Below are 144,179 nucleotides of genomic sequence, written 5' to 3' on the forward strand. Positions count from 1 at the left end.
AAAATTCCATAGTGATTTCTGCAGCACTCCTCTTCATCTTGAAGGCATAATTGTGTTCATATTATTGTAACACTTTTAGTTCACATTTCAGGACTAGTTTCCAAATTTAAGATTGAAATTCCTGTATCTCTCAAATTAATCTGTAAGGTTTACACATGTCAAAATATGGCTTCAAAATTCAAGGAGTAAGGATTTTTACTCTAAGGTAAGTCTTCTTAAGGATTATGTAATGTAATTGTGTTCAACAATTAGTTTAGTGAGGCTTCAGAATGAATTTGCCATTCTATCGTCTTTACTATTGCAAGTTTTTTTTTTTTTTTTTTGAGACGGAGTCTTGCTCCGTCACCCAGGCTGGAGTGCAGTGGTGCGATCTCGGCTCACTGCAACCTCCGCCTCCCAGGTTTAAGTGATTCTCCTGTCTCAGCCTCCCAAGTAGCTGGGACTACAGGCACCCACCACCAAGGCCGGCTAACTTTTTTGTATTTTTAGTATAGACAGGGTTTCACCATATTGGTCAGGCTGGTCTCGAACTCCTGACCTCAGGAGATCCACCACCTTGTCCTCCCAAAGTGCTGGGATTACAGGCATGAGCACCTGGCCTATTTCAAGTATTTTTTAAGGTTGACGGTAAAAGTTTTTCAACTATAACACACACACACACACACAAACACACAGACAATGGTTGTACCAAACCCAACTCTTTCTTTGGACCTTAAAGGAAATACACAAAATTACTTTGAAGATTAATTTCAGTATGTTTAGCACTCAAGATTAGTTGTAAATCAACCAAATGTTTATATTCCTTCATTCATTATAAAAATAAAAAAATAAAAAATCAGTGTATGCCAGACACAGTGCTGGGAATTACTGGTGAACAATACAGATGAAACTCTCTGTACCCTGCACTCACAGAGTTTATAATCTGGTGAGGGGAATACACATTTATAAAGAATACTAACGTAATAGCTAAAAGGGAAAATAAAGCAAGAAGGGAGATACAACGTGTGTGTGTGTGTTGTTATATGTGTGAGACATGTGCAACTTTAGACATGGCAGCCAGAGAAGACCTCACTAAGAATGTGACATTTGAATAAACACCTGAAGAAGTGAGGGAGAGAGGCATGTGGTTACCTGTCCTTGAGGAAGGCATACCTGAAGTGTTTGGGGGAAAAGCAAGGTGATGAGGGTTGCTGGGGCAGAGTTAAGAAGATCGTGGTAGGAGATAAAGTCAGAAGACAATTGAAGGTCAGATTGTGGAAGGCCTTAAACACTATGATAAAGATTTATTCAGCCTAGGAGTGACCTGACATCTGTTAAAAGAACACTTTTGCTTCTTTGTGAAAAATAATCTGAAGGGAAGCAAAGACTGAAGTGGAGACAGCAGTGGCAAGGTTATTGCAGTCATCCAAGTGAATGAGGACAGTGTTATGGGACAAGGTATGAGGAAGGGAGGCACTGAGAAGTATTTCTCATATATTTTGAAAACAGAATTGATGAATCAAATATGAGAAGTGAAATGCATGTTACAGTTTCTTCTGGGTGATATACCATTATAATTGGAACTGGGAAAGGACAGAAAATAAAAATTGATGTTTTAGGATGTAAAAGGAATGCTGGAATTAGGTTTTAGTAGATACAAATCCTAGTAGCTGTTATGTCTTTAACTAGCTTTGTGATCTCGAGCAAAATTCTTTCAAGGTCATGATTTATTGGCAAAATGGGAGTGGGTGCTAAAACTGGGCCAAATCACCCTACTGGAAGGGGCAATTAAAACTTTGTAAAGTTTTATTGGAACACAGCCATGCTCATTTATGTATTGTCTTTGGCTGCTTTTGCACTACAATAGCAGAGTCAAAAAGTTTCACATTGACTGTTTAGCTCCCAAAGCCTAAAATATTTGGTATCTGACCCTTTACAGAAAAGGTTTGCTGACTCTTAGACTATGAATTCAATGAAGAGAGGTTGTAAACGTGGGATTTTGAGTAGTTTTCTCTATGTAATATTGCAAAAGGCCTATAAAGAATTGTGTATTTTTTATGCAACAAATCAAAATCAGGTCATTAGTAACAGATGGCCAGATTGCAGATTGGAAAATATGTGTGATTCCTTTACCATTAAAAGTGTATCCTAATGACAATGTATTTCTATATTTACTGGCATTAAGAGATGATTACAGTTTGTTTTTGAATTAAAACATAGGTCTTAAATACACAAACACACATACACATATGGATTTTCTCAGTTTGTTCTATTAGTTATTAATTTATTTACTTATTCCTTCATTCACTTCTTATCATATATTCACTTATTCAAACATTATTTATGTATATGCACAGGCTTAGAAACATGGAATGTTAACAAAGTATAGTTATTGTTGGTGTTATTATTTTTGCTTATTTGTATTTTCTTATTTTCTTACAATGCAGGCAATTACATGCATAAATTAAACAAAAGCCTAATGAACACATATTCTATGTCTCCGAATCCTCTACTGATCTAGAGCCATAAAGAGAAAGTTAAGGTTAAAGGCCAAGATTGATGAGTGGTAGATTATAATGGTGGATTATACAGTCATTAATATTAGTTTTATTGATTGCTTTGGCCTGTTCCAGATAGCACGCATATACATACCCTTCATGGGAAAAAGAAACTAAAAGATGAAGACAGAAAGGAAAAGGCAGAATTCATTTTCACAATTTTGCCATGGGTACCTTACAAATAGCACACAAAGCTCAGCTGGTCAGAGAGTATGGCTCTTATATTAGAGCCCTTTGCTACCTTTCATCTATTCTCTTATTCTCGATAGTCTTTCATTTATTTATCTCCATGTTCCACATATAATTTAAATTCAGTATGATTTCTTGAACTTTGTCTTCATAAAATTGTGAATTATTATTTTCTATTGTGTAATCCCACTAAATAAGAAGGCATCCCTTGCCATATATAACAAAACAAACAAACCTCATACAAAAACTTTTCAAAAAACAAAATGAGAATGTTTTCATTGGCAGATTGGACTCAGCAATGTGCAATAGTAAATGAATCATCTCTTCCTTCCAATTCAAATACTTATGTTCCTGAAAACAGTAGGGAAACTCAGCTCTCAATTTCCTGTTTAGAAAACTAAACAATGGTGAATAAAGTTAGAAAGACATTGAAGATGTTATGCAGGGTGATAACTAAGCTAAAAACTTGCAAAAGGAAAAACTAAAAAAAAATTAAAAAAAAACAAAAAAATCTGATTTTTTTGGCTTTAGAAAAAACATAAAATGATAATCATCTCAGTAATGATTCTTATTTTATTAAATCAGTTATTGATTGTGATGTTTGATTTCTTGTTTCTTTCATTTAGTAATTTGATAAATATTCAATGGCAACGTATTGTAACAGAGAAAGAATTTAATTCAAGTAAAGTTGGCTGAATCAGAGGGAATTTTATTACTACTCAAATCAGCCTCTCTGAAAATTTGGAGACTGGGGTTTTTTAAGGATAATTTGGCAGGTAGGGGGCCAGGGAATAGGGAGGGCTGATTGGTTAGGTAGGATCTGAAATCATAGAGAGTCAAAGGTGTCCTCTTGCAAAACTGAGTCAGTGCCCGGGCGAGGACCACAGGACCCAATGAGCCAGTTTTATCTATCTGGGTGGTGCCAGCTGATCCATCAAGTGTAGGGTGTGAAAAATATTTCAAGCACCAATCTTAGGTTTTAAAATAGCGATATTATTCCTATGAGCAATTGGGAAGGTTTAGAATCTTGTGGCCTCTAGCTGCATGACTCCTAAAACATAACTTCTAATCCTGTTGCTAATATGTTAGTCCTATGAATGCAGTCTGGTATCCAGGAAAACAAGGGTTTGTTTTGGAAGGGGGGTGTTACATTATCTTTGTTTCAAAGTTAAACTATAAACTAAGTTCCTCCCAAAGTTAGTTTAGCTTGCGTCCAGAAATGAACAAGAACAGCTTGGAGGTTAGAAGCAAGAGGGAGTCGGTTATGTCAGATCTCTTTCACTGTCATATTTTTTCTCACCATTATAATTTTTGCAAAGGCAGTTTCACTGCCATCATCAGCAAGGTATTGTTACAGGAAAGAGGCCCCAATCCAAACCCCAAGAGAGGGTTTTTGGATCTTGTACAAGAACTAATTCAGGGCGAGTCCATAGAATAAAGTCCATAGAGTTCATAGAGTAAAGAAAGAAAGTAAAGGAATAAAAGAATGTCTACTCCATAGACAGAGCAGCCCCAAGGGATGTTGGTTGCCCATTTTTATAATTAGTTCTTAATGATATGCTAAACAACGGGTGGATTATTCATGCCTCCCATTTTTAGACCATATAGTGTGACTTCCTGATGTTGCCATGGCATTTGTAAACTGTCATGGTGCTGGTGGGAGTGTAGCAGTGAGGATGACCAGAGGTCATTCTCATCACTATCTTGGTTTTGGTGGGTTTTAGCCAGCTTTTTTACTGCTATCTATTTTATCAGCAAAGTCTTTATTACCTGTATCTTGTGCTTATCTCCTGTCTCATTGTGTGATCTAGAATGCCTTAACTGTCTGAGAATGCAGCCCAATAAGTCTCAGCCTCATTTTACCCAGCTCCTATTAAAGATGGAGTTGCTCTGTTTCACATGCCTCTGACATTTCCCCTTTTCCTTTTATAAGGGAACCCTTAATCCTAAGGGTTGCAGAGGGATGAAGATCCACCATTTGTAACTTCTTCAGGCTGAAAAGGGGCGATGATATTCCTGCCTAACTATTAGTGTCTCTAGCATTCAGAGTAGAAGGAGCTCAGTCAGAAAGCATCAGTATGGTGAAGGCCCTTCATGACTCTTGAGTTCTGACAAGAGGTGATATCTGGAAGACTAATAAGTGTTCAATTTAGGAAAACATTGAGTAAGCTTATCCTCATTCCTGCACAGAGTATGACAGCAATATATTCTATAATAGTAAAGCAAAATAAATAAAAGTATCCCAACTAAATTAAATAAGAAGGCTTTCTATGAACTGCAGGACTGTTGGAACTAAGCTAATATGGGGTCACTAGCTGATTTCAATGTGCCCAGAATTAGAATATTGATTCAGATTTTTACATTACCCATCCCTCTTGTTTCTTCTGAGCTGTGGCCAGAGATCACTAGTTGGTTCACAGGAACAAGGAAGGTTAACATAAATTGCAGAAACAAACTTAAAACTAACTATGAGACAAGGATTTAATAATAAGTGTACCATAGTTTTTAAAACATAAGTTCCCTCTCTAGTTTCCGATTTTTACTAAAGAAAAATCATGGTAAGGTCAATTTTCTTTATTATACTTGGCCCGATTATTTGTATAAAGTGCAGCAAGAATAATTATTTTTCACATAGGCTTTTTGTAAATTGGCTTTGATGGAACTCCATTCCATAAAAGGAATCTCAAGTAAGACTTTTTTAAAGCTGAGCCCAGCCATAGGTTTGTACCCTCAAATACCTATGAGTTGAGTACATTCATCTCCTTTTGGGGTCCCAAGATAACTTGGGGTTCCTGGATCTGAGAGAAACTGACACTCAGCTGATCTCTCGGCAGAAACTCTACAAGCCAGAAGAGAGTGGGGGCCAATATTCAACATTCTTAAAGAAAAGAATTTTCAACCCAGAATTTCATATCCAGCCAAACTAAGCTTCATAAGTGAAGGAGAAATAAAATACTTTACAGACAAGCAAATGCTGAGAGATTTTGTCATCACCAGGCCTGCCCTAAAAGAGCTCTTGAAGGAAGCACTAAACATGGAAAGGAACAACCAGTACAAGCAACTGCAAAAACATGCCAAATTGTAAAGACCATCGAGGCTAGGAAGAAACTGCATCAACTAACGAGCAAAATAACCAGCTAACATCATAATGACAGGATCAAATTCACACATAACAATATTAACTTTAAATGTAAATGGGCTAAATGCTCCAATTAAAAGACACAGACTGGCAGATTGGATAAGGAGTCAAGACCCATCACTGTGCTGTATTCAGGAAACCCATCTCACGTGCAGAGACACACATAGACTCAAAATAAAGGGATGGAGGAAGATCTACCAAGCAAATGGAAAACAAAAAAAGGCAGGAGTTGCAATCCTAGTCTCTGATAAAATAGACTTTAAACCAACAAAGATCAAAAGAGACAAAGAAGGCCATTACATAATGATAAAGGGATCAATTCAACAAGAAGAGCTAACTATCCTAACTATATATGCCCCCAATACAGGAGCACCCAGATTCATAAAGCAAGTCCTGAGTGACCTACAAAGAGACTTAGACTCCCACACAATAATAATGGGAGATTTCAACACCCTACTGTCAACATTAGACAGATCAACAAGACAGAAAGTTAACAAGGATACCCAGGAATTGAACTTAGCTCTGCACCAAGCAGACCTAATAGACATCTACACAACTCTCCACCCCAAACCAACAGAATATACATTTTTTTCAGCACCACACCACACCTATTCCAAAATTGACCACATAGTTGGAAGTAAAGCTCTCCTCAGCAAATGTAAAAGAACAGAAATTATAGCAAACTGTCTCTCAGACCACAGTGCAATCCAACTAGAACTCAGGATTAAGAAACTCACTCAAAACCGCTCAACTACATGGAAACTGAACAATCTGCTCCTGAATGACTACTGGGTACATAACAAAAGGAGGCAGAAATAAAGATGTTCTTTGAAACCAATGAGAACAAAGACACAACATACCAGAATCTCTGGGACACATTCAAAGCAGTGTGTAGAGGGTAATTTAGAGCACTAAATGCCCACAAGAGAAAGCAGGAAAGATCCAAAATTGACACCCTAACATCACAATTGAAAGAACTAGAAAAGCAAGAGCAAACACATTCAAAAGCTAGCAGAAGGCTAGAAATAACTAAAATCAGAGCAGAACTGAAGGAAATAGAGACACAAAAAACCCTTCAAAAAATTAATGAATCCAGGAGCTGGTTTTCTGAAAAGATCAACAAAATTGATAGACCGCTAGCAAGACTAATAAAGAAGAAAAGAGAGAAGAATCAAATAGGCGCAATAAAAAATGAAAAAGGGGATATCACCACTGATCCCACAGAAATACAATCTACCATCAGAGAATACTACAAACACCTCTATGCAAATAAACTAGAAAATCTAGAAGAAATGGATAAATTTATCAACAAATACACCCTCCCAAGATTCAACCAGGAAGAAGTTGAATCTCTGAATAGACCAATAACAGGCTCTGCAATTGTGGCAATAATCAATAGCCTACCAACCAAAAAGAGTCCAGAACCTGATGGATTCACAGCTGAATTTTACCAGAGGTACAAGGAGGAAATAGTACCATTCCTTCTGAAACTATTCCAATCAATAGAAAAAAAGGGAATCCTCCCTAACACATTTTATGAGGCCAGCATCATCCTGATACCAAAGCCTGGCAGAGACACAACCAAAAAAGAGAATGTCAGACCAATATCCTTAATGAACATTGATGCAAAAATCCTCAGTAAAATACTGGCCAACAGAATCCAGCAGCACATCAAAAAGCTTATCCACAATGATCAAGTGGGCTTCATCCCTGGGATGCAAGGCTGGTTCAACATACGCAAATCAATAAACGTAATCCAGCATATAAACAGAACCAAAGACAAAAACCACATGATTATCTCAATAGATGCAGAAAAGGCCTTTGACAAAATTCAACAACCCTTCATGCTAAAAACTCTCAATAAATTAGGTATTGATGGGACATATCTCAAAATAATAAGAGCTATCTATGGCAAACCCACAGCCAATATCATACTGGATGGGCAAAAACTGGAAGCATTCCCTTTGAAAACTGGCACAAGACAGGGATGCCCTCTCTCACCACTCCTATTCAACATAGTGCTGGAAGTTCTGGCCAGGGCAATCAGGCAGGAGAAGGGAATAAAGGGCATTCAATCAGGAAAAGAGGAAGTCAAATTGTCCCTGTTTGCAGATGACATGATTGTATATCTAAAATACCCCATCGTCTCAGCCCAAAATCTCCTTAAGCTGATAAGCAACTTCAGCAAAGTCTCAGGATACAAAATCAATGTACAAAAATCACAAGCATTCTTATACACCAGTAACAGACAAACAGAGAGCCAAATCATGAGTGAACTCCCATTCACAATTGCTTCAAAGAGAATAAAATACCTAGGAATCCAACTTACAGGGGATGTGAAGGACCTCCTCAAGGAGAACTACAAACCACTGCTCAATGAAATAAAAGAGGATACAAACAAATGGAAGAACATTCATGCTCATGGGTAGGAAGAATCAATATCGTGAAAATGGCCATACTGCCCAAGGTAATTTATAGATTCATTGCCATCCCCATCAAGCTCCCAATGACTTTCTTCACAGAATTGGAAAAAACTACTTTAAAGTTCATATGGAACCAAGAAAGAGCCCGCATCACCAAGTCAATCCTAAGCCAAAAGAACAAAGCTGGAGGCATCATGCTACCTGACTTCAAACTATACTACAAGGCTACAGTAACCAAAACAGCATGGTACTGGTACCACAACAGAGACATAGATGAATGGAACAGAACAGAGCCCTCAGAAATAATGCCGCATATCTACAACTATCGGATCTTTGACAAACCTGACAAAAACAAGCAATGGGGATAGGATTCCCTATTTAATAAATGGTGCTGGGAAAACTGGCTAGCCATATGCAGAAAGCTGAAACTGGATCCCTTCCTTACACCTTATACAAAAATTAATTCCAGATGGATTAAAGACTGACATGTTAGACCTAAAACCATAAAAATCCTAGAAGAAAATCTAGGCAATACCACTCAGGACATAGGCATGGGCAAGGACTTCATGTCTAAAACACCAAAAGCAATGGCAACAAAAGCCAAAATTGACAAATGGTATCTAATTAAACTAAAGAGTTTCTGCACAGCAAAAGAAACTACCATCAGAGTGAACAGGCAACCTACAAAATGGGAGAAAATTTTTGCATGCTACTCATCTGACAAAGGGCTAATATCCAGAATCTACAATGAACTCAAACAAATTTACAAGAAAAAAACAAACAACCCCATCAAAAAGTGGGCAAAGGACATGAACAGACACTTCTCAAAAGAAGATATTTATGCAGCCCAAAAACATGAAAAACTGCTCATCATCACTGGCCATCAGAGAAATGCAAATCAAAACCACAATGAGATACCATCTCACACCAGTTAGAATGGCCATCATTAAAAAGTCAGGAAACAACAGGTGCTGGAGAGGATGTGGAGAAACAGGAACACTTTTACACTGTTGGTGGGACTGTAAACTAGTTCAACCATTGTGGAAGTCAGTGTGGCAATTCCTCAGGGATCTAGAACTAGAAATACCATTTGACCCAGCCATCCCATTACTGGGTATATACCCAAAGGATTATAAATCATGCTGCTGTAAAGACACATGCACACGTATGTTTATTGTGGCACTATTCATAATAGCAAAGACTTGGAACCAACCCAAATGTCCAACAACAATAGACTGGATTAAGAAAATGTGGCACATAGACACCATGGAATACTATGCAGCCATAAAAAATGATGAGTTCATGTCGTTTGTAGGGACATGGATGAAACTGGAAACCATCATTCTCAGTAAACTATTGGAAGGACAAAAAAACCAAACACCGCATGTTCTCACTCATAGGTGGGAATTGAACAATGAGAACACATGGACACAGGAAGGGGAACATCACACTCCGGGGACTGTTGTGGGGTTGGGGGAGTGGGGAGGGATAGCATGAGGAGATATACCTAATGCTAAATGACGAGTTAATGGGTGCAGCACACCAACATGGCACATGGATACATATGTAACAAACGTGCACATTGTGCACATGTACCCTATAACTTAAAGTATAATAAAAAAAGATTCTCATAAACCTTTTATAACTGTTTACAATTTTTGTTAAAGAGCAGATCATATGCAGGTTTTTCCTCTAAGAAAAAACTGAACATTATTCCAATGTTCAGTTTACAGAAAAACTGAATAATACCGCTTTACTTTTAGCCAATATCTTCACACATAGAAATTTTTTTTACAATTAATTTTTCACAAACCTTCTACAACTGTTCAAACTTCCAGCTTTATTCTATTTAACTTAAAACAATGCTTTAACCCTTTAATCTTAGGCAAGAAAGTCACATTCCCATGCCTTCTTATCATCTTTTACCAAAAACACATTTCACTTTCTTTATACACCTTATATGTACAACTGTTTCTTCAGTAGTCTCAAATACATGTTACAATGTAAGCTCTTAGCAACTTTTACTTTTGGCGAAAAGCTTGGTGAATTCAAGATTTTAATCATGTACTCGGTGTGGAGCCTAGCCTAGGACACACCAGGCAGAAGAACAGATGTGGCTGACTCCGGCATAGCTAGGGGGCATGGCTAACTCCATATGTCCCCAGGCCTTATCCAGAATCTAACGTCTTCAAGGTAGTTAAATTGAACAATTTTCAAAAGTCAAAGAAGCAGTTTATGACCTTAAAGCATTTAGTAAACTTAATGTTTGACCTGCCTAATTTAGACCAAATTTGCTAATCATCTTTACTAATCATCTTTAAAACTGTTTGTATTTCCCAAAGGCTACTTAACTCACATGAACTAAAAGTCATTCCACTTTTTACTTTTCTGACAAAATATTTGATTTGAGCACTTATTATTATTAAATCAATTAATCTAAGCTCTTTTATATTACACACACATAATACATATAAATAAATAGACAGAAGATAAAGGACTTATTCATTCCCTAAGCCAGGAATTGGACCCTAAACCCAGGCCATCATTGTGAAAAGAGAAAGCATGATCACATGGTTACAAGGTCAAGCTCCCAAGGACATGATTGACCAGAGGGAAACCTCATTCTTTACACACACACACACACACACACACACACACACACACACACACGGAGAGAGGCAGAGAAAGAGAGAGACCAGAAGTCTGACTGGTAAGAAATTCTTACCCTTTGCTGGCATGCCAGGCTTCTGGGTTCCCTTTCCCTGAGCAGCCCTAGTGACCTGGCTTGCTGCACCACAGCCCTGGGGGCCAAGCCACAACACAAAGGAAAATTATCTCTTTCCATTCCGGCCAGAGTAAAATACATGTGGCAAGACATAGACCTTAACCACTCTGCTTAGCACCCAATTGCAAACTGCCAAGGCTCAAACTTCCTCCCATCATCATTAATCTACCCTCCGACCAGGAGTTTCAACATGTGGTCTCTGGGCAAGATGGTCGCCCTGAGTAATAAAAAAGATAAAAACGGAAAGGAGAAAGAAAATCATCGCCTGTGGCAGGGTGGGGAAGGCAAAATGCTCAGGGAGGCCGGAGAATGACCCCACCATGTTGCAGCGACACAGAAAAATTCAAGCGGCTGCTGTCGTGAAGAGATTTTTTTCAAGCAGTCCCATCAGCTGTCAAGTTTCCCCTTTTGGGGGAGGAAAAAGCTCCCCATGTCCCATGATCCTGTACATGCCTAATCGTGTCACCCATTACCATCAGCAAAGACTGCAAGGCAGCTTAATCCAAAGAGAATAGCAGTTAACCTCCTGTGGTACCAAACCCATTCTTAGCCAAGAGGCACTTCACTGAGAAGGGTCTCTAACCCTCTAAATCTTAGAAGGGACTCTAGTCCTCCTAAGTTGGGCCTCTAACCCAAGGTCAGTCAAGCGTCCTTGCCTTTTATTGAGAGGAGCCGTTAACTATCTCTGTCCTAGGGGAGACTCTAACTCCCCTAAGTTGGGCCTCTGACCCAATCCCATCCCTTACCCAGATACATGCACCCCACTTACCCAAAGGCATCCAATCAGTGCTGCAGTCTGTTTCCTTTGGGTCCAGAGGTCTCCTCAGTATTGTTCCTTCAGGGTTTGCCGGAAAGATGTTACTTGATCCCACCACTTACCCAAAGTTAGCCTTTGGGTCGGGGGTTTCTGCACTATAGTCCCTTCATGGTTGCCAAAAAGATGTTACAGGAAAGGGGTCCCAATGCAGACCCCAAGAGAGGGTTCTTGGATCTCACACAAGAAATAATTCAGGGCGAGTCCATAGAGTAAAGTCCATAGAGTTCATAGAGTAAAGAAAGAAAGTAAAGGAATGAAAGAATGTCTACTCCATAGACAGAGCAGCCAAGGGCTGCTGATTGCCCATTTTTATAATTATTTCTTGATGATATACTAAACAAGGGGTGGATTATTCATGTCTCCCCTTTTAGACCACACAGGGTAACTTCCTGATGTTGCCATGGCATTTGTAAACTGTCATTCTGCTGGTGGGATAGTAGCAGTGAGGATGAACAGAGGTCACTTTTGTCACCTTCTTGGTTTTGGTGGGTTTTAGCCAGCTTCTTTACTGCAATCTATTTTATCAGCAAGGTTTTTATGACCTGTATCTTGTGTTGAACTCCTATCTCATTCTGTGACTCAGAATGCCTTAACCGTCTGGGAATGCAGCCCAGTAGGTCTCAGCCTCATTTTACCCAGCTCCTATTTAAGATAAAGTTGCTCTGGTTCACATGCCCCTGACAGTATTCACTACTATCATCAGCATTTATTCACCATCAACTCATTGCAAGGCCCAGGGGGTGGAGGTCTTGAATTTGTAGAAATATAAGTCCTAGGCACATTCTTAAAAATGGCTTGGCTAATTCTTCAGTGTTGCCCATGCTTTCTATATTTATATTTTCATCGATAGAAAGACATTTGATCTAGATTCAAGATCATTGTCCTATATAAAAAATGATACATTTTTATTCCAGAGATTTGTTTTTTAGGATAGGTTGGCAGTTACAATTTCTGCTTTCCACTTTGTTGGTAAATTGAGTGGAACTAGTAGTGACGCAGTTGATCCATTTTTTTCCCTAAAAGATCTTGAATGAACCATACTTGCTAAGTTTCATGTTATGCTCATTAAATTTTGCTTATTTAGAGGTTAATATTGATGTGTTAAGTTTGAGAGTGCTCTCTGTAAATGGCCTTTATAGATAGTTTCACATACAAATATGGGCTCTGTATGCATTCTGTTTCCCATCTTTTTTATATGTAAATGTTTGCCTACATTTTTGTTAGTTTCTGAGTTCCTGCTCTTCTTAAAATGATTTTTTCTGCATCAGATAAACATTAATTTACTTAGATTCCAGAATTTTCTTTAAAAATGTTGTGACAGTCAGTATATTAAAGACACTAAGGATATACACACTAGCCTTTCCAGTGTGAAGTGTGTACTTTTTCCTTCTTCTTAAATTTTCTCTTATTGCTTATCTTATCAGGAGAAATGGGATTCTAACCAGTCTGTGAAAATCCACATTAGCTAGAATAGTTTTATGTTCAACAACCCTCTATTTTGTTTACTTGCTTGGTGTTGAAAATTGTATTTATTCATTCCATCTTTATCATGGTAATTGAGTTTGTATTTGCTCCTCAAAAATTTGATTTTTATTAATTAGTTTTTTTTCTCCATAATCAGCTAACAGACTTTTACTCTCTGCTAGCTTCTGGCTGCTGTGTTTTGGACACGCATTTGGATGCCAAGCCAATTATTTTTCTCTTGATGGTACTTTTTCTGTATGCTTGGAAACTTGTAAGATTTCTCATTTTAGCTTGAGCACTTTTATACCTAGGTTTTATTCTCAGTGTATCCTGGAAGTCAGTGAAACCTTAAACTGTGGATTGAGGCCTTCAGCTCAAATAAATATTCTTCTGTATTTATTCAATTAATCCTCCGTTTGTTCATTTTACTTTTGGAATTCCTATTACTCGCTTTAGCTCTCTTGTATCTTTGTTCTACATTTCTTACATTTTTTTTTTGGTCATTACTTCAATTTACATTTTGTCCTTTTCTTTTTGGTATTTATGTTACTTGATTTTCCATGCCATTCATTTAGATTTCAGTGGTAATTACTCTTTCATGTTGTCTGGTTTGTTTAGAAAATCATGTTTAATTATTTTTTTAAACCTATAGAATGATTATTTTATTCTGCTTTTGAATCACTATTTTTTCCTGTATTTTCCACTTCCACTTGCCTCTCTCAGCTGCTCTATTTTTGCATGTTTTTTTTTCCTATGGCAGCCAATTAAGTTATTGCATTTCAGCTCCCAAACTGTACCCATCTATACTAGAATTTGTGATGTTGAAACTGCGACTTGGCTAATTTCATTTCAGCGTTGTCAGTTGCTTCTCCTTAAGCTTTGTCAGTAGGGGACGAGACACACACACACACACACAGAGACAGAGAGAGAGAGAGAGTGCAAGGCAAGGCAAGGCAAGGTAAGGCAAGAGGAGTAAGAAGGTACTTACTATTTAATATTTTAATATTTTCTGTTTTCATCCTATTGGCTTTCTGTTACTTCCTGACAGTCTCTTTTTTCTATATCAGCCTGGCAATGCATCTTCATGCTAGTAGCAGATGTGTTGACCCATAGCAGTGGTTAAATCCTGTTTGCAGTGTTTCCAGCTCTGAAAACGTGAGCTTTATCCTAATACCACAGATACCCCAGCACCAACTAACTGACACCCCCTCCTCAGAAGTCTGGGTCCCAGCCCCCCATGGCACCTCTTCCTCCAGCTCAGAGATGCCATCACCAGCCAAGCTGAGCCACTTCCTCAAAGGTCTGAATATCAGCTCTGTGGGGCGTCTTCTCCAAGTTTCAGTATGTCTAAACTCTTTCCTTGTTTCCCTTAGCCTTGCAGGGTAACCTCGCTGTATAGTTGCTACCTCCATGAAAACTCAGAGTTCTCTTTCTGACCTTTCAGTTACCTAAATAACATTGCTTAATTATTTTTTATCTTGAATTTTCTCTGTTAAAATAATTGTTATGGCTTCTGTCTCCTAACTGGACCCTAATTGAGACACTGACTGATCATTCAGTTTGCTGGAGGTTCTTAAATGACTGCTATTTTCCTTTGTTAGCTCACTGGGTATGAAAGCTGGTTGTTGGAAGATCCTAAATGGCACAAGTCCCGATGGCAGCTGAAACACTGTCTTGTGGGCTGGTAGTATATGCACAGGACGTGCCAGTGCCATGGCTAGGTACTGCTCCCCAGACATCTGAGATTGTCTCCGCCCAAAAGACAGAAAAGATTGGACTTTTCCCCAGGATGCTCTGCTTTCTGCTATTTGTCTGGGATCCCTCAAAAACTGGTGTCTGAGCTCTCAACCAGTCCATAGAAAAGAAAGCATCATATTAGTAATTAGTATCATCTGGAGAACTTTTCCAATGTCAGCCTCATACTTCTCAGCAGTATATAGGCCCTAGCAGCAATTTGACTTAGGAAGTGTAAATGAATTGGGAAAGGCATCTGCATTCAGGTGTTCGCGTTTCCAAACCCTCCCTCAAAGATTTTTCTTTGTTATAAAATCTATCAATGTATGTTATAAAGTCTATAATAAGATAGATTTTTTTAGTTTTTAATATGGACACTTTATGTAATATAAATGTCTTATTTGTAGTTAGGAACTTACCTTTCAATAGGGTAGAAGGATGAGTGGAAAAACTAATCTAGGCTACAGATGATTTTCTCTTACTTACGTGTTTTTAAATACTTTTCCCTTCTCCCAGTGAAGGCTAAAGGAGTACCTGGAAAATTGGAGGGAAAGTAATGGACAAGATCAAAACCTTTGAGGCCCAAATGAATGATGCTTCTAAATGACTATCATTTATAGCTGCACCACTGATTTATTTAATAGTATTATACAGAGATTACTTGCATTTATGGCTGTTTTTAGGGTATATATCTTTTTTTTTCAGTGAGGGTGTTGCTATATTGCCCAGGCCTCCTTTCACCTCAGCCTCTCGAGTAGCTGGGACTACAGATGTGCATCACTGTGCCCAATTAGAATTATTATTTTCTTGATACAACATGTTTAAAAATATTTGATGGCAGAGACCAAATCCAACAAGAATTGATATTATAAATGCAGTAGATCATAATTAAGTTACTATGATCTGAATGTTTGTGTCCCCCAGTGCCAGTTCTTCTGTTAAAATTCTATCCTGCAAAGTGATGGTACTAAGGCTTTGGGAAGTGATTAGATCATGAAGAAAGGAGATTAGTACCCTTATAAAAGAGATTCCAGAGGGATCCCAAAGAGATTCCTTGCCCTTTATTCCATGTGAAGTTACAGTAGAAGAAGACTATCTTTGAGGAAGCAGGCTCTCACTTCACATTAAATCTTCTGGCCCCTTGATTTTGGATTTCCCAGCCTTCAGAACTGTGAGAAGTAAATTTCTATTATTTATAAACCATCCAGTATATGATATTGTCTTATAGCAGCCCAAATAGACTAAGACATAAATACTTGCTGGTTTTTATGTAACTGAAAACCTAAATTTCAATCATTTAGTTTTTATGATAGTTCTGTGAGATAATTACTCATACTTTCATTTTCTGGATTTGGAAATGGAGGCTTATATAAATTAAGTAGAGATTGACCTAAGCTATCCTGCTAATGCATAGCAGAGCCATATTTCATACTCAGTCTGTCAGACTCTAAAACCTGTGCCTTTAATCATTATCCAAGTTGCCCACCTTCAGAATTACTCTTTTTACATTTCTAATCACACTGTTAAATATTCTGAAATTTTATTGAAATTTAAGACTATCTATCAATTGGAGTATTCCATTGATATTATCATGAGGAATGTAAGTACATTCTTATAAAACCAAAGTGGTCTTTTTCAGTATAGGGAGAATATTATGTTTGGTAATAATAGCATTTACTAGTAATATTTATCTTGTGTGTGCTATGTTCTTGTCATTGCTCAAAATTCTTTTCAAATAGCAATCCATTAGTGATTATAACAGCAAAGTGAGGAAAGCATTATTATCATTGTCTTCATTTTCACAAATGAATAAACTAAGGAACAGAAGATTTTTTTTTTAAATTCCAAAAGTGCCAGAGCTTCTTGGTAAAGGCATTAGAATTAAGATTGGAAAGTCTGACTTCTGCGTCCATGCTTTTAACCACTAACCTATATCCCAATGGTATCTTATTTGTTTCTCTAAAATCTTACTTAAATCATCTGGGTCACATGATGTTCATACTTATGGAAGAGTATATTTTCACATAAAAACTTGTTAGTTGTTAATTACCAATTGTTTCTTTTAAAGATCATATATTTTATATCTAGATTTTATCTCCCTTTCTCAAAGGCAATAAACTCTCAGATGAAAGAAAAAAATTCCTAGTATTAATTAGAAGATACAATGATACAATGTTTTTCTCTATTTCAAATTAACCAGTACATTACAACCTTAAAATAATTTAATAATGGTGTTTACATTTAGAATACAACATTAAAGAGTAGGTTAATTTTAAAAATTATTTTGATACTTCTGTCATATTATTTTGTAATTGCTTTTGAATAATGTGAAAATTTTTCATTTCTAACATAAAATGTCCATTTGCTAGATTATTCTCATAATTTTGTTGTAATCATTATTTTAGTCCACTGGGTTTGGAAACTGAGGCTTATGGAGCATTCCATAATTTTTCAAAAATTATTCCTCCATATTTTAAAAGAGAAATAATCGGAAAGAGCATTGGTAGATTAGCTCCAATATTTTATCAAAATTAGGCAGAGGAGGATATGTAGAAACAATATCTTAAAATTGGTGTCCTAGAAATTGCAAGGCAATCATATCTTTGTATTTAAAGAACAACACACTGAATAATGATGCATTGGGCTAAAATTTCCTTTTTTCCTTATTTGAGTTGTTATTTCTCCAAAAAATATCATTTTGAAGAATATAATTAAAGTGCATTGCAGCACTACAATGGGGGCCATTGCACCTTCAGTTAGACCTTGGCAGGAGTATGTAATACAGATATCTTAGTAAGGCAGTATCTTTGTTGATTAAGATGGAATAAGAAGTAGGTGAAACTAACTTTATATGAAATTCTCTTGATGAACATTGAAAATCAATGGGTTTAACATACTCTGCTCTTAAACATGAATGAAGTAGAGAGGGTCTATTTTCTCCTTCAATGATTATGACTGCTCAATGAATCATATAATCTACACATTTGAGGTAGTTTATTAACTTCAATTTCATTTCTTAATTACCTGGAGAATTACTCAAATGTCATTGCAATCAATCAATCAGCCAACCTTTATTAAGTATCTACTCTTTTAGGTTTGAGGGGAATGCAAAGAAACTTGATATGACTCTTTCCTTCCAGAAACTTACAGCCTAATAATCCAATAATATTGGTAATTACCATTTGTTTAGAAGTTATCATGTACCAGATACTAAATGTAATATTTAATTTTACTTTTATAACATTCCTATAAAGTAGGTGGCATTAGTTCTACTTTGTGGATGAAAAAACAGACTAAAAACTGTCATATCCAAATTCACACATCTAGAAATTGACAGGGCAGGGATGCAAATGCATAATGGCCATATTACCAAGAGGAATGTCCCGGTGTACAAGCAAGGTTAAGATCCTTAACCTTGACTATGATTTCCCACTAGGAAACTAAAAATGAGATGGAGGTTCCTTCTATAGAGGTGCCTCATAGTGCACTGCTTTTTAAAATTTACATGTTTAACCTGGGGATTTGTTAAAATGAAGATTTTTATTCAGTAGATGCAATGATTCAAATGTTTTGCCCTCTTTGAAATTTATGTTGAAACTAAATCTCTGGTGCAGCAACATTAAGAGCTATGGCCATCAGGAGATAATTGAGTTATAAGGGTCCCACCCTCATGAATTAGATTAACTGATTATAAAAACACTTAATTGGCCAGGTGTGGTGGCTCATGCCTGTAATCCCAGCACTTTGGGAGGCCAAGGAGGGCAGATCACGAGGTCAGGAGATCAAGACCATCCTGACTAACACAGTGAAACCCCGTCTCTACTAAAAAATACAAAAAATTAGCCAGGCGTGGTGGTGGGCGCCTGTAGTCCCAGCTACTCCGGAGGCTGAGGCAGGAGAATGACGGGAACCTGGGAGGTGGAGCTTGCAGTGAGCCGAGATCATGCCACAGCACTCCAGCCTGGGCGACAGAGCGACACAATGTTTCTACCCTCTGGAGGATGCAGCAACAAGTTGCCATTTTGGAAGCCAAGAACAGCCTTCACTAGACACCCATTCTGCTACATCCTTGATCTTGGACTTCCCAGTCTCCAGAACCATGAAAAAAAAGTTCTATTTCTTATAATGTACTCAGTCTGTGGTATTTTGATATAGCAGCACAAACTGACTAAGACAGTAGGTCTGGGTGGAGCCTGAGATTCTGCCTTACCTCTGAAATTCAAATGCACTCTCTAGTGATACCAATGCTCTTAGTCAGCTTACTATTCTGAACAATAAGACTTTAGGGGACTTTCAACAAGGAAGAACAAGACTATTATTTCCACGAGAGTGGAAATAATAATCATAAAATTTTATAATGTACGTGCCAGTTAATTCTGGCAAGCTTAAGACATGATAAATGTAATTTTAAATTCTCATATATATTTATTAGAAAATTAAGAAACAACAAAAATTGATCTATAAATTAGAGTCAAGATTGCCTTAATTCTGCTTCCAATTAAGATGGAGTAGCAGGGATTTGATTTACCCTCCTGCTTGAGGTAACTAAAATACCAGACAACACATATGAAACAACAGTACTTAAGACATTAGATATTATAAAAAGAAGGGCAGTGATATTTGAGAGTTGGAACACAAATGGTATAAGTCCTATGACTGTCCCAGCTTACTGCCTAGAGAAAGTTTCCAAGCCATAGGGTAGAGAGGGAAAAGCCAGTAGAGAGAAGTAGGAATTTCCATGTGCCTAGAGTTTATAGAATACCAGACAAGAGAGAGGACATGAAGAGAAGACCTCAGAGATCTGCAAACGGTCCCCCTTGAGTATTCAGTTTAATAGTCATTAACGCATGCAGGTGAGAAAACTATCTGAGGCCAAAGAAAGAGCCACCCAAAATAATTTTCAGGAAAAGTAGCCATAGCTCAAACAGGACCAAGAATAGTGATTTCTCCTGACAGCTAGACTAAAAAAGCCTTAAAATTCACAGGCATCCGTTAAGAGTACAAAGAAGGGTCTTGGCTCAGTAGTAGGAAAACCTTAAAATAAATGCAGCTCTTGTCCTGCCTAACAGAGCTTAAAAGCAAGGCTCAAAGGGATCAAACTTTTAAAACAACTGTGATCCAGCACAAAGCTCAAGAAATGCAAAAATATTTATAAGAATACAAAAATATTATAGAGCCAAAACACATGAAATTTACAATATCTGGTATTTAATATAAAAATTACTCAGAAGGCAAAAGAATCGGGGAAATATAACCTATAAAGAACAGAGAGTCTAACAAAAAATGACTCAGGTATGATGCAAATGATAGAAAAAGTAGACAAGTATGTTAAAACAGTTATTATGATTATATTCCATATGGTTAAGGGGTAGAAAAAAATTAAATGTATTGAAAAGATAAATGGAAAATATGAAAAGACTAAAATATGAAAAGACTAACTAAAATATAAAAAGTTTTAATTTGCTTGAAACACAGAAAGCAGACAATGACATACCAAGAAACATGATCAACCAAGAAATCTTATATTCTTTGTTATTCCTATTACTTCACTGTGTTAGCCAACACTGCCTTGAAAATGTGACTTAGAAGGAAAGAGAAACATAGGCAGCCTATAGTTCCATTTTCTTTTTTTTCATTCGTTAGTAAGCCAAAGGTTGAGAGTGTTGATAGAATATGTAGAATATGCACATATAAAGAAATGAAATAAAACAGTAAGTTTTGTGCAGCATTTGTACTCTCCTGGTAAAAACAAAGTACATATGCATGTATGAGCTACTAAATACAAGTTCTATAATTTCAGTAATTCTGTATCTGAGTTAAATGCTCTTATATTTGCATTTAAAATAAGCATTTCAGGTAAGTTGATTAATGACATTCCTGACTTATGTGAATCTTACAAAATGGCACAATGCATACCACACATACAATTGAACCACCCAATTTTTACCCAAAAGCTTTGAAAATAGTTAGAACAATTAAGCCCTTTGCTAACTTTGCCACATTTTATTTAACAATTTAATACACATTTTTAAAAATAATTATCACAGGTTACAGTTTTATATAAACCTGTTGAAATAAAGAAGATGGAGATGTTTGACATTTTCTTTCTTAACTCCCTCCATTCAACATTAAAACATCCTCAACATTTGGGAAGAGAAGACAGTTTAGTATATAGTTCTCAAACTTTTTACCATCAATGACCTTTTTATTATTATGTTTTCCCACGTGTACTCCATATGTTGAAGATTCTGGTCTACCTAATAAAATGCCTTATTTGATTAAATTTTGTTTCCTCATTTTTCTTTTTCAAAGACAAATCTTTTTACTATCAATCTAGTCTTCTATCATTATGACAACCACCCTCAGTTAATATAATTTCAGCCAAAAAATAAAAAGATTACTATCTCCGTTAGGTATCCAAGAGTGTTGGCAAATGCCTCTGGGCTTTTTGAAATACTAAATCCTCACTGTTGTGGATCAGAAAGAATAGCCTCTCAATTTCTTCTATCTTTATTGCAGTGGAAATTACAAGAAAGACTGAAAATATGCAGTTGATCAAGGGAAAAAAGATAAGATTATAGGAATAATTCTGCTTCTGAGAGGAATACATGCCTGGTGACTAATAAAACCCAAAAGTTTCTTGGTACCAATGACCATGCAAATTCTCTTATTGATAATCTGTTGCTTATAGAATTTGCTTCAGAGAAAGTGAAAAACAAATAAATGCCAATCCCTATCCTATTCAGGTTATTTTCCATATAACCTGCCATTCTTTAGGCAGTGATAGATAATGGGGTTGCATAGGGGCTGGTACAGTACAAAGAATGTTAGGATACTTTTATTTTTCTTATATTGTTTTAAAAATTGATAGAAAAAAGCTAGAAATCCCCTCAGATTAAAACAAAACTACTTTGTTCTGATTTTTTTGACAAGTTATTAATTGGCTGTTGAAGAAAAACTATCACCAGTGAGATATTTTAGGCATATGTGTATATATATATATATATATATATATATATATATATACACGTATATATGTATATACGTGTGTGTGTGTGTGTGTGTGTGTGTACACATAAAGGTTTAAACTAGCTTTACTACCACGTTTGTAGTACATGGTTTCAGTTGTTTTGCTTAATTCTACTTGGTTATTTGAAGTCTCTGGCTAGATGGTTGTCTTAGTTCATTTAGTGTTGCTATAAACCAATAACTGAGGCTGGGTAATTTATGAAGAAGATCGGGCATCTGGTGAAAGCTTCAGGCTGCCTCCACAAATGGTGAAAGGCAAACGGGAGCTGTGCAGAGATCACATGGTAAGAGAGGAAGCAAGAGAGAGAGGTAAGTACCAGGCTTTTTTAAATTTTATTTTATTTTTAAACAACCAACTCCCACAGGAACTAAAATATTCATTATTCACTCACCCCCTCGTCCAGGGAGGGCATAAATCTATTCATGTAGGATCCCCACCCAGGACACAAACACCTCCTCATACACCCCACTTCTCAACACTGTCACAATGAGGATTAAATTTCAACATGAGATTTGTAGGGGTGAACATTCAAACTAGCAATGGTACACTATTTTTCTAACTGACAGATAAATCACACAAGGTTTTTCATGCATTTTTGGTACTGTCCCAGCTCCTATGCAGCTCCAATATCTATCACTGCCCATGTACTTATAGGCCCTGTTTATTCTGTCTTTCTAAAATACATGTCTTGTGAATGAACCTTTTTTCCTTTTAAAGCTAGCAGGCCTAAGCATAGATGTTATTTTGTGCTACTTCAAATCTGGAAACAAATATTGATAGAAAAATTCAATGTACTTTATTATAATCATAATTTAACTTTAAAAAGTTGTATGTAAGGAGTGTGTGTGTTTGTGTGTGTGTGTGAAAGAGAGAGAGAGAGAGAGAGAAAGAGATTTCTCTTGTAAATCATAAAATATCTATTTGTTCCTAAATAAAGAGCTGTCAGGCTCAGCTTTCTTATGGCTATTCAACCAGTACCTTTCACATAACTGTTCCTATTTTTAATGGATAAGGGATAAACCCATGACTCGTACCTTAAATATTTTTGTGTTTTTTATTATAAATAAAGAATAAAACAAAGGTTATAAACCAATTTCCTGTTTCTATAGCATAATTTCTCAACCTGTCTTTATGAGAAATTTATCTTGATTATACAGGTAAGTGGAGTCACAGTAAGCATCCCTTTTCAACCGTTCTATCTAAAATGTCCTGTTATTTTTTTGAATTATATTGTATCTGTACAACACCAGAATACTTGATTTAAAAAGTTAAAAATGAAAATAGTGGTTAAAACTACTTTTGTGCCAGATAGAAAAGAGATGTGAAGATTTGGTGAAGGTTTAATCTAAAATTTTCTTTTAATTTCTCCATTGTCGCCCCCTACAATTAAAGTTCTGTATGCCTATATTCTCATTTTTAAAAAAGAAGTTATAGCAGTCTTATTTTATGATCTTTTTATAACACAGTGGAATAATAAGCAGCACAATAAATAATGCAAATTTCATTGGTATAGGCCAACTTACATTTTTTACTTCTAATTAAACTCTTTGAACATAAGATTGATAAAACCATTTGCTTGGACCATTTTGAAAAAGTATGGAGGGGAACTTACATGCTAGTACAGGATTATAGGTTGCTTAAAAGGATTCCAACTGGGAGTCATCTGACCTCACTGTAAATACTTCCAGTCAAGGGACACTTTTACCTTTAAAGGTAAATCTTTGAAAACAGTTGTTTTTCTGAAAAAGTTATGTTCGATCAGAAGTTAATTTAATATTTATTATTTTTTTGTAATCTTATTCATGGTGTTTAAAGCAGGTGAACAGCTTTTATCCCAGAACCTTAAAACGGACCAAGGTTTTAGTTTAGTTTTATAAACTAGTTTTCTTTTTTTTTTTTGAGACGGATTCTTGCTCTGTCGCCCAGGCTGGAATGCAGTGGCGCGATCTCGGCTCACTGAAAGCTCCACCTCCCAGGTTCACACCATTCTCCTGCCTCAGCCTCTGAAGTAGCTGGGACTACGGTCGCCCGCCATCACGCCCGGCTAATTTTTGTATTTTTTAGTAGAGACGGGGTTTCACCGTGTTAGCCAGGATGGTCTTGATCTTCTGACCTCGTGATCCGCCCGCCTCGGCCTCCCAAAGTGCTGGGATTACAGACGTGAGCCACTACGCCTGGCCTCTAAACTAGTTTTCTAGGTTTTCTAGTTTTATATAACAGAAGACCATGGAACAATACACGTTGATAATATTTAAAAAGTAGTATTAGATTTGTTTAGATTGTTCTCTGCATTAGAGTTTGGTAATTATGACTCAGGTTTCTTTTTCTGTTTTTTTAAAATTGAGGTGTAATTTACATACAGTAAAATTTACCCTTTTTTTAGCATACAGTTCCCTGATTTTTAATAAATACATACAGCCATGCAATCATCACTAAAATCAAGATATAAAAAATTCTATTCACTCCACAAATTCCCTCTTGCTTCTTTACCCACTGACCTTTTTATGTCTACACAGCTTTGCTTTTTCCCAGAATGTCCTGTAGATGTAATTATATAACACGTAGCCTTTTGAGTCTGGCATCTTTCTTTAGTATAATGCATTCGGGATCCATCCATATTGTTTCAAGTATTAATAGTTTGTTCTTTTTTACTGCTGAGTGGTGTCACATTACATGGATGCACCACAGTTTATTCATTCACCAGTTGAAGGATATTTAGGATGTTCTCACTTTGGGCAATTACAAATAAAACTACTATAACATTCACATATAGATTTTCATGTGAACATAAGTTTTGACTGTACTGTAAATATTCAAGAATAGAATTACTAGGTAATTTGATAATGGCATGTTTAACTTTAAAAGAAACTGCAACTCCTTGCTAAAGTGGCAAACTCTTAGCTAAACTTTTGCATCCCAAAAAGCAATGCAATGCTCTTCACTTTTCCCAGTACACTTAGTAATGTCAATGTTTTTCTTTCTCTTCATTTTTAAAAGTAGTTTTCACAGGTGTACAATCATTTGTCATTGTGGCTTTTATCTGCATTTCCCTAATGACTAATGACGTTGAACATTATTTCATATGGTTGCTTGCCATTGACATAAATTATCTGGTAAAGTGTCTTTCAGATGTTATGCTCATTTTTATACAATTTTTTGTTTTGTTATTATTGAGATTTGAGAGTTCTGTATATATTCTGGATATAAATACTTCATCAGAAATATTGATTGACATCTATTTTCTTTCAGCCTGTGGCTTTTTTTTTTATCATTGTCTTAACAAGGTCTTTCGAAGAACAAAATTCTTAATTGTGATGAAGTTCAATTCATTATTTTTTCCTTTTATGAATGCCTGAATTCCTAGGTTTACAGATAGCCCTAGAAATAATTATTTCACACTGCTCATGTGCTAACTCTTCTTGTAACATTTTCTAATTTGCTATGTATTAACTGTTGGTAGTAATTATATTTTCTAGGTTCAAATTTAATTTTATTCAAAAAACAAACAGAAAAATTCTTAACTGCAGTTTTTCCAGATTTTACACTCCTGATATCCAATTTCAGATTATTTTAAGTGACTCTTGGGCTCCCAGTCTACTATCCTATAGAACCTTCACATATAACAGTAATTTATGCCTTGTAAAAGGGCAGAGGTGAGAAGATAGCTTTTACTAAACTGGAGGACAGCATATCTAAACTTTAATTCTAGATTTTCATACGTGCGATATTTTAGTCACTACTTAATACTGTCATTTGAATTCCCCAATAATCTTATCATATTAACTAATATAGGGCAAAGATCAAGAAATGGAAATAAAAAGTTCCTCATTATGATTTAAAAGAAAAGAGATAATACATATGAGCCAATAATTTCCCCATAAATGATCAGATTTTAGGCATAATAAAGATTGTATAAGTTTGAAAATTGATTTATTTACATCAGCTGCTTTGCTTAAAGTCTAGATATTCGTGAGAAACTCCTACCACAGTCATAGGCTTACCTCCCCACATTAAGAAAATTTAATGACTATTTAAATATTGTATTTACATAAAAAACAGAGGAAGAGAAAGCTTGCTCGACATGAACACTGTCTACACATGACCAAAGATATTTAGCTTATCTAGTTTTACTGGCAATTCCATTTTCTGGAGGATGGTATATTGAAATGGAAACCTCGATTTCAGAAATCAGTCTCTTTTTATTAAGGTTAAAGCACTGTAGTACATAGTAAGACACTTCTCTTTTATAACCATTACAATGTCAGCAAAAATTTGAAAATCAAGAGCAGCTCCTGAAGGGAGTTTGTCCAGATTGAGTCAAAAGTTTGAAAGAGAGATGCCTAATAAAATAGTTCTGTTAGAGATTCGAAGGGTGAGAGAAAATTAGCTTAGGGTCTGGGAGGCTGCTGGAAGTGCAGTGTTATCTCTGACTGAGGGATGGCTCAACTCTGTTCCAGCAAGGATTAAGTAGAAAAGTCAGTCAGGTGAGAGGGCTGTGTAAAACAGAATTCTGCAAGAGTTCATAAGATTGACAAAGCGATGAGGTTTTACATTTACCTGTAAAATATCTTCTTGGAAACAGTCTGCAGACTGATAGGTTTTAGTAGCTGAGCATGTCTTGAAGAACCCGCATGGATCATACTCTGATGATTTAAACCAAACAAAAGAAATTTTAAGTTCTTGATGGCAAGAAGTCTGCCAAGAGTAAAAAGCAGTGACATTTCTGTTTTGGGGTACTGTGAAGCCATTACAATATAGGAACTATTAATTTCTGTTTGAATTTTTAGATCATGCATATTTTAATGTAAAAACAAAAACTCTATTATAGTCTGGATCCCATTATAGTAGCAGAAATTTGTACTACAGAAAGATTATCCATAGGGTGTATAATTATAATCATATTTTATAATCCCGACATTTTCCTTACTCTAAAACCTTAGGTCATTGTACAATCTTTCTCGGACTCAGCTGTCTAATTCTTAAGGTGAGAAAAATCAGTAGTACCTACTCACTAATAGTAGCAATGTATGTGAATCACTTAAAACAATACCTGATACATGGTAGCTGTTTTATTGGTATTACTCACCTTCAACTAGCTTTCTTCTGTTTTAGCCACCATGCGATTATAGACATTACCTATTTTCCACAACATTTTTAACAACTCAGTCAAATAGATCAAGAATCCTTGTCTATTTCATTGATATTATGAGACTCGGATAATTAATCATAAGCATCATATGACCGCAGATTGATCCATGTATTCATAGTTGTTCGGGGGGAAAAAGTAACAGATTCTGACAAATTGAGAAGAGCCAGGTTTTAGTTAAGGCCAGGATAAGGAAGGATTATTCAGCTAAACTTCTGAGGATATAAGACATGTTTGGCGATTGTAGAACAGATTCCAGAAAGCTTGCATTAGCTTTGCTTTGGCAGTTTTACTGGGCTTAGTACCTATTCATTGCGCTTTTTTATTATTTTTATTCTAGGGAAAAATTTCATACACTTTGAAGAATTACAGAAATATAAGCTCTGTATTTTTATTTAGGGATACAAACAACAATTTACACATAAGATTCAAATTTACTGGGACTAACTCAGAGAGATGACAAAGAAATACATTCCTCCTCTGCTTCTAATTATAAGATCCTACATACCAGAAATTCTTCTTTACAATTTTTTTCTTTTTTCTAGAATAATGTACTTAAGCTATTTTTGAAGTAGTCAGACTCTGATTGACTGTCTTAAAAGCTATCATATAGTGAATTCTTCATCTGACAACTCTTCATCTTTATTCCTTTAGTCTGTGATGATAATAACATCAATATTAGTGATAAGAGTGGGCACTTATTAAGGCCTTATTCTATGCCAAGAACTAATCTGTACATGTCATGGTTTAATCAGCTAATCCTTATTATAACACTCAGACGTAAGTTACAGCTATCATTCTCATTTTGTGTATAGGAAAGCTTAAACAATTTACTTACTATCACAAGAATGATCATTTGAACCCGGGCAGTCAGACTTCAGATAGGAAACTTATTCTCATTTATTTTCTGGAACAAACAACATGCATTCACTTGGAAACTCTATGCACTCATAACAATAGTTCCATCTACCTTGGACTTCAATATTTGTTTGATCAATGTTTCTCTGCCATTTCCAGACTGAACATCCTTTTCATAGTTAGAGAAGTCAGAAGTAAAATAATAGAGCTCAGCATTTTCTCTGTCAGGACTTTTTCTATTCTGCCTAAACCCAAGTCCATGATTTTAGGCACTTCTTTGAAAATATCCATGATTCCTATTTTATTACTAACCCTGGGCCAATCCATATTTTCTCAGTTTCTGAGATCTGTGGAAAAAAATTAGTAACAATGTGGACCTGGATCACTAAATATATAAGATCTTAAATTTTAGTTGTATTTGTGGGCAGTTACTTCCTTTCTGCATACACTGCTGTAACTATTATAAGTCTTTAAGTATCTACTCAAGTCCAACATTCACATCTCCTTATTTGTCTTTTCTTCCAAGGAAGAAGACTTTGCTTTCTATGTCATAGTGGAACCAGAGCAGAATATCATGAATTCTCACCAGACTACGTCATTTCTCACCCAGCATGTCCTTTCCTTCTGTGCACACACGGGATGTTAGTGTACAACATATAGATCCCAGAATAGTTATTGAGTAATTTTTAGGTTAATTTTAGACTCAATGTAGTTTTAGACTCTAGAACAATACAATTATTGAAAGCACAAACTCTAAAGCTGGACTGCTTGGGTTCAAATAAGGATAAAATACTTGCTAGCTGTTTGACCATGAATAGGTTTTCATTTAATCACTTGTGACTCAGATTCAACACCTGTAAAACTGGGATAATAATTGTACTAATCATATTGGGTTATTATAGGTTGAGCATCCCTTACCCAAAAACCCAAAATTTGGCACGCGTTAAGATCCAAACCTTTGAGCTCTGACACGATGCCACAAGTGGAAAATTCCACACAAAAGCACTTAACACAAACTGTGTTTCATGTACAAAATCATTAAAAATATTTTATAAAATCATGTTTGAGCTATGTGTATAAAGTATATATGAAACATAAATGAATTTTGTGTTTATATTTGGGTCCCATTCCCAAGATATCTCATTATGTATATGCAAATATTCCAAAATCTGAAAAAATCTGAAATCAGAAACATTTCTGGCCCCAAGCTTTTCAGATACTCAACCTGTATAAGGACTAAGTGAGTAAATAAGTGCAGACTGCTTGGAACAGCATCCATCACATAATAAGTGAAGTGGTAATTATTATTTTAAGTACTTGTCTTTCAAAAATCAATATTAAGTTTGTCCTCCTCTGTGTGGCTCTCTCTGTTTTCCCGTATGGAGTTCTTACTCCCTCTGCATCTGTAATTCCATAGTTCTTTGCATTTTTGTTTTATTATAGTACCTACCACCTTAGAGTATACCCAACACTGTATTGCAATAAACATCTTAAGGGCAGAAGTTGTACCTTATCTTTGTACACTGACCACTCAGTTCAGGGACCCAAAATATCATGGAGTGAACTAATTAAAATGAAATTATAAAACTAGTTCTCATTTGTAACTGGAAAGTAAATATAATATTATTAATATGGAGTGGTCTAACTTCTGGATATTAAGTTAGTATCTGAAGCACTTATGTTTCATTAGGGGTGAATAATATTTTATTTAACTCTCTGGTGTGAACAACCAGGGATGTCTTAGAAAACACTTTTTTACTTTGTATTTTTCATAACCTGAAGAAAAAAATTCAGGGAGTATTAACTGTAAATTTAAAATATCTTAATAAAATAATAAATAGAAATATTTTAAACTTTAATAAAACCTAGCTGTAGTCTTATAAAATTTTCAACCTCCATAAAATTTTATGAGCTATTTTTCATGTATTGTATATCTACATATATTTACAAATAGAAATCTTCTAACTCACATACAATTCATACACTAATGAACTTTGAATGATAGGGTTTGAGGTTATAATATTTTCACATTATAGATCAGCAGTCTCAAAGTACCATCTGTGTACTTCTGGGAGCTCCTGAGACACTTTCAAAAGGTCTGTGAGTTTAAATCTATTTTCATAATGATATAATGGCATTATTTTTCTATTTCATTGTGTTGACATTTGCAGTGATGATGCAAAAAGCAATGGTGTGTGAAACTGCCAAGCCTTACACTGAATCAGGGAAGTGACACCAATTCGTACTATATTTATTGCAGTCTTCTTCAGTACACAATCAGTTTTTTAAAAATTGCCACTTTCACTCAAGGATGTCTGATGAAACAGCAACTAGGATTGATTTTATTCAATATTCGTCCTTGAGAACATTTGATATTTTAACCTTTATGTGATAAAATTGGGGTATGCATAGAGCACTTCTGTTGGGTGCACACACAGAAATTATTGTACAAGTAAAAGTACTAACGTAATTTCTTCAACTGCAAACTAATCTAGATGTTTTTTTCATGGAGCACCATTTTTTCTTGAATGAATGTCAAGCAGACAAATTGGGATTATTTAGATTTGTATGTCTATATCTGGCCAATATTTTCTCAAAAATAAATAAAACGAGCCTGTCACCTCAAAGAAAACAACTGACAGTATTTGTTGCTAGTGATAAAATTCAAGCTAGCAAGTAAAAATTAGAATTTTAGAAATCTTGTATCCACTACTATGAGCTCCACAGCTTCTACTACCTAAAGATTTTTTGAATGAAACAATGATAATATTAATAATTTTTAAAGATACTGCATAATGAAAGATGTCAACATGAAGAGGATCTATAAGTTAGTGACCTTTCTGTATGACCGATGAATGATTTTACAAAATCATACCTGATAAAATATCTATTCAAAGCACAAGTTAAATCAATGGATTTTAATTTAATAGAGTTCAAAATATTGATTGATATGTTTACAGATTTCATCGTGCAACTAAACCTTAAGAAACTACTGCTTGTCAAATTTTGATGAAGTATCAAGGAAGAATACATGAAATATCTGAAAAGGCTTAAAATATTACCTCCCTTTTCCAACTAAAAATCTATGCGAGCCTGTATTTTCTTTATATATTTCAACCCAAATAATGTATCTCAATAGATCCAATGCAGAAGCAGATGTAAGAAACCAGTTGTCCTCTGTTAATACAGACATTTAAAAGGATTTGTAAACATGAAAAAGCATGTCACTATTCTTGTCAAGTTTTCTGGTTTGTTTTGGAAAATATATTTTCCACAAAAGTATATTATTTATGTTCACATGGAAAGGATTTGTTATTGTTATTTTTAAATTACTATTTCTGTTTTAATTAAATATTGATAGAGATAATCCACATAAACAAAATGCTTTGAGGATCCTCAGCAATTTTTAAAAGTGCAAAGGGTCCTGAGACCAGCATGTTTAAGAACCACTGCCATAGACAAATAGTTCCTGCAGCATTCCTGAGGCATATGGAAGGAAAAATCTATTTAGATTGTTTGAAAGTTCCTATTCACACTCAAATACATTTTGCAAAGGGAGATGGAATACCCAGTGTAAAAGGTTCCTTTATGAACAGTCATCTTTTCAAGCTAGGATAAATAAGTAAGTACTACCCCCAGTGAGTCTGAAACAATTTCACAAAAGGAAACACTATACAAATTTCATACTAATTTTAATACTTATTTTTGACTATTATGTTAAGTATTAAAGTAGAAGTGCTGTATACTAAATTCTGGGCTGCTAAAAAAAATGGAGTATTAAAAAGATCCTTGGACACAGGAGCCTTTCACATTAGCTCATCCACATTATGATGGACCCTTTTTGAATCATTTGATTAAATACATCAAAAAAGCTTTCATTGATATGTAGACCTAAACAAAATGTTTTCATTAGAAAAAGAAATTGTTTATTTTAGAAAGAAATTTATACCATGAAGTAATTCTTCAATGTGAAATTATAAAAGTACATTATGAAATTTTTAGTATCAGGGAAATAAGGGTTAAAATGGATCACATGCTACTGCAGAAATTTTGTTTCCCCGCTCCCCAACCTCCTCTGTATTTCCTGCTTTGTGTTCTTATTAAGAAAACTACTTCAAGGTGGTAGAAGATAGTTCTTGATGTCAAAATGACACTTCCCTTGTTTCTTTTGATTGAGAGAAGGCCTGGGACTTTCATTACTCCCTGATTAGAGTTTTCAAGGAGTCCAACTATTGATTGCATAAAATTCCTTTCCTGTCATTTTCTGTAAATGTACACAATGGCTACTAACACATCCTCCTCCAGAGCCCACACTTTGTTTTCCAGGAGGAAGGCAGACATTCAGCTAGCAATCTGACCTTTAGAATTTCCTACATGATGTTAAGAGAGAATTGTCTGTTATTTAAAGATTTTTTTCTACCTACAACAGAGCTGATATTTAGAACTGAAATTTCTTAGTAGTTATAGCCCATTTGGGTAAGTAGTTATAAAAAATATTCAACTCTTGCTTAGTCTTAATTATGAGGGGACAATGGGCTTGACACCTGGCACAAGGCCAGCACTTGAAAACCACTTACTGATTTCTAAATAATAACGATAATTAGAGTTCCTAGTTAGGTACATTAGTGCTTGCATGTATGTTAAGGATGCATAAAGGTTTATGAACTCTTTAGGGTCTAAAGGATAAAAGCTGACTATATGTGAATGAGAAGCTGTACAATCAACCTTTCTGGATGTCTTTCTTCCTGTAAACTGTTTAAGACAAAATTCACAGCCTAATGCCTTACAGGTTTCCACACTCATGATTTGGATTTCTATTTAGAATTGCTTTTGCCTCAGCTTCTTCTTCTGTTAAATAAGAATAGTAATACCACAGGAATCTGTATGAAAAAGATAATGTGGAATAAGAGTTTGCAATTAAGATACTAATTAATTCTACAATCTCTTCCAAAAAAATCATAATAATAAAATTAAGAAATGATACATATTCAGGCTTCTGTTTAAAGTAGAGGTAAGAGTGGAAGACTGGAGAACAGAGACCAGAATGTGAGCTTCAGTTCTGATGCCTCTGCTTTCCTCATTTGAAATAGGAATAAAAATATTTGTTATAACATCTCGTCACATTCCCGTGTAAAAGCACCCATCACACTGTAAAAGCTCTACAGCTAGTAGCTATCCATGATTGTCATGGCTCTTCTCTTTACCTGTTCAGTTCTTCCCATTCTTCAAGACACAGACCAAATCTCCTTTTTCATGAGAACTATTGGGTCCATTGTTCAACCCCAAATGGCTCATTTTCTTATGAACTCAGCTCCTGTTGCACTTACAATTACGTAAGATTTGTTAACTTCCTTATGACATCATTTAGATAATGATTACATATTTAACTTTTCCTGTATTTATTTCTCAAATTAGAATGTATGCTCCTTAAAGGTATCAATGATTTATTTTTCCTCGGGCATTTTGTAGCATATAGTGTCTTCTACATAATTAATGCACTATTAGTACTTGATTATTATATGAATGACAGGCTTCATGAAGTTTTTCAAGAGTTCATAAGACATTCTCATGGAATTATGTGAGAAACTGGAGAAGAAAATAACTTTATGAAACATTATTATTGTAAAATAACTTTGCATTTTTTGGAAGAGAGATAAATCATTGTAGTTTGGAGTCTGAAAGAACTAAACAAATCATCTAGCTTAAAATTTTATGTTATAGATGAGAAAATTGGAATTTCAGAGAGTTTCACATATTAAGAGAATCATTATATTAAAAAAATCACCGGCCAACCATGGTGGCTCACACCTGTAATCCTAGCACTTTGGGAGGCCTAGGTGGGAGGATTGCTTGAGCCCAGGAGCTTGAGGCCAACCTGGGCAACATAGGGAGATCCTGTCTCTAATTTTTTAAAAAAATAATAATAAATATGAATAAGAATTACTAATTTTCATACTAGACACCTAGCTACCATTTCATAATTGTATGTAATCATTTAAAATACATTTTCAAATAAGCAGAATTGGTCTAAATGTATGCCTCATAATAGATACATATGAGTTCTAAATATTATTTGAGTTTCCTTGTCATTTTATTCTTAGTTGTCATTAAACTCTAGCCACTGAGTTAATTTCTTGATTACAAATACTTTATTCCTTAAAGAGGAAAATCATGTCTAAATCTACATTTTTTTTTCTGAAAAAGGCTTTTTATGCTACAGGTATTAATGTGGACTTAAACTATGACAAAAAAAGTTTCTGAAGATTTTGTGAAGGGATAATGCAGACATAAATTAAAATTTGGTATTTCATATATGTCACTTTGAGCCAGAAGGGAAACAGGACCAGGAAATATAATCCTGAATGGCTTATAGGGATGAAGAGTCATGCTAAGAAAACCATTGTTCCTAGGAATAAGAAAGCCATCCCTATTATCTCTACATCTATCCACCATATAATGAAGCATCAGATTCATTACAAAGCTAGACTTGAAATCCTAGCAAGCCCTTTCTATGCTATTGTGCTCAATCTTTACAGTGAAGTCATTGAAAACACAAAAGTAATGACATACCTCAGCATCGTCAGAAGAGAATAACCTCTTTTATATTTTTATGGTACAGGTATCGATGTGGACTTTTCTTAAACTATGGCAAAAGATTGTATTGCTCATCCAAAAATTAAGAAGGAAAGGGTACTGTTGTTGTTCTTGTTTTGTTTTTTATTTTAACTCAAAAACAGTGCCAAGACCAATAAGCCTACTTATAAAATGTCACCTTTTAATAATATATCAGTTTTTGTGGTGATACAGAACTCAAAAGGGTCACTTAAACCTGTGACCACAGATAGTGTCAAATATTTTGAATCTGGGTTGTGTATTCTTTCCACAAGATTACAAGCATGCCCAGACATCACTTATTCATTTAACAAACAGATATTGGACATCTACTTGGTGCCAGCACTGTGTGATGCACACTGTATTCCCTCAGGACTTACAAAGAGAGAGGCTGGAAAATAAAACATACATTCAGCTCAAGAAAGGCTGAGACAGGGTTTGCGCCAGGTGAGCCTGGAAACATAGCATTGTATATTCTACAGAAAGCTTGGCAGCCAGAGCAGGATCCTTGAGATAAAACAACTGATTTCACTTCAAACTCTCACATGAACTCAGTGAGAGAATAAAAAAAAAGTGCTGTAGTAGGAAGGACACTGAATGGAGACTTTAGAATAATGGATTCAAGTCCCAGCTTTGACATTTATTGTGCATTTTTCACACCCTTAGGGAGTAGTGCAATGCAGCTTAACCTCTCTAGTCATCATCTTCTCAAATGATAATGTAACAATAAAATCCTCTCTATACAGCTTATATAGTTGTTGTTGGAATTAAGAAAATCAGTGTAAAAGCCCTTTATATATTTTTAAACACACTACAAATAGAAAAGTCTTATTCTTCAGGGACAAGAAAAAGACGATGAACTCTACCACCGGAGTATTACTTAACCAAATATTACTGCACACATGTATTTTACAACTGCTTTTCATGAAGTTGAATATTTAAAATACTTTATGTTAGCTTGGTTTAATAAACTGAGAATTTATCAGTTTTGTTTGCCAAATGTATGTCTTGTTGGTGATCATAAGGAAAAATGAAAAATAACACAGTCTGAAATGGAGAAATTGTGTTACTAAGATGTATACATTTAAAACATTCAATGTTACATGAAATTAAAAAATAATGCAAATGCTATTTTTGATATTCTATGTTAAAATTAAAAAGTGAATTTAGAAGAGAAAAGAATAAAAAATTTTCAGTTTCTAAAAGAAGCAATTAAAAAAGCATTTGGTATATAATACACAATGATTAGCTTTGTATAAAGTAGGTAAATGGTGCAATTACAATGTACAGTATAAAAGACAATTTCCTGTGTTTTCCATCAAATCATCAACAATGGCCTTAGAGAAATTACAGGAACATTTAGAAAAGATAAATATATTCATTTGTAGCGGGGCTTGTACAAAGGAAAACATGTCAGATGGAAAATGATTGCCTATTTCTGATGATTTCATTGATTGACATGCAAAGTGCTTTTGACTATGGCAAAAGAAGCTTAGCTCAAATGTGAAATGCTTGACTGTTTCATTTGGAACATGCATTTTATTTTGCAGCCACAGCAAAAGAGATGAAATTCTGCCTGGTGAGTGTAAGGGGGAAAGATAAGCCCGTATATCAAGAGTTTCTGCTAACCTTGCTACATTTCGTATCAGAAATAAAGTGGAGATTTGCAGCTTACTGAATTCTGAAGCCAAGAAAATGAGATGGAAGAAAAAAAAATTTAAAGAAAAACTACACATATTCTCTTTTAGTAATCACGTCTGCTTCTAGGGCACTAAATAGCTATATAATAGGATTAACTGATAGACAGTTTTAACAGTGTTAAGTTATTGGATTCATGCCATATCTTATGTACACAGACTTTTTTTTTTCTCGTGGTCTTATTGGAGATTGAAATTTCAGTCTGATAAGAGGTCTCCTAAATGTAATAGTGACAGAGTTAAAAGAAAATTTTCTATCCAATCTTCCTCTTTCCCCATTCAACTGCACTTGAAGTAAGTTACTTCTATTTATTTGGTATAAGGATATTTTAAGTAATCCTATACTAATTCAGGGAATGAAACAAACTGAAGTGAGTTTGAGGATAGGATAAATCTGAATTTTATTCTTAATTTCTTGCATCCACATTTCTTTACATTTATAATATGAAGTATTCCTCTGAGCCTCAGTTTCCTCATTAAAACTGGAAATATTAATAATTATCAGTCATAGTTCCTAGTTGTAAGAATCAGACTTTGCCTGATTAAGAAGAAAATTAGCCTCATAATATAAGAGACAATCATGGAATGCTTTCTGCCTGCCATTGAGTCTTCTGAATACTACATACTCATCAAATTCCCACACTATTATCATTCCCTTTCACAGATAAGGAAATTTAGACACTCAGGGATTAACTTACTTACCCCAGGTCACAAAAAGTGGAGAGCGGGGATTTATTTTCAGGGATTCTAGCCCCAGGGCCTATACTCTTAACCAATACTCCACATTCTGTTTCTAGTTTATTGAAACAATATTGGGTACCTCACAGAAATATTGGGGGGTGTTGGAAAATCAGACTCAAAATTTAGCAGCCAGGAACAATGCGCAATGCAATGTGCATCTCATTGTTGTGGCCACCAACCTAAATTCTAAGGCTATAAGCTTGTTCCGTTGCAATTTAACACACAAAGAGCATGAATTTTTCTGCAACTTCCACCTCTACCACTATCAATGTCATAAGCAACAACTGTTACGGCTGCCACCCCAAAGCAAGAAAGGCAAACTCCCCATCCTGAGTCAGGCTCTGATGAGGCTGTTGTGAGGATGGAAGCTGGGAGGGAGGCTGGAGAGACAGCTTCCAGCTTGGTCAACAGGACTAGGAAATATAATCCTTGATGGCGTATAGGGATAAAGAGTCATGCTAAGAAAACCATTGTTCCTAGCAATAAGACAGCCATCCCTATTATCTCTACATCTATCCACTATATAACAAAGCATCAGATTCATTACAAAGTTAGACTTGAAATCCTAGCAAGCCCTTTCTATGCTGTTGTGCTCAATCTTTATATTGAAGTCATTCAAAACACAAAAGCAATGACATACCTCAGCAGCCTCAGAGGAGAATATCTTCTCCTATATTTTTATGCTACAGGTATTGATGTGGACTTTTCTTCTAGTAGTGGAGTGATCATGGCTCACTGCAGCCTTGAACTCTTGGACTTAAGTGATTCTCTCACCTCAGCTTCCTAGGCAGGTGCAACTACAGACGCCTGCCACCATGCATAGCTAACATTTTTTTTTCTTATTTTTTTGGTAGAGACAGGGTCTCACTCTTGCCTAGGCTGGTCTCAAACTCCTGGGATTAAGGACCCTCTCACCTCAGTTTCCCAAAGTATTGGGATTACAGGCATAAGCCACCATATCTGGCCCAGGAATTTCCAGAGAAAGTCTCTTATGTTGGAAAAGCTAAACAAGTAACAAAATTCCACTTTAACTGTTCTAAAGTTGAACACAAATATTGTATATAAAATACAAATGGTTAAGTAATTAATTGTAGTTGTTCTGGTGTCAGCCTACCTGAGTTCAAACCTTAGTTTTTTCTCACTAGTTGTGCAACTTTAGATAAACTACTCCACCTCACTGAGCTAATTGCTTCATTGTAAATTCTTGTGAGGATTAAACAAAATAAAGTTTGTAACTAATTAATTCTATTTAAAGCACCACAAATGTTCACAAAGTAGAGTTAGCTATATCTATCTGCTATTAAGATAACTGGTTAGCTAAAAAGAGAAAAATGGCCATCAGCAGATGAATGAAGAAAATATGACAAATACCTACAATTGGGCACTACTTAGACTGAAAAAGATGGAAATTCTGTAATGTTCCCCAACATGAATGAACCTTAAGGATATTATGCTGAGTGAAATAAGCCAGTCACAGAAAGGCAAAAGTGCATCATTTCACTTATACAAGGTACCTAAAGTAGTCTAATTCCTAGAATCAAAGCGTGGAATGGTGGATGCCAGGGGGTGGGGGACATTGAAGTTACTAATCAATAGGCAGCAAATTTCAGTTAAGCAAAATGAATATGCTCTAGAAATATGCTATAAAACATTGTGTTTGTAGCCAACAATAATGTATTGTAAACTTAATTTCTTGAGAAGTTCATTCTCAGGTTAAATGTTCTAACCACAATAAAATAAAATAAAAATTATTAATGTACTGATTTTTATCAGTTGACAAAATTTCTTGGATTCAGGTAAGTACGAAGTTCAGATAAGTTTTCTTCCAACAATTAGGAAAATTCCATTGAAAAATCTGATCTATTTATAAAATTGATACTTTAGAATTTAAAGAAATAAAATATGATTGTATAATAGGCAAATTTAGGTCTGAAGTTACTATTAAATCTAGAGCTGGGTACTTTCTCAAAATACCTGGCCTAGTAAAAACCAAAACACGTAAGTATCTTGGAACTGACGGAAGTCAAAACATAATCCAGAAATTTAAAGTTTTTTAGTTGTTCTCCTATAGTAGAAAAAAGAAGCATGGAAATCTGAATCTATTATACACTTATTCCTATACAAATATAAGTAAATGTGCTTTTGAAATGATACATCTCTCTCTGGAGAAACCTTCTGATTGGTATGCTATTGGGCACTGTCAATGGCTTTGTCTTGCTAAGTGTTTACATCAGTAACTTAGATGTACATGCATAGGACATTCTTATCAAATATAGGCTGGATACAAAGCTGGAAGTGCCAAAGAATAAGATACTCTACCTACTGCAGGCATTTAACATAAATAGATGCAATTGATTAAACAGGGATAAATTAAAAGTCCTGTGTTTATAAGCAAAGAATCCAATTTCACAAGTATACAACATGTGAGTCATGGCTTAGCCTGTTTGGATGCAATGCTGATAGATCACACAGTAACATTAAGCAGAGTACAAAAGTCCAGATTCCACAACCTAACTTGAGAACTGTGGTGACATCCTAACCAACCCAGAGGCAAACATGAACTTCAAACCATCAAAACATCAAAGCACAGTCTCCAGAGGGAATGGCAAACCCAAGCCTATTTATTTTTTAAAAAATGGCCCCTCAGGCTTCTTCTGAACTATGTACAAGGCAGAAGAGGAGCCAGGCCAGTGGTGGGATACCTAGGGGACAGGTAGGTACAGTCTGCAGAAGAGGGCTGGCCAGAAAGTTAGGCACTCATTCTATTCACCGAAGTTCCAGATAGGGTCACAGTCCTTAAACACTAGCTTAGGATATTGGCATAGTAACACCACAATGCAAAAGAAATCAAAACCTGTTTATATAAGTAGGGCCATTGAGGGTGATGGAATTTTGAAACCTGCAACTTAAAAATTGCACACAAAGTAACCCGGTGTCATCTCGGGTGAGCAGTAAAAATAACAACAGTAACAAGGGCAATTATTTCTCTTTTTTGGCTGTTACTGTGTGCTAGGCATTCTACTAGGTAATTTCACACTTGTTACCTAATTATTGCTCACAATAATAGTAGAAGATAAGCATGAGATTCTCCATTTGCATGTTAGAAAGATGAGATTAAGTAACATGCCCAAGAATTCACAATTCTAGCACATCCAGGATTCATTTGGTCTGCATGGTTCCATGAAATTTCTAGTAAGCATCACCATTAATCTGGTTAGCCAAAGTTGAACTCATGTGATGACTTAGAAGCCTGGCACCATGACTAGACTTCCAGATTCTCGATCTGAATAAGTGACTTAGTTGTGAGCCTCATAGGCAGGCAGAAAACCACAAATCCTTAGGAATAAGGTAGATTTGAGAAAGCAAATTGAAGACCTCAGTGACTTTTCATGGAGTAGCTGAGGAAAGATAAAAAAACATTTTCTCCGTCAAGAAAAATATAAAGAAAAGACATGGCTAATTGTCAGTATCTATAAAATAAACTTGAAGGCAAAACCAGTAAGCTTTACATGCACTAAGTCTATGTTAAGGTGCTTTAAAAAGTGCATGTGAAATTAGTTCTCATTAATAGAAGAATTAGTGAGCCACACTAAGGAAAGCCATGCACAGACCCTGCTGAATTCCTATTCAATATCCATTCTCAGACAGTTTTCCTTGTGACTGTAACTCCAACTTAGTTGATGGTAGAAATGCATCCTACTGAAAGCTAGGTTTCCCCACCTTTTTTGAAAATATGGGCATATAACATGGGTCTGGTCACAGACAGTTGTAGGTACAGATCTGGGCATGTTTAGGAAAGTTTGCCTTTCAATATAGCCACAGTATTGAATATAGTTTCCAATATAGGCACAACTGCTTTCCCATTATTTTCCTCTTCCTCCTTCTTGGAATGCAGATGTGAAAGAATGGCCAGTCATCCCATGGCCATTAGATGCCTTGTGAAGGTAAAAGTCACACCCACAGAATAGTGATCCTTGGATAGAAGGAGCTTACTGGATATTAATGGCATTGAGAAATTTTTTCATCAGCTCTGGGTTGCCTTAATGTGAAACATCTTGTTAAGTGAAAACTTTTTTTAAACCACTAGAGTTATATTTCTGCTGAATTGAGAGAATCTCTAGCAAAGAGTCAGGGATGGATTTCTAGGATCGAAATTTTAATGAGGAATTTGAAAAAGATACCCTATTGTCTTTTAGGGTCAAGAGTTCCCAGTAAAGCAAAAAACGTTGGTTGTTGAGCCTGTATTTTTTAGGCTCCTCAAAAGCATTTAGAATTCTCCTTTTGTCATTACTGTTTTGAAATGTCTTAAAAATGTTTAAGGGAATATATCCTTATTTATGTTGTGTGGCTCTTAGCATGTCATTTTAAATCAAACACTTAGGTCTTATTTAAGCCTTAAGAATTATTTCCTCCTTTCGTATGAAGCCTAGTTCAAGCCTTCTGGATCTCCCTTAAGTGAATACTGAAATTTTCTAATCTAGCCACAAAGTCAATTAAGCCTTCCTCATATTTTGCATCCCTTCTTGTTGATTATTTGTTAGCTTTCACTCTGTATTCTGAGACTTCCTTGACTGATTCTTATAACACATGAATTCTCTTCTCAGCTACATTCGTGTTGCCCATGTCTGCTAATAAGCTTTTATTATGGAAATCAAACGAATTTACAATGTCTATAGCTGATGTATTTTTGTGGATGCAGCAGATTCTCAATCTCTCTAATGATATCATTTGGAAATCTGTTTATTCCTATTGACTACATTTCTTTTATGTTCTTCAGTTTGTTCGGTTTAATACTTTTGTGGTGTTACTTTTCCTCAAACATTTGGTGATTTGTGGTGTTCTGGCCATCTTTTACTGGAAGATTCCTAATGCTGATCATGGATGGATGTCAGTTCTGAGGGTTGTTTGAAAGGAAGGGCAGTCGGAGCAGGCTGCTGATCGCACTGACCTTGGCTTCATTTTATCACTTCTAAGAATCTGAAGTGGGAAACAAGATGGTTGTATTTGTTTTTTATGCCCTCATGATGAAATATTCTAAATGGATTATCTAATAAAGTTCCATCTTGAGAACTAATGAATTCTGTATGACTGAAATAATTGCGAGATAGGTTTCACAGCAATTTGTTGGTAAGCTTTTCCTAGGCATTTAGGAAGCAAGAAAAACAAAAGAAAAGAACAAAGAGTAATATTTAAAACCTAGGATTGAATCCTAATTTTTCCCAATTAATTGCCCTTTTACAACTCAAACTCTCTCCTCTGAATCTTTGTAAATCTGTAAAAAGAAAATTATAATTCCTAACTGAAGAATTAGCTCTGATAATAGACATGTATATAAACAAATCTGGATTTTAATAGCAAACTTAAATTATAATTATATAAATTATATAAATATATAAATTATTATTATATATATTATATAGTTAAATTATAATTCCTAATATTAGTATGATGCTAAAAAATTCATGAACCGTAAGACAGCCAAGATTATAAGCAGAAGAACAAGCATTCCAATTTTCCTTGATCTTGATCAGTCTTGGTTTATACCTGTTTCTCTAGGAAAGTTTTATTAGCTCATTCTTTCATTCAACAAAGTATCATGGTTTGAAAGACTATGCATTATATGGTAATCTTAGCATTCAATACCCCTGAGCTTCTGTGATTCAAATGTCTTTAGTAAGACTTTGTCTATAAGAGTTGAACCAGCCTTGTTCCTAAGCAAGTACAGCCATATAACTTCTAATTGGAGAATGTATGGGAGCAGCTAAGTGCTCAGGTGTTCAATCGGACAAGCATAGATTGGAATTTGGACTTCCATGTGTATCAGCTCTATGAACTTTGACCAGGACTCAATCTCTCTGAGCCCCAATTTCCCCCTCAGTAAAACGGAGATTTATAAAATGGTTTGAAGACAAATGAGCTAATTTTGTTACACATTGTTTGGCATATATTAAACGGTATAGCTATTTTCTACAAAAGACAGAACACAGTATGGAATTTGTTGTAGATTTTGACACTTTTTTATTTGTGCAAGTTAATTTTTGTATCCACATTTGGATTACACTATTTTTATACCCATGTGAAGTAGATCACACCTTTCCAACTGATTAATGCTGTCCTAGAATACACATACTATTATATTGAGAGGAAAAATAATGGTAGTAGTCTCATCGTCATGTTCATAAGGGAAAAAAGAGAAGCTGAAATGTATGTCTACCAAAGCCCAAACCTTTCCACTGCTGTTCAATTCACAACCCAGATGAGATTGAAACAACAGGGTCATTAAGGTCTCCAAAGGAAGAAAATTCCATGTTTATTTCTGATTTATTGATTTCTTCCATTATTCTAGCTTCTGGGTTTAAAATGTTAGTGAGTGAAATGGTTTTGTTGACATTTCCAATAGAGGTCCCATGCCCTCAAAGTTGCACACTATTTAAACAGGAAATATACCCTTTTAGCACTGAAGTAAACACAACTGGCGATGAACCACCCGCAGGCAGCTTTCTAACAAAGCCTCTCAAACCTGCCTGACTTTCCTGCCACATGGGCCAAGGAAGGCAAACATAGCCATGAGAAGAAAAAGCTGACTCTCATTCCCATTTGAACCAACCACTCATATTTTCAATTCGTAGAATTTTGATAAATGTCATTACCCCAAGTTCACCCCCAGGGTGTTGAGAGACTTTTATCTTGCCAGTCATCCTAGTTATTTTTCTTTCTCCTCCTTTTAAGAAGTTTTTATTCCTAATTTTCTCATGTTGTTTATTAACAAAACATGTACAAGGAATGCAGACTCTATATTTCAAACATTTCTAGCCTTCAAGGATGGGAGAAGAATTAAACAAGGGAGAAGGCTGGCTTCCAGCAATAACACAGCTTTAACAAATACATGAAATATTTATAGAACACATAAAGAACAAAGGAAACGGAGCACTTCCTCTGTGTATGATTTCTCTCAGTGTTTCTGTCGACCTGGTCTTTTGCCACTACTTTTTTCCCCGCGAGATATCTGTTAAGCAACAATGAGTGAGATGTACCTGGTCAATGTACTTTCAACATACCGGCTCTCCGATTTTGTAAAGGAAGAATCTCAGATGCTAATGATGATTGCATTAACATTTTCATTCTGAGAACGTTGGTTTTTGGAGGAAATACACTGAGAAATCAAGGCCTCTAGTAAGTTGTAACTATTTGAGAAACCATCTAATTTTAAACTGCTAAAATATTACAATTACTATAGGAGAAGCCACATAAATTGAGAAACTGGCAGGGTGATTTTCTCAAAGTAAAAAAGAAAGTGTCTTCATACTTACAGTCCATTCCTAGGGTTGCTCTTACTTCCCTAGAACTTAGTTTAACAGTTTTGCAAGCAGAATTATTTATTTAATTGACCACAGAAATTTTCATTATTTTTGTAATGAGAAAGAGAAATGGAGAGCATATTAGAGATCTGCTTCTGGGGTAAAAACTGATACATAACACCTAAGATAGTAGCATTAATGGGTATTGTTACTGAAACTGAAGAGTTCCCTGGCTCCCCTTGCAGGGCCTGTGACAGGGGTGTGGCTCTCCACACCACCACTGTGAAAACCCCTTTCAGGAGCGGCAGCGTGCAGATGAGCAGGTGCAGGAGCCAGGGCAAGCGCTTTGGGGTCTGGCCCCCATGGTAGTATCTAATGGTGGGTGCTTGTGACCCCAGTGTTACAGTGCTCTTTTAGCTCTGCTGTCCACAGACTGCTTAAGTGTTAACCAGCTCAGTACCCCCTCTGCTTTTCTGTAATGGGCCTGTGTGACACTTTCTGTGTCATGAGCTCTTGTCCAGTGTCCCCAGGAGTATCGAGTCACACATAGACTTGAAGGGTGGTGAATGTTGGGGATTTATTGAGTGGTGGCGGTGGCTCTCAGTGGATGCATGGGAGCTAGAAGGGGGATGGAGTGGGATCTTCCCCTGGAGTTTGGCTGTCCAGCAGCCGAACTCCTCTCTGACTGCCCCAGCTGAACTTCTTTTGGTTCTCAGACACTCCTTCTCTTTCTCTGCTGTGCCGTTCTGCTGTTCATCTGCTTGTCTCCTTGTCTCCTCATCTCCCTCTAGAGCCTGGGGTTCATCGTTTATATAGGTACAGGATAGGGAGTGTGGTTGGCCAAAAGGCAACTTTTATAGCACAAAAACAGGATAGCCTGTCCTTATTTAGGGCTGCAGGTATCCAAGGTTGTGAGTGGGGCCTTTGCCGAGGAACTGCCCTCTTCTACCTAATATTTCTCTGTCGCCTGTTCGTATAATTACCACATATAATTCCCCATATAACTTGATCAAACTTACATCGCTTGCTTTATCTTTCCAACACTTGGGTCCTGCATTTGTGCAGTGTCATTAAAGTGCTATTTATCCTTAATAATTGATTTTTACAATGCTAGTTTACATCCATTGTACCAGGAGCTGTGCTAAGTGTTTTACATAAAATATCCCATTTCATATTCACAGTAGTCCTTTGATATTGGTAAAAATATCAAATATAAGAACACCAAGATTTGAGAAGTCCAGGTGATTCGACCAAGCTGGGAGGAAGAGAGTCTTAGATCCCCCTGGATGTTCTCACTCCGCATGTATTCCCACTCCAGCTGGGACAATGGTGTCACTTTAGATTGTATCATTTCCTGTTTCCTCTCCTCACAAAGTAAAACGTCATCATTGATTCAGGATAGTATTTTTGAGCATCGAATTTAACCTGTTCGTTGTGTGTGTGTGTGTGTGTGTGTGTGTGTGTGTGTGTGTGTGTGTGTGTTGGATATACTGGCTTAAGACAGTGGCCAGGTGTGCTAGTTCATGCCTATAATCCTGGCAAGGCAGGAGATGCCAAGGCAGGAAAATCGCTTGAGCCCAGGAGTTTGAAGCCAGCCTGGGCAACATAGGGAGACCCCCTTCTCTACAAAGAATAATAAATTAGCCGGGTGTGATGGTGCATGCCTGTAGTCCCAGCTACTCAGGAGGCTGAGGTGGGAGGATTGCTTAAGCCTGGGAGGTCGAGGCTGCAGTGAGTGGTGATCAGGCCACTGCACTCCAGTCTGGGCAACAGAGCAAGACCTTGTCTGGAAAAAAAAAAGAGAGAGAGAGAGAGACAGTAATAAGTATCAACGTAGTGTAGATTCTGGAATCCATATGCAGCTAGCAGTGGGAAACAGCCTCCTAGAGTCCCTTCTATTTTATAGCCCCCACCCCTCTTCCTCTGAAGACCTTGACTGTGCTGCTCAGTTTGTTTGGGAGTAGATCATTTTTCACTTATAAACATTTCCTCCACATGTGGTATTCAAATCACGGACTGTTATAGGAGATGTGTGTAAGCCAGGGCAGTAGTTTCAGAGAATCAAAAATAAGACTTCATTTTAGCAAACAGCTTACAGAAGAGCTCAGCATGGAAGAAAAGGTATTAGCTGTACACATGTTGCAATTGGAAAATTAGTTTAAATAAAGTAATTTTAAACAAATTTGGTTGACTGTAAGGACATGATAGTCTAAGTTACATTTCTGGACACATAAAAAATCTATTATAAACACATTCATGCAAAAAATACATACATACATATTCACCTATTTTTGAATTACTCTATTGTATGACCTAAGGAAATGTTACTTTTTTGATGGCAAAAAAACTCCAAAAAGAACACTGTTTTAAATTTGGCAACCTACTTTCTCCTAACTCTATTAAAACTAGATGATCCCTTTAACAATGCAATGTGTGTATGTAATATGAGTGATCACTTCTTTGTTCAGTTCAGTCTTTTCTCCTTATGCTTCGTCTCAACTCTGTCTTGAAAATAATAAAGAGCACATGTTGGCTGCCTGGAGCCAGTCGTCTAGGCGACTCCTACCATTTTTATATTATTGGTTTGCTGGGTGTAATTGGCATTTATATAAATAAACTTCCACCTCATACCTCCTTTCCTTTTAAGGCTCAGATTAAAAAGTTCAGCTACTTCGTGGACCTTTCCAGAACCCCAAGAACTGTTACCCTTTCTAAGCTTCAGTTCCCACAGCAGCTGTTGATACCTCTTTAAGAGCTCCTGGTACAATTTGTCTTCTATCACATTTGAGAAATTTTGTATATTTTCTTTTATCCAGTAGTATGAATACAATATGTGAATACAATGTGTGAACAGGAGTTTGATTTATTTCTATTATTCTGTTTGTTAGTGTCAACAGAGAGAGTCAAACTCTGTAAAATATTTGAAGAGATATATTCTGAGCCAAATACGAGTGACCATGGCCTGTGACACAGCCCTCAGGAGGTCCTGAGAACATGTCCAAGGTGGTTGGGGTGCAGCTTGTTTTTATACATTTTAGGGAGGCATGAGACATCAATCAAACACATTTAAGAAATACATTGGTTTGATCCAGAAAGGCAGGACGACTGAAAGCCGGAGCTTCCAGGCTATAGGTAACTTTTCCACTTGACGATTGGTTGAGTTTGTCTAAAGACCTGGAATGATAGAAAGGAAATATTCAGGTTAAGAGAAAAGATTGTGGTGACCAAGACTTTTTTGAAGTATTATAGTGGCTGCCCTTAGAGAGAGTGGATGACAAGTGTTTCCTATTCAGACCTTTAAAAGGTACTAGACTCTGAGTTAATCTCTTTAGGATTGGGAGTACCTGGAAGAAAAAGATCTAGCTATGTTAATAGAGATTCTTTACAGATGCAAATTTTTCCCCACAAAGGACAGTTTTGCAGGGCTATTTCAAAATACAGCAAAGAAACATATTTTGGGGTAAAATATTTTGACTTTCTTCTTTGTCATATAGTTGGAAAGTAAGAGTCAGATTGGGAAGTAAGTCACAATATATATAGGGTCTGCTTAAATAGGAATTAGGGCAAGATAAAAAAAAAAATCAGAGCTTAGTCCTCATTAGCAAGACTAGCACTGTCCTCTGTGTGTATGAGTCATTTAAACTTATTGGCTAAATAACAATAGAAAATGTTTATGTTTGCACATGGTAGACCTTTATATAAATTATTTCTTCTAATCCTCAGAACTATTTTTTTTTTTTTTTTTTTTTGAGAAGGAGTCTCGCTCTTTCACCCAGGCTGGAGCGCAGCGGCGCGATCTCGGCTCACTGCAGGCTCCGCCCCCCGGGGTTCGCGCCATTCTCCTGCCTCAGCCTCCGGCGTAGCTGGGACTACAGGCGCCCGCCACCTCGCCTGGCTAATTTTTTGTATTTTTAGTAGAGACAGGGTTTCACCGTGTTAGCCAGGATGGTCTCAATCTCCCGACCTCGTGATCCGCCCGCCTCGGCCTCCCAAAGTGCTGGGATGACAGGCGTGAGCCACCGCGCCCGGCTCCTCAGAACTATTATCCTCCATTTACAGTCAAGTAAACTGAGGCCCTGTGAAATGAGGCACTTTAGTTTTAAAAGCTGCTAAAGTCTACTGCTACATCATGCAGGTAAGTCTTTTTACATATATTTGTCATATCACTCTTAACCTTTCAGAAAGCTTTAAAATTAAAATAATAATTAATATACCTAGTACTTTTATGACTATGTTAACAATTCATACCTGTTCTTCCTAATAGTCTACCTAGGTGATGTAATTTAAAGTTAAAGAGATACAGATAAACTTTGCTGACCCTAAAATTCCCTTCCTATTGTTAGATATGAGTTCTAAATTTTCTCTTCAAAGAATCAATATGTCAGTATGTTCAATTCTTTGCCTTCTACTTTTAAACTTAACTTCCTCATAAAGCAACTTTTTCTATTACCTACTCCACCCTGACTCATTCCAATTACCTGCTCTGTCATAACTATTTTTCCTGCCAAACCACTCACCCCGTCACGCTCTTTAAATTAGCCGATTGGAATTAGTTTAGCCTGTGCGGTCTAACCCTAGCCAATAGGGGAACGACACAGCAGCACGTGTGTCAGGGATAAGAACTCCTTCGCCTCCCTTATCCAAGTGCGCGGAGTGTGATGTTCCCCTTCCTGTGTCCATGAGTTCTCATTGTTCAATTCCCACCTATGAGTGAGAACATGCGGTGTTTGGTTTTTTGTCCTTGCGATAGTTTACTGAGAATGATTGCTCCATCTGTGAGGGCACACCCTTCTATAAAAGTAAATTGCCTTGCTGAGGATTAAAAAGAAAATTTTATATTTGAGTGCTATTTCTTTTGTGGCACCGAAACTTTATTTATAACGCTACGTACTGAATTTTAAAAACGAAAAACCTAATACCCTCCTTTTTGGCTTGGAAATCAAAACTAGGATTTCTATCCCCAGAAGGCAACAGTTAAAATACCTTAAGCTATGACTTCAGGGAAACCTTCTAGTTATCTTCCTAAACTAGTCAGAGTAGTAAGCAGTATTGTGGCTGATGCTATGAAGCTGATAGAAAGAAGCATCTGACAGGTGAGGATGGTTGTATGTGGCAACCTCCAAGGAACTGTGGGAGAAGCCAGACAATAAGCCCTGTACTTCCAAAGATTTCAGCCACCTTGTCATTGCAAGGGACTATGGACCATTGCATATGATGGCAAGAAACTTTAGTTACTAGTCTTTGAAACTGCAGGTTGTCTTAAAAAAGAAAATGTTAAGAGGTGTGTGTGTGTGTGTGTGTGTGTGTATTTTCTGGGAATAAGACAGGTAAGCACATTATTAAGCAAATAGGGGTGAAAGTTGTTTCCTAATAGGAGTCTTTAGCTTCAAAGGAAGACCTGATTTGACAAAAAATGAAGATACGTAGTTAAAACAGTGCCTATTTTAGGATGGGGCTGCAGAAAATTGGAACCCATCTCTACACAAAAGGTGATGGATGGGGGCTTATGATCATCAAGAATAAATATAAGGAATAAAAAGAGAGCAGCTCCCTTAGCTTTCTTTTCTCTGCTTTTCTCCTAGCTAGCCTGGGCTCTGCTTTGCTTGTGTCAGTCAGCTCTGAAGAACTCTCTGTCCTGTAATTTAGACTGTATGCCATTAAGTGGGATTAGTTCAGGGAAATTCGCAGGAATAACAAAAGACAGAAAACGTGAGGATGATGGGCCCCACCCCAGGACTGAAAATGTGTGGAAACATCAAGGGAATAAAAGTGTGTCAGGTAACAGACTTTGTCTATTGAACGACTTCATGATTTTGATCCTACACAACTTCACAGGAAACATTAAATTACATTAATCCAAAATTCCCTGGAAATAATGACAGATAGAGGAGGAAAAAAGGTACGTAAAGAAAACAAACAAAAGACCTTGAAAAGCTATGAGAAAAAAGGGAGAAGAAAAGGGAACTAAAGCAGAAAAGAAGAAGGGTAACGTACTTTGCATGTTACGGGGAGATTGGACATCACTGCTTACTGCCCCAGAGGCTACTAAGAAACCTTTAAATGAGATTTCTTTCTGGCTTGGAGCAGTTTGAGGAATAAATGCGATTAATCATTATTTTGATTCTTATGAAGAAAAAATAGCACATCCATATAAACAACCATCTATCCAATTTTATTCAATGAATAGGTGAAAAAAAAGCTGTGACAACACGTCTATGATCGCAAAAACACTTTAGTACTCAAAATATCAGAAGGGTGTTTAAAAAGCATACATTTGACTAAATTGGAAATGTGGCAATTTACTAGGTGGCCATCTTAAGTGAACTGCTTTGCAATATTTGTTGAATGAATTAAATTAATTTTGTGCCTTTTCTCTCAATGCCTGAGTTTTCTGGGATCCTATTCTGGACAATTCATCTTTCCTTTTTCTATATGTCATATTTTTGCTAGTGAACCAAAACCCATTTAAACAAAGTTTCATTGAATAAACAAAATAATACTGGGTTAAAATAAGTTTCTAGCATTATTTCTGCAAATATAAATGGGTATATAAGTGACACACTTCTCTAAGACTTCAGTAGCAACTATTTTTAGGGGATATGATAAGATTTATTTTGAGTAAATTCAACTTGAAACCTCAAAATTGAAATAGGTTTGGCATTTTCTCATCACTGGCAACCACCCATGTTATTAAATAAGAAACCTGAGAACTATTTTTTCCATGAAATTTTTGAAATACCCACAAGTGGCATTAAATGCTATTTGGCTGTGCCAACACAGTCTTGAGTCTCTCTTGGCTGAAATGCTATCCAAGGACAAATGATCAAATGATGCCAATTTGCCTATATGAAGGTTCATCCCCCCCCATCCCCATCCCTGCTTTTTTCCCTTCAAGAATATGTACTTGAGATCAGTCCTAAGGAGGCTTCTTTAAAGCAGTGCCAAATGGCCATGTTTCAAAAAAAAATGTGCTATATATTGTGTGTGTGTGTTTAAATATACTCCAAATTCTTCTTTTCATGGGATAGTGCTAAGAAATTACGGTGCTCTAGTTCACTGAACACTTTCTGTAAGTGGTAAGGCTTTGCTGTTTTCCTCAGCTACTATAAAAAATAAATATCTTTACATCATAATATCGTTTATATTAAATTAATATTAAAACATTAATATCATTTATTTTAAATTAATTTTTAAGTGTTTACTATGTGCCTAAGAAAAAGACACAATTCCTACACTTAAGGAGTTTATAATCTTGTTGGGAAAACAGGCAAGTAAACAGGCTGTTAAAATGTAGTAAAACAAATATAGTGACAGAGGTGAGAATAAAGTATTGTAAGGGCCCAGAAGAGAAGCATCTAATCCCACGTTAGAGAATAAGAAATGTTCAACGTTCACTGAAAGTATTTGAAACCACAGCAAGAACATAAACTTTTAAATAGCGATTTGACTATATATGTACGGTTCAAAGTTAAATCCACCAATTAGCTAGATAACTTTGAACAATTTCTTTATCTCCTAATTTTTGCTTTTATAAAATTGATATAAAAATATTGATTATAAAAGACTTCAGTAAATATTAAGTGCCTAGTGCCTTTTGCTTAGAAAATATTTGCTTAGTAAATATTAAGTGCCTGGTGCCTTTTGCTTAGAAAAACTTTTCCCTCAAATTTATATACAAAGGTATAAAACTTGACTGCATATATGCTCAGATATCAGGAAAACAACCTAAATATTATGAGAACCAATGGAAAATGTACCTTTTTTTATCTTTTTAGTCTTTTATGCAATATTTGCCTATAAAAATTTTGTTAACTACAGAAAATATCAGGTACAACAATGAAAGTTAAGTCAATTTTTACATAAATTCTATTAAAAACTATTTATGGTAGTGTTATCACAAATATATTTTGGGCTCAGTAATTTCTAAAACATTATTGAATCATAGTTTAAGATTCAACATACCTTTTGATAAGATGGGATCACTGTGTTATTTAATATAATATTTGTTAATAGAAAAAAGTTTAAGTGTATTGTATGTATTTCAATAAAACTTACAGAAATTTCCAAAGTCTTTACCCTTTCCAAAGTCTTGACACACTCACACAGACAGAGATTTCACAAACATGCAATGCCTAGGATATATTAGGTATAGAAAGAGATGCAAAATATGTGTAGATATGGTTCCTGCCCTCAGCAAAACTGATGTGTACATGGTGGAGTGCTTAATGGCAGAACATAGGTAACAAGGTGATGGTGAGATCATTGGAAATGGGCTTAACATATAGCTAAATAGACATGAGGTTCCTGGTTTTTCCAAAAAAAATTATTAATTCTTGTTTCCATACTTGGCCCTCTCTAATCCATTCTCCACACATTTGTCACACTGTTCTTTAAAAAATATTTATGATATCATGCATACTTCTTGTTAGACACACTATGATGTCTTTCACTGAACTTGGGACAAAGACTAAAATGAATACTGTGGTCTATGAGAGGCTTCATGATTCGGCCTCTGCCTGCCTCTCCAGAATTATTTATAAATATTTTCTCTCCTTCATTATGCCTGAGCTCATATAGCTCTTCATTCTTCACAGGTCAAAATCTATTGTGCCTCAGACGCTCATACGTGGCTATTTCCCCAGCTTTCGCTTAATGTAACATTTAATCTTAAGCATGGCCTCTAGAATTAAACAGGTTTTAACAATCTAACTTTTAATGGCTACATGATTACAAGTGTGTATCATTATAGAAGGACATCTTCAGTTTCCCACACTAGAAATCATTCTTCATTTTTATGAAAAATTTTCTTTTAATCACTAATTTTCCTTTACTCTCAACCTATGATTTGGGTAAGACTGTTTTTGCTTGAAGTGCCAAAGATAGATCCTAATTAGTTTAAATTAATCAACATATCTCTGCTTTCTGGCCACAGAATTTTTCAGGACAGGGCATCTGAAAAAATTTGAGTCAATGCACAGGATATTGTCCTGGGAAACACCATATAAAAAAATAAAGAAGAGGAACAGAATCTTCAGCAAAGAAAGTTAAAATTATTGATAGCATGTTTTGAATTCTGAAACATCAATTTCTGAAACTAGAACTTCTGGGGTTTTTTAAATTTAAATTTTTATAAAAATGCTATAATTAATATCTCAGCAAATCTTTGTCCTCCTGATTATTTAAGAAAATTACTAGAAATTGGATTAATGATCCAAGGGTGAGATTATTTTTAAGTCTTTTAATAAATGTTCCCAATCTATTTTTAGTACAGTTGGTAGCAATTATTATTCCCACCATCAGCGGGCAAGGGTGTCTTTTCCAACTTGAAAAAAACATTCTTAAGAAGAAAACAAAATCTTTGCCTTGGATTTCTCAAGTAATTACATATAGATAGTACTAAAATTAAGTTGGAAACAATATGTATTCTAATACGTGGGAAAAAATAACAAAAACTTGAACCTATTTGAGGACAGATCATATCCCAATGTTTCTGATATCAGAAAAGTTTAGATAATTATGGATGGGTGGAAATTAGTTCTAAACAGTAGAAAATACAGAAGAAATTGAGACTATATGGCCTAGGTATCTAAACGATGCAAGCATTTAGTCGACAGACAATCAATTTACAGAATTTGCTTGTTTTTTAATAAGCATTTAATATTAGTTGACTACTTTGCATTATACTCACATAAAAATGCTATAAAGTATATTTTATTTGTCTGAGCCTGTAGGCCTCTTTTGAAAACCAAATGAGAATCAGCCAATTAAAATTAAATAGTTGAAAAAAACAAGCAAACTTGGCAAATTTGGTTATTTGCAGGATTGCCTGGTTTATTGGCTTTTGAAGAACTGGCTTTTGGCAAAATGATCTAGACACAAATCTAATCGGTAAATTTTTATGAGGGAATTGCTAGGGAGCTATTCTTTATGTTCCCAAATAAGTAGATCTTATAAACAAAAAATGAGCTTGAAGGAAAGAAGGACACATTTTAATTGGACATAAAGACAAATGTGCTAATTTTATTTTTTTATTATTATTTTTTATTTTTTATTATTATACTTTAGGTTTTAGGGTACATGTGCACAATGTGCAGGTTTGTTACATATGTATCCATGTGCCATGTTGATTTCCTGTACCCATTAACTCGTCATTTAGCATTAGGTATATCTCCTAATGCTGTCCCTCCCCCCTCCCCCCACCCCACAACAGTCCCCGGAGTGTGATGTCCCCCTTCCTGTGTCCATGAGTTCTCATTGTCCAATTCCCACCTATGAGTGAGAACATGCGGTGTTTGGTTTTTTGTCCTTGCGATAGTTTACTGAGAATGATGTTTTCCAGTTTCATCCATGTCCCTACAAAGGACATGAACTCATCATTTTTTATGGCTGGGTAGTATTCCATGGTGTATATGTGCCACATTTTCTTAATCCAGTCTATCGTTGTTGGACATTTGGGTTGGTTCCAAGTCTTTGCTATTGTGAATAGTGCCGCAATAAACATACGTGTGCATGTGTCTTTATAGCAGCATGATTTATAGTCCTTTGGGTATAATTTTAAGGATGATAAAACATTGAAATGGGTTGAGTTTTCATATACGGAGACACCCAACTGCCTGCAGTTATCTCTAAAGTTCCCTTCCAGGCTCACAAACATAATGTCTCATCGAAACCAATCCAAAGAGAAAGAAAAAGTCAAGTCAAAGATAACCAGAGACAGATAAAAGCTCACAAAGCATGGTCTGGGCAGGACAAACTACAAAGATTTTAAGCATTTCATAAAATTAGTGGTAGATCAGGTGTGGAGACAAACATAAATATGATGCCTATACCTGGTTCTCTAGAAGCAGAACCTGCTTGGCCATTCTGGTGCAAGTTATTTATTGGGAGAGCCCTCTTGGGAGAAAAGGAGTGATCGAAGCATGCTGTGGCTTCCATTTTTACGTGGAAAAAGTTAAGCATGGATTTGGTCTCAGTTGGAGTCTAGCTTCAGCCTTTAGCTTTGGGCCTGACCCAGGGACAGTCCTGGAATCTGAAAGTCATTCCTTATCAGTCAACCATTGTCTGGGGGCTGCTGTGACATTCCAAGTAGGATGGCTTTCATTGGCTGAAAGCAATTCTCCACTATAGAGGGCAGCTGTGAGCTATTCGCAGCCAATACTTACAGGAGCTGCAGGATGCTGACTGTCTAAGTAAAGGGCCCCCGGGTGGGGGCACTGACAGCTTTTAATGTATAATGTAAATGTAGACTACCAGATACATTTTTCTCTGGTCACTCTAATTAGTATTAAAAGCATTTACTAATTACCTTCATAATGGTGACTTTTAAAATCATGTATTAATGCTTCTCAAATATTTTCATTAATGTATTTCTCATGTCATAAGGAAAGGAGTGAATATTGTGAAACAGGGAAACTGCTCTCTGAATGTCTAGCATTTCTTTGCCATTTTTTTAATTTGCAAAATTCAAATAAATTTCATCTTCTACTCCACATATACCTATGCTGATTTTGATGAGAAAATATTTGATGTTATAGAAAAGTTAATATATAGTAACTTGTTATGAAATATTTCAATAAAACTGATCCACCAGGAGGATGCTTCTGATCTGTTTTGTGGTTTACTTTGGCACCTTGAAGATATGGGTACCTAGGCAGTAGGTGGTTGGTAATCTCGGGGAGCTAACGTTTCTATTTACATTTTCATGCTTACTAAATTACAAGGACATATTTGAGACAACGGTGACCTTATTTATTTTGTTGTACATCAGTTCATGTTGTTGATATTAGGGCTACAGAATTGTTTTTCACTAGTAGATGGATCTAGCATACTAAAGATTTCTTAGATATGCATCTTTTCCCTATATATCTTATACTTATGTCATTTGTTCCATCAAAATATATTTAGACTTATATAGTTATTATCCTTAATGTAACCTGTGATTGTTTATTTGAATTTCACTCTGACACATGCAGTGGGAGTACAAAAAGATTTTAACCAATCTTACTTACTTCGTGGAATAGCAAATGAGCTAAGTTAGACCACAAAATGCTGGACTGGATTTGAAGACTGACAAGAATGTTAATTCTGACTGGCATCCGTGGTGTTTCATTTCAGTTTACCACCCAAATAGCCAACAAGTAGTGCAAAGGTCACAAGAATTGAGAATAAAATAATTGACTAGAAACAGCTCTGCGAAGACACCCTCTGTTTCTCAGAGACACTCCCACAATTCAGGAGTCAAAGTATCCTGCAGGTATTGAGAATCCTGTTCAGTGATAGCAGCCAAGAAATGGGGCTGTTTCATCCAGTGGGCTTGGGCAGAGGCCACGTTGACACTCAGCTGTCTTCCTACCAATATGGAAGACAACACTTTCTATGCTGTAGACACATTTATTTCTTACTGCTGCATCAGGCCTACCATGGGCTTGTTACACAGAGACAGCTTAACTGTTGAAGATCCTTGAGTGAGCAGGCTTATTGTGGGGCCAAAATACAAAAAATAAATCAACTAAACCCATTTCTAGACCAAAAAAAATCCACTACATAGGACTATTCTAAATTGCATGTTAAAACACTGACTCCAACTAAGCAGAAGACTGTTTATCAATTTGTTGATTTCACAAAATTAGCCAAAGGCTAAATAATCAGTATGAATCAGTCAATATGCATAGACTCAGTATGTCCCACTAAATAGGGAAAAATCTTCCAAGATACCAGTAACACATTTTATGTGGCATATAGTAAGCAATTGCTACATGTATTTGGATAAATTATTATATTTTTCTGTGCATCTTTACTTCTGGAAACAAGGGTTCAGTTTTTTTTTTTTTTTAAGAAAATAATCCATTTGCTCCAAATTGCAGTTTATTCTGCCTCCAAAAAGTAAAGGATTTTTTTGTTTGTTTGGACTTTTAGCTATTGTCAGATAGTTACTGTCAGGAATTCCCTGCTACCAACAAGAAGCCTTGTACTTTCCATCCCATAGAGCTATTTTTCTTCTCTCTTCCTCTAACTCTCCTTCTCTCTGTCTCTGTTTCTCTCTCAAACACTCACATACATATCTTCTTGTGAAAATAGGTTTGGATCTCCAGTTTATCCAAATATTTTTGGACAACAATCCTGTTCTAAAGAATTTCTGGCTGGGCGCAGTGGCTCACGCCTGTAATCTCAGCACTTTGGGAAGCCAAGGCAGGAGGATCACTTGAGGTCAGGAGTTTGAGACAAGCCCGGCCAATATGGTGAAACCCCGTCTCTACTAAAAATACAAAAATTACCCGGGCACGGTGGCAGTGCCTGTAATCCCAGCTACTCGGGAGGATGAGGAAGGAGAATTGCTTGAAACCGGGAGGCAGAGGTTGAAGTGAGCTGAGATTGCGCCACTGCACTCCAGCTTGGGCAATACAGCAACACTCTGTCTCAAAAAAAAAAAAAACAACAACAACAACAAAAAAGAATTTCCATAGGTCACTAAAATTTTCTCATCTACAGATCTGCCTTTGTTATTTGTGTATCTGTGTGTATCTAAGAATTTATTCATTTATCAGTGAGTGTTTATTTTTGATATCATTTAGAGTTAGGTCAGTAATTGTGTATCATGTGCACTTTTATTTGTTAAGTAAGATAATTCATTCACCTCTTGCATTTTACTTGTTCTTTATTTGTTTACAGGTAGGAAGTTGTTATATACCTATATATTAATCTTTCATTTATTACTGAAAGATAAATCAGACTAATTTAAGACATTTTGGATTTCCTTTAGAGGCTAGTGGTATACAGCTCAATCCAATTATTCTATTATTTAAAATTAATTGTACATATGTAGCATAAAAATGAATTATTCTATGAGTAAATAATTTAATTTCACTCCCAAAACACACTTTAATAGATACTAAAAGATGAATAATGAATTTGATAACCATGGCCCTGTAAGTAAGTAGTATATTGCTGGAGGAGATGCAGTATAAATTCCTGGCATAATTTCTTTAGGCTGATTTTATTATTAGCAAAATTATCTGAAAAAAGTTAAAATTGTATTAATTTGAGTTATTTAGTAAAAGAAAACAACACTCAGTGGAGAATAAATTTTTGTTTCTTAAAAAGCTGAATATAAGCCATGTTTATGTACGGAAGGAAATAAAAACCTGTTTGGACTACTTTATTCTGTGGCCTAGAAAATAATTCAGTAGCATTACTATAAATACTTGTTCACTGCGTTAAAACACAGAGATTAGTCAAGCACAGGTTGCTCATAACAACCAGGCTTGATAATTCACAGTAATATTCTTCCTGAACATTTTGAGCTTTGATTCTATCAAAATTTTTTCTCTAGCTTCAGAATCATTGTATTAAGGATTTGAGCTTAAATTATCCATTAATATCTTTCTGGCCAATGCTATTGAAATACAACACTCTCATATCTTCACTTTCACTCATCACTATACAATATACTCCTATTTTTAGTGTTATACTAGTTTAAGCCATTTTGAATGCTGTTTTTCTTTAAATACAGGTATTATTCCAGATTTTCACTTGCAAATGACAGAAATCCAACCCAATGGCTTAAGTGGAAAAAGGGAGACTTTATTGGCGGTGATAACTAAACCACAAAAAAGAATGCAACCCAGTCTAAGTCTCAGATTCCCTCTCTATGTCCCGTTCTGTGTTTAGCTGTACTCTTCAGCCTTTCAGGGTTAAGTGGACACTTGTTTGTAACTTCTCCAGTATGCATGCCACCTTCTTCCAGATTTGCTGGAAAATCTATATGGTTCTGGAGATGCTAACTCTATCCCTGACATCAGAAATCAAAGTCATACATTTGACAACAAAGGGAGCCTTAGATTGTGCCACTAGCCTACTGTGACATTGGCCTTTTCTATATCACTGTTTTTCTTTTTCTATTGAGATAAAATTCACATGGCATAAAATTCACCCTCATAAAGTGTATACTTCAGTGCTTTGTAGTATATTCACAAAATTGTACAACCATTACCATGATCTGATTTCAGGGCATTTCATCATCCCTCAGAGAAACTTTTCACACATTAGCAGTCATTTTCCATTCCCCTCCCCTTTTCTCAACTCCTGAAAATTACTAATCTACTTTCTGTGTCTATAGATGTACCTACTATGGTTTTCCATACAAATGGAATCATCCAATATGTTTTTGTGTGTGTGTCTGTTTTTTTTTTTTAACTTAACATAATGTTTCCATGCTCATTCATGTTGCAGCATGCAGCAATACTTCATTCCTTTTTATGGCTAAGTAATAGTTCCAGTGTATGGATTTACCACTTTTGCTTATCCACTATCCATACTTTTATTCATCAGTTTATAAAAGTTTTTTTTCATTGTTTCTTTTCAGTTGTTTCTACTTTTTGCCAATGATGAATAACATTTTTATGAATTGCTATGAAAATTTGTATACGTGTGTCTGAGTGGACGTGTATTTTCATTTTGAGGAGTATATAAGAAAGGGTCAAATTGCTAGATCATATAGTAACTTCTATGTTGGTTTGTTAAAGAACTCCAAGAATATTTTCCAAGCCACTGCACTGCTTTACATTCCCACCAGCAATGTACGAAGTTTCTAATTTCTTCATAATCTCACAGGCATCTGTTCTTTACCATCCATTTTATTCTAGCTATCTTAATGAGTTTGAAGTGATACTTCATTGTGGTTTTGATCGGCATTTTTCTGTGACTACTAATGTTGAGCTTTTTTCATGTGCTTGTTAGTTACTGCATATCTCTTTGGAGAAATGTCTGTTCTTGTCCTTTGTCCCCATTTTATTGGGCTACTTTTTGTTATTGAGTTGTAGGAGTATTTTATATAGTATGGAGACTAGTCCCTTATCAGAAAGATGGTTTGCAAATATTTTCCCCCATTCTATATATTATCTTTGACCTTCTTTATAGTGTTCCTTGAAGGAAAAAAGCTTTCAATTTTGATAAAACCCAATTTATCTATTTTTTTATTTTATTATTTGTGCTTTTGGTGTCATATCTAAGAAATCAAGGCCTAATTAAAGGTTACCAAGATTTATAGCTATTTTTTCTGTGGGTTTTATAGGTTCACCTTTTATATTTATGTTTGTAATCCATTTTGAGTTAATTTTTATATATGCTGTTTGGTATGGATCCCATTTTATTCTTTATCTTGTGGATATCCAGTTGTGGCAGCACCATTTGTTGAAAGATGATTCTTTTTGCATTTGATTTCTTTGTACCTTTGTCCAAAATGACTTATCTATAAAGGTAAGAGATTATCTTGAACTCTCAATTCCCTTTCATTTATCTATGTATCTGTCCTTATGCCAGTACTACATAATTTTCATGGCTTTGGGGTAAGTTTGGAAATTGTACTAATTTTGGAAAATGTGATTTCTCAAATTTTGTTCTCTGTTTTTAAGATTGTTTACGCTATTCTTGCATTTTCATCTAAATTTCAGGATCCGCTCATCAATTTCTGTAAGTTTTCTGGGGTTTTGATTGAGATTGCATTGAATCTGTAGGAAAATTTTGTTAATATAGCTATCTTAACAATATTAATTCTTCTAATTCATAATGATGGAAAGTATTTCCATTTATTTTGCTCGTCTTTAATTTCTCACGATGACTATTGTAGTTTTCAGTGTCCAAGTTTTCTACTACTTTTGTTAAATTATTCCTAAATATGTTACTATTTTAGATGTTACTGTAAATAATTTTTCAAAATTTTATCTTTGGATTATTCATTGTAATGTATAAATAAAATTGATTTTCACTGATTTTATTTAGACAATCTTCTATTGTCTAAATTCATTTATTGGCTCCAGTAGTTTTTATTATTATGACGATGGATTCCTTAAGATTTTTTTGTATCTCAGATCATCTATAAGTAGAGTTAATTTTACATCTTCCTTTCCAATCTTGATACCTTTCAGTTCTTCTTTTTTGCCTATTTGTCCTGTATAGAACCTCCAAAAATGTTCACTAGAAGTGGTGGGAGCAGACATCCTTGTATTGTGCCTGATTTTAGGGAAAAGGCTTTCAGTCTTTTACAATTAAGTAGGATGTTAGCTGTGGACTTTTAATAAATATTCTTCATTGAGTTGAGCTTCATATTTCAAGTTTTTTGAGTATTTTCTTTTTATGAAAGGATGTTGATTATTTTCTAATGCTTTTCTTCTATGTCTATTGAGATAATCATTTGGATTTTGTGTTTTATTATATTAATGTGCTTTATTATATTAATATAGTAACTGCATTAATATATTTTTGTATTTTAAGTAATTCTTGCATTCCTGGGATAAATCCCATTGGGCTGTGGTGGATAATCCTTTATATATGTTGCTGAATTCAGATTGTTAATATTTTGTCACAGATTTTGCATCTATATTCATAAGAAGGATAAGTCTGCAGTTTTCTTTCTTGTAACGTTGGTGTTATGAGTTTTTATATCAGAGTAATACCGGCCTCATAGATTGAGTTGGAAAATGTTCCCTTCTCTTCTAGTTTTTTGGATGAGTTTGTGAAGGATTTGGTATTGATTTTTCTTTAAATGTTTAATAGAATTGTCAGTGAAGCCTTCTGGTCCTGAGTTTCACTCTGTAAGATGTTTTTTGATCACTAAAAGGATTATAAAGGGAATACTATGAACAATTATATGTGAATGTATTTGATAACCTAGATGAAATGATATCCTGGAAACATACAAACTACCAAAACTCAAGATAAAATAGAAAATTGAAATAGATCTCAAAAAAGTAAAGAGGTGAAAATAGTAATAAAAAAGACATAATAAGAAAACCGGAGATGTATATCCCTTATTAATATAGATGCAAAATCCATGATAATATGGATAATATCAAAAAGCATTTATTCATTTTTTATTTACATTTATTTGTTGATATCTCAATTTGCTAGGACATTGTTCTTACATTTTCTTTTAGTTCTTAAGACATGGTTTTCTTTAATTTACTAACCATGTTTAAAATAGATGATTTAAAATATTTTTAGTAGGTACAACGTCTTGGTTTCCTCAGGTACAGTTTCTGTTGACTCACTTATTTTTACTATTTATTTCCTTGCATGTCACATAATTTTTATTTCAAAACTAGACATTTGAAATAATACAGTGCGGCAACTTTGGAAATTAGATTCTCTCCTATCGGTGTGTTTTGTTGTTGCTACTTATTGTTGTTATGTTTGTTTAATGGCTTTCCTGCACTAACCATTTGAAGCTGTTACTGGCCATGAATCCACATGGGTCTGCAGCAACCTTAGTTCTTGCCTCCTCAGAAGAAAGAATTCAACTGAGGGGCGTAAGGCAGAAAAAGAGACTGAGGCAAGTTTCAGCGCAGGAGTGGTAGTTTATTTAAAAGGCTTTAGAAGAGAAAAGAAAGGAAAGGAAAGTATGCTTAGAAGAGCCCCGGTGAGCACTAAGATCAAGGGTGGTGTTTAACCTTAATCTTAGGACTTTATAGGCTGGCGCCTTTCCCATGATTCTTCCCTTAGGGTGGGTTGCCTGCATGCACAGTGCCCTCCTGACCCTCGGAAAGTGGGCACATGCAGTGTGTTTAGGAAGTTGTGCGCATGCCCATCTGAGGCTTTCTTCCCTTTTCCAACGGAGTGCTCCCGGAAGTTCGTACTCCGCCGTCTTGTCTCTTAATGCATATGCCCAGGAAGTTGCTTCTCCCTGGCATTTGCATTCAGTTAAAACAGTCTTGCAATAGGTGTGGACCATCAGGAAATGGCCTCTCCCTAGTGCCAGCTGCCAAGTTATCACTTTTAGAAAGGCAATGTGATAATTGCCCGACTGTCACCTAACATTCCTAGTGGTGGGGGGAGAGCCCTCTCCTTCCCACCTCATGCCTAACTACCTGTGAAAAAGCCTTTATTCTTTATTGTCTGTGAGCTCTGCAGTCTCTACATGTTGAGTTTAATGGCCAGTTAATGACTGGACAAAGATTCTTTAAGTCTCCCGTTTTCTGAGTGGCCTTGTATGCATGTGGGGGTATGGCATCAGTGCTCCAGCAGGCAGTTTGCAGCTCTGCCTTTCCCTTCATTTCCTGCTCATGCAGAGGCTCAAGGTCAGCCAGAGGTGAGTGCTTAGAGCCTTCTTTATAATTTCGGGGTATACGCATAGTCCTTGACATGCACATAGCCCATTGCATGCACATAGCCTCCTAGATTCCCAAGAATTTGTTGTAGCTTTTCAAATTTCTCCTTAGATATCTTAACCCCTAGGCTTTTTGTTTAAGTTCTTTAATCACATGTTGTTTGCCCCAGTTGTTATTGCCATATCAGGCAACTGCAGTGTTAAACAACTGCTGCTGATTATTTTAAAATGCCCCCAGGAAAAAGATCAGAGCTGAGTGAGCTTTGATTCAGGTCCAATAAACGCAATTTTTGGAGTTGGATTTTCCAGGGAATTTCTAGATAGGTCAGGGGGTGATGGTTATCTGAGAACGGGACTTTGAAAAAGCTCTAGCCCTGTACTCTCATCAGTGACTGCTAGGCTGCTGGTTTCACCATGATTGCAGGCTGTTGGTTTTCCAGGCTATTGCAGAACTAAGGAGAGAACTAAGGCTATTGCAGAACTAAGGGATGGGAATGGGACAAGTTAAATTGCCACAGGCTCACTGTTGTCACTGAGATTCAGAAATTTTTCTTGAATAACACTCTTCAGATTGTTGCAAGTCTTTGGTTACTTCCCACAGTTCTGAAAATGTTGATTTTTAAAAAATGGTGGTGGTGTTCTTGTTGCTTTTAATGAGCAGAGGATATTTGAGGTTTTCATTCTGCCATTCCCGCTGATGTCACCTCTCATCTGCCATTTACATGTATAAGAAATCGAGTTTAGTTTTTCCTTTGAACTGTAACCAAGAGCATCTTAACTCATACCCTTCTCTACTCAGTATAATTCATGGCTTCCAGTTCTAACCTCCAGTCTGTTTTTGAAGAACTAGCTTCTAATTCAGAAAGTCCTGGGATAAATTCAACTGGCAAAACCTGGATTATCTACCCATGTTCTATACAATTACTAGGGTGAGAGTGTGCAGTCCTTTGATTGTTCCAGCTGAGTGGTCAGATAAAAGTAGGAGTGGAACCGTGTCTGGAAACCTCCACCTGGACACATGATAACAGATAGGGAAAAACAGTTTTCCCGAAGTAGAATGATGTTCTGAATAGACAGGATAAAAAAAAATGCTCACAAAATGCAGTTTGTCATTCTCAAAAAGGAATTGTGATTTACTGGCAAAACCATGGCAAAATCAGGAGAGAAGCTATACCATGCCCTCACTCTACTTTGGTTTCTTCCTTGTTCCACACTCCATGATTGTTATTATAACAAGTTTCATAACCCCAAACTCTGTGAATGAACTTTGTGGTCATGACTTCTCTGATCTGTGGCAATACTGAAGGGCCTTGATATAAATGCTTCTGGTGGGAGGAGAAGGAAATACTAAAGAAAAAAAGTAAATACCATTCTACTCACCAGGAAATGTATACCAGGATTTTTCATGGATAGTAGCAATAATGTGATCAAGCATATGCTGCCAAATGTCTGGCACACCACGTGAATTCAAAAACATTAGGCGATCAAGCAGGGATTTTTTATTTAGAAATTCTGATAAAACTATATTCATGATTGCATTTTAATCAAGTTACAATATTGCCTTTGAATGTTATCGTAATTTCAAGGTTTAAATAGTGATTGTATTTTTGTGTTTCTTTTGCATTTAGAAAAAGTGATTATAACCCAATGAATGGATTTTGATGAAAATGGCTTTGATAAGTAATTATCTAAGTTCGATTCTTACACATAATCATAAGCCAACCTTTTAAAGTTTAATGAAGGTTTTGCCTCAGTCCACTCTCTTACCTCAAAATGTTACAGACAATGCAGGCAATAGTGCTATTAATTAAAATACTGGACTATTCTTGATACAAATTATGACTAGGGAAATATACCAAACAAAGTAGAGGGGTGGGGTACCTGAAGTCCTTTGTGGGCTGATCCTACTGAGGCTAAGGGCATAACTTAAATGACTAGATCTCACATAAGAATCATTCCAATTCCCCTTTTCCTGTGTAGAAATAAATATTTCATGACTTTCAGGCTTTCTGAAATTCAATCTCGTTCTATATCCTGTCTTTTGGAGCCATTGCTGGTACAATCTCAGGAGCAGCAGATAACAAGGGATTGATAATGAAAGTGAGATATGTGCTATAGCTATTTGCTGTGTATTTTACCTCCATTCCAGCTAAAAGATATCAGCGGGAAGACAAGGGCTGTTTCTCTGCTAAGCCCTTGATGATTATTTGGCAGAACAAACTTTTCGATTCATAGACTCTCAGAGATAGGCACAGTCTTGTTATCTATTCTGCTATTTATTTAATACAAGAATTGCTCTTGTATCCTTAAATTTTGTCATTCATCTTCTGAATAGATTCAATGACTGAAAACCACACTTCCTGGTGACACAATCCATTCCAATTGCACATACCTTTTAGAAACCTCTTCATTGTATAAGCTGCAATTTGACTTCTTAAAAGTTCAGACATTGCACTTGTTTTGTCTTAAGTGAATAGGGAAAACTGAAAAACTTATAGGCTCAGAATACTGAGAAACTTCATACTAGGTTTCACAGAAAGATTTCAGTTTAGATATTTTTGTTCAGGTAATAATTCATAATATTGGAAAAGTAATATAGATACTGCTTTTGCCCTCCATTGAGATATTTGACAGTTTCTCACTATTATGAATATGATGTGAAAATGTAGGCCAGGTGGTAAAATTAATCCATACTAGCTGGTTAAAGGCCATCCAAAGGATGCCTATTAATGGATTTCTGTTAACTTGGAGTTTGGATGCAAAGGTTCTTTTCTTGGCCCTGTCCCATTTGACATTTTTGTCAATAGTTTGCATTAGAATTAAGAAAGGATATATTTGCCAATATGAAGATGGCATAATGTAGAAAAGAGGCGCTTTTATGTATAATGACTAATAAAATCAGATTCAAAAATATCATAGCAAGTTAGATGTACAGGCTAAATCTAATATAAAAATTTAATAAGGGTAGACATAGTCCTTTTCAAGTAAACATTGGAGGTCTATAGCTTAGAAACATGATATGAAGAAAGCCTAGAAACTTTAGTTGATGGAAAGGATATGAGCGCTCTTATACAGGAGTTAGCAAATTAAATCCCACTGTCTGTTGATAAATGAAATGGTATTGAAACATAGCTGTACTTACTCATTTACAGCATGCCTAGGTCTGCTCTCATGCTACAACAGAACTGCATATTGCAAGAGGAATTTGAGGACCAAAAAGCAAAAAATATTTACTATCTGGCCATTTATGAAAAGTTGTGTTGGCCTTGACCTAATGCAAATAGTTTTTGTTAAAACATATAGATGGTCCATGTATATGGAGATAATAACCCCTGACATTTTTGACACTAGTGCTTAGTTTTATCCTTTTTAATAGTTTCAGTTCTGGACTCCACATTTTGCTAGGGACATTACCAACTATCCGGAAGACAGAGTTGGGAAATGTAAAAGGGCTGCAAAAAAGCCATGTTACATGAAGAACCGTGAAAGAAACTGGAAATAATTTCCTTAGAGGAGAGAAGATTTCTAGGAAGTAAGGTCGCTATATTTGTGGTTTCATATATGTGAAAAATAATTGCATAGAAGTTATCTGCTACATTATGAAGCTTTAGAGGGCAGACCTAGGAAAAATGGGTTAATGAAATATATGGAGTTAGGGTTTAACATATTAAAGAACAATCTACTGATTAAAATTATCCAAAAATAAATTCTATTGCATTGGGAGGGCATTGTTCCCCTCTGTAGAAAGAATTGAATCAGGAAGGTACATCCACATTTTTGGATATGTAGACATGATCTTAGGAACAAGGAAAAAAAACACACTCTTTGATAACCTTTTTGGTCCCTATAAATGCTAAGACTGTGCTATTTTATATCTGTTACCGACCACAACTCATCCAGACTTCATTTTGTTCTGACTGGTTTCCAGCTTTGATCCCATCTGTTTCTTGTTTTGGGCCTGTCTGGTTTGTCAGGAATCCCCTGAGACACAGGCACCTATCACAAGTTTCAATTACCTAGTCCTAACGTCCATCTATAGGACTTTGCTCTTAGGTGCAATCCCACTTCAATTATTTTATCCGAATGATTATAATTCGGGCCTCAGACTGGATAGCGACAGCGTAGTCCTAATCTAAGTCCTAGGATCATGCTCATTCATGCAACAAATATCCATTTTTACTTTTTGTTTACTTTTTTAAAATTAGCATCACTTCCTTGCTTTAGAACAACAAATATCCATAGACCACCCAACAGGTATTATTGTAGCACCTGGGGATATAGCAATATTTATTATTCATAAATGATCCTAATCTGGGCACGATCTTATATGAGTCACTTATTTTCTTGTCCACTTGTTGCCTAACAGGGATAATATTTATAATAGTCTACCACTTTGTACTGCTTAGAAATATCTGTTACATTTCACAAACACTGAAGTGCTACATACCACTTGTTAGGTACTGTCCTAAGCACTTGGTAATATTCGATCATTTAATCCTAATAACATGTCTACAAAATAGACCCTATTATCTATTATTCCTATTTTACTGATGAGAAAATAGAGACCAAAAGAAATTAAATAGCTTGACCAAGGTCATAAAAAAATTCTAGAGCCAGGATTCAAACACAGGTAGCTTTGCTAAAACCCCTGCTTATCATCACAGATGCTAGGTTGAGTGAAAGTTCCAGTGGCTTAGCTGGAGGTGTTTCCCTTTCCCTTCTCTCTTTTCCCGGATCTTCTTTATATGGCCCAGAAAGTTCTTTCAAGGAAAGCCATCCCCTGGGAGGCTAAATCCTGGAAAGTCATGCATCTTTTGAGTTTCAGCAGGTATTGGTCAGATAAGGTATGCGATGGAGCTTTGATTAGCCATAATGTGGGAACTCAAAACTCTGCTTAACTTCACCATATTGATGTGTTAGAAAAAAGCAGGAGAAGAAAGAAGAAGAAAAGCAGGATGGGAGAGAATACTTAATTGTAAATGCAATCGTATAGGAATAACAACGACATAACATCCACCAAAAATATTATTCAAATACTGTGGTCACTTTTAGAAAATAATATTGCTCATGTATTAAATTAAACCTATCAAATTTCTTCCATTACAAGAAAGTGTAGATTGGTAAGTTTTCATGCTTGTTTTGTGCCTAATTCCTGGGCCTTTTGCTCTTAAAATTGCAGCTGCTGCTATGGTAATCCATGCATTGTACTGGAAGCAGAGCAGAATTAATATATGCACAGAGATTTTTTAAAAGCCTGCTTGCATGCTTACATATCACTTTTAAGTTTGTATTTGTTCACAGGACTATCTCCTTATAGGTATTGCCTAAGCTTTGGGCCCAACCTTGTATATAGATTTCTATATTGTTGGGTTTTGATATGATTTCCTAATCTATCAGTTTTCTGTTAATCTTTTACATATCATCATCACACTGGACAAGGTAGTAGTTTCAAACTAGTCACTCCCTATTTGTTTCTAGCTGTATTTCTCTTATATTTTGTATGGTGAGAAAACATTTGTAGTGCATATTTTACCTAATAGCAACGTATTATATGCCCCTTCTTCCCTTCCTTTCTCCATTCCTTCTTTCCTTCCTTTAGCGTGTATCAAGAGCCCAACATGTGTCAGGTCTTGGACTACGTTCTAGAACACAAAAATGAAGCATATACCACTTGCTTCTCTATGAGCTCATAACTCAGAAGGGAATCTCTAATAATAGATAGTAATAAATACTGTAATGAAGATGTGTATGAGATACTATATTATGCTGTGAACCCTAGAGGAGGGGTGTTATTTGTTATTTGTTTGATAAATAACACATATTCACTAAGGATTAGACATTGGGCTAGATGTTGATAGAAGGTGAGGATGCTGTAGACAACCTTTTGATGAGTTTTGCTGTGGGAAATTGCATCTTAATAGGGTACAGGGAAGGTTAAGTTGGGTGATAATAAGGCAAGTTTATGTAATGGAAAACACACAAAAGAGAAAGAAAAAATGCTGATGCAGTATAACAAGAAAATTGAAGGATCAAAGTCCTTGAAAAGGATAGCGGAGGCTTGATCTAGGTCACAAGTGGTGGTGTTGATTAGATGGAAGGAACTATTTTTTTGCTCCTAACAGGAGAGAGGATAAATTAGGTATGTGGCCACAGACCTAGGTAGGGAGGGGTTATTGTGAAAAGATAAAGCAGTTGTCATACGGTTGCCCCTTTTTATGTATATAATAAGGTCACCACTTGTTAGTGAAGGTGGGAGACATGCTGGATATTTTTAGGTGCACATAGAAAAAATTGTTTTGGAGAGTAAAAGAGTGAGATTACTAGGTAGGCAACCTGTCCCAAGATTTAAGGGCTTATTTGAGACTTTGGTTTTAAATTTGAAGGAAGTAGAGTTGAAATGTAAAAGTTTCTCTAGCCATGTCCTGCTATTTAATATGTGCAGTTGTAGAATCAGCAAATTATTGGATTGAATTGCTATAGTGTTTTCCGGAGTGAGTACATAAGAAAGAGGGATTAGCAAACATGTTTCCATGAAAGTAGTTATGGTAATGAGCCATGAATATGAGCTATATGAGGAGGAAAGTGAAACATTAGTAAACAATTTAAAAGATAAACTTGTTCCCTTCAGGCAATCTGGGGCTTTGAAATCTTGCTTGTATTAGGTGAGTAGGATATGCCTTATTCGTGGGTGTATTTATCAACATAGGAAGGGCTTCTTAAACTCAGCATTTAAAAAAACAGCAAAGTGGGAATAACTAAATAGAAACTCTCTAATAAGGCCTATATTTCATTATATGTTACAGACAACGATCAATGAATGTTGGAGAATGTCCTTTCCTGCCTCTTAATCATTCTGAATCTAAACTAATGATAAACTTCAATCAGTGACATTGAAGGGATGGGTAAGGGATAATATAAAGAGTCCTCTGTGCATGCTAATTTGTTGTTACATGTGACCTAAGATGGTGGCTTCTTGCTTTAAAGACCTTACTAATCATTACAGAATATTCATATTCTCTGCTCAATAATTTGGAAATGACTTAGGTGCTATAACTCTCTGTGTCTCTAATTTCTGATCTCTGTATTCATGCATGCTGTCTTTAGTACAAGTATTTATTTCTGTAGACTTCGCTTGTTCTGTTATTTATGTTACATGGAGGAAATTCTGAGAAACTTCATCAGTAGCACTATGAAACTCCTTCCATACAGAACAGTCTAGAACAGGCATTGTCAAACTGGGCTAAATCTGTTCTGCCATCTGCTTTTCTAAAGAAATATTGTTGGAACACAACCACATTCATTCATTTCTGTATTGCCTGTGGCAGAGATTGACCATCGTGATAGAGACCATATGAGTTGAAAAGCCTAAAACATTTATTACCTGGCTCTGCACAGAAAATACTTGCTGACTTCTGGTCTGGAACAGCATTGTGTATATACCTCAGGTCTAATACTGGAAGTCTCCATTAGTCCTTCTTCAGAGGTGACTAGAGTGCACAGTCATAATGGCAGAACCCCAAGGACTTCTCTCACTCACACTTCCTGTCCAGTCACCTTCACTGCAGCAACCATCTTACCGAGGGGTGCTGTCACTGCTCCTGTCCACCTTCTGGCTGTTGGATGCCTCGAGAGTTCTTCCTGCTCTTGATAAGGAATAAACCTGTCAGTAGCATGTGGCAGTTTTTCAACTGATTTGGGAGATGATGCAGATTTTGCTATTTCTTAACTTTTAATTGTTGTGTTTTCTGGTTCTCAGTAGGGAGACATGAAGAAAATTGCTAATTCCCTTCAGTTAAATAACAGTTTAGATTAAGCAAGCAAGAACTTTTGCTCTTTAATAAAATGCAAAGTTACCATGCCTTTCTCCGGCTCGATCATTCATGCATCATAATGTGAACGGAGTTGTGGGAGTATGATGTTTATTCTCACAATAGGTTTAATTCTGAGTGAAAGCACTAATTGAAAAATCAGAAGAATTTTGTCTTTAAGAGCTCATGTTAATGCATGCATTCATCTATCTGAATTTTGATGATCTCGGTTTTTTTCTGTGTAAATTCTTATCATAATGGAGTGACTCTAAATTGTGCCCTGCTTGTAACTTTCATTTGTGATTTGCTCTCTTGTTGTTTACCAGCCCTTTTAAAACTACATAGTGGAAAGAAAATGTTTTAAACAATGTCACATCCAGACAGTGATTTCTCAAAGCTTCAAATGCAAGCTTTAATCCTTCTTCCAGGTTAGCCAGACTCAGGCTGCTGCACAGCACTGGGGCTTTTCAGACACATTAAGGATTCTGGACAGGCTTCACCCCAGACATCCTTGTGCTCCTTGCCATTCTAATGGTTGCATTTTGTCTCTGGGTGGAATCTTCTCACATTTCATTTAGGGGAAGTGATTTGTTTCCAGGCTACAGCTTCCCAAAAGCTATGATCACATGGGTTAACCGACATTAATTTCTCCATGCATCCTGTTCTGCAGTCTATGGAGACGGAAAGCAGATACTGCTTAGGTTTTCTGTCTTATGTCCTTTTGTGTTTTCATCAACTTTTTGTTGTGCAGGAAAAGATTAGGAAAGTGGGAATCAGGGTGGCAAGAAAAGGAGAATGAAGGGAAAATAAATTGCAGGGCAGGACTTTTTCCTCGTCTTTTTTCTTTTTTAAAATTTAGCCATTAGGGACATAAAGAAAGCTAACTCAAAATTCACCAGGGCTTTAGGACTGCAGGGTGAGGATTTAGGCAGCGTATTCCTTCAGGCTTTGCTATACCCACACATATCCTGAATTATAGATATAAACCAGGGGATGAAGATGTGTGAAATTATACAGACCCATGGAGGTTTCTCCTTCTCTTTTAGGGGCAAATCAATACATTATACCTAGAAAAGTCTTTTTTTTTTTTGGTATGTTTATGGTAACTTAAATATCCAAAATATTCCTGTAGATTTCTGTACCCTTGGCCATAAGAAAAATCTGCTTGGCAGTAGGAGTATAGAAAGAAAGATTCACTTTATAAAATCTGAGTCAGAAAATATTGATCAGAATTGTTAGAACTTGATAGTTTAAGATTTATTTTAGTGATCATAACTAGTTTAAGATAGTTTCACTTTTCTGATAAGAAGTTTAGGGTTATGTAGTTTATTTTAGTTTTTAAGATCAAAAGCATATATTCCAATTTTAAAATTTTCCTTACTTAAATTAATCATTTTCTTGGCAATAAAAGTGTACATTTGTGGGAAGATTTGTATGACATAAATAGTCATTCACCTTAAATTAGGAAGCCAAAGCCGCAGTGAGACAGGCAGGGAAGGACTCTTGTTTAAACTTATTTTATCCAGTGAAAATGTTGGAAAATGAGATCCAGATTCTGGGTTCCTTAGCACTTCACCATCCACCCACCCACTTCACCAAGCACTTTTGCTTGTTTTAATACCTAGAGATTATCATCATAGAAAAGAGTAATGTAACTCTAAGTAGACTATCACTAATACTTTAGCCAAAATTACAAATTAATATAATTATAGTCTTCTGACATCTATCACTCATTCATATATCCACTCACTCAACAATTATTAAGTGCCTATTCTGTGCCAGATTTGGAGCTACATACCAAGGAGAGAAATTGAAAGAATTTCTTATCCTCAATAAGCACAGAGTCTTTTTCTATGATGCTGGCAAATTAATCAGAAGACCAAAATAGCAGTCAAAATATTTCATTCTCAACGTTTCTGATCGGACAATAATTAATAATTCAATAACTCCAGAAATTAGGCAATAATTATCCTAAACTCAGTTTGGTTTTGTACATGGCATTTTAACAGATCTAGACATGGGGAAACATACAGTTATTAATGGAATGGCATTTGAACATTTATTGTGTTCCAAGGAGTTATTGGAATATTAAGTAAAATATTAAGTAAAATAATCAGGCATTATAAATGTGTAAAATAATATTGGTACAGAAGAAAAGTCAGTAGACTTATTGAAATTAGGGGTTCATATAATTCTTCTGTTTCTCTGAGAGCTCAACATTCCCAGGAATAAAGGCTGTGATGAGACAGCGAGAAAACCACGAGACTTGGAAACCCGTGTCTGGGTCTGAGACCTAAGCTTTATCATTTACTCAGTAAGAGACTTTGGGTATGCAATGTCACATTATTTTGAATCTGAGTTTAGGATTTTTTTTAGTGGTCCCAACAATAACTACTTTATTAAGTTACAGAGAGAACAAGGTGAGATGCAACAAGGGAAAGCACTTTGTAAACCATAAAATTGAAGAGATTACTTATATTAATAAACAATAAGTATAAGGGTATTTTATGAGCACATCTTTTTTTCTGCACAATCTTCTACAATGCACAAATATTCCTCCTTAATATTTTTTCATTTTCCGCTTCCCTCTAATGCTTGATTAATTGCCTTAATTAAAATCTTTTTTTTGTTTGTTTGTTTTATTTTATTTTATTTTTTATTATTTTAGGTTTTAGGGTACATGTGCACAATGTGCAGATTTGTTACATATGTATCCATGTGCCAGGTTGTTTTGCTGCACCCATTAACTCATCATTTAGCATTAGGTATATCTCCTAATGCTGTCCCTCCCTCATCCCCCCACCCCACAATAGTCCCCGGAGTGTGATGTTCCCCTTCCTGTGTCCATGAGTTCTCATTGTTCAATTCCCACCTATGAGTGAGAACATGTGGTGTTTGGTTTTTTGTCCTTGTGATAGTTTACTGAGAATGATGTTTTCCAGTTTCATCCATGTCCCTGCAAAGGACATGAACTCATCATTTTTTATGGCTGCATAGTATTCCATGGTGCATATGTGCCACATTTTCTTAATCCAGTCTATCGTTGTTGGACATTTGGGTTGGTTCCAACTCTTTGCTATTGTGAATAGTGCGACAATAAACATACGTGTGCATGTGTCTTTATAGCAGCATGATTTATAGTCCTTTGGGTATATACCCAGTAATGGGATGGCTGGGTCAAATGGTATTTCTAGTTCTGGATCCCTGAGGAATTGCCACACTGACTTCCACAATGGTTGAACTAGTTCACAGTCCCACCAACAGTGTAAAAGTGTTCCTATTTCTCCACATCCTCTCCAGCACCTGTTGTTTCCTGACTTTTTAATGATGGCCATTCTAACTGGTGTGAGATGGTATCTCACTGTGGTTTTGATTTGCATTTCTCTGATGGCCAGTGATGATGAGCATTTCTTCATGTGTTTTTTGGCTGCATAAATGTCTTCTTTTGAGAAGTGTCTGTTCATGTCCTTCACCCACTTTTTGATGGGGTTGTTTGTTTTTTTCTTGTAAATTTGTTTGAGTTCATTGTAGATTCTGGATATTAGCCCTTTGTCAGATGAGTAGGTTGCAAAAATTTTCTCCCATTCTGTAGGTTGCCTGTTCACTCTGATGGTAGTTTCTTTTGCTATGCAGAAGCTCTTTAGTTTAATTAGATCCCATTTGTCAATTTTGGCTTTTGTTGCCATTGCTTTTGGTGTTTTAGACATGAAGTCCTTGCCCACGCCTATGTCCTGAATGGTATTGCCTAGGTTTTCTTGTAGGATTTTAATGATTTTAGGTCTAACATTTAAGTCTTTAATCCATCTTGAATTAATTTTTGTATAAGGTGTAAGGAAGGGATCCAGTTTCAGCTTTCTACATATGGCTAGCCAGTTTTCCTAGCACCATTTATTAAATAGGGAATCCTTTCCCCATTGCTTGTTTTTGTCAGGTTTGTCAAAGATCAGATAGTTGTAGATATGCGGCATTATTTCTGAGGGCTCTGTTCTGTTCCATTGATCTATGTCTCTGTTGTGGTACCAGTACCAGGCTGTTTTGGTTACTGTCACCTTGTAGTATAGTTTGAAGTCAGGTAGTGTGATGCCTCCAGCTTTGTTCTTTTGGCTAAGGATTGACTTGCGATGCGGGCTCTTTTTTGGTTCCATATGACCTTTAAAGTAGTTTTTTCCAATTCTGTGAAGAAAGTCATTGGTAGCTTGATGGGGATGGCATGTAATCTATAAATCACCTTGGGCAGTATGGCCATTTTCACGATATTGATTCTTCCAACCCATGAGCATGGAATGTTCTTCCATTTGTTTGTCTCCTCTTTTATTTTATTGAGCAGTGGTTTGTAGTTCTCCTTGAAGAGGTCCTTCACATCCCTTGTAAGTTGGATTCCTAGGTATTTTATTCTCTTTGAAGCATTTGTGAATGGGAGTTCACTCATGATTTGGCTCTCTGTTTGTCTGTGATTGGTGTACAAGAATGCTTGTGATTTTTGTACATTGATTTTGTATCCTGAGACTTTGCTGAAGTTGCTCATCAGATTAAGGAGATTTTGGGCTGAGACAATGGGTTTTTTTAAAATCTACTACCTGCCCCTTTCCTTCTCCATTCCTCTTCATTGTATTTGTAAGTCAAATTTGACATTAGTTATGACCGATATATATAATCACAAGGTGAGCCATAAAAGTAAAATCGTAACAATGTGAATTTTGGTGCAGTAGCAGAGATCTCAAATCCTAGAATCTTTGAAGATGTTTCTTCCTAATTCTCTCATATTTGGGTCTAATTAAAACTGTATTCCCACATACATTAGATTTTCACAATAAATGAAAATCTAATTTTAGGATTGTTGATGTTTGCAAACCAACATCATGGTTTTCTGTCAGTTTTTGTTATAAATATAGAATGTTTTCTAAATATTTTGGAAGAAGTAGATTATTCGTAGAGCTACATCAGCAGTTTTTTTTTTTAACTAACCTGGGAACCTCCCTCTCTATTCTCTCATCATATTGCTTTTACATTTGTTATAACATTTAGCACACTTGATTTAAAAATTGAATGTTTATCTTCTTTTTTTTTCCTTTGCCTTAAAAAGTTATTCCGCATAGAAATCAAAATCAAGTTTTTACTCATCTTTCTACCATCAATGCTTATCCTAATGATGGCAATGATGGCAATGATGTCCAATTATGTTTGTAAAGTAAGTTATTTTCACTGAAAATGTAAAATTCATGTACAAGTAGCTTTTCAATGACATTTTTAAAAAGTGGTGGGGTTTTTTTGGTAAATAGGAAGCACTCTATATGGCTTTTTTGTTATAGGTTGACATTTATATATCATAATCATATTATTTTACTAATAGTTATTGAATTCTTATTGGGTTTTACTAGAGGCAGTAAGGAACCTACAGTGAAATATTCACAATATTAAAACTATGCAACTTTATTAACACACATGAGCATTTGTGCAGATTATTTCCGTTCTACGCTAGGTACTCCATATAATAAACTTTGTTATAAGAGAATATTAAAATGAAACCTACAGAAGTCAAAGACTGCAAACTTTAGTAAACGATATAAAAGTTGATTTGGATAAATGAAAAAGCATTATGTATTATTAGAAATAAAGCCTCTATATTATATTAATATCAATCCTATTGAAATTATTTCATAATATAAAGCAATCCCAAGCGACATTTTAATATGACTTTGGCAGATGGTATTCTTCACAAAATGATTTAAAAGTTTATTTGAAATAGTAAATGAGCAAGAATAACCCCAAGCTTTACAACGAGGTACTGGGATTTGTACTAATAGTAAAACATATAATTCTAAAATCTTGAGTAGAGTGGTATTACTATGAAAGAAGCAAAAAATAAAATATATCATAAAGTCTAGAAATAGAACCAAGTATGCTTGGTATAGGATGAATATATTAGTATATTATAAAAATATGCTGCAAACTAATAGGAAAATTATGTATACTTAACAACAAGATCTTTTCTCATAAAAATTCTATACACATAATTAAAAGGTAAATAGTTGTAATATATAGGACCTTTGTTAATAAGAAAAAGATCAGCGTTCTAACAGATAAATATAATAGGCAAATAGCACACAGAAATTTGCAAAAGAAGAAAACAAATGTACCATAAGCACATGGAAAACATGTCAAATTCCCTAATAATCAAATACATAAAAATTAAATTAATTATGATATTTTCACATATTAGGATTAATAGCAATGTTTAAAAATAAATTCATTTGGAGTTAGTATATATGTAGAAGGTGGGTTTGCTGAGCATCTACAAAATATGAAGAAAGTTAAACTCTTCACCATTTATTGCTGCTCACAAACAAAAGTAATTTTTAAATGTAATATCAATACAAATAATAAAAAAAAGCAAATGAAATGGCCACATTAAATACAAACAAAAGTTACGGTAATGCTTTTGTGGAGAAAAAAATAAACAATATTTACTAAGATCTCTAAAAGTAAGCACTCTGATTGGCCTGTCCAAGTCACACTCTTAGGAATCTTCCTTAATTAACTAATTAAGGATGAAGACAAATACTTATCTAACAAGATGTTCTACGGAGCCTTGTTTATAATGGAGAAAAATGGAATCTAGTTGAGTGGGCCTCCATAGAGGGATTAAACAAATGATGGTAAAGCCTGCAAGGGAAAGCTTCACATTTAATGACATAAAGGGATATCTATGATATGATATGGCATCTGGAAAACAGTATTTATGATATATAGGAGTTTTGCAAAAAGTTTCATTACACTAGGAAAGGGAAGTATAATATACAAAATAATGTTTTTGGTGACTATTTCTAGGTAGTAGTTAAGACTAGGTAAATATATGTATTTTCAAACATTTTTAAATTAAAAATGTATAATTGTATAATTAGGAAAAAGTCTATTATTTTTAAATAAAAATAAGACTATGACTACTATAATTCATTTTTATTTCTTAGGAAAATATTTGCTCTTTGCAAAAGTTCAGACAATGCGTGTCTTCTGTTTTATGATTCCTGTCCCTAAGTTCTACTTTCGAGGTTTTATTATGACTAATTGCAGTATATGTGCATTATATATACACTTATCAAAGGCATCATCCTCAAAGAAATTTTCTAATTGCTCATGTGTGCAAATAATTTGATAGTGCATATACAGGTTAGCCAAGTTGTGGACTGATCAAAAATTTAGAGATGGCTGCTTTCAACGTTACCCTCAATGTTATAGTCAATAACCTCAATGTTATAGTCAAAAGTGTTACTGTACTTTCCCTTACTCATATACTTCTCAGGCATCCCCTCAAGAAAAGGAAATGTACTTAGTCTTATGTCAGGTAATGATGATGAATGGCACTCAGTCACACAGAGCACACTCTGTCATTGTAGATTATATCCCTAGATGATAAAGTAAGCAGAATTTTTGGGGGGTGTGGGCTTCAGTCCTTCCTTTCATGACATCTCTGTGCCTTTCTAGCACCTCTCTAGGAAACCAGTGCCCTTATGAGTTAATCTCTTAAGCATGACCATCAGTCCTCTGCACTTGCTTTGACAACTAAGTCGTTTAAAATGTTCTGGAGAAATTTGCATTTCTCCAGAAATTCCCTGGGAGAAGCAACAAACTAACTATAGTTTAGACATTAGCTGAAATCTGAGTAAATTATTGCTCACTATTACTTCACAGACAGCAATGAAGCCCAAATAACACCAGGCATGAAACAAAATGAAGCATTTTGTGGAGATGATAAATTAAGAAAAATGTAAAAAAAAGGAAGAAAATCTTTGCTTTACTTCTATAAAATTGTATCTCAATATCCATGAATTGTGACAGGATATAATTCTAAGCTGCTGGTGTAATTGTTCATTTATTAAAAATGAAAACTAGGGTGTTATTTAATGGGTATAATTTCATAAATGAGCATCATTTTTACAAGTCAGCATTTGGCATCGTGTACTGATGTTAGTGACTTGGCTGAAAAATGTAATGTATCTGGTAGCTTCAATTTAAAATCGCCCAGATTATTTTAGCACAGCCCAAGTAGACTTTTTTCTAGAAGTTTATCTCTAGATTTCCCATTTATTTGTTAAGAGTTGTGGGTCTGATACAAAAACAAAGCACTGTACTACTTCAATACTGGATATGCCCCTTCCCCAAATTCACGTCTTAGATGAGAGTACCCGAAATCTTTCTAAAAAGTCAGCATCTTCAGTTCCTTGAAAATCAGGTCACTTTGTGGAAAGGAGATTCTGGAACAGAACATCTTGGCAATGAAAACGATCAATTGGCTTTGAATCAGAACAACATTTTCTCTTCATTTAGTTAATAATCACTCTTGACTTTTCTTCATTGGCCTTTTTTTTTTTTTTTTTTTTTTTTTTTTTTGAGACGACAGAGTCTCGCTCTTTGGCCCAGGCTGGAGTGCAGTGGTGCAATCTCGGCTCACTGCAAGCTCCGCCTCTGGGGTTCACGCCATTCTCCTACCTCAGCCTCCCGTGTAGCTGGGACTACACGCGCCCGCCACCGCGCCTGGCTAATGTTTTGTGTTTTTAGTAGAGATAGGGTTTCACTGTGTTAGCCAGGATGGTCTCGATCTCCTGCCTCGTGATCCACCCGCCTCGGCCTCCCCAAAGTGCTGGGATTACAGGCGTGAGCCACCGCGCCAGGCCCTTTATCTGCCTTTATATGGAAAACGCACCACTGAGCTAATCCAGTGCCAGGTCTATGATGTAAGATGCTTTTATTATTCTGACTTTGTAGTAATATGAGGAGAGAGCAGCTACTTGTGAATTCTGAAGGAGGCAGTGTGCAAGCTTCCATTAACACTGATGAAGTCCCTGAAGAAAAGGAAATGTACTTAGTTTTATGTCAGGTAATGATGATGAATGGCACTGAGTCACACATTTATCTCTTTTAAAAATGGAACTTCTATCCAAAGGCTGAGAGGTTGTTCCTTTATAAAGCATCTACTGTGTGCCTGGAACCTGGACAAGGAACAGTGCAGACATGAAGGAGAATAAGATCCCCATTCCCAAGAATGTCACATAAGGCTGGAGAGAGGAAACTAAATAATTGTGATATAATGAGATTTTTATTCTATTATAGATATAAGGGCAAGTCTTTCACTGGGAAAGGGTTTAAGACATCTCCACCAAAGTGCTGAATAAATTGGGAAAAGGAAATGGAAAGAATTGGTGTTTTAGGCTATTGGAATCACATGAGCAAAGCCACTATTGATAAGTTCTACTTGGTAGAAAGTAAACACTCTGCAAGACTTGCCCACCTGAGTAGCAATGGAGCCTGAGATAACTGCATAGTTGCCAGAGGTGTATGGGAAAGCTCATGTTTATCTTCCCATTTTGCATATCAGCTGCATTTGCCTGTTTCTTTTCCTGCATTCCCCCTGAGGGTTGAGTGATCTCTCCAGTATGCCGGATTTTTCTCTCCAGGTTTCTTTTGTACTGCATTTTTGGGGATGGTTGCTGGTTGCAGTTGGCTTTCCTGCTCAATGGTGTTTTTTTCTACCATGTTTGCTGGGGGTTGTGCCAACTGCAAGTTCTGCTGCTTCTTAATTAAATTCTTAATCTCTATAGGCTTATAACAGAAAGTCTTTAGTTCTTGGCTGCAAGAAAAAAGAATGTAAGAACAGCAAATAATACACAAAATGAAACCATTCATAATTGTTTTAAAAAAATGGGAAAGCTAGCAGCTGCTCAATTCCATTTATTTCTGTTATCTGCAGAATTTCTCATGGAAGGCAAGAATAATCACTATACTCAGCAGCTTGGGAAATGCAATTTTATATAATACACAGACTTCATAAAACTGCAAAATAACAGGAAGTTTAGCCATATTTGAATGCAGGGAAAAACTGAGACTGGGGAAAAACAGTGTCTGAATTTGGCTTGAAATAGTAATATGTCCAAAAAGCTTTCAGTATTCACAGACATTCATCCATCGTTGCTTGTCTTACTGAATATTTTATTAGCCCCCATTCTTAGATGAGGAACTAAAGAATTCAGCATGTTCAAGTTCATATAGCAAATCAGCAACCATACTCAATAACTGAATTCTGATTTTACATTTCCCAAACCCATGACTTATTCCCCCGTGTCACAGCTCTCATTTTTTCCCACACTGTGACCTACCAGATGGCAGCCACAGCTGAAGCCAATGTCTGAATACTCTTGTGCGATGTCTTTTTTTTTTACATAGATGCAATGTGATATTGCCATTTCCTTTATTAATATGAGTGCTGCTTCTATTGGGAATATTTCTTTCTATCCACCTTCTAGGAATATTTTTCAGTAAGATTTAGTGTTTTCTAATCCTGAGCTTCCAGATGATGGAATACCCATCAAAGTTTGTTTTCCATTTTCTATTATAGATATTTTCCATTGCTTTCCTTTTGTGGGATAGCGTCAGTGATTTTCTGTCACAGAGCCTTTTTTCCCCGCATTTATCTGCTTTCCTTGTCTTAGCAAATATAAGAGCTTTATAATTAGCTTCTCCCTCCTCGTCTTTCTTCTCCTCCTTCTCCTTCTCCTTCTCCTTCTCCTTCTCTTCCTTCTTCTTCCTTCTTCTTATTTTTGTGAGACAGCATCTTACCCTGACACCCAGGCTGGAGTGCAGTGGCATGATCATGGCTCACTGCCCTGGACCTCCCAAACTCAGGTGATTCTCTCACCTCAACCTTCTGAGTAGCTGGGACTACAAGTGCGTGCCACCATACCTAGCAAACTTTTTTGTACAGACAGGGTTTCGCCACTTTGCCCATGCTGGCTTTGAACTCCTGGTCTCCAGTGATCCTCCTGCCTTGGTCTCCCAAAGTGCTGGGATTACAGGGTGAGCCACTGTGCCTGGCTATCTAGCTTTTTCAAATACTATAACTACATCGAAGTATTTGGCTCTGTGTCCTGTTACCACACTCCACACTTCATCTATTTCTATGCTTATCTACCTCTTCTTTTACCCAGTCATCACTAGATAGTGCTTGTACACAAGGAACTATTCCAGATGGTATGAAGGAGACAAAGATTCAGACACCAAATTCTTTATTCTGTAAATTTAGTCTGCTAGGTCAGCCAGGACATTTATTTGTCCATTCACTTATTTAATTATTCATTCATTCTGCAAATTTTTCTTGAGCAGCCAGTACATATCAGGTCCTGTGTTACATGGCAGTGAACTAAATAGTTGCTGCCTCTATCCATCATGGACTGGATAACAGTGAAGAGCTCTGGTATTGTTGCCAGGCTGACATGGGAAGTAGAGTTCTTAGGGAACTCATAGGAGCGGCACTTCCTTTGTACATAGGGAAGGCTTCTTGAAACAAGATATGTCTGACACACGAAACACGAGCAGCAGTTAGCCAGTTGAAGGCAGAAATAAGTGCTGCAGGAAGAACATACATAAAGCCTCCGAAGAGAAAGAAAACTTACTGCATTTGAGAATCCAAACAAAGTTTAATATGGCTGCTTCTGGAGTGTGATGGAGGAGCTGGTGAGAAATAGGCTTCAGCAGAAAAGTGGGTTGGAATTAAAGAAGTATTTTCTATTTAAACTACTTAAGGTAGTAGAACTCTTTTTTCTCAACTATATATATTCACTGTATTGAGGAATTGTTGCTATACAAAAAGCTATGCATATTTAATATATACAACTTAATGAGTCTGAAGATAAGTATATGCCTATGAAATCACCATCACAATCAATGCCATAAACCTATCCATCACCTCTAAAGGTTCCTTCTTGTTCTTTTATTTATTATTGTTATTATTATTACTTGTGATAAGAACACTTAAGATCAACCCTCTTAGCAAGTTTTTAGGTGTACAATACAGTATTGTTAACTGTAGGCACTACGCTGTGAGGTAAACCTGCAGGACCTATTCATCGTGCAAAACTGAGACCTTGTGTCTTTTAACAAACACCTTCCATTTTCCCCTCCCCAGCACCTGGCAACCACCATTCTACTCTCTACTTTTATGAGTTTGCCATTTCTAGGATTCTTCGTATAAGTAAGTGGATTCCACAGTATTTGTCCTGTGTCTGGTGTATCTTAGCATTATGTCCTTCAGTTTCATTCAGGTTGTCACAAATGGCAGGATTTCATTCTTTGTTAAGGTTGACTAGTATTTCAATTGTATATGTATACCACATTTTTTTTAATCCTTTGGTCTGTATTTTTAAAGCTCTCTCTGTCTCCTGGATAGAGAAAAAATTAAATCAGTGGTTTTCCAAATGTTTTCGGGACCAATAGAATCAGCATCACCTGGGAACTTGTTTGAAATGCAAATTTTCGATCCTCTAGATCCTCAGAATCAAAAACTATGGGGATAGGAGCCCACCACTATGTGTTTTAAGAAATGTTTCAGATGATCCCAATGTATGCTCAGGTTTGAGAATAGCTAGATTAAAGAGGAACAAGATTGGGGGAAAAGAGACTATGTAGGATGCTGGGACAATGACTCATGTAAAATTTACCTACGCATAATTTTAATGTGAGCTATTTGTTTAGAGAAAGCAGGTCAGGCTGAAGGATAGGCTTTTTAGAGAAGGAACCATTGAACTGAGCCTATAGTTTTAACTCTTAATTTACTGTCCTATGTGTTACCTTTTCTGACTATATTCATAATCATAGTTTTGAAAAATTGTTAACTGTAATACCACTAGCTTGATATAACTAGTGACCACTGAGTTATGCATTATCCTAGTGAAAAATTTCCCAACTAAACATTCTATTGTCATGAAAATGTGTGCAAAATCAATTAACTTTTATATCCTTATGTACATTAATAAAAATTACTAAAATATAACTCATGAATCATATCTGAACATTGCACATCTGTTTTTAATGGCTCATGTATATATAACCTAATGATGATGTCCTTGGCATTCACTGGAAACTCATGCTTGCTAGAGAAATTAATTGTAACATTGCTCGTGCAAAGCATTGTACCTGATTTGTCTCCCTCCCTCCCTCCCTCCCCTCCTTCCTTCCTTCCTTCGTTCCTTCCCTCCCTCCTTCCCTCCCTCTTGTCTATTTGAGTTGTGACCATTATAAACTTTTAAGCAGAAGCTACTCTCTTTTAACTGTGTAGCATAGAATCGGTACAAAAAAAAAATTAAAAATTACATGCTATTTTTATTGTATATAGTAAACCAGAATCTTTGCAAAGTTTGCATTTCTTTCATGCTCCCATATTTTCTCTCTGGCTTGCCAAAATAAAATCTACTTTTTGCTTTTTATTCCACATAATTAGCACATATTTTAATAAACATTTCTGACATTTCTTAATGCCTCATTATACTTGATTTGTTATCAGCAGCATCTGCAATATTTATTTCTAGAAATGGTGACATTGAAGTTTGGATCATCCAAGTCTTAAAAAAGAAAAACTCTGGGACTTAATCATTGTATATGCACCATGTGTGTTTAGCTTTCTTTTTTTCTCAATTTAAATCTTCTAGTATAAAGTAAGGCCAATGTAAAATATTCAGAAAAATCCTGTAAGAATTGAGCCTAAGAAAGCTGAACAGGGTGAACTTTGCCAAGTCTTTTAAAAAGCCAGCTGTGTGCATCTGCTTGTTAACATGTAGCATTATTCTGAGCTGGGAATTGTGTATGCAATTCACAGTGTACATGGGCCGTTTGTCCTGGGAACATATATTGTGACTGCCAAAACTAAATAGAGTTAGCCAGTTCCCATGAGTGGAACATGATGGTCCTGAAACAAAGAGAAAAAACTGAAAATAAAAGTGACTGCTCTGATTGTTAGGGTGGAAAATCAACCGGAAACAGAAGAAAAATATGAACCGAAACTGTTTAACTATTTACAAAACATTTAAATTTAATGATTACTAACAATGACAAAGTATTGTAGTGTACCATTTTTCATTTTGGTAAATACTTTGATAAATAACAGGTTTAGAATATTAAAAGTAATACATGATATTCAGTGATGTAGTATAACAAGCTATATTATGAATAATAAAAATATTCATACTTAGTTTAAAATTATAATTAACACTTGTAATTGTTTATTTATGCTAAATATAGAATGAATCTTAGATTCTTTTGAATGACAGATTGATTAGGATTAGGTTCAGAGGCATACAGCAGAAACAACCAACCAAAAAACCCAAAGAGTGCAGGCTTAAATAAGTAAAAACCTAGATAAGCAGTCTGAAGTAATTGGCCCAAGGCTGGTGTGGCAACTCCAGGAAGTTTTCAGGGCCTCTAACTTCACACTCTAACCCTTGACATCTCTCAGTTCTACTCTCTTCTTCAAGGTTGAAAGAAGCCTATAGAACTCATTATCAAATCTCTATTCTTGAAAATAGGATGGAAGAAACAAGAAATAAAGGAGCCCCCCTCCAACAATTCATACCCTTCTTCCCCTCATATGCAAATATTTGCAAATTACCTTTCCCAGATGCAAATGTTTCACATAGCTGCAATCATATTGTATATGTAATGTTGTACTTTCTTCTTAGTTTATAACCCAAATTTTTAATTTAATTCATAATTTCATCTATTAGTCAATCTTCATGCATTCAATAAGTATTAATTGATTATATTCTTTCTATGTGGTGCTAGGTGTAAGTGGTGAATAAGATATGGATTCGCTCCTCATAAAATTTACATATTTAGGTGTTAATAATCTATACAGATTACAGTTCACAGGGACATGACCTTGGACATAGGATGCCATGATATTGCAATGTGTGTTTGGCATTTATCTGTCAATTTTCCATGGATCCTGTTTGGGAAAATATGACTCCTAGTGAGAAAATGTTGATCATGAGTCTCCACTCAGTGGACGGGGATGGAATGATGCTCCGGAAGAAATGATAAGCTCTGCTTCACAGGTCACACAGATCACACACAGAATGTACGCATTCATTTTACTAGTAAACAGGATGGTTTTCTACTGATCAGCCAAGAACTCATTTCTGGGATTACCAGACTGCATTTGTGTTTTCTTATCATGTCCCTTAGCAACAATGACAGAGAGTCACTGCAGTACCAATGATTGCCTTGAAGGCCTTCCTTGTTTTTCCCTTCCTGGGATAATTCCTTCAAATCTTTCATGATTTCTTGGAGTTTCTCTGCTTTTGTTATTGCCTGCCCTTCCAATTATGACTGGGAGTTCTTATAAATGGTTCCACAAAGACTATGTAGAAGAAGATAACTTTGGATGATTATTAGAGAAAGTAAGGGATGTTGTTGTGCAAGTGAAACAATATTGTGTTTAAAGAATTTACAAAATTTATTTCAAGCTTAGCTGTGAAATAAAATACTTTTGCTTGTTATCTTTTGAGTAGATAGTGAATGAATATACCAGTAATGAATTCTTAGTTTTCTAAGTTAATTTTTATTTTAGAAATTTTTAAAAAAATTACAACATTCATAATTACTATAGAAAATCAGAGAAAGTTGTTAGAGATGAAAAATAAGATTGCCTATAACTCAATTATTCAGAGAAAACCATTCTAAATATTTTAATGGCTTATATATTTTAACTACCTCCCTATATACATATAACATTTTTTAACACAAATTGCTTATAATTTGCCACCTGTATTACCTACTCTTATCAATCAAAATAAAACTTAAGCATCCTTCCTTACCAGTAAATATATATAACGTACATTGCTATTTTAATGTCAACATTACTTTACTATTTGAATGAAACATTATTTATATATAGATAGTCATGTTTATTTTTTGTACTATAAATAAAACTTTAATGGAATATTTATAAATAAATGTTTGCATACTTGTTAATATTTCCTTAGGAAATATTTTTAGAGATAAGATTTGTAGATTAAGGACAGCACACATTTTAGTACTTTAAAACATAAAACCAAATGGTTCTTCAAGAAAGTTGGACCAATTATAACAATCACATCCTCAACATGGCATTTTGTTTAATCACTGGGGATATTTGAAAAATGTTAATTTATTTTAAAAAATTTTATTTATTTAATATTAAGATTGAAGATACCTGCCTATTTTTGGCTACCGTTTTTTGCAAATTGTTATAAGATTTATTTAACTATTAATTTTTAATGTAATTTAGTCTTTTTGTGATAACATCAGTATCATGCCTTTGCATAACAGGCAGTCAACACATATTTACTGGAGAAGGAATGAAAACAATTGAGACTCTTGTATCACTGTAAGGGTATCATTATAAAGAAAAACATTACTGAAAAGCTTTAGAACTGCCAATTAGTTTTATTGATGGCAGCACCCAAAAGGAACATAGTTCCAGATAGTTCCTGCATTGTTTAATGTCATTTAACTAGACAGTGAATAGAGTTATTTGTAATTTAATTTAGCATAATACAAGAGTGCTGTAAGTTGGGGAAACTCTCTTAAAAGAAATTAGGACAGATAGAGAAGAGATGAAAAGATGAGAGTTTAGAATTTAATGTGAAGAGTAACTATCATTAAATGAAAAAATTATGGCATTGATTAAGTAGCTCCATTTTAGACTCTTGGATGGAAAACTCATATACACATTTCTTGGATATTATTTAATATGTTGGTACTTTCTACTATACAAGAGCTCTATAGGCAATTTAATATCCTGAGAAGATTTCTGTGAATTTTATTTGTGACTGTAGTACTTGTTTTTCTATTGCCCAGAGGCCAGCAGTTTTCCAAAATTATACAATGATTGATACCACAGGATAATTTAGTCTTTCTTATTATGCATGTTTACTTAATATGGTACAAAGTTGCTCTTAGAAATGACCCCTGTGCCCGATGAGCTTTAGAAAAGCATAAAACAATCACAATTTCTTTGAACTAGCATTTTATTTTTATTTTTTTATTTTTATTTTTTTATTTTTTTTGAGACGGAGTCTCGCTCTGTCACCCAGGCTGGAGTGCAGTGGTGCAATCTCGGCTCCTTGCAAGCTCTGTCTGCCGGGTTCACGCCATTCTCCTGCCTCAGCCTCTCCGAGTAACTGGGACTACAGGCGCCCGCCACCACGCCCGGCTAATTTTTTTGCATTTTAGTAGAGACGGGGTTTCACCGTGGTCTCGATCTCCTGACCTCGTGATCCGTCCGCCTCGGCCTCCCGAAGTGCTGGGATTACAAGCGTGAGCCACCGCGCCCGGCCACTGAACTAGCATTTTAAAAACCACTTTTGGTTTCTATTAATTTTATTTTCAATAAGATAGATTTTCTTCCTGCTGTACATTTGATGATACATAAATTTACTAGCAATGTGACATACTAAGTGAACATGAAATGTAGCAGGTGATTACAAACCACCTGCTAATACATTAGGTACTACTAATACATTAGGTACTAGTACCTAATGTAATAACACTGGTATTAAAAATAATTGGTTTTTGGATTCATTTCCTTCAATAATGACTATATGTTGCATTTAATTCACTATCAGTTTTCTTTAAATGTAGGTAGTTGCTAACTCATTGAACCACTGCCTTGGTATAAAAATATGATGTTGTTAACTTTGGAATAGGGAAAAAAAAAACATAACAAACATAACAAAGGAAATCTGTTTCTTGGAAATTCCCATGGGCCAGGTATGTCGGCTACGTATCCAGGTGAGAAGCCCTTGCAATCACATCAGTTCATATCACAATGTAAATAGGCAGCTGTTTGCTTTCACCTATAAAAGGAGAATGCTTGTTTGGTAGTGAAATGTTATACATTCAAATTAGTTTATCCAATGTTCAATTTCACTTTTATTTTGATATTAGTGGAAAGCAATTTTGAGAACATTGAGAGTTATTTTGCTTTTTTTCATCAGTTCATCTTGATTCAAACTATACTGAACTTTAAAATCAATTTATTTCATTTAATTTGAAAGCTGAGTATATAAGTTGTTAAGAGCCATAGAACCATCAACTGGCCACTATGTCAAATTTTTCTTTGGGAATCACTCTATTTTTTCTAAAGACTGTAATTGAGATAAGCCAGTAGAGTGTTTTGCTTTTTTAAATTCCTTCCGTGTACTCATATTCTATAAAGTATCTAGATTTGCCTCCTGTTACATTTAAAATGCATTGCCATTAACTGTTGAGATAACGTGGATCAGTCTCAATCAGATAAGGGATATGGAATTTTCAAAAAGTTTATGGTATCTGTTTATGGTATTAAAGTACATTTGTGATTTCAAAACTGGATTTGCAACCTAGGTGCTACAGCCACAGCCCATCTTGTTAATATGCTCTCACCCTTATTGAGCTGTTTGGCTGGGAAATTGCTAATTTATCTCCCTGTGGCACAGCTGGGTAACTTTCAGTTCAGAGAGAGAGCCTGTGTTTATTGGTGATGGAGGTAAAGGAGGGAAAGAGCAGGTTTGGGGAATTCAGATCTACGCTACTTTTGAAACCATGTGGTATGCAAAATCTAAAGAATTTACTGGCCTGGTAGATAAACTACTTATACAGAGAAGAGATAACAGAGACCCGGCATGCTTTCCAGGAAAACAGGCAGCTGGGAAGAGAGGGAGTGATTACTCCCCAGCCAGCCTTGCTGAGAAGTGCCCACACAGCTGAGGACCATGCAAAGAGGATGACAGAGCTGAGTAAGGCAGATGGGATCTGCTAGCCACCACTGACTCTAACAATAGGCCAAAAGGGAAAACTGCCACTGTGTTCCCAGACAGTGAATGAGAGGGGCTGGCTGGCACTGCAGTCCCTGCATAGAATTTTAAAGGAGGAGTGGGCTGATCCATGAGGGAGGGATATCATAAGCACAACTCAATTCAGACTTGTGCCATTATCTTGGGCTGGTGGGCTGTTAATTTGGGTAAAGAGTCTGTGTTCACTGGTGATGGGTGTCAAGAAGGGAAAGATTATGTTTAGGAAAGTCAGACCTATGCTACTCTTGCTCTGCCTTGTACTCAATACCTACAAAAAAAAAAATAGTTTTCATGGACATCTGTATCTGTTTATCCAACCATTCTTTCCTGAACATTTATTGAGCGGGCAGCCAATACTAGGTAAACTACTAGGCCTGCAGGACAAAAACAATAAGACCCAGCTCTGGCCCAAACCTCTCAAGATCTAGTAAAGAAAATAGACATATAAAACAAGAACAAAATAAATGAATAAATAAAGTCAAAATGCAGTAAGTTGTACTAACTTCAAACCAGAAACGTGCTAGAAATCCCAACTATACCCTTATACCTTGTGCTTTTATTTGTAGACAATGATTGGGAGTCAGGTTTTAGTGGCTCCATTGGCTATTCATTGAAATAGCCCACCTGCCCCAATTAGTGCCCAAGAAAACAATGACTTAACTAATTTCACTAATAAAGTGCCCTATAAATCTTCTAATACCACATGAGGTAAGAGACATGTATCCATATTTGGACAGATGAGGACACAGAAAAGGTAGATAACTAGCTTAATGTCCCACTGCTTGTTTTATTTATTTTTTGAGACGGAATTTCGCTCTTGTTGCCCAGGCTGGAGTGCAATGGCTCTATCTCAGCTCACCACAACCTCCGCCTCCCCTATTTAAGCAATTCTCCTGCCTCAGCCTCCCCAGTAGCTGGGATTACAGGCATGCATCACCACACCTGGCTAATTTTGTATTTTTAGTAGAGACGGGGTTTCTCCATGTTGGTCAGGCTGGTCTCGAACTCCCAACCTCAGGTGATCCGCCTGCCTCAGCCTCCCAAAGTGCTGAGATTAGAGGCGTGGGCCACTGCGCCTGGCTCCACTGCTTGTTTTAATAAGTTTGTAGGAGAGAACTGAAATACTTAATAATCATAAATATAAGTCAATGTAAGGTGATGAGGACATTACTTTGCTAATTTTAGAGGAGTTGTTTCTTGCAATAAAAGCTTCTGAGTCAGAGAAGGATGGTATTTCCCACTAGAGGGATGGTGATGGGTAGATGGAAGTGGATGGAAGAGAACAGCACTGAGGGGTCATGTGCATGAGAATTGAGGGTGGGCGCTGGACACAATCCATAGCAATTAAATTCTGTAGATAGTAAAAACCTCCAGATGATTTTTAAGAAATCATGCTGAATAAAGTACCCTATAAATCCTCTGAGCTTTCCCTAAAGGAAAACTCACAGTAAAGATATATATTATTGCTCAAAGTTGTTTGACTGATAGTTCCTTACATGTGAATCAGTACAGAGATCAGGCCACAGGGCTGTTTCACTGTATGCCAGTCACATGAACATTGCTAACAGCATGTTGCCTGTAAAAAACAGTTTGGAAGTGAGAACACCCAAGTTACACTCCAGGTTCTGAGCAAGACATGTCCTCTTTCTGGGCCTGTGGTCCCATGAGAAGTTGGATTTTAAAACCTCGACAGAATATTTCAGTGGCCATAGACAAGAAGAAAAGATAATCAGGCTAGTGGTTCAGATCAGGGCTCATCTGGTGTGTGTTCTTTAATTTTCATATTTTAGAATGCTCCCCTAATAGGCACCATATCTGAGCTGGAAAGACCCAAGCACAGTCGTTGTCCATATGCCTCCAGGGCTAGGCATAGTCATAGGAATATCATTTCTCCATTATAAAGTTCCAGTAGGAAAACACAATGGAATGAGGGTAAAGGACCGCCTCTTCCAGGGATCTGGAAAGAATATGAAACAAGGGAAAGACATGAGCCAAGTCTGCTTGATTCCAACTTTATAATATTATTCCCATTGAGTACATTTCTACGATGACACTACCAACAGCATTCTTTGTAGATATTATACTAAGCGTCCTTGCATTTGACCATGAATACTGCAAGATCTGGGGGCTTAGCAAAAGAGACTGGTGTACATTGAGAGCCCATGCTGTGATGGACATGGTGCTAGTCACTCGTGCTGTCATGTGCTTTACTTACCTCTCATTTATTATTTAATACCAGACACAGAAAGGATAAGTAACTAGCTTAATGTCTCACTGCTTATAAGTTCAGATGTGATATAAAAACACTACCTTCTAGCCCTCAAGCCTATGTGTGTTTGTTTTATATCATCCCATAAGAATGCTTTTCACATAAGGCTACTGTGTTAGTACCTATAGCACCCACTGGGATTGTAAACTGAAGGAAAAGTTTATTAGGATACTATAGGATTAAAATTATCGTGTACCTATCAGTCAGATATTATACCCTGCTTGATGAAAAGGCACAGCATTTTTATTATGGAACAATATGAATAATTTATCACTATACAGTCATGTGTAAATATCGTTCGTGCTTATTGCGTTAAATAAGATTTTCATGTCAGCTGCATCTAAGAATTATTCTCGAGCTCATTTCAATTTATGATCTTAGATGAATCTGCACAGTGATTTTAAAAACCATACAATCCAATAAATAAGTAATAGAGAAATTTCTTCCATGACCAGACTTTGAGAAGGAGGAAGTAAAAAATCTCTGCACTATTTACATCTATGTATCTCTAATTCTTTTTTTTAATTTTATTATTACTATACTTTAAGTTTTAGGGTACATGTGCACAACGTGCAGGTTTGTTACATATGTATACATGTGCCATGTTTGTGTGCTGCACCCATGTATCTCTAATTATTAACATAGTGCCTGGAATCTTGGTGGTGATAAATATGTTGTTTTCATAAAGGTAGAGGTTTGCCAGTTGCAGTGGCTCACACCTGTAATTCCAGTACTATGGGAGGCTAAGGCCAGTGGATTGCTTGAGCTCAGGAGTTCAAGACCAGCCTGAGCAACATAGCAAAACTCCATCTCTACAAAAAAAATTTAAAAATTAGCTGAGCATGGCGGCACATGCCTATAGTCTGAGCTATTTCGGGGGCTGAGGTGATAGTATTGTTTGAACCGGGATGGTGGAGGTTGCGGTGAGCTGTTATTGTGCCACTGCACTCCAGCCTGGGTGACAAAGTGAGACCCTGCCTTAAAAAACAAAAAAAAAAAAAAAACAAAAAAACCAGGTAGAGGTGGTGGTAGGGTGTGAGTGCATGTATTTTCTATCATGTTCTCTTAAATACATTTAAATTAATGTCCACCAAGAACAGGTGCATTTGGTGAATAGCATCTCACATTAGGTAATCAGTACAGCAGTTTTTAAGAGTGAAGGCTGTGAAGTCAGGCTGCTCGGATTTGAATCCCAGCTCTATGATTTAGGCAAGCATGCATGTTCCTTAGCCTGTGATAGGGGTTAATAATAGAACCAGTGTTCTATCAGAGTTTTTGTGAGGATAAAATGACTGATGCAAGTAAAATACTTAGCTGAGTGATTAAAACATGGTAGGCCTCAATAAATGTTTAATTTTTTATTAGGTGAAAGAATTAACCTCAGATTCACTATTGGCCAAAGAAATGTCTCACAATGCACTATCATTAAGGATATAGAGAAAAGTAACTTCTAGTCTGATCCAAAAGATCATATTCTGCCCTTGTTTTCTGAGCCCCATTTCTGAAAAAGAGACAATGGCAATGAGAAAAAACAGGGATTAAAGCATACTTTTAGGAATTATTACTTTTTCATTATTAATTTATTCTCCCTGATTTCTAAGTCGAACTAAACCCCAAGCCTTCTCCAATCTTTTGATCATCTCGAAGTTTAATCCTTTCCATTTTAGCCGGATTTGTTCTAAGAAAGGATTGTTGAATTTCAGAAGACAACTCAGTATTCATTGAACATGAGTGTATTAGATTTTTTTTCTTTAATTTCAGGGAATCCTCATATCAAAATATCATTCTGGAATTTGGTAAAGAAGAAAAAGTAATATTTAAAACAAAAAGTGTCTGTCAAAAGTGATATGAGGTGGATACATTAATTAGCTTGATGAAATCTTTCTACAATGTATACATAGATGAAAACATCACATTGTACCCCATAAATGAACACAATTAGTATCTGTCAACTAAGAAAAAAAAAGTGATGTGGAGGTAAGGTGATAACTCCATGAATAGAAGAAAGCTACCATGCTTTTAGCCTGTGATATGGGTTAATAGATGTATCAAGATGTAAAACAGCATCATTATCTTTTTATAAGAACCTCATGTTTCACAATGAGGAAATAAAGTACCCAAGAAAACATTTTCCTGCCTAGAGTTTTTTATATAAATAAATATTTTGCCCTTTTCCTGTTCTTCTCCACCAGAGTTAAACAATGGACACTTAGAAGGGAAATGATGTCAACACCCTATTGATAAAAATCAAGCTATGCTGGAGGAGACACAATAGAAAAAAACACAGCTTTCTAGCTTCTATAGTTTGTTATGGTAACTCCATGAACCTTAATTAAATGTAAAGCATAATTTCATTATAGCCCCATGCTGACTTAAGTTCACTATGGATGCACAGCTTTTGTATTCATATCTTTTAGCAAAGATAACTAGGATATCCAAAGCAAAGATAATTGTCTTTGGCAGCTAGAATTCATAGCTTTGAATGTGTGTAACTCTTTTTTTTTTTTAGTTTGAAATTTGACTGGCATTCCAATGCATTTCATAGCTATTCATTCTGGGAAAGGCCATTTCAGCACAGTTTACAGAATGTGGAAAATATCTTGAAGACCATTTATCAGTTTAATGATACCAAATAAATGCTTGGCAGAACATCCACACTATAGATAAAAGATAGTATAAAATATGTGAAGATTGCAAATTTACCGGTGGCACATTTGCAGCAGTTGAGTGGGATGTATTGCAAATTAATCTTATTCTCAAGGAAGTGATTTCTTCCATGAATGTTCTAGTTCATTGAATGGTCATAGAGCTAGATGACCTATTTTGCCAATTCAGAAAACCAAGGTCAAATCTCTTTTTAGTCTTTAAGTTAATGTCTTGACTCCTCTCCTGCTCTTGTGCAAACTATTTTGAGGAATAAACTATTATAATATTAATAAGCTTAACATACTTTGCCATCAAAATTTCTGTTATTAACTGTATGTAGTAATTGAAGGAAGCCCTCCATTGTATCTGAAATGAACTGCTTAAAATCTTTCATATAATCCCCACAACAAAGAAAATTTAATCCTGGTAGTCACTGCTGTTTTTCAGGTAGAACAATGATGTAACCATGTGTTATAAAGGGAGGAGAAGGACATTGTTTAAAATGAATAGTACCATAACATCACCAGAGGTGAGGTACCATCACTTACTCACCACAAGTCCGAAGTATCCAACAGGTAGATGTAAAATGCTTTGCATACTAGAACTCTATTCTTCATTGCATGTGATATCAGAGGTCTTATTTTAATCAGAGCCCAGGCAGTATGGAGGACTCAGTCTCCACTACAATATAAGAACTCAAGGAAGCAATAAAGGTAAGAAAACTACACTCTGAGGAGCTCTTTGTGTTAGTTTAACCAGATCTTCCTCCTTTCCAGCAGTCTTAGGTCATACAGAGTCTAAAACACTGGTTCTCACGACAAAAATGAAATGAAATACTGTCTTTGAGATAACCTTGGAGATTGCTCAGCTGGCTCAATCCTTTCTATGCATGAAGACAACACGGTACAAAATAATAATAACAGCAATAACAATACATAATAATAACTTATTCTATACCATAGTCTAAATGGATTTAGTCTATTTATATAACGAATGAAGGAGCAGTTTAAAGGAATAAAGAAAAAAGTAAGGCTTAATTCATGTCACATTCTGAGACTAAATTCAATACATTGTCTCTTATCCTACCTTGTTTTTGATCTCCTTAAATTTCTGTTAAATCAATATATAATTATTTAATTATAGCCTCATACAAAGAGAGCGAGAGCAACAGACTTCACTATTGGGTTTTTGCCTAATTTAATTATGACTGTTAAGTTTCAAATCAGAAAAACAAAACCTAAAATATATCTCAACATGATAATGAGAAAATTGAAAGAGGGGAAAAAGAGTTTGTATTAGAGTTCTCTAGAGGGACAGAACTAATAGGATAGATAGGTATATAAAGGAGAGTTTATTAAGTATTAACTCACATGATCTCAAGGTCCCACAATAGGCCATCTGCAAGCTAAGGAGCAAGGAAAGTCAGCCTGAGTCCCAAAACTGAAGAACTTGGAGTACAGTGTTCTCCCAGCATGGGAGAAAGATGTAGGCCAGGAGGCTAGATCAGTCTCGTTTTTAACATTTTTCTGCCTGATTTATATTCACTGACAGCTGATTAGATTGTGCCCACCAGATTAAAGGTGGGTCTTCCTTCCCCAACCCATTGACCCAAATGTTAATCTCCTTTGGCAACACCCTCACAGACACAAGCAGGGACAATACTTTGCATCCTTCAACCCAATCAAATTGACACTCCGTATTAACCATCACAAGTTTACCCCTTGTCAACTTGAACCCATACACATCTCCTGAGATCATACATAATCTTCAAACAAAGAAAATAATAAGGTAATAATTATGCCTAACATAATACTGTACAACCGGGAACACATCAGTCCCTAAGCCAAATACTATTACATAAAGTTAACAGTACTTAAATGCTGAAATGAAATCAATCTTATGTCACATAATAAAAAAAGAAAAGAAAAAAATTTTTAGTACAAGTGTATACATGCACAAACATATTTTTTAACAAAAGAAGAATAAAATACTCATGACAATTACAGTCCTCATTTCTGCAGCTAGTCACGTGGTTATAGCTGGTATTGATGACTACCTTCTTCTGGTACCCATTCTGTATTCCCTTTGCCTTCAGCAAACACCTCAGCAGGTCGTGGTTTTTTTTTCTGGTGGAGTGACCCAAACCTTCATTCCTGAAGGGTCTGGGCCATTTGTAGTCCTACCTGGATTGGGTTGTTGTAGTTTCCCATTGACCTTAATCACAGGGCATGGTAATACACTAGAAGTGATGGTGAGTGGTGCCATGTCCGCTTCCACCCCTTGACTCCTGGACCCATGAACCCTGTCTATGGGAGATACAGTACCATATATTGGATGCTGATTCAGAGCATACAAGGCCTTCCGGAGAACTTTGCCCCAGCCCTGCAGAGTATTGTCATCTAGTTGGCATTGTAATTGTGACTTCAAAAGGCCATTCCACCATTCTATCAATCCAGCTGTTTCAGGATGATGGAGGACCAGTGAATTCCATGAGCATGAGCCCACTGCCTCACTACTTTAGCTGTAAAGTGAGTGCCTTGGTCAGAGGCGACACTGTGTGGAATACCATGATGGTGGATAAGGCATTCCGTGAGTCAACAGATGGTAGTCTTGGCAGAAGCATTGTGTGCAGGATAGGCAAACCCATACCCAGCGTAAGTGTCTATTCAGGCGAGGACAAACCTCTGCCCTTTCAATGATGGAAGAGGTCCAACATAATCAACCTGCCACCAGGTAGCTGGCTGATCACCCCAAGGAATGGTGCCATATTGAGGACTCAGTGTTCGTTTCTGCTGCTGAAAAACAGGGCACTCAGCAGTGGTCATAGTCAAGTCAGCCTTTGTGAGTTGAAGTCCATGTTGCTGAGACCATGCATAACCTCCCTCCCTGCCACCATGGCCACTTCCTTCATGAACCCATTGGGCGATGACGGGGGTGGCTGGGGAAAGAGGCTGAGTGGTGTCCACAGAACGGGTCATCCCATCCTATCCACCTGATTATTAAAATCTTCCTCTTCTGAGGTCACCTGTTGGTGAGCACTCACATGGGATACAAATATCTTCACAGTTTTTGACCACTTGGAAAGATCTATCCACATACCTCTTCCCCAAATTTCTTTGTCACCAATTTATCAATCATGCTTCTTTTAAGTTCCTGACCATCCAGCCAAACCATTAGCTACTGCCCATGAACCAGTATATAATTGCACTTCTGGCCATTTCTCCATCCATGCAAAGTGCACAACCAGGTGCACTGCTCGAAGTTCTGCCCACTGGAAAGATTTTCCTTCACTGCTGTCCTTCAGAGATGTCCTACAAAGGAACTGTAGTGCTGCAGCTGTCCACTTTCTGCATATTGTGCAGAACCATGTGTGAACCAGGCCCTACCTAGTCTTCCCTTCCTCTGTCAACTGATCATAGGGAACTCCTCATGAGGCCATTGGTGCAGGCTGGGGGAAAGAAGGCAGGGTGGCAGAAGTGGAGACCATGGACATTTGAGACACTTCCTCATGTAACTTACTCATGCCTTCAGGACCTGCTTGAGTTTGATCACATATATACTACTTCCATTTGATGATGGAATGCTGCTGTGCATGACCCACTTTATGGCTAGGTGGGTCAGAAAGCACCTAGTTCATGATAGGCAGTTCAGCTCGCACGGTGACTTGATGACCCATAGTCAAACGTTCAGTTTCTACCAAAGCCCAGTAACAGGCCAAGAGCTGTCTTTTAAAAGGAGACTAGTTATCCGTAGAAGATGGCAGGGTCTTGCTCCAAAATCCTATAGGCCTCCACTGTGATTCACCTATGGGAGCTTGCCAAAGGCTCCAAACAACATCCCTATCTGCCATTGACACCTCAAGCGCCATTGGATCTGCTGGGTCATATGGCCCAAGTGACAGAGTAGCTTGCACAGCAGTCTGGATCTGTTGCAGAGCCTTCTCCTGTTCTGGATCCTACTCAAAATTGGTAGCCTTTAAGGTCATTCAATAAATGGGCCAGAGTAACACACTCAAATGAGGAAAGTGTTGCCTCCAAAATCCAAATATGCCCACTAGGTGTTATGCCTCTTTCTTGGTTGTAGGAGAGGCCGAATGGAACAACTTACCCTTCATCTTAGAAGGAATATCTCAATAGGCCCCACACCACTGAACCCCTATAAATTTTACTGAGGTAGAAGTTCCCTGAATTTTAATCAGATTTGTTTTCTATCCCCTGGCACACAAATGTCTTACCAATAAGTTCAGTGTGCTTGCTAATTCTTGCTTACTGAATCCAATCAGCATAATGTCATCAAGGTAATGGAGCAGTGTGATTTCTTGTGGAAGCAAAAAGTGATCAAGGTCTCTCTGAATAAGATTATAACACAAAGTTGGAGACTTGATATACCCCTGAGGTAGGACAGTAAAGGGATATTGTTGGCCTTGCCAGCTAAAGGCAAATTGCTTCTGATGGGCCTATGGACAGGAATGAAGAAAAAGGCATTTGCCAAGTCAATGGCTGCATACCAGGTACCAGGAGATGTGTTAATTTGCTTAAGAAATGAAACCACAACTGGTACAGCAGCTGCATTTGGAGTCACCACTTGGTAAAGCTTACAATAATCCGTGGTCATCCTCCAAGATCCATTTGTCTTCTGCATAGGCCAAATGGGATAATCAAATGGAGATGTGGTGGGAATTACCACCTCTTCATCTTTCAAGTTCTTGATGGTGGCACTAATCTCCACAATCCCTCCAGGGATATAATATTGTTTTTGACTTACTATTTATCTAGGTAGATACAGCTCTAATGGCTTCCATTTTGCATTTCCCACCATACTAGCCCTCATCCCACCAGTCAGGAAGCCATTGTGGGGCTTCTGCCAGCTGCTAAGTATATCTATGCCAATTATGCATTCTGGCACTGGGAAAATAACCACAGGATGAATCCAGGGACCCACTGGACCCACTGTAAGTCAGACCTGAGCTAAAACTCTATTAAGTACCTGACCTCCATAAGCCCCTACTTTAACTGGAGGACCACAGTGATGTTTTGGGTCCCCTGGAATCAACAACAGCTCAGGGCCAGTGTCCAGTAATCCCTAAAATGGCTGATCATTTCCTTTTCCCCAGTGTACAGTTACCCTGGTAAAAGGCTGAAGGTATCCTGGGGGAAGGATGGGAGAAATATTAACAGCATAATTTGTCAGTAGTGTAGTGGGGTCCTTCCTCAAGGGGACCCTGCCTCCCTTTCAGACTATTCTGATGCTGCTTTGTCTCTGCTGTCCATTATAGTAGCTATGCTCACCTTGCCTTTGATGGTTGTTTGCACCACTTGGCCCCTGCCACCTCGGGATCCAATTATTCCCATTGTATTTAAATTTTGTAGTTGAGTGACTGTGGTTCCCACTGTTAGATCTGACATACAGAGGAGATCAATTACGTACCCTTCAAAGATGCAGGTGCTGCCCTCACAAATCTATTTCATAAGGGATTGGTTAAGGGTATATCTTCTGGACTCTCCCACCTGGGATGAGTAGGTCTAAAATGACTAATCCACTCTACCATCCCAGTCTCCCTAAGTCTTTGGATTCCTTCCTCTATATTAAAACAAAGGGAGATCAGGCATTTCCAGCTCACTCATAGTGGGCTCTCTTTTAATCCATATTTCAGCTAACCAAGAAAATAAACTCTTAGAACCTTTTTTTAACTCCCTGAGCTGCAACGTGAAATAGAGTCCATATTTATTGGGCCCAAATCAATAAATTCAGCCTGATCCAACTCTACGTTCCTTCCACCATTATCCTACACCCTTAATATCCATTCCCATGCCTGTTCTCCAGATTTTTGTTTATATAAATTAGAAAACTTTAGCAGTTCTTTTCAAGTGTAGTGCACCTCCTCATGGGTCATACTCTCAACCTCACCTCTAGGGGCCTGTGGGACTTCAATCTAGTTATAAGTCTAGAAGCAAACAGGGATATTGGGAGTGGCTTCTGAGGAGAATCAACATTATCTTGCCTGGCAACTGCCTCAGGGGAGGCCATCACTGTTGCCCCAGGCAGCGCAGGATTTTTCTCCTCAGACAAAGGTGGAAAGGCTGATGGCAGCATGGGTGGGGGAAGGGATGTTGCCACTACTGGGGATGGGGAAGCTGCTCCTTCTGGCAAAAACGGTTCATTGGAGTTTACAAGCTCAGTGTCCCCAGCTTCATCAGGGTCTTCCCACATGTTCCTATTTCAAGTTGCAGGGTCCCATTCTTTTCCAATCAATACCCTCACCTTAACAGCAAACACCTGGAGAGGCTATGTATGTACCTTTCACTGCAGATTAAAGCTCCCATGATAAGAGCTTGTGTCTCTTTTTCCACAATTTCAGCTCTTTCTCTACAGGAGATAAGACTCTCACTCAGGGCAATCTTGGCAGATTTGAGGCTTAGTATCTGCTTCTGAAGCCAGGAAGTAGAATCCCTGAGTTCATCATTTTCTTTCATCACTTTGTCCACTGAACTTAGGAGCAATTGACCAGCTTCATTATGTTCCTTGGTTCTCCACATATGGTCAAAAATATTATGTACAGACTCACTGAACTCCTTGCCTCTCACGAGTGGTGAATCAACATTGCCAAATGTACTTATTTTGCATAACTCTCTAAACAGTTCATGCCAAGGACTATCAGTGTTTTCCATACTGTAAGAAGTAGAGTCCTTATCATTTTGGGGTCTAATTATATTAAGCAGCCAACTCCAGAAATTCCAAAACCAGTGAAAAAAAAAAACCCATCCTTAATATTCTGTTCCTCTAGAACCATTCCTGGTACCAAAATCTGTATTAGTCAGGGTTCTCTAGAGGAATAAAACTAATGGGATAGATATAAAGGGGAGTTTATTAAGTATTAACTCACATGATCACAAGGTCCCACAGTAAGCTATCTATGAGCTGAGGAGCAAGGAAAGCCAGTCCGAGTCCCAAAACTGAAGAGCTTGGAGTCTGATATTCAAGGGCTGGAAAGGTCCAGCATGGGAGAAAGATACAGGCTGGGAGGCTAAACCAGTCTACTTTTTTCACATTTTTTCTGCCTGCTTTATATTCTAGCCATGCTGACAGCTAATTAGATGGTGCCCACTCAGATTAAGGGTGGGTCTGCCTTTCCCAGCCCACTGACTCACATGTTAATCTCCTTTGGCAACACCCTCACAGACACACCCAGGATCAATATTTTGCATTCTTCAATCCAATCAAGTTGACGCTCGGAATTAACCATCACAGAATTCATAAAGGATCCTGGGAGGTAAAAAGCTCAACTGCATTGCATCAGGGAATTTATTTTCTGAGTGTTATTATTGACTTAATCAATGTTTTGTTATTCTTAAGGAATTGGCTACTATACTACTATTGTAGCAAGCCTACAACCCTGAAACTGAAATGTTCAAGAGACTCTCTTATTCATCTCCAGAGATTTTGAAACTGGAGAGAGAGAGATTGAGGATAATTTCATCCAAAACATTTTTTCCTAAACTATTTAGAAATACCTCTAGAATTATATAAAATTTATTTTTAAAAAACACACCATAAACCTGAAAATATATAGAAGTAGCATAACTTGGTGTGGAAGAAAGAAAGAAAGAAAGAAAGAAAAAAAGAAAGAAAGAAAAAAAAGAAGAGGAAGAAAGAAAGAAAGAGAAAGAAAGGAAAGAAAGAAAGAGAAAGAAAGGGAGAGATGGAGGGAGGAGGGAAGGAAGGAAGGAAGGGGGGAAGGAGAAAGGGAAGGGAGAGGAGAAAAAAGGAAGGAAGGAAGGAAGGGAGAGAGAAAGAAAGAGAAAAAAGAAAGAAAGGGAAGAAAGAAAGGAAGAAAGGAAAAAAGAAAGAAGAAAGAAAGAAAGAAAGAAGAAAGAAAAAGAGAAGAGCAAAGAAAGGAGTCATATGATCCCACAATTCAAAATGCTACTTGAAATCAGAGTCTGATAAACCTGTGGTAAATTGCATTCCAGTTACTGGCCAGTCCTGTAATCTTAAACCTCAATCTACATCTATGTCTGTGGATGAGAGGCAATAACCTCTCTTTGTTGTGGGTATTAACATAATACATAGAGATTGCCTCATATAGTGATACATTGGCTACATTGTAGCCATTCAAAAGATAATTTCATTTTTGTTATTTTTGTCTGCTACAGATATTCTGTAAGAGGGTAAAGATCCTCTAATTGTATATGTGTGAACATAGACAATGAAGACAAAGATGTAGAGCATCACTCTGAGAACTCCCTTGTTTTTCAGATCATATTTGAAGCTTTTAGGGGTTTACTGATAGTCACATGAACTAAGGGAAAGCAGTATATCTTTCACATCTACTAAACATCTCATTTTAAAACAGAAAACTGTGATCAATTCTTAAAAGAAAGAGAAATCAATGTAAGAATACATAGGAAACTGGTAATGTTGCCTCTAGGAAGGAGGAATGAGGGATAAACGTGGGGATGGTAGCATCGATTTTCACTTTACTCCCTTTTATATTTTGGTATAGTGTGTACACATTTTGGCATAACTATTTTAAATGGCATTTAAAAAAAAAACCAGACACTGAAGAGAAATGGCATTTAAGTAAATCAGCACAATGTATTCCAAGCAGTCAGGTCTTCTACAGTTTTGGAAAAACTGTGCTTTGCAGGGAATCAGTTGGGAGTAGAAAGTTTTCCAAGCATATTTTTCACAGACACGCTTTTTTATGAATCAAAGTATCTCTTGTGTATTCAAGTAATACTCTAAACTATCTTTAAAACTTATACATAGAAAACTATCATCAGAAGCAGCTAAGCAATGATTATTTAACTAAGTAGCAAATATTTTTAATAAAACAATATGCAAAGCTCTTGGCTAGTCCTTTGGTGGAGAGGTACTGGAAGGAAGTTGTAAAAGATACTATAAATGTGTTTAAGATATAAAATAATCTTGTTCTGGATTATGATGCAGTGGGGAAGATGAACACATTTTAAAAACCACTATAAGATATTCTGCAATATGTTTTATAAATTCATAGCATTAATAAATACTATATGACATGGAGAGAAAATGATATTTTTATGTATAGAGAAAATGATATTTTTATGTATAGAGAAATTGATATTTTTATGTATAGAGAAATTTAAGAAAGTGTCTTTGGAGAAGGTGTTAGAAGAACTGATACTTGATGGTTGTCTGTGGAGCAAAGGGCCTTGCAGATAGTAAGAGCAGTTCAGTTAAGGAGCTGGGGTTGGTGAGCACAGGGAGTGCTTAGACAGGAAAGGGTATGAGGGTACCAGGGGAGGGCAACACATTAAGAGACAGGCCAGGCGCGGTGGCTCATGCTTGTAATCCCAGAAGTTTGGGAGGCTGAGGCAGGTGGACCACCTGAGGTCAGGAGTTTGAGACCAGCCTGGCCAACATGGCGAAACCCCGTCTCTACTAAAAACACAAAATTTAGCTGGGCGTAGTGCCGGGCGCCTATAATCCCAACTACTCAGGAGGCTGAGGCAGGAGAATCACGTGAACTCGGGGGACAGAGGTTGCAGGGAGCCTAGATCCCACCACTGTACTCTAGCCTGGGCAAAAGAATGAAACTCCATCTCAAAAAAAGAAAAAAAAAAAAACAGCCAGACTCCAGTCAGGAAAGAGCCAAAGAGCCAAACCGCATCAGAATTTGAACATCAGGTTGAGGACTTTGAACTTTTTTCTAGAAAAACTGGGGAACATTTGAAGATTTTTCAGCCAAGTTAACATTTTCAGATGATAACTTTGTATCAGTATAACAGATGAACTGGCATGAGGAGCAACTCAGGACTGTGAGATTAGAATAGGCTTTTGAGATGGTACCTGAATAGGAGCCTCATTATATGTCAATCCTGGCTCTGACTGGTCCTGCCAAAGCAATAAAATATGAGCCTACCTGGGGGGACAACTCCAAAATAGGCATGTCTCATGCTTCTTCCTTTCACATTTTTTTTTTTAATCTGGAATTTCTGTTAACATCGTGAGGAGAAACACATGTCTGGCATCATTCATGATTACCTTAAGTGAAGAGGTGATTCAAAAACAACTGGCTCTGTTACACGGAGTGTGACCACAATTATGCTGGAGGTCACGGCTATTTGAATCAATAAAAGAATATGAGTTGAGATGTTGCTCCCTTAGGAGTTTCAGGAGAGTCCATTTTCAATATCTACACTAAGGTTTCTTCTAATTAAGGAAGATTTTTCCTTTGAAACTGGGGTTTTGTATAACAAAATATTATGCAGTAGCTTCCAGGGATAATTTCCTAAGGTAAGGTTTTAGTTAGAGCTCATGACTTGTCTTATAAATTAGATATTTTTTTTTCCCAATTCAAGAAGCTAAGAGTTACTTCTGGAATTCTTCGGAAGAGCTATACTGGTTAAGTGCCTGGCTCACAGTCTAAAAAATCCTTTTTTTGTTTAAGGAAGCTCAAGCAGAAGCCCTCAGTTCTGATTTGCCCACGGTGTCAAACATCAGAGGAATTTTCCAATGGGCCTTTATGAGTTTTATTTTCACTTCAATTAGGAAGATACCTGGGTGTTTAATGGGCACTTTTCAAGCTACTGGAGCAGAGCTAGAGCAAATGACCTCATTTACTTGGAGAAATAAAGTAACAGTGTCACAGATGCTTCGTAAAGCTTCACATAATTGCAAATGGGAGGTAAGGGAAATATCAGAAGAGAAATTTGGATCAAAGAACATTATAACCATATATGTAGCTGTGTTTCTCTTACCAGGAGCTTTCAAAACAATACACACTTACCAGCAAAGACAAGAGGAAAGCTATTTTCATAACAAAATATTCATTAAGAATATTCATTTTATTTAGCTGGAACTAGGTTACATTGTCAGTAGAATTTAACCAATTTCCAGCAATATGATTTTTCTGGTCATCAAGGGAATCTTTGTATTTGAGTTCTGATTTAGACCATGGGTTCTTTAGTTAAGAGAGGAGAACTCGAGTGTTCTGTTCATGTTGTTTTTAAAATATAGGCTATTTTAAAAGTTTCAAATCCCCTTAAGAATTAAGTTGGTGCCAGGGATTTCCAGGAAAAAAAAAAAAAACAGAAATAAAATAGTGAAGCTTGAAGAGCTTATAAAAAAAGGTTACTTGGGTATAGTTTAGCTTTCATACCAGGTAGTCATTGTAAAGGACAGGACTCTCCTGGAACAGTGAAGAAGAGAAAAAGGCTTTACCAGAAAGAGACCTTTGGAGAGGTTTAGGCAAATCTGGGGAAGTAGTGTTGCCTCTGGAAAAGATTTATACACTCAGGTAGATGTCTCTCTCCTACCTGAAGCCACATGGAGCAGAAAGCTGTAAAACTTTAAACATCCAAGCAGAGTGAGCTAAGAGAACTCTGAAGGTAATCAGAAGTCCTAAGGAGGCAACTTAAGGTCTGGTTTCTGATCAGCTGTGAGTTGTACTTAAAAACTTCTCCCATTCAGAGAACGCTTTCAGTGAGGCCTGATTGTGTGACAGCTGTGATAAAACACCAAAGTACTAGTGTGGTGAGTCCACAGTGTGTCTATGAATGATTTTAAATTTAGGAAGACACCCTAAATGAGTTAGATTTAAATTTGCACTTGTTGATAAGAATGAAACTTAATAAAACTTTTACTTCTTTAAAAGCATTTTCAATATTAGAGCTTATATAAGTAGTATGAGTAAATGTTTAAAATGTTAACTGCTAACTGCTGTTTTGTTATTTTAACAAAGGTATTGGGTGGGTAGGAAAGGAATAGAAATAACTAAAATTTAAGGCTGTGATCAGTGGTGCATGAAAGTATACTCAGTGCCCACTTTTTTCCGGTGGCAGCCACCTGTTTTATGCCTGCAGAATTTATGTAAAAAGTTGCTGAGTGTAATAAGCTCCAAATTATGGAGAGAGGGCCGAAAAACAAGACGTTATTTGGAACAAGTGTAAGAAATGGTAGCTGTAGCTATTCCATGTCTCTGAAGTGTGACAAAGTCTGAATTCCAAAGTTGGTCATTTCAAGTATTTCATCAAGCTGTAATTTAATCTCCAGGGTTTATCTCTTTGCTTTTAAAGGATTATTCATTAAACTAAGCCTATAGCCATTCTGGAATAATCCAATTTGCTCAGGACACATCATGTATAATACTACCTCACTTTTTTCCCAACTCCTTTATATTGGTGTTAGGTTACTGACCCTCTGAACATCCCTGTAAGGCATATATCAATGGTCCTATATTAGTGTTGAAACAGTTAAATCACAGACAAGTTGGAAGGCTGTGCTACTGTAAAATATATGACATATATTTTGTGTATTTTGGGGGATGGATATTTTTCTCTTTTTTTCTCACTTAGCAAGATGCATGACAGACTAGAGAGAAGGGAAAGTAGACAAATTCATTATTTTTATTTAATAGAGGCCATACTAAATCCCCACAAATTTCTAAACTATTTGCTTTGGTTTAGGTTTCCAGACTATGAAGAAACCTTACAGAATTGCCATATGAACAGCAACTATTTAAATGTTCATCTTTGTAGCCACTAATTAAAATAAAGACGAAAAATTTAACAAACTTTTATTTTTGGAAAATACATTTAATTTGAAATGAATATGTAGCCTACTTTTTTTTTTAAAATAGTCTTCTTAGGAAAATAAGTCGAATTATTTTTGTTTTCTATCATGCGGGGTTGAATTCAGGTTTCGTAGGTAGTATGGAGGCTTACACAAGTAGAGATCTTAAAGCAAAGTAAAAGAAAATTACAAATACAATATTAGCTATATGCAAATATTTACTGAAAATAAGAAAAGCATCACAATAAATTTCAAAATTTCCCAAGGTCACAATTACAATCGACATTGAAAATCCAGAAAAAGCATAATAGTTGTATGAATTTATTGTCTGTCTCTAACTTTTTCTGTGTAATTTAACATTATAGTAATGTAATATTTTCTATAAACAGAATAGAAAGAAACTTTTGTCTTTGCTCTATCATAGTTGAATGAGAATTTTTGTTCAGTCATTTGGAGAAGTTTCTCTTAGCTCCATAAATCATATCAATAATGTTATATAGGATTGCTGTCAAGTACATGGAAAAATCTCTATCAAATGTCTTTCATAGAAGAACTTGCAATTTCAGGTGCATTTTCAGGTTTCTTGTGCAGTGACTAATCTTATATGCTCTTTGAATGAGCACGATTGATGACAATCAAAGGATCTCCCTTTGAGTCCAGGAGCATTAAGAGGGTACTTGGAGCTATTTCTGCATTCCAACAGGTAGCAGTTACTTACCTGTGCATTGAAGTGGTAGTGGGCCACATAAATGTATTCCACTAAACCCAAACTAAAAGTATCCCCAACTTAACTTCTCTTTAGCCAGATTCCAAATGTATGTGTGGCCATTCCAAACCCCACGGCACTGAGGGAAGTCAGTATGGAAAGTGACAGCAGAACAATTGCAGTTAAAATGTCTTATGATTGGAAATTTCACAAAAATTATAACGCTCTTGTAAACATTGCTAGGGTACCCTTAATGGAAGAGCCTGCATAAGTGAAAGGCTAAAATCGTTGTAAATTTACCTCTGTTAAATTTAACAAACTAATAAAGCTACAGATTTGTTTAGAGTAAAATTCAGAGTACTAATGTGGGTGAGAGTTAAGATATATACTGATGGGCATTCTTTTGTTATGCAATAAATAATGACGTGAGTTGATTCCAGTACCATATTTACTGTAGCAGTATATGAGTGAGTGTTAATAACACTAAGATTTTTTTTTTATTTTATTATTATTATACTTTAAGTTTTAGGGTACATGTGCACAACGTGCAGGTTTGTTACATATGTATACATGTGCCATGTTGGTGTGCTGCACCCATTAACTCATCATTTAGCATTAGGTATATCTCCTAATGCTATCCCTCCCCCCCTCCCCCCACCCCACAACAGTCCCTGGTGTGTGATGTTCCCCTTCCTGTGTCCATGAATAACATTAAGATTTTTATGAAGGGACAGTAATTTTTCTTTTAAGTTCAGTGAATTCTAGTGTTAAGTAAGTCCCCCAAATTTAAGTGTTCTCAAAGGCATTATGTACAGCTGAGGTTAAGGAGTAAATGGTCAATTAAATAATAAAATGTTTAAATGTTTGGCTACAATAATGAGAAATTTTGAGCATTTTTCTGAATATAAAGTTAATCCTGAGACGGCAAAAAAAAATTTAAGAAAGTACAAGTAAACTACCAAAAGGCCAAATATATGAGGCAATATTGTTTGGGGACCTCTGTAAAGAAGATCACGTAATGCCACTTGGTATATAGTGTTGCGGGAAGTCAGGGCCCCGAACGGCGGGACCCTGTGCTGTGCCGCACAGTTAGGCAGCAGCAGCCACGGAGCAGTAGCCGCCGTGGGAGAGAGCCCTGAAGCACTAAGAGGTGGAGATCCTGGACGCAAAGACAAGGGAGAAGCTGTGTTTCCTGGACAAGGTGGAGCCCCACACCACCACTGCAGAGATCAAGAACCTCTTTGCCAAGACCCCTCTGCAGTGGTACTCTGCCCACCAGTCCCTCCACCTGGATCCCAAGGGCAAGTCCCTGAAGGATGAGGATGTTCTGCAGAAGCTGCCCATGGGCACCACGGCCACACGCTACTTCCAGGACGTGGGGGCCCAGATCAGCTGGGTGACGCTCTTCCTAACAGAGTACGGGGGGCCTCTTTTCATCTATCTGCTCTTCTACTTCCGAGTGCCCTTCATCTATGGCAACAAATATGACTTCACATCCAGTCGGCACATGGTGGTGCACCTCAGCTGCATCTGTCACTCATTGCACTACGTCAAGTACCTGCTGGAGACGCTGTTCGTGCACTGCTTCTCCCATGGTACGGTGCCTTTGTGCAACATCTTCAAGAACTGCACCTACTCCCGGGGCTTCACCGGGTGGATGGCCTATTACATCAATCACCCTCTCTACACACCCCCTACTTATGGAGCTCAGCAGGTGAAACTGGCACTCGACATCTTTGTGATCTGCCTGTGCTTGGCAACTTTTCCATCCACATGGCCCTGCAGGACCTGTGGCCTGCTGGGTCCAAGACCCGGAAGATCCCGTACCTCACCAAGAACCCTTTCACGTGGCTCTTCCTACTGGTGTCCTGCCCCAACTACACCTACCAGGTGGGGTCCTGGATCGGTTTTGCCATCATGACACAGTGTCTCCCAGTGGCCCTGTTCTCCCTGGTGGGCTTCACCCAGATGACAATCTAGGCCAAGGGCAAGCACTGCAGCTACCTAAAGGAGTTCCGGGACTACCTGCCCCTGCGCATGCCCATCATCCCCTTCCTGCTCTGAGCGCTCACCCCTGCTGGGGCTCAGCCCCTCACCCTGGTGGCATTCTGGGGGAGGAGTGGGGCCCACAGCTCTCCAGCACCTGGAATAAAGCCCGCCTGCCCCAGTAGTGAAAAAAAAAAAAAAAAAATATATATATATATATACACACACACATATATATATACACATATATATACACACACACATATATAAAATTATATATATATATATATATATATATGAAATTAGCTGGGTGCAGTGGCATATGCTTGTAGTCCCAGCTACTCGGGAGGCTGAGGCAGGAGAATCACTTGAACCTAGGAGGCGAGGCCAAGGTTGCAGTGAGCCGAGATTGCACTCCAGCCTGGAGGACAAGAGCAGACTTCATCTCAGCCTCCCCGGTAGCTGGGATTACAGGCACCTACCACCACGCCCAGCTAATTTTTTGTATTTTTAGTAGAGAAGGGGTTTTACCATGTTGACCAGGCATGGTGGCTCATGCCTGTAATCCCAGCACTTTGGGAGGCTGAGGCGGGCAGATCCCCTGAGGTCTGGAGTTCAAGACCAGCCTGGCCAACATTGTGAAACCCCTTCTCTACTAAAAATACAAAAAAATTAGAAGGGTGTGGTGGCAGGCACCTGTAATTCCAGCTACTCAGGAGGCTGTGGTGCATGGGCTGAGGGAACCCACCCCCAATATTTCAATGTAGGTTCTTTCTATTTTCCCTAAGTGTTGGCCAATCTGAGAAATAAAGAGAAAGAGTACAAAGAGAGGAATTTTACAGCTGGGCTGCTGGGGATGACATCACATATCGGTAGGTCCGTGGTGCCCCCCTGAGCCACAAAAGCAGCAAGTTTTTATTAAGGATTTCAAAAGGGGAGGGAGTGCAGGAACACTCACAGGAAGCACTATGTTGGACATGTGCATTCCTATTTTATCCCCTTTGCAGTAGAGTTTAGCCAACATGGAAACAGAACATTGGAAAGTGAGGATACTTGCCCTTGGCCACAGTCTGGTAGATTCAGGACCTGGTCTGTTTGATTCCTAAGCTGGTGGCATCCCTACACTATGGTGTTCCTCCACATTGAGGATCCTAGTGTCTGAGGTAGAGCAGAGTTGAAAGGACATGGGTTTTGGGAGGAATAAACCAAAATAACAAAATTATCACTGAAAAAATTGAGTAGGTCACAAAGATCACATGCTTCAAAGGGCAAAAAGGAGAACAAAGATCACATGCTTCTGAGGAAACAGGACCAGGGCAAAATCAGAAACTCCTGATAAGGGTCTATGTTCAGCTGTGCATGTATTGTCTTGATAAACATCTTAACAGAAAGCAGGGTTCAAGAGCAGAGAACCGGTCTGACCTCAAATTTACAAGGACGGGGTCTTTTCCCCACCCTAGTAAGCCTGAGGGTACTGCAGAGACCAGCACTTATCTCAGTCCTTATCTCAACCACATAGGACAGACACTCCCAGAGCGGCCATTTATAGACCTCCCGTGAGGAATGCAATTCTTTCCCTAAGGTCTTAATATTATATTCCTTGCTAGGAAAAGAATTTAGCAATATCTCTCCTACTTGCACATCCATTTATAGGCTCTCTGCAAGAAGAAAAATATGGCTATTTTTGCCTGACCCCACAGTCAGTCAGACTTTATGGTTGTCTTCCCTTATTCCCTAAAATCGCTGTTATTCTGTTCATTTTCAACGTGCACTGATTTCATATTGTTCAAACACACATGTTTTACAATCAATTTGTACAGTTAATGCAATCATCGCAGGGTCCTGAGGTGACGTACATCCTCAGCTTACAAAGAAAACAGTATTAAGAGATTAAAGTAAGACAACCGTAAGAAATTATAAGAGTATTATTAGGGAAGTGATAAATGTCCATGAAATAATCACAATTTGTGCTTCTTTGCTGCAGCTCCAGCCGGTCCCTCCGTTCGGGGTCCCTGACTTCCAGCAACAATATAGATAAAATCTTTTTGCTTTCCATTTAGTCAATAATGTCTTCCATGAGATGGAAAATATAAAATGTTTAATAATATAGTAGTCTGAAAATTACTACTCCCAAAGGGTTTTGCTCATTATTTTGTGTGACATAAATATGAACACGAAAATGAGTCAGATTACTATTTTTTTCTAAATATCCTTTTCATTTTACACCAATATATGTTCTAGAGTCTAAAAGGTCATTATTAGCCTCCATTCTCTGACTTTTTTGGGGGAGGCTTGTTGCTCATTACAGGACAGTGAACAAGACAGGTAAGTACAAATTGCTCAATTTTTTCAGTGATAATTTTGTTATTTTGGTTTATTCCTCCCAAAACCCATGTCCTTTCAACTCTGCTCTACCTCAGACACTAGGATCCTCAATGTGGAGGAACATCATAGTGTAGGGATGCCACCAGCTTAGGAATCAAACAGACCAGGTCCTGAATCTACCAGACTGTGGCCAAGGGCAAGTATCCTCACTTTCCAACGTTCTGTTTCCATGTTGGTTAAACTCTACTGCAAAGGGGATAAAATAGGAATGCACATGTCCAACATAGTGCTTCCTGTGAAGCAAGTGCTGAATGAATGAATGAATGAATGAACAAATTCACATGATTTTTTTTGTTTATATGATAAATAAATATCACCTAGGATACATTCATTGATCTATGCAAGTGTGCTATTTATTTTGTGATATGAAAGTGAAACTTATTTATTGTGTCTATAAGTATTGCATAATTTTTAATCAATAGTTTCTCTTCTAGTTCTCAATGCCCTATGGTTTTAGCAGATCAAATTACTGAAGCAAACTCTTTCTTTCCCACTCCTCTGTCTTTCTCTATCTGTTTTTCTCTATTTCTGAAAACAAAATGAGAGAAATGAATGGATTAAAAAAAAAAACAAAACAGGAATATAAACTTTCCACAATGAAGAAAGCAGCTAAAAGGTTTTATTTTCTTTTATTTGCCAAATTTGGACTTACAATAAGGAAAAGGAGTGCTGTTCTCTCAGTGTATTTCCCATATTAGTTGCCAGGGGTAACATAATATGAGAAACAAACAGGAAATCAGTGGGGCACAGGCTTACTGTCGTAGTCTAAATCTTCCTTCTACGCCACATGTTTACAAACATGCTGTGTTCCTCTTGACAAAAGCAGACACAGACATGCACCGACTTCAAGGCTTTCTATTGTGTGTGAAATGGTTTTGTTGAGGAGCTCCTGCTGTCAATTTTCAGACAATGCCGAGGGGGAGTGTCAGCTACTGACTACAAACTAGCTTGAACAGAAGATTAGAAATACCCCTCTAGTACTCCCAGAGGGGTATCTAATCTCTGCATATAAACTCTTTGGGTTTATAAATATATATATTTTAAAATGAATAGGCACACAAGATTAGGATTTGTTATGGAAAGGGAAACTTGGCTTAAATTGCCATCGTCTGGGCCAAAAGATACTGAAATTTAATGTTAGTGTCTTTGTTCCTTGGAGATCCTGCTGTGGTGCATTAGGAGGGATTTAGTCTCAGAAGTCAGTATGATAATAAACTTTGTTGAATTTCTGCTAGTCCTGTGACCGTTTACTGCTACTTACACAACAATGGCAAAATTCCTCTACAACCTGCGAGGATCCACAGTGTGAGAATTTTTATTATTTCCTTTCCTTGGGCTCTTCCAATTCAGGAGTCAAGTGTAAGTGGCACCAAAAAAAAAAAAAAAAAAAATCCATATTCTCTGCCTCAATGTTGTCCCTGAACTCTGTAGTCAGTTAATTAAATACGTATTAAAAGACTTGATATAGGTGCTCCTAGAAAGGTGCTCCTAATAACTTACCTGTTCTTTTTCAGTCCCGTGCACCCCACAGAGGTATCTTCTGTGCTGCTCTAGGGCTGAATCCTCAGCAGATATAAAGCTTAGAGGGGCTGGGGAACCCGGAGGATTAGCAATTCAGGCTTTGCTAAAACTCACCTGACATACTGCATTTCTAGTACTCCCAGAGGGGTATCTAATCTCTGCATATAGACTCAGAGTCCAGGTGACAATTCCTACTCTTCAGTATCAGGGCAGGGAAGTGGGGGAAGACAACTGGGAGGAAAGAATGTTACAAAGTGGCCTTATGTAGAATTGGAAGCAGCCTTGACGGAGGTATTTTAGGGACAACAAAAATAAATTAAACATTTTTTTCATGCTGCCAAAAATTATTCAATTTCTTTGGCTGAAAACTTTAATGTATGTATTAACTCAACAAAAATCTCTTGTACATATATGCCCGGCACTGCCCTAGACACTAAAGATGTAGCAGTAAAAAATGCCAACAAGGTGTTTGTTTTAAAGAAGCATAATCCAAATCGAATGACTTGAACAGTAAGTAAGCTGGATTTTTCAGGCAATAATATGTTATTGGGAGTGAGTTTATTGGCTTTTCTTTAGAGGAGATTTTAGGAGTAGTACAAGAAAAAAATGAAGAATTAAGTTCTGAAATCATCTCTTGATATTTGAGTGAGTGTGTGTGTGTGTGTGTGTTTATGAATAAAGGAGATTTGGAGTCTAGAGATAAATCCTTCCTTATTTGTCATTTTTATCAGACACAAACCAAGCACAATAGAAGAGGTTGACTTTGGACTTTAGTGAGACTGATGAAAGCATAACATTGAAGATGGCAAATCTACACCGATGTCTACACTTACAGACACTTTTGAAAGAAAACATACGATTCTTATTGGAAAAATAGCAAGAGACAAATTGGCTTCATTGCTACCTCTCAAATCAATGCTTAGCATTCCTTATATCGGGAACCCAGTTAATTTGTTTCTATCTCAGATGGTCTTTCTTTCACACTTGCTCCTTATAGTGAAAAGTGAAAATCTGGCAGAAAGTCTTAAAACTATAAATTTCGCACATTCAAGAGGAATTCATTTAACCCTGACTATGTTTCTCCTTTCACTCTTGTAAATTACACACATATATGAAGTAGAGAAAAAAAAATTTTCTTTTTTAAATATAGATTAAAATGTTTTTCTTAAATTATTCAACATTTAAATTTTTTTCCTAAAAAAGTTATAAACTAAATATTTACATAAGAAAGTAATTTTGAGTGAAGATAGCTAGTAGATTATGTAACAGATGTTTTTACTGATGTTTTAGGACATAAAAATGGACTTCAACCACTAAAGTTTTAGAACTAAGGAGCATCAATTCTCCTTTTACACTTATTTTCTGTACCTTGCATTTTGTCATTTCCTCAAATAAGATTTAGATGGTTTTTTTGTTTCCTCTTTGTATTTTGTGACTGTTGAAAAATAGAGTATCCTTTGTAGATACTGTAAGTACCATAAAATGAGACCATGACTTCTGTTTCCTTTATATTCCCCATAACTCCTGGTACTCAGTAAAACAGGTCACGTTTGTTGAGTGAGTTTAAGTGAGTAAATGGAGTAACTATTGTGATGCCCATGTGAAGACAGGACAATCAACTATAGCTATAGAACTGGAAGATTCTTCTAAAGTAAGATTTCCTGGGTTACGATTTTTAATCTTAGACATTTGAATCAATCATAATTACTTGAGTGACGTAACTATAGTCAACTAAACATATCACATGGAGCTTAAAGAAATACAATTAGTATTAAAATATGTAATATATAAGTTTTTCAGCTGTTCTTTTTGTGGAATTGGAGGTTTAGGTGAGTGGGTGTAAAAGGAAACAAAGCATCACTGCAGAACTTTAAGGTTAGTAGTATGAAGAAATAATTTATGAGAATAAAATAAATAGAATATGAGTTATCCTTTTGTGTTCCAAAGAAAATGCCTTAGAGAGGTTATGAATAAAGAATACTCATCAAAGCAGAAAAATTCAAAAGGATGCAAACTCCACAATTTCATTAACAGTGCATATGTTTTTATATCGGCTGATATTTCCTCTGCAGATGTTACTTTGAAAGTTTGGATTTCTGCTAGATCTTTGCCTCTAATGCACCTGACTTCGGTCTAATCACTGAGACTTGGTTAGGAAAGACCAGCTGGAAGTTGTTTCTGGAGATGGAGCTTTATGTTTTCCCAAGGTGAGTGTAACTTTTTTGTTTTGGTATAGAAAAGGTCTTTTGTAAAGCAACCCAGCATTGTAAAGTTATGGTATAAATCTGCTTGAGCGTTCTCCTGGGAAATAGTAGAGCAAGCAGAATTAAGCTTACATGCTGTTTCCTCTACCTGCACCTGACATTTACTGACTTTAGCTCATATGTTGTTATGTTTATTGTTGTACTCCAGTAGACCCCAAATCATTAAATAATTGGTTGCTGCACACGAATAAAATGATTTGCGATTTCCCTACATACATGTCTCATCACTTCAATGGAACAAATTATCACAGAATTATTTCAATTTATTATAAGGTAATTGAACGTTGATTGAGGAAATATAGTAAGAAGGAAAAAAATCAATAGGAAACATTTATTTTTAGAAAGAAAACTGCTTTCCTCCTACCAATATGTGGTATATCTTCCCTGGTGGAATTCTGATCAATGGACAATTACACTGACTAAGACAAGAGGGTCTTGGTCACACCCTCTGTTGTTGCTACTATTTAACATTACACCCAGTTCTACTGGTATTCTGAATAACATAACAACAGCAACAACAAAAATAAAAATGGATGAACAACCAAAGAAATGCTGACAAGATTTTCATTCAAAAGTTAGTTGAATCACAAGGTTTCAATTCTAGCCTTGTGATTTACTAACTATGAAACCATGGGCAAGGTTTGTTCTATCAGTTTTCTTTCAGTGTTTTTTTATAGAAAATAAGAAGATAGAAGGTTAATAGCTATTCTTTATGACTCAAAGTAAATTCAATTTATATCACTAATGAGAAAAAATCTTAAAAAATTGGCACATACCTGTAAAATATTATTTAGTATTTGTTACATGTAGTTAGTAAAATAAAATATGAAGTTTATAATTTGAAATATTAGCATCATAGTTGCTGTTTTTCTAGGAAAACATAATCTCCTGATACTAATTAAGTCACTTAATTCTGGCATCTACAATATATTTGTAAAATAGAATACAACAAAAGAGTACATCCTATCATTTCAGAGACATCATTGCTATCATGTTTTTCTAAAGTGTCATTTAAATTATTTTTGGTTAGATTTAAACATGTTCATTTTTGGAGTTTCTTCTCATTTTAAAAATCCCTTATCATGTGGAGGCTTTTATGAAAAAACTATATATAGTCATACACCATATACAATGTTTTGGTCAACAATGGACCGCATATATGACAGTAGTTCCATAAGGTTATAATGGAGATGAAAAATTCCTGTCACCTAGAGATATTGTAACCATCATAATGTCATAGTACAATGCATTACTCACATGTTTGTGGTGATGCAGGTATAAACAGATCTACTGTGCTGCCAGTTGTATAAAAGTATAGCACATACGATAATGCACAGTACATAACACTTGAAAATAAACCAGAAACTATGTTACTGGTTTATGTATTACTGTACTATAAATTTTATCATTATTTTGGAATGTATTCCTTTTTGCTTGAAAAGTTTACTGTAAAATAGCCTCAGACAAGTCCTTCAGGAAGTATTCCAGAGGAAGGCATTGTTATCGCAGGAGGTGACAGCTCCATACATGTTATTGCCCCTGAAGACCTTCCAGTGAGACAACATGTAGAGATGGAAACAGTGATACTGATGATCCTGACCCTGTAGGCCGAGGCTAAGTTAGTTAAGATGGGGCCAAACTTAGTCCAATATGACTGGTATCCTTATAAGATGGCCATGTGAAGACAGCGACACCCAGAGAGAATGCCATGTGACAATGAAGGCTGAGACTGGAGTTGTGCCACTGTAATCCAAGGAACACTGAACACTGCCAGCAAATCACTGGAAACTGAGGAGAAGCAAGGAAGGATTTTTCATACATGTTTAAGAGAGAGCATAGCCCAACTGATACCTTTGTTTCAGACTGCTAGTCTCTGGAACTATGACACAAACATTTGTTTTTGTAAGCTACCCAGTTTGTGGTATGTAGTTTGTTATGTCAGCCCTAAGAAACTAGTACCTGCAGCAACGGCAGTAATTAACATTCACTCAGTGCCAAGGTGTGTATCATGCATTGAGAATTCTCTAAGTCCATAAGGCATTTCCTAGCATTAATCATATGCTATGGACTAAGACACTGAGACTAATAGAGGTACATTAGTTGGCCCAAATTTTCACATGTAGTATGTGGCAGAATTTCATCACAGTTGTTTTTGATCCTTGAACCTGAGCACAGGAATCATTAGTCCAACTTTGAAGATGAGGAAATTGAGAGTCAAAGAGATTGATACACCCTTTGCCTTATCTTTTTGAGGTTAAATGTATTCATTTCCTGTGGTCTTTTTCTGGTGGCTACAGACCCAACATTTTTTTCTGTTACTTTTTTCTTTTCCTAAGTATATTCCCCTCATTTTTGGAACCCCAAAATTAGGGAATAATCTGATATAACTATATCTCAGTGACGGGTTAGGAAGAGGATGACTCTGCTGTTCATACATGTATTTCTTTAAGCATTTCAGCACTTTTATGGGCCAATCTTGAACATGAGTGAGTTTAATGCCTGTTTTTTAAATGACACAAACAGTATGATTATAAGAATAACCATCATTTATTGAGCACTACTAATGTACCAGGTTCTTACATACATGGCTTTTTTTAAATCCAGCAAAAGTCCCACAAAATCATTAATATTATTTTATTTTTAATGTAAGAAATAATTGAAACTCAAGTTTCAGTTATTCTCCAAGGTTACAGAGTAGCAAGTGACCCAGAAGAGATTCAAATCAAGTTTGGCAGAATCCTAAAGTTCAGGTAACTGTTATTCTAATTCTCCTTCACTAAATAATATTACTATTCTTGTACTATTAACAAAATGAGACATGCATGGAAACTTTAAACTGGATCCTTTTTAGGCTCTAGATTCAGAGTTACAGCCATGTGTCTGATACTGATCTGAGGGTGACATTGGGAGGTTGGTGTCTGTTGGAAATACCTGGACCAAGTTTGCAGGTCAAAGTCTACATCAGTTTCTGGAACACAGAGGAAAATGATAAATCTATATTTTGCCCCAACACTGAGCCTTGAGAACCAAAAGTCAAGAGCATGACTGCAGCCTTTCCCTTAACATTAGATCTGATGGAGAAGGTTTAATGACCTTGAAATTTAAAATGAAAGTTTGTAAAACTCCAAGAGATGAGCAATGTCCATGTTTAGTAAAAGGAGAGGAGCGTTGTCAAAGAATATAGAAGAAGCTCAACTATGAGGGACTTCTCTAGCGTATTAGTGTTAGAAAAGAATAATTAGGAAACTGAAAACTCAAAATTGTGCCTCTTACAACTTTTTATGCCTGCTGATAGAGTTTCTATGTTGTCCCCTCTAAATCTCATGTTGAATTGTAATCCCCAGTGTTGGAGGTGGGGCCTGGGGGGAAGTGTTTGGCTCACGGGGGTGGATTTCTCATGACTTGGTGCTGTCCTCATGATAGTGAGTGAATTCTTGCTAGATCTAGTTGTTTAAAGGTGTGTGGCACCCCCCGCCCCCCACTAAACTCTCTCTCTTGCTCCCACTCCTGCCATATGAGATGCCTGCTCCCCCTTTACTTTCCATCATGATTAGACGCTTCCTGAGGCCCTCACCAGAAGCAGCTGCCAGCACCATGCTTCTTGTACAGCCCGCAGAGCCAATTAAACCTATTTCCTTATAAATGAACCAGTCTCCAGTACTGCCTTATAGCAATGCAAGAATGGCCTAATATACCTGAAAATATCTTGAAATTTACTTGCATATACTAAGGGATATACCTACCTCACTTTGAAGACCACTGTATTAGAGGGCTGGACTATCAAATTTATTGCGAGAGTTAAGGTGTCACTTAACTTCTTTATTCCTAAATTTTTTCATAGGTAATATGAGAGTAATAGTTTACTTCTTCTAAAATTTTCATTAGCATTAGATAACAATCAGAGAAAATGCCTTTCTTTGCTTGTTTCATAGTGTGTTAGACCATTGTTGCATTGATATAAACAAATAATTGAGACTGGGTAATTTATAGAGAGGAGAGGTTTAATTGGCTCCTGCTTCTACAGGCAGGACAAGAAGTATGGTGGTGGCATCTGCTTCTGGTGAGAGCCTCAGGCAGCTTTTACTCATGGCAGAAGGCAAAGTGGGAGCTTGAGAGTGGGGAGGAGGTGTCACACACTTTTAAACATCCAGATCTCACAAGAACTTTTTCTTTTTTTTTTTTTTTTTTGAGACAGAGTCTTCCTCTGTCGCCCAGGCTGGAGTGTAGTGGTGAGATCTTGGCTCCTTGCAACCTCCATCTCCTGGGTTCAAGTGGTTCTCCTGCCTCAGCCTTCTGAGTAACTGGGATTACAGGTGTGTACCACTATGTCCACCTAATTTTTGTAATTTTAGTAGAGACGAGGTTTCACCATGTTGGCCAGGCTGGTCTCAAACTCCTGTCCTCAAGTGATGGTCCCACCTCGGCCCCCCAAAGTGAGGGATTACAGGTGTGAGCCACCATGCCCGGCCCTCACAAGAACTTACTATGGTGAAGACAGCACCGAGAGGATGGCTGTAAACCATTCACCAAAGATCCACCCTCATGATGCAAACACCTCCCACCAGGCCCCACCTCCAACACTCGGGATTACAATTCAACATGAGATTGGTAGGGACAGATACAAACTATATCATACAGCAAGTGTCCATTAAAAATAATATTTAATATTATTAGTATCATAAAGTCCACAAGTCTCTTTTTATAAAAAACATAAGAATAGATACATAAATGCAGATGAAACAGGATGCATTACCATTCACACATTAGACCAGGTAGATTTTCACATTGATAGATTATTAGCTCACACAGTAGCGATTCATAGGAAAGAATTCAACCCCTTCAATTTCTTTTCATGATTGAAAATATTGCGTTGACACCATTAACTTGTTTTTCTCTTCTCATTGAATAATTCGCTATAATTGAGGCTCACAATAGAGGTTTTACTACAGTGTCTTTCAAGAGGCAGGTAAATACATTAATGATTGTGAGATCCAGTTATTGGTTTATGACAACATTTTTCAAAGTTAAATAAAAGAGAAAATCATATTAGAGTGTGTAACTCATGGTAAAGGTGAGTATTTTTTTCATAAAACATATGTATTGATTATGCGTGAATATAACAAGGCAAATGTATCTCTTAGAATTATTTTCAGTTAGAAAAAATCAAAGGGCTCTGTTTATAATCATTTATGCCAAAGGGACCTAAGTAGAGTCACACAATGTATGATACATGTTCTCCTCACCTGAAAGCAGGGGTCTTCCTCTGTGACTCTGGCCTGAGGCTTAAATAGTTTACATTGGTCACAAGATTAAGACAATGAAGACTGATGTATAGATAGATAGATGATAGATAGATAGATAGATAGATACTTATACATGTACACACATACTTGTAAATATGTAATACTAGATCCTTTACAGAGTATTTACATTTCAAATATCTCCTTCTATGAACCCCATAACACATGCTAGGTGGGTCTGGCATCTACTGCATGCTTAGGAAATAAATTCTAGAGGGAAGTGAATTACATAGGGCCACTTAATAAATCACTATGGGACCAGAACTAGAAGCCAGACCTTTTGACTTCTACTGTAGAATTCTTTATACTAGTAGCTCTCAAATACTGGTCATCTAAAGAGTTATATGAAGAGTTTTAAAAAATACAAAATCCTGAGTACTTTTAAGTTTTAAGGAATGTGAGAAGAAGAAGAAGAAAAAAACCTTGCATTTCTGCCTCACCATCTTTGAAGCATGAATGAAAATGTAAACTAACATTTATTCACCCATTGATTTTAAATTTTTCTCAAAAATTTATATCAAAACATGGAAACATAAAAGTGACTGAGACATTTGTATCTTAAATTGTGACACATTCATTCTCAGAAGAGTCGTGACTCTTATCTTTGCATGTGCCTTGAAACAGTGTAGATCGATAGTGGGTAATAGAAAAGTTAAGTACCTCTCTAGGAATGGACTTATTCAAGGGATTGCATAGGCTACAGAACACGTCCCTTCTATACTCTGTAAGCAGAGCTTATTGCCACAGTCTATGAGTTTGTTAAAGTGAATTTAAGCAGCAGATGCTCTTTGTTTCCCACCCAGGTTTCCTGCTTCCAGGGCTCAGCCTTTAATTCTTCATCCCCACGATATTTCAGAAACTGGGCACACATAAAAAACATGCTAGAGTAAGTATTTTTTTTAGCAGTGTTTTTTCTTTTGATTATACAGTAGGAAGATTATCACAGACGTTCAGCTCTTCATTCACTTCTGGTTCCTTCTGAAATCTTACAGCTAATTCAAATGCACATTCATCTATTAAAGTCACTTTAATTTTCTAACAAAGAACACACTTCAACAATTCTCCTCCTCATCATGCCCACACATTACGACTCCTCTGTTGAAGTGCATGTTTACATGAAAACACCAAGTAGGGATTTTAATCCTGGTTTAGTTACTAATTTGTTGGGTGCTCTTACTCAAACTTTAAACCCATTATGCCTTAATTTCTATATCTGAAAAATGAGGTGTGTACAATAAAGAGTTTTTAAAGGTCTGTTTTAGTTCTAAAAATCCGTGATCCTCAGATTAGGAACTAACAATTATATTCTGAAAGCTTACATTTGGTTCATATGTAGATTTAAGAAAGTATCAAAAACTACATAACAAGCAAGATAAACTGATGGTTTGACAGAAGGATGAATAGTTGAATGGGTATGTGATAAAGCAAGTACAGTAAAATATTAATGGTAGGTGGAAGGTATACAAACACTCACTTTAATTTTTCTCTATGTTTGAACGTCTTTACAATGAATCATTGAAAAATGCTATTGTTCATGTACATATATAATTAAATCTTTAATTCTCTGTATATTTTATATATATTATATATATATAATTAAATCTTCTAAAAGCTACAGCTACTCACAAAGTCATATTTGAGATTCTTTAAAATAATTACACACACATGCTCTCCAAAGTATGTCTTTCCTGATTTGTCCAGCATATTAAGAAATAAAAACTACAGTTTCTATTTCTTAGACTTTGCTCCATAATTCCAAGAGATCCAGAGGATTCCATGGTGATTTCAGAGCATGTCAAATTCACTGCAGCTGCAAAACACATGGTTTAGGCAGCTCACAGTGGCACTTTGAAATGTGATCTGAATTGATTAAAAACTTGTGATAACTACAAACTTTATTTTAGGGTTTATGATGTTTAGGATAATATGGGAAATAATATGATACTATATTGCTTACTGATTCCTATCATTTAAAAAATTTTCAACCACCCCATTTGGGCATGATTAATTTATGTTTCCTCAATTTTTTTAATGGCATATGCATATCATTTAAGTTAAAGTGAACTAAATTAAACATTATTTTGTGAATTGCAGCATTTTGTTGTCTGAGTAATAAGGCCGAGAGAAAGGTGGGAGGGAAAGAGGGAGAGAGAGAGAGAGAGGCATTCTCTGTGCTGTTACATTGAATATGGTATAACTTTATCCCATGACGTTTCCGGAAAACAGCCTTAGCTTGCCACCTTGAAAATGAAGCTTTAGATGCAGTGGAAATATTAGGGCTTTGCTGGTTTCAAGGCTTCCAAAGAGGAATGGCAGTAACATTACCTGAGAAGACTAAACTGTGGACATGATAATAGCCAGAAAGAGAGGCTAGTCCGCATGGCAGAAGTAAAAATGCCAAGGAGAATTAGCAGGAATACCCAGCACAACTGAAAGCAGAGGCTGGAATATACAGTGTGACCCGGCAGAGGATGGCCACAACTGGAGGTCAGGAAAAATTAGCTAACACTGTGAGTCAGCTGAAAACACTTATTTATATTTCAGTGAAATAATCCTGGAGACATACTTGAAATATCCAGAAGTTGTAGGAATGAAATATGTGGCAATATTAGGAGGGACTAAGAACCAGTGATAAAAAGCATATGCGCGCGTGCACACACACACACACACACACCCTACATGCACATCTGTCTATATTTCTAATATTTAAAACAATTTTTTAATCTGAAAATTGGCAAAACACAGGCCATTACTGGATAGGTCCTTAACTGAGGCCATAACCTGTTCTTCAGTTTTGTCATGTCTCTCCTACCCACTTTGTTTCTATGTTCTTCTGAGTCTTCACCTAACACTTGTCCCTGGCAGTCCACGCAAGACCATAATTCTTTGTTTTATAGCTGATTTCTCTTGCAGATAGTTCAGCTTCTTCATATAGCCTCAAAGTTCAGTTGGACAAATATTATGTAAATGTTTTCTCGCACTCCCTCTTGAATTTCCACTTGCTACTGCTCAGACATGTACATTGCAAAAACTAGAGAAGGTATGATATCTTTGAATATCAAGTTGTCTGCTGCCAAAAATGTCTCATCTTACTAATGTCCTCTATTCAGTGGAAAAGGGTTACTACTTGTCTATGGCTTTAGAAGGTAAAAGTAACTTATTTGGAAGAAAGGTTCAAGATGGCTGACTAAAGACAACTGGCACTCACCTCCTCCAGAAAGAAGAACCAAATTAGATAAATAGTAGATTATCATACTTTGAGTAGCACATCTAAGAGAAAACCCTGGAAAGCAGTAGAGACAGGAAACACCTGAAGTATGGCAGAAGAGCCAAGTAAGGCAGCCTGCTTGCCCAGGATTGGCTGGGAGCCTGGAAAGTCTCCCCACTACAGGGAAAGAGTAAGTGAGGGATCCCCAGTGGCCCATATTCCCGTCATGGACTCATGAAATCTTATCCATTGGAGAGCCCCTCAACTCTCATGAGCCTTGAGACTAGTACAGGGAGCTGCCTGGAGTGCTCATGACAGCATTGCTCCAGAGGGGAAGCTCAATTGGGTTCTACACACCTGCCTGAGACTCAAGCAGCTGCAGTATGATGCCATTTGTCATTTTGAGAGTCCAGTTCCCACTAGACTATATACTGACCTGGGACCAAATAGCCCCTTCATCTCCATATCCCTGGAGCCTCAATGACGTACCTTTACAGCCACCCAGAACACTTCAGCCACACATTGCTAAATGAACCCAGCAGTGTGGCAGAGTGATATGGTTTAGCTATGTCTCAACCAAAATTTCATCTTCAATTGTAGCTACGATAATTCCCATGTCTCACGGGAGGGACCCAGTGAGAGGTAATTGAGTCATGGGGGCAGTTCTCTCCCATGCTGTTCCCATGTTAGTGAGTAAGTCTCACATGATCTGATGGTTTTATAAAGGGGAGCTCCCTTGCGCATGCTTTCTATGCTCTCTTTCCTGCAGCCATGTAAGACATGCCTTTGCTCCTCATTTACCTTCAGCCATGATTGTGAGGCTTCTCTAGCAATGTGGAACTGTGAGTCCATTAAAATCTCTTTTCTTTATAAATTACCCAGTCTTGGGTATGTCTTTATTAGCAGCATAAGCACAAACTGGTACATTAAATTGGTACCAGTAGAGTGGTGTGCTGCTGTAAAGATAAATGAAAATGTGAAAGCAACTTTGGAACTGAGTAACAGGCAGAGGTTAGAACAATTTGGAAGGCTCAGAAGAAGACAGGAAGATATGGAAAGTTTGGAACTTCCTAGAGACTTGTTGAATGGCTTTGACCAAAATGCTGATAGTAATATGGACAATAAAGTCCAGGCTAAGGTGGTCTCAGATGGAGATGAGGAACCTGTTGGGAAATAGAATAAAGGTGACTCTTTCTATGTTTTAGAAAAGAAAATGGTGGCATTTTGCCTCTGCCCTAGAGTTTTGTGGAACTTTGAACTTGAGAGATGATTTAGGGCATCTGGTGGAAGAAATTTCTAAGCAGCAAAGTGTTCAAGAGGTGACTTTGGTGCAGTTAAAAGCATTCAGCTTTATGTATTCACAAAGATATGGTTTGGAATTGGAACTTATGTTTAAAAGAGAAGCAGAGCATAGAAGTTCAGAAAATTTGCAGTCTGGTGATGTGATAGAAAAGAAAAATCCATTTTCTGAGGAAAAATTCAAGCTGGCTGCAGAAATTTGCTTAAGTAATGAGGAGGCAAATTTTAATCACCAAGACAATGAGAAAAATGTCTCCAGGGCATGTCAGAGACCTTTGCAGCAGCCCCTCCCATCACAGGTCTAGAGACCTAGAGGGAAAAAATGGTTTCATGCACTGGGCCCAGAGCCCCCCGGCTGTGTGTAGCCTGGGGACTTGGTACTCTGCATTCCACCTGCTCTAGAACTGGCTAGAACAAGCCAAAGTACAGCTCAGGTCACGGCTTCAGAGGGTGCAAGCCCCAAACCTTGGCAGCTGCCATGTGATGTTGGGCCTGTGGGTGCACAGAAGTCAACAATTGAGGTTTGGGAATCTCCGCCTAGATTTCAAAGGATGTATGGAAACACCTGGATGTCCAGGCAGAAGTGTGTTGCAGGGGTAGAGCCTTTATGGAGAGCCTCTGCTAAAGCAGTGCAGAAGGGAAATGTGGGGTGTGAGTCCTCACACAGAGTCCCCACTGGGGTACTGCCTAGTGGAGTTGTGGGAAGAGGGCCACCATCTTCCAGACCTCGGAATGGCAAATCTATTGACAGTTTGCACCATGCACCTGGAAAAGCCAGACAGTCAATGCCAACCTGTGAAAGCAGCCAGGAGGTAGGGCTGTGCCTTGCAAAGCAGAGCTGACCAAGACCATGAGAACCAACCTCTTGCATCAGTGTGACTTGGATGTGAGACATGGAGTCAAAGGAGATCATTTTGGAGCTTTAAGATTGACTGCCCCCACTAGATTTCGAACTTGCATGGAACCTGTAGCCCTTTTGTTTTGGCCAATTTATCACATTTGGAATGGCTGTATTTACCCAATGCTTGTATCCCCATTTTATCCAGGAAGTAATTAACTTGCTTTTGATTTTACAGGCTCATATGTGGAAGGGATTTGCCTTGTCTCAAATGAGACTTTGGACTGCAGACTTTTGAGTTAATGCTGAAATGAGTTAAGAGTTTGAGGTACTGTTGGAAGACATGATTGTGTTTAGAAATGTGAGGACATGAGATCTGGGAGAGGCCAGGGGCCAAATGATATGGTTTGGCTGTGTCCCCACCCGAATCTCATCTTTAATTGTAGCTCTCATAATTCCCATCTGTTGTGGTAGGGAACTGGTGGGAGGTAATTGAATAATGGGGGCAGGTCTTTCCTGTGCTGTTCTCATGGTAATACTTAAGTCTCATGAGATCTGATGGTTTTATAAAGAGGAGTTCCCCTGCATATGCTCTCTTGCCTGCTGCCATGTAAGACATGCCTTTTCTCCTCCTTCACCTTCCACCATGATTGTAAGGCCTCCTCAGCCATGTGGAACTGTGAGTCAATTAAACCTCTTTCCTTTATAAATTACCCTTTATGTCTTTATTAGCAGTGTGAGAACAGACTAATACATGTGGTCTGCAGCACTCTAACCCACAGAGTCCCACACCCTGGGGAACAGGCAGCAGTGCACCAGGGAGGCTGCTCTCAGGACAAAGGGAGGCAAATCGTGTGCTCCCCAGAGTCTGAAAGCCACCTTCCTGGGATCACTGCCACTGACAGCAATCCTACCACTCTCAGAAGCAGGACTGCCATACACTTGCATGTATCCCAAGGATGGGCTTTCCCTGCCTGCCACCACCACTGTCACTGCTACCACTCAAGCATGCTGCCTGGAGGCCTGGAGATTATTCTGTCCTTGCTAACACAGCCTGATGCCATGCACACCATTAGGTGGACCTGAGGACAGGCCCACTCAACCTAGCACTGCACCTTCCAGTACCTGAGCATGCTGTCTGGGGACCTGAGGATCACCCTGTTGTCAGTTACCCCAGGAACATGTGTGCATCACCAGAAGGCCTAACAATAGACCCCAAACACCCCCAGCACCCAAGCACACCATCCAGAGGTGTTGGGATTGTCCTGCCATGTCCACTATTGCCAGCATCTGTGCAGTCTTCCTAAGTGCCTGAGATAAACCCACTCAGCCTGTTGCTACAACCACCATTGGCACCCACCCACATGTACCACCTGGGGACCTGGGGACTGGCCTGCCCAGCCATCTTAGCCACTGCTAAAACCAGCATTACTGTCTGGGGTACAAGGGTCATCCTGCACTGTCACTGCCGTTGTCCATATCATGCACACTGCCCAGGAGCCTAAGGTTCTACCTGTCCACCTAGGCCACTGCTACCACTTCTGTCACCTGAGCAACTAGTCTGGAGTCTCAGTAATTGTCCCATCTGGACCTGCTAACACCTGCATATGCTGCCTGGGGGCCCAAGGACAGGCATACTCAATCCACTGTTGCCAGGGCCTGGAGCCAAGAACAGGCCCATTCAATATCCCTATCCAAAGCAAAGCCTCACCACAACCTCCACTAACAACTATAACCTAACGCACTGAGGAAATCACAGACAACACTGAAGCTGCTTGAAGTTGAAGAAATACTAAGACTACATTACTGCATGCACCCTATATCAAAGCTAAAGTGCCCTACCGACCAATATTATTAGTACATCTTTCAAGAAAAAAATCTAAAAATGCCAACCCCCCAAAATGGAAAAAGTGACTGTTACACCAGAGGCACAAATATCAATGAAAGGACACAATAGTCGGCCGGGCGCGGTGGCTCACGCTTGTAATCCCAGCACTTTGGGAGGCCGAGGCGGGTGGATCACGAGGTCAGGAGATCGAGACCACGGTGAAACCCCGTCTCTACTAAAAATACAAAAAATTAGCCGGGCGTGGTGGCGGGCGCCTGTAGTCCCAGCTACTCGGAGAGGCTGAGGCAGGAGAATGGCGTGAACCCGGGAGGCGGAGCTTGCAGTGAGCCGAGATCGCGCCACTGCACTCCAGCCTGGGTGAGAGAGCGAGACTCTGTCTCAAAAAAAAAAAAAAAAAAAAGAAAGGACACAATAAAGAGGGAAAAAAGGGTAATATGAGACCTCCAAAGAAAAACAATAATTCTCCAGAAACAGATTCCAATGAAAAAGACATTTGTAAGATGGCTGAAAAATAATTTAAAAAAATGATATTAAAGAAGCTCATTGAGATACGGGAGAACAAAGAAAAACAATAGAAAGAAATCAGAAAAAATATTCAGGGTATGAATGAGAAACTTGCCAAAGAGATAAGTATCATAAAAAGGAGCCAAACAGAAATCCTAGAACTGAAAGTCAGTGAACGAAATAAAAATACAATTGAGAGCTTCAACAATAGCTTGAAACAGTAGTTTCAGAACTTGAAGATAGGTATTTGAAATAATCCAGTCAAACAAAAAATACCAAAAGAATAACAAAGAATAAAGAAAGCCTATCTGACATATGGGACACTACAAAAAGATCAAATAAACAAATTATTTATATTCTAGAAGGCAAAGAGAGAATGAAAGGGTGCAAAAACCTATTTAACAAAATGATAAATGAAAACTTCCCAAGTCTACCAAGAGATTTGCACATCCAGGTATGTGAAGCCCAGCAATCCCCAAACAGATAAAATCCAAAAATGTCTCCACAGTACATTATAGTCAAAGTGTCAAAAGTCAAAGACAAAGAGAGATTCCTATAAACAGCAAGAGAAAATCATCTAGTCAAAGATAAAGGAAACTTTATCAGTCTAACAGCAGATTTTTCAGCCAAAGCCTTACAGTCCTGGAGAGAATGGGGTGATATATGCAAAGTGCTGAAGGGATAAAATACTGATAGCTGAGAATACTACATCTAGCAAAGTTATTCTTCATAAGTGAAAGAGAAATAATGCCTTTCCCAGGAAAAGAAAACTGAGAGAATTCATCAGCACTACACTAGCCCTACCAGAAATGCTTAAGGGAGTCCTATACCTGGAAGTGAAAGGATAATATCTACCATCATGACAACACAGAAAAGTATAAAACTCATTGGTAGAGTAAACATACATGAGGAAGAGAAAGGAGTCCAATGTTACCATTACAGAGAACCATACAATCACATTGATAAACAGTAAGAGAAAAAGAAAGGAACAAAGACTATAAAAAAAATGAGAAAACAATTCAGAACATAACAAGGATAAGCCTTGACATATCTAGAATAACCTTTTATGTAAATGAATTAAATTTCCCACTTGAAAAATTAGCACTGGCTGAATACATTTTTTTAATGATCTAATTATATGCTGTCTACAAGAAACTCACTTCACATGTAAAGATACATGTAGACAGAAAAAAAAGGATGAAAAAAGATATTCCATGAAAACAGAAACAAAAAGCAGCAGGCATATCTATTCTTATATTAGGTAAAACAGACTTTAAGTCAAAAATCATAAAAAGAGACAAAGAAGGTTATTATGTAATGAAAAAGGGATCAATTCAGTAAGAGGGTATAACAACTAAATGTGTGTGAAACAATGGAGCACACATATATATATAAAGCAAATATTATTTGATATAAAGGGAGAAAAAGACCCCAATATAATAATAGTTGGGGATGTCAGTACCACAGTGTCAGCATTAGACAGATCATCTAGACAAAATATCAGTAAAGCAACACTGGATTTCAATGGCACTTTAGACCAAATGGACTTAACAAACACCTACAGAACATTTTATCCAACAGCTACAAAATACACATTTTTCTTATCAGCACATGAAACATTCTCCAGAATAGACCATGTGTTAGACCACAAAATATGTCTCAAAAAACTTCAAAAAACCAAAATCACACCAAGTATTTTTCTGAAACAACAGCATAATAAAACTAAAAATCAACAAGGGCAACTTTTGAAACTGTACAAATACATGGAAATTAAATAACATGCTTCTGAACAACCATTGGGTCAATTAAAAAATTAAAAAGAAATAAAAAACATTTACTGAAACAAATGAAAATGGAAACCCAACAAACAAAATCTGTGGAATACAGCAAAAGCAGTGCTAAGAGGGAACTGTATAGCAATAAATGCCTACATCAAAGAAGTAAACAGACTTCAAATAAATAATCTAATGATGCACTTCAAGAGACTAGAAAAGCAAGAACAACTCAAACTCAAAATTAGTAGGCAGAAAGAACAGAGTAGTATTTCTAAATGAAATTAAAAAAAGGAAAGGATCAACAAAAAGCATTTTTAGAAAAGGTAACCAAAATAAATAAACTGCTAGACTAATCAAGAAAAAAGCAAAAAACCCAAATAAACAAAATCAGAAATAAAAAAGAAATTATCACTGATTTTACAGAAATAAAAAAGATTGTCAAGGACTGTTATGCACAACTATATGCAAACAAACTGGAAAATACAAAGGAAACCTATAAATACCTGGAAACATACAATCTATAAAGACTGAATCAGGAAGAAATAAATAATCTGGACAGACAAAGAACAACTAACAATATTGAATCAGTAGTAAAACATTTCCCAAAAGAAAAGCACAGGACCGGATACCTGCACTACTGAATTTTACTGAGGAAAAACTATCATTAATTCTCCTGAAACTATTGCAAAAAGTTGAGGGGAAGAAATTCTCCCCTAACTTATTCTATAAGGCCGGAATCATCCTGAAACCAAATCCAGACAAGGACACGATAGAAAAAGAAAACTAAAAGCCAATATCCCTGATAAACATAGATGCCAAAATTCTCAACAAAATATTGGTAAACTAAATCTAACAGCACACATCGAATAGATAAAACACCATAGTCAAGTGGGATTTATTCCAGGGATGCAAGAATGGTTCAACATATGCAAATCAATCAATGTGATACATCATATCCACAGAATGAAAGACAAAAACCATATTATCCTCTCAACAGATGCAGAAAAAGCATTTGGTAACATTCAAAATCCCTTGATGATAAAAACGCTTAACTATAATTAGGCATAGACATACAACAGATTAACAGCTCACATTCTACTGAATGGAAAAAAGCTGAAAGCCTCTCTTCTAAGGACTGGAACAAGTTTGCTCACTTTCACCAGTTTTATTCAACATAGTACTTGAAGTCTTAGTCAAAGCAATCAGGCAAGAGAAAGAAATAAAAGGCATCTAAATTGGAAAAGAGTACTTCAAATTGTCTTTTTTTTCAGATATTATCTTATACTTTTTAAAAACCAAAGGAATTCTTAGATTTGATAATTAAATTCAGTAAAGTTACAAGATACAAAATCTGTATACAAAAATCAGTAGCATTTCTACTGACCAATAATAAACTAACAACAACAACAAGCCAATACCATTTACCATAACTACACACACACACACACACACACACACACACACACAGAGAGAGAGAGAGAGAGAGACAGAGAGAGAGAGAGAGAGAGAGAGAGAGATAGGGATAAATTTAACCGAAGAGTTGAAAGACTTCTACAAAGGAAACAAAAACACTGATGAAAAAATTGAAGAACACACAAATGAAAAGATATCACATGTTCATGGATAGGAAGAATTACTAACACCCAAAGCAATCTACATATTTAATGTAATTATTATCAAAATACCAATTACATTCTTCACAGAAATAAAAAAATCATAAAATTTTTATGGAAGTACACACACACATAAAATAACCAATAGCCAAAGCAATGATGAGCAAAAAGAATAAAGCTGGAGGCATTACAATATCCGACTTCAGTATGTATTACAAGGCTATGGTAACCATAATAGCATAGTATTGGCATAAAATTAGACACATAGGCAAACGGAACAGAATATAGAACCCAGAAATAAATCCATATGTTTACAGCCAACTGATTTTAAACAAGGCACCGATAGTATATACTGGGAAAATGAAGTCCTCTTCAATAAATTGTGCTGGGCCAATTGGATATCTATATGTAGATGAATGAATCTAGGTTCTTATCTTTCACTTAAATAAACTCAAACTGGATTAAAGACTTAAACATAAGACCCAGAACTCTAATACTGATAGATGAAAACATAGGGGAAATATTCCAGTACATTGGTCTGGACAGGATTTTTTGGCTAAGGCCTCAAAAACACAGGCAGCAACAACAAAGAAATACACAAATGTGGCAAGTGCAAACTAAGATTCTTCTGCACAGCAAAGGAAACAATTAAAAGAATGAAGAAACAACCTGTTGAATGAGAGAAAATATTTGAGAACTACTTATCCAGCAAAGGACTAATATGCAGAAGATTCAAGGAACTCAAACAACTCAACAGGAATAAAATAATAATCCCATTAAAAAATGGGCAAAGGACATGAATAGGCGTGTCTCAAAAGAAGATGTACATATGCCAACAGGTATATAAAAATGCTCATTACCACTAATGCATGGAAATTAAAATAAAAAGCACAATGAACTATCATCTTACTCCAGTCAGAATAGCTATTATAAAAAATACAAAAAATAACAGTAGCTGGTGAGGATGTCGAGAAAATGAAACTCTTAAACACTGTTAGTGAGAATGTAAATTAGTACAACCCCTATTGAAAACAGTATGGAGATTTATCCAAACAACTAAAAACAGAACTACCATATGATCCAGCAACCTCACTACTGGGTGTATATCCAAAGGCAAGGAAATTAGTATATCAAAACGATAACTTCACCCTTATGTTTATTGCAGCACCATTCACAATAGCAAAGATATGGACTTAATCTAAGTGTTCATCCATAAATAAATGAATAAAGAAAATGGGATATATATACATAGTGGAATACTATTTGGCCATAAGAAAGACTGAAATCCTATTATTGACGTAACATGATTGCGACTGGAGGTCATTATGTTATGTGAAACAAGCCAGGCACAGAAAGAGAAATGTTGCATGTTCCCACTCATATGTAGTAGATAATAAAGTTGATCACACAGAGGTAGAGAGCAGAATCATAGATACCAGAAGCTGGGAGGAGGACGTGGGTAGGAGGAGGGGGATGAAGAGAGCTTGGTTAATGGGTATAAAAAAATAGTCAATAGAAAGAATAAGTTCTACTATTCGATAGTAGAATGACTACAGTGAACAAAAATGTATTGCATATTTCAAAATAGCTGGAAGAAAGGACTTGAAATGAGCCCAATACATAAAAATGATAAATGCTTTAGATGATGGATATCCTAAAAACCTTGATTTGATCATTACAAATTCTATGCGTGTAACAAAATATCACATATATCTATAAATATCTATAAATATTATGTATCAGTAAAAAAGCAACTTGCTTGGAACTGATGATTTTTTTTTAAAAACAACTTATATTCTTCCAATCATACCATCTACAGCTGATAAGTGTCTATTTGCAAAAAAAAAAAATAGTCTCACTATGGCTTTGTTGTTAAACAGTCATGACTACTATGCCTATATAACATTATTGTATATTTTGTCTTATTTGATCCTTACAATAACCTTGTAACAAAGGTAGATCACAGAGTGTGTTATTTCCTATTTAGTTGAAGAACAGAGAGTTCTGTGATTTTTCCAGGGTTACCTCAAATTTGAGACTTAGAGGTATTGGACTTTTAAAGATGTGGGCAGCTGGTTCTGACTATTGCCTTCCTGCTGGTGAGACAGGCTACTGTCTATGGCTGAGAATATTGATTGAAGGCTTGACAGGGAAATGAGTTATAACCACTGTTTTATTTTTTTTTCACTGTTATTTATATGGTGAAAGCTGGAAGCCTGGCTCTTATGGCAAAAATAAAATATAAAATAAAATAAAATAAATAAAATAAGATAAAATAAAAAACTGCATACTTTGGGAATTCCTCTATTAGTTGACTCAAGGCTTCTCACTAGAAGTCAAAAATGTTTGCCTGTGTTCCTAAGTGAGAACCCAGGAGAAAGTGTGTGGCTATGATATGGGTAATAATCACTTTTAATGTCCAAAACTGAAGGACTGATATTCTCCTAAATAGGACTCTCGTTTTGTTTCCCATCTGAGAAAATGGTAATACTATTCTTTTATTGCTCAGGCCATGATTCTTAGAGATATTCTTCACTCTTCACTTTGTTTTTGTACTCAACGACTAATCCATCAGCAAACTCTGACAGCTGTATCCTGAAAATATATTCAGAATCTTACCAATTTTACTACCTTCATACTAAAATCTTGGTCCAAGACAATAATTATTTAAATGACCTCTTGAATTATGTCCTTGTTTCACCTTGATCTTCACTGTGTTCCAGGCAGCGTAGCCAGAGGGATCATGTTAAAACAATGGTCAGATCCTGTTTTTTCTTTGTATGAAACCAGCAAATGACTTCCTATCTCTCATAGAAGCCTAAATTCTAACAATGGCTGACAGCTTGTAGGTCATCTGCCTCTTCCACTTACCTATCCAAATTCATCTCCTACAGCTCTTCATCTTACTCACTCTTCACCAGGTGCACTGGCCTTCTCTCTGCCTCTAATATGCCAATATGCTTCTGCCTTGGAGCTTTGGTACACATTGTTCCTTCTGCCTGTAACCCTGTTGTCCCAGATAGCTGCATGGGCCCCTCCCTCACTTTTATCAGTCCAGATCTTTACTCAAATATGACCTTCTCAGCAAACCTTTCCTAGTCACCCTACATAAACTTGCATCCACAAGCACTCACTCCTGCTCTGCTTTTACTCCTTAACATTTCTCATCACCTCACATATAGTTTCTTGCTTGTTTGTTTAGATTGTTTATTTTATGTCTCACCTAGTAAAATAGAAGTTGAATGAAGACAAAAATTTGATCTGTATTTTTCATTGTTGTAGGCCCATCACTCAGCACAGTTCTTGTACACAGTTGGTGCTTGATAATTATTTGTTGAATGAATGAACTTGTTGAATGAGGAATTAATCTTCCTCATTTGGTGAATTAGGGTCTTTATTTTCTTCAGACTTTCAAAATAACAAGCCAGATATAAAATGGACCAAGCCTATCATTCGTTGTCTTGGGTGCTGAGTAAAAGTTATGCCGAAGATAGGCATAAAAGAAACAATAGAAATATGGAAATTGGTGATGAAGATATAATGTCATGTTAAATAATATTTTTTATCAGTTTAGCCCTTAATAATTTGCAAATAAATTTTATATGCATACTAAATTTAAATTTACCACTCTAAGATTTACAGGAAAAATATATTATTTCCTTTTTGCAAGTAAGAAAACAAAAATTTAGAGAAATTAGATAATTTGTCCAGAATCATACTACTAATACATAGCAGAGCTAGAATGAAGTCTTAGGATACACTTATCTTAAGGCTGAATCAGTGTTTCTTTCACTTTTCTCCCACATATATTTGAATTGCACATTTTAATGTCAATGTTTTAGTGTCAGGAAAATTAAAACTTTTTAAATCAAGACACAAAATGTCCTTAAAAGATGGGTTAGTTCTCGCTGAGACCCATCACCCTGACTCTACATAAGACACACCACTGGGATTCACCATGTGCCATGTGTGAATACATTTCAGTCCATACAGGGCAGGCAGGTGTCCAGATGGGCAATGCTAACCTGTTGAGAGCTCTACTGCCTGGAACATGAGATTCAAACTGATGGGCAGAAGCCGAGTGAAAAGACCATTGGTGAAGGGGATAGTCGATCTTCACCAGCTTCTTCTGTGAAACCAGTGCTAGAAAACATGTGTCCTGGACTTTTTGTGGATCTGGAGCCTATGGCCATTGATGAAATCTGAAATGGCATATACCAACAGTTCTTCCACCCAGAGTGGCTCATCACTGTAAAAGAGGATGCTCTCAACATCGATGTCCATGGTCACTATACCATTGGCAAAGAGATCAATGACCCAGTGCTGGACTGGACCTGGAAGCCATCTGACCAGTGCACAGGAGTTCAGGACTTCGTGGTGTTCCACAGCTTTGACAGGGGCACTGGCTCTGGCTTTACCTCACTCCTGATGGAGCGGCTGTCTGGTGACAATGGCAAAATCTAAGCTGTAATTCTCCATCTACTCAGCCCTGCAGGTGTCCACAGCCATGGTTGGGCCCTACAACTTCATCCTGACCACTCACTCACACCACCCTAGAGCACTCAGCTCGTGCCTTCATGGTGGATGATGAAGCCATCTATGACAATTGCTGCCACAACCTGGACATTGAGTCCCCAACCTACACCAATCTCAACTGCCTCATTAGCAAAGTAACCTCCTCCACCACAGCTTCTCTGCACTTTGACAAGGCCCTCAACATGAACCTGACAGAGTGTCAGATCAACCTGGTGGCCTGCACTCACATCTACATCCCCCTGGCCACCTATGCGCCAGTCATCTCTGCAGAGAAGGTGTACCACAACAGTTGTTTTTGGCAGGGATCGCCAATGCCTGCTTTGAGCCTGCCAGCCAGATGGCAAAGTGTGATGGTATGGCACTTTAGGGAATATGGCTTACTGGTATGGCAAGTGTATGGCCTACTGCCTGTTGTACCACAGAGATGTACCGAAGGATGTCAATGCTGCCATTGCCACCATCAAGACCAAGTGCAGCATTCAGTTTGTGGACTGCTGCCCCACAAGCTTCAAGGTTGGTATCAACTAACCGCTGCCCACTGTGGTGCCTGGGGGTGACCTGGCCAAGGTACAGTGTGATGTGTGCATGCTGAACAACACAATTGCCATTGCCAAGGCCTGGGCCCACCTGGACCACAAGTTCAAGCTGATGTATGTCAAGAGGGCGTTTGTACACTGGGTAGCTGGTGAGGGCATGAAGGACGGTGAGTTCTCCAAGGCTCAGGGAGGATATGGCCGCCCTGGAGAAGGATTATGAGGAAGTAAGCACCGACTCCTCTGAGGATGAGAATGAGGGAGAAGAATAGAACAGCTGCCTGGAACCTATTCATTATGTTTATTGCAAAATCCTTTGGAAATAAACAGTCTCCTTGCATGGTTTAAATAAATAAATAAATAAATAAATAAAATAGAAGGATTTAGTATCTTCAGCAAAACAGAACTTAACACCCAAAAGGATAGATATAAATTTTAAAATATTTTGTAATTTGTATTGTTTTACACAGAGAAAGCATAGGAAAATACGTAGATTTTGCAAAGGGTAATTGATGGGCCTTTTTTTTTTTCATGTTGCTTTCAGGAATGTGTGAGCAAACAGCCTATCTCTAGTGAAAAAAAAATGCAGACTATTGCTACATTAATATCGACATCCAGAACATGAAATCTGAAAACAAAATAACTATAAAATTATACCACACAACAGCTAAATTAAAGAAGCTGAGTATACAGCTCCGTATATGCTCACTATAAAGAGAATATTTTTGCAAATTAAAAATATGTGAATAATTGTCATGAAGAAGTAATTGCTTTTAAAGATAAAATAATTGGAGGCTGGTTTTGTTCTCAAATTACTCAGAACTTTGTTGGTGCTTCTGGAGCTTTGCAATGTTTTTGAACCTTTGCTCTTTCCCTGTACCTTCAAAATGTTGTTCAGGACTTTCTATTCTAAATGCTCTGAGGAAAGTACTGTTGCTCCCCTTAAGGATCAAATGTAGAACAAATCTGAGTGGCTGGTGACAAACTTCTACATCCCCACAACTATAAAATTAACATGTGGCAGTAGGTAATACTTTATTACTTATCTTCCTGAATAATTGTTCTAAAATATTATTTAATGGTGGTCTCTTGTTTTATTTAGGAGTTTATTTTTGTATCCTAACATAGTAAACAGTAGCAAATATAAATACACATAGAGTTACAGGGCATAGGAGAGAATCAGCATTTATTGTCAACTAATGACTATACACTTGGTATGCATTATTTTATAATTCAAAACAATACTTTAATGTGGGTATTAATATCTGTATTTACAGGAGAGGAACATGATATTCAGAAATTAAGTTTACATAGTTACTAAGGAACAGATACAGTAGGGTTTGAAGTTCATTTTATCTCCAGAGTGATTCATCTTCCAAATATACCCTTTTTGATCCCATAGTGTTTGGGAGATATGATCTTCCAACCAACTTGGGAATGATTGAAACCCTTAAAGACATCTTGGCAAATGACTCTTCGGCAAAACAAGTCTTATGACCAAGAACTTATTAATTTGTGGGCCAGAATATATTGTTAAAGCTAAAATAATTAACAAGTTCTTATGGGTATTTAGTCTAATTTCATCTCTGCCAGTTCCCGTCTATCATTTGAGGTCATACACAACAATAACTCTTCTAGTTAATTGCCTTTCGACTAATTGAAGAGAGCTGGTTTTCTCTTCTTTAGGTTAAGAATCTACAATTCATTTTAAATAATTCCTTAGCAAATAAACTGCCAATCAATTATTATCTATATCTGATAGAAATTCTGATAGGAACTCTGAGAGGAACTCAGAGGCAATTTTAATGTTAAACATTTAATGTCCATTTCATTGATGAAAGAACTGAAACCCTGATCAACTAAGTAAATTTTAAATTAAAATTAGGCTATCTTTTCTCTAAGAATAAGAGTCTATTCTTGATTTATTTGGGTATGTTACATGGCAAATTGAAGATCAGTGAATTCACATAGTGAAGATCAGTGAATACCTTCTGAATAAAAGTTTTTATTAATAACCTCGACAGACACTTTGAAATCAATTATTATAATTCTAGATTATGTTTTCCAACTATTTCCTAGGGCTGCTGTAACAAATTTCCACAAACTTGGAGGGCTTAAAACAACAGAAATCTCTTCTCTCACAGTTCTAGAGTCTTGAGGTCATAAATAAAGGTGTAGGCAGAATCATACCCCCTCCTAAACTTCCAGGATAGGATCCTTCCTTGCTTCTTCCACATTCTGGTGGCCCCTGGTGTTCCTGGGCTTGCAGATACAGCACTTCAATCTCTGGCTGCATCATCACTGATGTTCTCCCCTCACGCGTCTGTCTCTGTGTCTCTTCCACTATGACATCAGTCTTATTGGATAAGGGCCCACTCTACTTTAGTATGACCTCATTGGACTAATTATATCTGCAGCAACTCTATTTCCAAATAAGGTCACATTCTGAGGTACCAGAGTTAGGACTTCAATATATTTGTAGTGGAGAGGAGGCCACAATTCAACCCTCAGTCAAAAGTTAATTTAGGATGTGGAATATGTAAGGAGGGAGACTAAGTCTGTTTCTCCAAATCATTTCTAGATTTCATAGACCATCATTTATTTAACTTGTAATGTAGAAAATTCAAACATCATGAAGGGCTCTTTACCTAAAGTACACTGTACCTTCTTCGATAGCTAAGTTTTAGGAAGTCTGGGCACTTCCTGAAACTGAATTAAGCGTGTCTGTGTGTATGTGTGTCTGTGTGTGTGTGCATGTGTGTCTGTGTGTGTGTGTGCATTCTCCTGAGATAGCATTTTTAGCTTTCTTCAGAGTCAAGTGGTCCACCACTCTCCCAAATAGGAGAACCTAAAATAGACAAATCAAGACAGCTCTAGGTAATATAATGAATGTTGGCAAGGACAGATCCCCATTACTTAGACATTAATTTTCCAATTTTAACTTTCTGTTATAGGGGCCTATGTTTCTTAAAACTTTTAATTTCAGTGCACATCTAGAGCCTATGATTTATTTCATTCTATGCTTTGTAACTTTTTAACCACTTTTCCTTTTTTCATGATATCTGTCTCATTATTCATTTCCTCACAGTCATAAGCTCAGCTTTGCAAATAATGGTTAAGATTTGTGATAATCAAACCTATAATGGAATTTAATGCTTGACACTGAGCCAGTGTTATGTTTCATTCATCAAATATTTGGGTGGGCTTATTATGTTCCATCTAGACATTGTACCGGGAAATAGAGGTACAAAAGATTTTTTTTTTAATACTGTTCCTTTGACCTCGGGAGCTCATAATTCATCCAGCATTTAAAACACTTTATGGTACATGTGAATCATCTGGGAATCACAGTTAAAATGCAAGTTCTGATTCAGTAGGTGAAGAGGGAGAATTCTGAGATTCTACGCTTCCAATTAGTTACCAGATGGTGCCTATGCTGTTGGTCTATAGGCTGTATTTTATATAGCAGAGTTTGGTACAATCTTTCTCAACCAGACCTGGAAGAGAAGTAGGTTCTAATGTCCTAATAATACATTTTCTGTAATGAATTAATTTTATTTCAGTGTGCCTACAATGGTGTGTGATATGTACCATCCTTAAGAGAACTATGAAAATAGTCGTTAAATCATGTTTTTTTTCTTCTGTGCTTGGGTTGAAGCGCATATCAATTAGGATTAAATTCAGGTTTAACCAACCAGAAGTCTGTGAAATGATTTAGATACACAAGAATGATCTATCTTAACAGAGAGAAGCAGGGGTTAGTAGTCCAGGGTTCCAGAGAACTTTGTTTCTTTCTTTTTTTTTTTTTGAGACGGAGTCTCGCTCTTTCGCCTAGGCGGGAGTGTAGTGGCGCGATCTCGGCTCACTGCAAGCTCCGCCTCCTGGATTCACGCCATTCTCCTGCCTCAGCCTCCAGAGTAGCTGGGACTACAGGCGCCCGCCACCGTGCCCGGCTGATTTTTTGTATTTTTAGTGTTCTCAGAGTATACAGGCCAGGTCTGGTGTATGTTGTCTCAGGTTGTATGTAACACGGCTGCTGCTCTGCAAGCTCACATCCACTATCTAGGCCGAAGCCAGAAGAAGTGGGAAGAGAAAAACCAAAGGCCAGTGCCCTTCGTAAACCACTTTTAAAAAAAGTTTCTCAGCAGGTAAGCTACTCAATCTTTGAGTGTAGAGCTGGATCACATGGTCAGGTCGCTGCTAGCCAGAAGTGTGTGTGGAACCTGAGTATTTAAGCCCTATCTGCCGAGCTTTCACAGTAGAAGATGAGAAAGCAGTCGTAAATGATTCTGAAATGGGCAGTCCAGAACTGTGAGTTAACCACACTCATGGAATTGGCATGCCAAAAGCTAAACAGGAATCACTCACGCTAAAATGTACAACAATAATGTAAAGCAGAAATTCTTTTAAAATGTTCAAGCTTTTTAGAACCTCAAAGTTATAATTTCGGGAACTGCCTGTTCTGATTAGATACAGGTTTGGCTGTGTCTGAGACATCCACCTAATGCAAATAGAAGTGTGTTTCTCCTCTTGGTTTCCCAGGGTAATTTTCTTAGTTCTGCAAATTTTTTGTGTGTAGAAATAATACCTTAATGCATACATGAACACATACTTCATTTTTTACCTATAAAATATCAAAACCTTACATAAGAACATGAAGTTGTAAATAGTCTTAACATTGTAAGTACATTGTAGACAAAGCATTTGGAATATGTTATTCATTTTATTTATTTATTTGAGACATAGTCTCGCTCTGTCGCTGGAGTGTGTTGGTGCAATCTTGGCTAACTCCAACCTCTGCCTCCCAGGTTCAAGTGATTCTCATGCCTCAGCCTCTCAAGTAGCTTACTTGATTACAGGTGTGTATCAGCACACCCAGCTAATTTTTGTGGTTTTAGTAGAGGCAGGGTTTCACCATGTTGGGCAGGCTGGTCTTATACTCTTGACCTCAAATGATCTGCCCGCCTCAGCCTCCCAAATTGCTGGGATTACAGGCATGAGCCACTGTGCCTGGCCTGAAATAGATTATTTAAATATAGTTTTTCTTTTTCATTTTAAAATCAAGTTCTGATATTTATAGCTGGTTGTCTCTTTGACTTTAAAAGTCCACAAAATAATAATATCAATATATAATCTACCATGTCTTAAATAATTAATATATTTTAATACCATTTACCCTGCTAACCACCAGTTGAGGTCCTTATGTTTTCTATTTTCCTAATGAAAAAACTGAAGTTCAAAGAAGTTAAATAACTCCTGAATACCACACAGTTACTAAATGTCAGAGCTGGATTTGAAGCCACGTGGGTTTGAAACTTTCCAATGCCGCTCTCTCGTAGAAGGGATGTGTGGAATTTTCTCTTATTCTGCTTATAATTACCTTCATGAAATTCATGATGTGTGTGTGGAAATAGCAAGGACCCATTATTTATGTGCATTCACTTTAAAATTAGACCTAATTTTAACAATTAAAAATATGAGCTAGGCTTATTTGTTGGAAGTTAGAAATGTATGTATTTCTTAACACTGTTATTAGTAATAAAAATTAGGAAAAAAAGGAAAGAGCAGGAGCATCAGGTAAGTAAACATAGATGTGGGTGACATGTAAAGAAGGAAACTCAAATTCTGAATGAATTGCCATCTCTATGATATATAAGTAAAATAACATTTTACTTTAAAAAGTAACCAGGACATTAGGACTAAGTAAAAATGAACCATCAGCAGTTCAAGCATTTTAGATAGTAAATGAAATGAAATATTTAAATTCACATTTAAAAATTATAATTTTTGGTGGTTTTAGGTACAGACATGGAGGAAATCTGAACAATCTGATTATACAGAAAATCTAAATTTTCTGTATGTAAAAAATTTACCTCTACAATATAATGACTGTAATAATTAAAACAAATTTTAAATAAACTAAATATTTTTCTCTTTCATTCCATTCCACAAAGAATCATCAAGCACCTACTATATTCCAGTCCTTGAACCAGGTGCTAAGGCTGTACTGAGATGTACATGGTCCTAATCCTGCCCTAATAATTCAGTCTACTGGGTCATGAGATGAGAAAACAATTCAAGCACAATTCATGGGGCCACTAGGAGAGCAAACAGGAAATTACTTATTTAAGTCACTTTCAAAAAATTAATAACCTTCAAAATTAGTAACCCATTTTTAAAAAGTCCATTCCAAATGAATAAAATATAAGGCTTGAAGTCTATAAATGGGTAAAGTCCAATTTTCCTGAAAACTTTCCACTGCAAAATGAACACACTTGAGGAATACAGACACTGAGGCCAGCCTTAAATGAGTTAAAAGGTGTTGCATTAAAAAAAAAAAATAAATAAAGGAGAAGAAGGAAGTTTTGGTAGTTAAGAGA

General features: G+C 36.7%; 1 long non-coding RNA gene and 2 pseudogenes across 2 annotated transcripts; all 3 read left to right on the forward strand.

Moving 5' to 3' along the window:
- Positions 1 to 14,211: 14,211 nt before the first annotated feature.
- LOC115835889 lies at positions 14,212 to 71,424 on the forward strand. Its single transcript, XR_004030849.1, has 8 exons — positions 14,212 to 14,334; positions 27,059 to 27,102; positions 30,159 to 30,218; positions 36,285 to 36,313; positions 48,508 to 48,605; positions 50,053 to 50,248; positions 66,946 to 67,106; positions 70,373 to 71,424. It is a non-coding gene; the product is annotated as an uncharacterized LOC115835889 (long non-coding RNA).
- A 37,835-nt stretch (positions 71,425 to 109,259) lies between these two features.
- On the forward strand, positions 109,260 to 110,357 carry LOC100579926 (annotated as a pseudogene). The gene has a single exon (XR_004030939.1). The product of XR_004030939.1 is annotated as a very-long-chain enoyl-CoA reductase pseudogene (transcript).
- A 26,338-nt stretch (positions 110,358 to 136,695) lies between these two features.
- Positions 136,696 to 138,071, forward strand: LOC100594966 (annotated as a pseudogene).
- The last annotated feature ends 6,108 nt before the right edge of the window (positions 138,072 to 144,179 follow it).

Source organism: Nomascus leucogenys, chromosome 7b (genome assembly GCF_006542625.1).
Source record: "Nomascus leucogenys isolate Asia chromosome 7b, Asia_NLE_v1, whole genome shotgun sequence".
NCBI classification, from domain to species: Eukaryota; Metazoa; Chordata; class Mammalia; order Primates; family Hylobatidae; genus Nomascus; species Nomascus leucogenys.